General features: G+C 33.8%; 14 protein-coding genes, 1 long non-coding RNA gene and 1 pseudogene across 20 annotated transcripts; 11 read left to right on the top strand and 5 right to left on the bottom strand.

Moving 5' to 3' along the window:
- Positions 1 to 1,774: 1,774 nt before the first annotated feature.
- On the bottom strand, positions 1,775 to 22,786 carry PDR2 (phosphate deficiency response 2). Of its 2 annotated transcripts, XM_088885683.1 has the most exons (22): positions 22,628 to 22,786; positions 21,979 to 22,260; positions 19,693 to 19,782; positions 18,401 to 18,603; positions 17,794 to 17,866; positions 17,463 to 17,635; positions 17,179 to 17,350; positions 15,378 to 15,482; positions 15,160 to 15,270; positions 14,974 to 15,060; positions 14,685 to 14,867; positions 13,257 to 13,307; positions 13,052 to 13,177; positions 12,169 to 12,248; positions 10,627 to 10,735; positions 7,613 to 7,741; positions 6,030 to 6,095; positions 5,749 to 5,820; positions 3,985 to 4,136; positions 3,664 to 3,775; positions 3,460 to 3,576; positions 1,775 to 3,198 (listed from the first exon to the last, which is right to left on the bottom strand). In XM_088885683.1, exons 2-22 carry the CDS (start codon positions 22,225 to 22,227, stop codon positions 2,104 to 2,106), a joined length of 3,555 nt encoding a protein of 1,184 aa, XP_088741809.1. In that variant the 5' UTR covers positions 22,228 to 22,260; positions 22,628 to 22,786; the 3' UTR covers positions 1,775 to 2,103. The 2 variants fall into 2 exon arrangements, with proteins under 2 accessions (XP_088741809.1, XP_088741810.1); XM_088885684.1 differs by lacking the exons at positions 18,401 to 18,603; positions 19,693 to 19,782; positions 21,979 to 22,260; positions 22,628 to 22,786 and adding an exon at positions 18,075 to 18,148.
- A 2,475-nt stretch (positions 22,787 to 25,261) lies between these two features.
- LOC105171900 (succinate--CoA ligase [ADP-forming] subunit alpha-2, mitochondrial) lies at positions 25,262 to 33,779 on the top strand. The gene is made up of 7 exons (XM_011093157.3): positions 25,262 to 25,544; positions 26,407 to 26,616; positions 28,223 to 28,393; positions 29,786 to 29,909; positions 30,774 to 30,835; positions 31,827 to 31,908; positions 33,302 to 33,779. Exons 1-7 carry the CDS (start codon positions 25,338 to 25,340, stop codon positions 33,436 to 33,438), a joined length of 993 nt encoding a protein of 330 aa, XP_011091459.1. The 5' UTR covers positions 25,262 to 25,337; the 3' UTR covers positions 33,439 to 33,779.
- A 2,631-nt stretch (positions 33,780 to 36,410) lies between these two features.
- LOC105171901 (heat shock cognate 70 kDa protein 2) lies at positions 36,411 to 39,357 on the top strand. Its single transcript, XM_011093158.3, has 2 exons — positions 36,411 to 36,840; positions 37,378 to 39,357. Exons 1-2 carry the CDS (start codon positions 36,627 to 36,629, stop codon positions 39,111 to 39,113), a joined length of 1,950 nt encoding a protein of 649 aa, XP_011091460.2. The 5' UTR covers positions 36,411 to 36,626; the 3' UTR covers positions 39,114 to 39,357.
- A 2,813-nt stretch (positions 39,358 to 42,170) lies between these two features.
- On the top strand, positions 42,171 to 43,358 carry LOC105171902 (Putative membrane lipoprotein). Its single transcript, XM_011093159.3, has one exon. The coding sequence runs from the start codon at positions 42,414 to 42,416 to the stop codon at positions 43,140 to 43,142; it is 729 nt and encodes a 242-aa protein (XP_011091461.2). The 5' UTR covers positions 42,171 to 42,413; the 3' UTR covers positions 43,143 to 43,358.
- Positions 43,359 to 47,056: 3,698 nt separating this feature from the next.
- PGGT-I (Prenyltransferase family protein) lies at positions 47,057 to 52,497 on the bottom strand. 3 transcript variants are annotated; one of them, XM_011093160.3, is made up of 11 exons: positions 52,175 to 52,494; positions 51,639 to 51,714; positions 51,480 to 51,538; positions 51,221 to 51,360; positions 49,503 to 49,558; positions 49,347 to 49,423; positions 49,173 to 49,218; positions 48,654 to 48,778; positions 48,159 to 48,226; positions 47,974 to 48,061; positions 47,057 to 47,479 (listed from the first exon to the last, which is right to left on the bottom strand). In XM_011093160.3, exons 1-11 carry the CDS (start codon positions 52,358 to 52,360, stop codon positions 47,330 to 47,332), a joined length of 1,071 nt encoding a protein of 356 aa, XP_011091462.2. In that variant the 5' UTR covers positions 52,361 to 52,494; the 3' UTR covers positions 47,057 to 47,329. The 3 variants fall into 3 exon arrangements, with proteins under 3 accessions (XP_011091462.2, XP_088742174.1, XP_020553146.2); XM_088886048.1 differs by lacking the exon at positions 47,057 to 47,479 and adding an exon at positions 47,486 to 47,680 and having other exon boundaries at positions 52,175 to 52,497; XM_020697487.2 differs by lacking the exon at positions 47,057 to 47,479 and adding an exon at positions 47,665 to 47,803 and having other exon boundaries at positions 52,175 to 52,497.
- Positions 52,498 to 54,295: 1,798 nt separating this feature from the next.
- On the top strand, positions 54,296 to 60,280 carry LOC105172065 (uncharacterized). The gene is made up of 9 exons (XM_020697148.2): positions 54,296 to 54,452; positions 54,554 to 54,615; positions 54,729 to 54,819; positions 55,730 to 55,816; positions 56,130 to 56,183; positions 57,065 to 57,249; positions 57,630 to 57,712; positions 57,830 to 57,930; positions 59,814 to 60,280. The coding sequence occupies exons 1-9, from the start codon at positions 54,402 to 54,404 to the stop codon at positions 60,024 to 60,026; spliced, it is 927 nt and encodes a 308-aa protein (XP_020552807.2). The 5' UTR covers positions 54,296 to 54,401; the 3' UTR covers positions 60,027 to 60,280.
- A 2,225-nt stretch (positions 60,281 to 62,505) lies between these two features.
- Positions 62,506 to 63,970, top strand: LOC105171904 (CASP-like protein PIMP1). The gene is made up of 3 exons (XM_011093161.3): positions 62,506 to 62,764; positions 62,892 to 63,024; positions 63,672 to 63,970. Exons 1-3 carry the CDS (start codon positions 62,595 to 62,597, stop codon positions 63,870 to 63,872), a joined length of 504 nt encoding a protein of 167 aa, XP_011091463.2. The 5' UTR covers positions 62,506 to 62,594; the 3' UTR covers positions 63,873 to 63,970.
- Positions 63,971 to 67,824: 3,854 nt separating this feature from the next.
- LOC105171906 (CASP-like protein PIMP1) lies at positions 67,825 to 70,403 on the top strand. The gene is made up of 3 exons (XM_011093162.3): positions 67,825 to 68,062; positions 68,835 to 68,967; positions 70,021 to 70,403. The coding sequence occupies exons 1-3, from the start codon at positions 67,887 to 67,889 to the stop codon at positions 70,225 to 70,227; spliced, it is 516 nt and encodes a 171-aa protein (XP_011091464.1). The 5' UTR covers positions 67,825 to 67,886; the 3' UTR covers positions 70,228 to 70,403.
- Positions 70,404 to 73,183: 2,780 nt separating this feature from the next.
- Positions 73,184 to 75,294, top strand: LOC105172066 (uncharacterized). Its single transcript, XR_016067997.1, has 3 exons — positions 73,184 to 73,324; positions 74,219 to 74,356; positions 75,090 to 75,294. It is a non-coding gene; the product is annotated as an uncharacterized LOC105172066 (long non-coding RNA).
- A 1,571-nt stretch (positions 75,295 to 76,865) lies between these two features.
- On the bottom strand, positions 76,866 to 78,959 carry LOC105172068 (uncharacterized). Its single transcript, XM_088885669.1, has one exon. The coding sequence runs from the start codon at positions 78,795 to 78,797 to the stop codon at positions 76,971 to 76,973; it is 1,827 nt and encodes a 608-aa protein (XP_088741795.1). The 5' UTR covers positions 78,798 to 78,959; the 3' UTR covers positions 76,866 to 76,970.
- Positions 78,960 to 81,006: 2,047 nt separating this feature from the next.
- LOC105171907 (uncharacterized) lies at positions 81,007 to 83,072 on the top strand. Its single transcript, XM_011093163.3, has one exon. It carries the CDS (start codon positions 81,161 to 81,163, stop codon positions 82,985 to 82,987), a length of 1,827 nt encoding a protein of 608 aa, XP_011091465.1. The 5' UTR covers positions 81,007 to 81,160; the 3' UTR covers positions 82,988 to 83,072.
- On the bottom strand, positions 82,959 to 88,196 carry LOC105172069 (uncharacterized). Of its 2 annotated transcripts, XM_011093407.3 has the most exons (5): positions 87,166 to 88,196; positions 86,533 to 86,895; positions 84,371 to 86,353; positions 83,880 to 84,259; positions 82,959 to 83,096 (listed from the first exon to the last, which is right to left on the bottom strand). In XM_011093407.3, the coding sequence occupies exons 1-4, from the start codon at positions 88,082 to 88,084 to the stop codon at positions 83,883 to 83,885; spliced, it is 3,642 nt and encodes a 1,213-aa protein (XP_011091709.2). In that variant the 5' UTR covers positions 88,085 to 88,196; the 3' UTR covers positions 82,959 to 83,096; positions 83,880 to 83,882. The 2 variants fall into 2 exon arrangements, with proteins under 2 accessions (XP_011091709.2, XP_088741794.1); XM_088885668.1 differs by lacking the exon at positions 82,959 to 83,096 and having other exon boundaries at positions 83,172 to 84,259; positions 87,166 to 88,195.
- A 7,295-nt stretch (positions 88,197 to 95,491) lies between these two features.
- On the top strand, positions 95,492 to 97,751 carry LOC105171908 (uncharacterized). Its single transcript, XM_011093164.3, has one exon. The coding sequence runs from the start codon at positions 95,675 to 95,677 to the stop codon at positions 97,493 to 97,495; it is 1,821 nt and encodes a 606-aa protein (XP_011091466.1). The 5' UTR covers positions 95,492 to 95,674; the 3' UTR covers positions 97,496 to 97,751.
- Positions 97,752 to 98,238: 487 nt separating this feature from the next.
- On the bottom strand, positions 98,239 to 103,365 carry LOC105172070 (uncharacterized). Its single transcript, XM_088885625.1, has 5 exons — positions 102,336 to 103,365; positions 101,319 to 101,428; positions 101,066 to 101,168; positions 98,910 to 100,892; positions 98,239 to 98,781 (listed from the first exon to the last, which is right to left on the bottom strand). The coding sequence occupies exons 1-5, from the start codon at positions 103,252 to 103,254 to the stop codon at positions 98,393 to 98,395; spliced, it is 3,504 nt and encodes a 1,167-aa protein (XP_088741751.1). The 5' UTR covers positions 103,255 to 103,365; the 3' UTR covers positions 98,239 to 98,392.
- A 4,795-nt stretch (positions 103,366 to 108,160) lies between these two features.
- Positions 108,161 to 110,195, top strand: LOC148786741 (uncharacterized). The gene has a single exon (XM_088886041.1). It carries the CDS (start codon positions 108,206 to 108,208, stop codon positions 110,030 to 110,032), a length of 1,827 nt encoding a protein of 608 aa, XP_088742167.1. The 5' UTR covers positions 108,161 to 108,205; the 3' UTR covers positions 110,033 to 110,195.
- A 2,502-nt stretch (positions 110,196 to 112,697) lies between these two features.
- Positions 112,698 to 115,078, top strand: LOC105171909 (uncharacterized; annotated as a pseudogene). The gene is made up of 2 exons (XR_016067899.1): positions 112,698 to 112,848; positions 112,969 to 115,078. The product of XR_016067899.1 is annotated as an uncharacterized LOC105171909 (transcript).
- The last annotated feature ends 4,066 nt before the right edge of the window (positions 115,079 to 119,144 follow it).

Below are 119,144 nucleotides of genomic sequence, written 5' to 3'. Positions count from 1 at the left end.
TTGTACTTTCTCTCTCTCTTTTTGTGTTTTTGCTCGTGGAAAAGAAAAGAATAAATTGTGTAAAATCCCCTATGATATGTGAATTTAGTTAACATACCTGTAACAAAATAGGCAAAAAAAAAAAAAACTTGTGTTTTTCAAAATAGTATACACTTTTTCTCTTATAACTAACGACGTTAAAATTTAGGTATTTCCTATTATACCATTTTCTTAGCAGCCATTGATCTTTAAGAGTTAGAACATAAATAATTCAAATTGTAACTAATTTTAAAAATACATTTTATATTTATATATATCCACAAAAGCGGCGAAACGTAGCCGCCCAACCTCTTGGCGGTGGTGAGGTTCTAGGCGACCTCGTTATTACCCAACACAAAAAGGGACGACAGTGGACCGCTCTCTCAATGAAATTGGTGACATCGTTCTCAAATTCGTCCGATAATGACACCCTCTAGATATAGTGACCTACAATCTCCCAAGAAAGAAGAGGTGTGCCATCCCGCCCAACATTGGTGACGACGACACCTCCTAGATTCCGGCGACCTTCAAAGAAAAGAGAGGGTTGGGCAATTGGGGCCGTTGTTACCTAGCTCTCGTCCTAGTTCTTGTGGTGGTTGGCAATGGTGGCCAACGGCCAAGGGGAGAGTTAAAAGATCCAAAAAGAAAATTGTAGAGCAAATATATAAATATATATATTGTTTTCTATTTTTCAAAAAATAAAACACAATATTTTTTTTTTAAAATATAAAAAATAAAAAAATATTAATGCTAATAAATTTATATATTTTAAATATTATAAATTAATATCTACAATAATTTAATATATTTTTTTTAGTATTAAAAATTTAAATATTATTTAGAGTAAATAATATATCTTAAAAACTTGATAGTACTTTTGGTATTTTGTTTAACATATTCTACAAATAAATATAATTAAAATATATTTAAAGTAATTAATAATATATAATTATTACCTAACACCAAATCACAAAAAAAAGAAATCGTTGATAGTATCACAAGCTCTCACTTTTTCTTCTTTTTTTTTTTTGGGTATAGTGTAATAGAGGGCAAAGAGGTCGCTTCCTCTCCAACATGCAAAAAAGTCCTCAAAATCGTCATTCAGTCAGATACCAGACACTTTGAATTGCTTTAAGCTTTCGAGTCTTTCAGTTGACGAAATTGAATCTTAGATTCTGGTGAAAGCTATGGTGGTAAAGGAAAAAAATCATTGGGTGAAGGCTTGAGATTGAAACACTTAAAAGGCCTTCAGTTTAGCAATGTAGAAATGTGGGAAGACAAACTTGAAAGCCCCTCACATCCCCTAAATGCTTCTTCAGATGAATATACAAAGCTAAATATTATTACCTTTCGTCTTTCTCTCTAGCTGGCAGATTGGCATCCATATGTGTTTACACTCACAATTAGCACTGGAGAGGGACTTGTTTTAGTGTTGTAACACTGCAGCACCCGCTGCCTACAGTTGCCGAACCGCTTCTAATCCTGACAAACTCAAATGGCACTTATACAAGTCTGGCAAAAGTTCACTGTACAGAGTGCTTGTTACCTTGCAATTGATCATGCCTCTCGTTTCCAGCCTTCAGTTTCAGCTCTGTTTCTGTCCCGAATCTATATTCTTGGAACTTTATTTAGATTTACCACTATTTGAATAAATAAATGTCACCACTTCTATACAAAGAAAGAAAGAAAAGTACAACCAGAAACCAAAGAAGAAAACAAACAGACAAAATAAGTATCATCACTTAGGAAAAGAAAGTACCAAAGTCTAAATAAAATCCTTGTTAGTTCAAGTTAAAGTATCCGAGACAAAATGGTCCCCATTAAAACAGGCCACTGCCACTACTCACGCTGATAAATAATTTTACATGAAAATAATACCTCCCCCGCCCCAACCAGAAAAATGGGATTGTTCTCATAATGCCCTATCTGAATGCATCACAAAATTCCTATATATTAGAACTTCTCATGATGTGCTACATCAGAATGCAAGTACCTAAGAAACATTATCATCTCTCTGACATACAATGCGGTCGGTCTTAACCATTACCATCAAAACCTTGTACATCAATCCAAAATCCTATAGGTTTAAGCGTTCTTCTTTTCCACACTTCCCGCAGCCAGCCGTTGCTTCTTCTTCCAAGAAGGCATCTTACCAGGGAAGGCCCACCTCAACAATCTCTCCCACGTATAACAAATGATAAATGTAAGGAAAGCCCATATCATCAGCTTATTCCTCAGTTCTCTGGGCAGTGGGACCAACTTCAGCCAATCATTCAAGTCCCTGAATAAGTCGGAAGTAATGACCGTGAAAAAAACAACAGCACCCAGAAGGGAATACAAAAACGGCCTGTTTTGTGAGATGCTCTGATTGAAAGGATGGCCCATATAGTTCACAGCAAAGGTGGCCACCTGTAGCATCATCCCTACCATGTAAGAAACCGTATTCACAAGGTTGGGATGAAAATCTGAGTCCGGCTCGATGCACTCGTCTGGCATGTACTTCCCAGCCTCGTTAACTGACGTTATCAAGAAGAAAATGTGAATGGTGAATTGACCAAGGAGAGAGAGGAAAACGTAAGAGCAGAAGATATTAGGATGGGGCCGCTCAGCTGAAAGGGTAGGAAGTGGGGAAGCATGCGAGATAAACAGAAAGAAGGCGGCAGTGAAAACCCCACTAATTGTGGCCTGAACATCACCCAGTTTCACGCCGTCTAAGTACATTACACTCAGGACATAGGCGGTAGCAAGGCAGTTAAGTCCGAGTATCTTGAACATTTGGAGTGTGGTCACAAGAGTACTACGACCCTGACGGATTATGTCGGTTGTGGGAGCAACTGAAGCATGCTTTGCCGTAAATGGTGACGCCATAGAGGCATCCCCCAGCTTAACAACTGGAGCAGAGCGACCGTCACCGTCCTCATTCAGCTCATCCATTAGTTTCTTCAGCTTTTGGCGCTGCATTTCTGCAGCTGTCAGATGACGATTTGCAGCTTGGTTACTAGTAGATTCTAACTTAGAAACAGCACGGCTCTTTGAAGGATTCTCTCCATTTCCACTAGTTGACTTAAGTTTCTTCGCTTTTGCAGCTTTTTCAGTTTCACTTTTTGATGATGCTTGAGAGGCAGACTTCTGATTTGTTGTTGGAGGTATTGCATTAAGCAGAGCTACCCCAACATGTGCCTGCAAAGAACAAGTATACATGTTATATTTAGTTCTGTATCAGCAGCAAAGGGATTAATATTTTTCATTCAATCCTCATTTCTTGTTTGTTTCTAAATTGGCGTGCGTAACAAAGATGTTCGATGTTACCCTGTAATCCTGGCAATTTCATTTTGTAATCAAGAAACAAGAATAATAAACCTTAGATAGTATGCACAATATAAACTTGGAGTAAGATTGGACCAATTGTATACAATTGCATAACCTCAAACAATGTAATACCTGCTTCAGAGCTCCAACATCATTGGTGCCATCACCACACATCAGGGTGACCCTTCCCACCGATTTAAATGTAGTGATAATAAGTTCCTTTTGCTCAGGGGCAACTCGAGCGAATACCTGGGAAAAAATTACAAGCGTATCATGACCGAAAACCAACAAAATAGGTAGCGATCAGAGACAAACACAAGGGCCATAAGTTGCTACCTTTACATATGGAATAACTTTAAGGGTAGATGAAGTTTGCTGCAACATTTCCATGCAGTCACCTCCAATGCAAAGATCATGAGCTTCAGACAGAGCTTCAACCTCATTCTCCCTGTTACAAAGTTAAAACAAATGGCTGAAAAAGTTCAGTAAAAAGAGAGCAACACAGCAAATTGGCAAGAAGATGAGAACAAAGACGTAATCTATTGCTAAAGAATCAAAAATGAAAAGCTAACCATTGACCAGTTTTACTGAAAAGAAATAAATGAATCAAAGCAAACTTCCACATAAATAAAACCGTTGTATCTAAACTATTCTTACCTGTAGGTAGTCGTATATGTCTCATCTGGAGAAACCCACTCATATCCTTCATTACCTTGTGCACGGCCAAGAATTAGTGCCGGTTTTGAGATAATATTAACTTGGCGAGCAACATGGCAAGCTGTCAATGCTTGATCACCGGTAATCATGACCTGAAAAAATATTAACAGGAGAAATAGGATCAAGCGACTTCTTTATGATGCCACATTTTTTATATCCAAAGCTGAGTCTATGTTAAATTCATACAGTAATAAAAACATATGTGCTAATGAGCTTCCCATAAGCGCACCATTATGACTCTTTATTTAATTTTTTGTCAAAATGTGGCATGGAAAAAATCTACACACTCCAAGCCTAAAGCTCGTTAAATATACATGTAAACATTTACTATCAGCTGGTAAACCAAGCATTCGACAGAACAGTCATTTTGTAGGCTGAAATCCCTTCAGTTCCTCCTTTAATAAACTTTTCTCGAGTTGTTCGTTCTCTGCCACATACTCCCTGAGCTCAGAACAACACACCTCGAGACTTTAAGTGAAGTATGAACCTTTTAAGCTTTGACTTTGATCCCGTTACTATATAAAAGATGCTTGCGACGGAAGCATGCTTCTTCTCCACAGATGCTAAGATGGTATTTTGCTATGAAAAAATCCATACAAGGAGAAAATTTAACTAAATTATCATACTTTGTCTTCCCAAACTCAAAAAAGCAAAAAAGGAAATCTCACATTTAAGAACTCTCCTCATTCCTCACTCCCGTAGGACTTCTCTAGTGTATCAGTATGGTTACTCCTAAAGTTTTACTTGTTATCCCTCACCACATGAGCTTATCTAGTAGGCTAGCTTTCGCGCCCTCTTCGGCCATTGAATCAGCAATAGCAACTTTCACTGTGCATTTCTTCAACTAAACTATAAATGAATCTCTGGGAACCATATTATCTGAAAAGAAACCTTTTATGAGCTGAAATGAGTTCTTTTCATTCTAGACCTGGTCCTAGTAACCTTTCCAAAGGTAAGAAGTCAGGTCAAGTGTAAAATGATCCCTACAAACTTTCAAATGGGTTAACTCTTTGTCCTCAAGTCCAATTTTCTTTAAGTATCCCAAAGGCTCAACCATTCCATTCAAAAAAGTAAGAAATTCTCAAGCTTTTCATTGCATCATTGCATGAAGATAGACGTGGATTCTCTCGGTTTACCAAACAAGTCTTCTTTTGTTTAATTTGGGATGGAGAAGTCGTCAAATGTGGACCAACTTCAAATCACTGAGGGACCATTTGGCTTTTATTGTCTTGGAGAACTAAATATCAAAGAAAATTCATTCCAGTCGAACGAAAAGACGAACTTGTTTACTAGACATAAATTTTGTCAGTCTCCCAAATATTTCAAATTTATAACATAAACAAATGATACAATGTAAACACAATGGGTCCCTGGCAATTTGGCAGGGTAAATGGTTTGAAACAGATTTATCAGCAATCAGTACAACAGATAATTCAAAGCAATTTGTTCCTCACATGCAGTTATGTATTCCCAGCAGATATCCCCTCAACTGAGGCATGGAAGAAATAGCAAATTACTGGTTTTTGTCAGTAAATATAGCTTTAATTTTTCTTAGTCCTCAAATGTAGAATGCTCAATGACATATTTCGAGAACATGGCAACAAAAGTCACACACTTCAACTATCACGCAAACTGAAATTAGAGCTATAGTTAGTTAACAAATTACAACATAACCAATATAAAAGAATATAAGAATGCACTGACCAAATCATGTGAGGATCCTCTGAGTTCAGATAACACAGTGGCTGAATCTGCTCGGATAGGGCAATTGAAAACCTGAAGCACCAATGAAAGGCATCACATACACACCGATACCATACCTAAATTAACAAAGACCTTCATGACAAAAGTCAAACTAGTGTAACAAAAGTTTGTGTATCTAGTGTTCATGTGCATGCTAAAAAGTACATATTTCTTTCAGGATGGCAAGTGTGACATGGGGTAAAAAAAGAGAGTATGTTAAAGCTTCTAACTAGATTTTGTACCGCAAAACCAGCAAAGGTAAGATCACTTTCCACAGTCTCTCGGTCCAAGCTTCTCGCTTCACTAACCTTCAAACAGATAACAAACATGTCAGTAACTACACCAAATGCGGAACCGCCTATCATGAACTTGAATTTGTGAATACAAAATCACGAAAAAAATCAGAAGTGTATGTATCTAAACACATTTGTAGACATCTATATTGCAAATAATTACACATCTATATAACTGGACAAGCCCCGCAGATACTGCAAATAGATCACAGCTTAATAAATAAATCAATATTGGAATGAACAAATTACCCTTTAACTTGGGAAACAAGAAGAAGCAGATTTCTTAAGTCATTACCTCAAAAATCTTTAGGAAACAACTTAGTTGCAGGCTAATGAAATTACTAAGCCAATTTTCACAGTAAGATGTCCATTGCTTCAGGCAGAATCCAACACAGAAATGTCATAAGAAAGTTCATATACCTTCTCCTTTAAATTGCATTATGTAGAAATTACTTAATCCAAAAAAATAACTTACAGGATATGGGAAGAGATAGCTCTGATAGTTTCACGCTTTGATATGTAGATGGGCAGACATTTCTACCAATCATGGAGCAATTTTAGGGTCTTTTCCAAAGGTTCACTCAATTAACTAAGCAAATGGAAGAGGCTACTAACATCATTTTATGCATAACAAAGGAAGTAAGAAACAGCCTTAAACATCTATACATATGTGAGAAAAAAGTAGATTTTTCTAATTTCTTATAGAAAATATCATACTAGACATTCTTATTGGTCCACTATGTAATACAGGTGAGAAGACACTGTTTATCCTTGCAAATCATCCATTATTATGCATCTCATTAATAAATAGTTGAAATCACTGGTATTCGTCCAACAAAAAATATTGGAGAACAAGAAACTGTTTATCCTTGTAATATATCAAATAGTACACATCTCTGTTCATATGACATGGACATTATTGGAACAATTGCCTGAAATCATTATACCATTCAACCAGATAACAGTAGTGAATGATCACATAGTTACATATAGAATCCAACTAACCCAACTGTCTGATAAAATAGGGCAACAATTTGGCATGTGAAAATGAAAAAGGAGAGAAACACCTTAGTGGAGTCGGCTTGAAGTCACATCTTCCAAACAAGTTCAGTTAAAGACCCAAGACCACCATAGATACTCCCATGCATATAAGTGCGAATTTACGAAACACACAGAAAGAACAAATCTTTTATGCACTGATTTTAAATAGTTGGCACAAGAAAAATAAAAGATAGTAGGAAGGTATTAACATAAAGATCAATGGCCTGACATGTTCGTACAAAGTTCATTTCATTGGGAACTAGAACCACGGACTGATATAAGCAGTATTGTGATCAACAGAAATGAGCAACGTGAAAAACTGCTAGAAACCAAAGAAATTAAGACAATGGAATGCAATTAATGCAGAACCCGTTTGAACACATTTATATGCAATCAATAATCGTTTCCAGTACCCAATTACAACAGAAAGTTACAGTGCATATCCATCCAGTAAAATAAGGATGGAATGGTTGGGAAACAAGGATTCTTACCGTCATCTCTGGGAGAGACTTGTATGCCAAAGCTAGAACACGAGATCCTTGACGTGTGTGTTTCTTGTAAGTGTTAACATACCATGAAGGCACATCAACAAGCCTTTCCTGAATGGTTTCTGGCGCACCCTGAAAGTTTAATAAGGAATCTTTTACCTTTTCGTTATTTGAAAACTGAAAAATAAAAATAAGGCTGTAACAAATCAAAATACAAACTGAATGGCCTGCCATCAATATATACTTCTACGAGCGAAATAATTAACATGTAGCTTGTGTTCAAGTTACATGGAATAGAAACTAGCTCGACATAGACTCCAGATACTACCAGCTTCGCGATCGATTAAGGAAAAAGTAATAAATAAGCATCAGCCATACTTCTATCCTCTCCCACGTATAAGCCCATCTGGCATGCTTACTCAAAATTAATTCTTTTAGGACATTTTATAAGCTAAAAAAAGGATCAAGGTGGTGGAACTAGCGACACATCAGAGCATATAAGCCTAAAGCACTGCAGCTTAATACTTTTGGGCTTGCAAGCCTTCGTGCTTTGCCCAAGAGTAAGATTCTTTTGCTAAACCCCCATCCAACCAGAGTTCACAAAGTCTACGAGTAACCTCTCAGCCAACCCAACAGCTCATCACTTCCACCAGCCCATCCCTGTTTCAGTGGCCCCTCTAGCATATTAACTTTATACTAGCAGTCAAGCACACTCATATGCATCTGAAAAATAGAAATAAAATTATATTTATGTGACTATAATTATACATAATAAAGGGAAAAAAATTAATAAAAACTATATACATCTCAAAAGTTAGCTATGAATTTCTCTTGATTAAATGCCGGAGTTTAGCTTTGTACATTAATGATCATAATGACAAATGAAAGACAAATGAAGCCATAGTAAATTCAGAAAAGTTTAATATTTTCAAAAGTTACAATGCCTTCAATGGTAATAATCTTCCATAGTGATAGTTGTAAAATCATGTCATGGTGTAATTGACTGAAACAGTAAGGTTACTGTTGGAAGATCAAACAAAAACATATCAATAGGGTGTTTTTTAGATATCCTTGTTACATTATCAGAAGCAATCCCCAATACGGAGCACCTAAACAACAATAATGACCCCCACCACCACCACCACCACCACCACAACCCTGTCAGATACTTCAATGTCACTTCCCTGCCACTGCCACCATCAGAATACCTTGTAGGTGCTAGCCCACCATCATTACCTTCCCTCGCTATTTAGCACCATAACCTCCAGTTCAACCACCAGAACCCCCTAATCAAACAAAATCTAAGGTTGACAATGAGAATGATTAGAATGAATTTTTTTTCTGCAACCAAGGTGGAAAACGATCAAATTAAAAAGTAGATAAAGAAGACAAAGTGAAGTGAGAAAAGATGAGGAGAAAAGAATAACAGAAATAGTCAGGTGTAAGGTAAGGAGTTAGGATCGCGAAAGCCTAGAGAGGGAGAAGATGAAGGAAGAAGAAAATAAGAAAAATGAGGACAACAAAATAAAAGGAAAACGTAGGAGGGAAAAAGAGAAACAATGAAACATATAAATCAGTACAGAATTAGTGAATTTCAATCTGATATTTAGCAGATCATCAGTTACTACTAAATGGCAAGAAAATTTTAAAAAAAATGTAGGAAAGAAGCAATCTTCATATTGAGCAGCTCATCAGTTATTATTGAATTAAAAAACGTATAGGAATCCTGGTTTCCAATCAATACCATACAATTACATTTAGTTTAAGTCATTGTTGAAAAATACAACTCTCCTTGTCCATATTATTGCACCTAGTTCATATTTTTAAGAATATCAAAAGAGTAGCTCAATTTCCTAAACGAACTTTTTTCCTCAAAACCATCCCCCAGGGTCCAACTTAAGCACGATGTTACACCAAGACCTACCAACGTAACGCTTTCAAGAGCAATATTTCAACTGTACACACAACTCATCCTTTTTCACCTCTCGTCAGACACATGGTCATACCAGGCCAGGTCAAACTAAACCTTAATTCAGAATGGAGCATTAATTACTTAAGAAAAAAATCAAGTTTATCTACATTTAAAAGATGCTTAATTTATATCTGAAGTCTTAGAAGTTTGTATGGGCAACTATTGATGATAAAGAGATGTATAAGATTAAATTCTAACTACACAAAAAGTACTTGTTTTCATTTCTGTCAATCCCTTTTCAGCTATCCAAAATGTACGAGTTATTACTCTAATACTACTAGAATATCAAACAGTAAGGTGAAAACAAGTTCACTGACGCATCTCGATGCTAAGGGCCAACCGAGTGAGATCAATTGGGATTACTTGCTAGGCTATTTTTCTCTCTTAACAGATGGGTTTCTTTTTTAACTGAACAAAGGTTGACAAGATTCAGAAAATCTTTGTTCTAAGAATTATAACTTGTAGTGGAGAAAACACCCCCAACTTTTAAATACAATCTCTTCAGGGCTCATAAGCACAAAGATATGAAAATACACATTAGCTACAAGCTCAATAATTTATAATGCAGCTAAAGTAGCCTTATAGCCAGAGATGCTGAGGATCTATATAAAAGGTAAGTTTGGATAAGCAGGAAGAAAGACCATTTGAAGTATGCCGGTCAACAAAGAGAAAAATCATAGTCCAAGTATGAGGAAATATCAATGCTTCACGGAAGCAAAAATCCAAGTTAGAAAACAAAACGAAATTAGGCTCATTGACTTCGTGGCCAAGATACAAGCACTAATTTTCATAGAGTGGAAGCCGGAATATGCATCATGTGGAAAAAATGGTTATGAGACATATGAATTAGATTGGAAGTGCTATAATAAGAATACAGGTGAAGGTCCGCCAAATAGAGAGAGTATATGTTCATCATAATAAACTTTAACATTACTCATTTGCGTGAGCTGTTTTAGGTTAAGTGCAAAAGTACCATTTATGCAAAGCTTACATGTCTATGCATGCTTATGCATGTTATTGTGATGCAGGGAAGATATATTCATACCTTAACAAAAGCAAAAAACTGCTCTTGAACACGGACAACGACTGCCATTCTTTTTAAGTAAGAAGCAAAGTGATGCCTTTGTACAATCTGGACAGAACTGGCACCTCCCCTGCATTTTGTTCAAACAGAGCAAAAGAGAGCAACAGAATATTCTCAGCGGACTGTCAGTCAATGAAATGTATAGATATAGATTAAGAGAATCCACATAAAACACATAAACTTCCATAGGTGAAACATATTGCAACAGAAGCAAGCATATTCTAATATTGTTCTGTAAGCACAATAGAGTTATCAAGTAAAATCTTACGAAAGTAGTAGACAAAGCCTTTAAAACATGAGATATAAAACCCTACTCAAAGTCTCAAATCATCCATCAGTCTACGCATTCAAAAGAATCTCTTAAAATCTCCCTCTGAAGACTCAAAAAAAAACAGAGGTGCAAGCATCCAGGCTTTTATTTATTCAATTTACCTGCTCTTTTATGTCCCAGCAAAAAAGCAGATCACAATGGCTGAGGGAATTACCTATAGCACACCAGACAGATCGAAAAGAGGGTTCCAAATTTCCATAACTATGTTACCAAGGAAAAAAGGTCAGTATTTCTTCATCAGACCTTTTACATACAGCACAACATCTAAAGACAATATCATTCCAAGTAGCTTTATAAGTACCCATTCATACTCCCTTATCCACTGCTAGATTAAACTATAAAGCGAAGCAACTAATATACTACACTAGTTACTCGTAATTGTTGAATAAGCAGCTCTTCAACTTGTAACACATGCAGATTCTATCATTCAATTATTGAGGTGCCGAACGTAACTAAAACCCTCCAACATTTTGCATTAACAGGGAAACAGAAGGTAAGTAACCCATAGTCACGCAACTTCCTTTCCTTAAGACCAAAAGCCATACCTGAACTAAGTAGTTGTAGTAACTTACTTAATAGTGAACAAACCAAAAAATCTCGATAGTTTCCTATTCTTAGAGGCAGCATCCATCAGTATATCTATCTCTAAGTGTGATGTCTCTTTGTTCTTCTTACAGAATCTGAAGAAGTGTTAATTATGATACCATCTGTCTAATTCAGATATTGGAAAGAGAATGTTGTTCACACATGTCCCCCATAAAATAAATATGAAGAAACAAGTATGCCTCATCATCTTGTATTATTTTTGGGCCACAAAGAGAAATCAGATCCTGCTTCCCTCTGAAACAAAGTGCTCAGAATTCCTCTACCTAATAGGCTCTCCACATACCTATCAATTGAAAGGTTAAGCTACCTGTTTATTGCAGATATGCACTTAGACATCATCCCCCCATCCAAGAATACCAAGAGTCAAAGTCTATTTTAGAGGGTTTAATCTTATCTGATAAGTTTCATTTTTGCAAATTTCACAAAGAAGCCAAGACAAAGAACAAGACAATTAGAACATTGACAGGAGAGTTGGAATATCCCAAAAAAATTAAATAGTAAGTGGAAAACACCTACAAACCATATATTGGTATGAAATGAAAAAGGAAAATAATCTTATGGCATACTTTTTTGGCATGGCTTTTTCATCTGATTTGTATGTCCACTCAATTCCTTTCAGTGCAGCCTTCTCAAGCGGATCACCAACCTACATCCAGGTGTGGATGGGAAAAAATGTTAATGCAGAAAACAAGAGTTTAAGTACAAGGGAAAGGACCAACGCTAATTTCCTAGAATTTGAAACAGAGTACTCAGTAAGTCTCCGAAATTTTAAGAAGTGAGCAGCCAACTAAGAATAAGCTTAACACTGATCGGCCTAGTGAAACAGAACCTTTGCATGCCTCAGCATGTAATGAATCTTCAAAAGTCTAGATGAAGGATTTTTCTTCTTTTGCATGATATACACAAACAAAAAGAGAACAAAATATTGCATACATCATACTCCCAATTACCAGTTCTTGCATCTTTCAAGAGTCATTATGATTATCCCTCAAATGTTCAGATTTCTGAAACAGGGATGTCCTGACTATCAGGAAATACAATCACAGTGCCTATTAGCAATTTAATCTCTTTTAAATTACTTGGAGGCATGCAGTGGTAGTGGTCTGTTGAACCATGTTTTCAAACCTAGTCTTCAAAGGTCGCAGTAAATTCTGCGTAAAAGACTAGCACAAATTCATACCAAATGCATAACTGTATAATAATCACTTAAACCACCGACCAACCCCCTACCCCTATAACCAGGAACAATAATCAGTTATACATTCAGCCAGTCTAAATTCAACTTTTACAATCACCTATTATTATAGATATCAAAGAATACATTATGTGAAATCAGAACTACATTGTGAATAACAACATCTCAGGAACAGGATCCTTAACATTTTTACTAAATAAGCACTAGACAGTGTCAATACAGATTGTAACATTATGTTGTACAGAATATCATACCAGCTTATTATCCACAAAGACCAAAGCATGACAAGAAGCAAGAATTTCCAAAGTTCGATCAGGCACTTTAGACATTTCTGTTTCCAAGTCTTCACTGTCAGTCAAACCACCAACTCCAGAAAATTCCTGAGGAACAAAGCGCAAAAAATCAATGCTATTAAAAAAGACTCAAACAATAAATACATTAGAAATTGAGCATTCATACCATGTCATCGGATGTTAGTGTCCCAGTCTTATCAAAACAGCATATATCAACCTGCAGACGGGAATAGACCAAAGTCATTCAGAAGTTAGCCCCGTAAACAAAGACAAAACAGTAAGAGCAATTGGTAGAAAGACGGAACTGAGACAGAGACACAAACACACAGAGCAGACAGAAAGGAATCCACTCACTCTTGCATTCTTGTATTTCTCAAAGACACTACTATGATCAAGAACTATGCATCAAATAACCATCATATCTAAATTAAAACAAGGAAAAGAATATTACTGAAAATCAGATTGAATGTTGGTAATACAATAAGAAAAATATCCCTAGCAGAATTAGTACATAAGGTCTAGTCCAACTAATGTGTTCAAGAAAATGATCATGTCAATAAGGTAATCATTAAATTTGTAATATCAGTTGTCAGCATTTAAGCTAGTAGTACTATCCCATGCATCCACCCTGAATTGGGGACAAGCCTGGGCTTGTTACAATTATTTGCAGTTGGTTATAGAATAATTTGCTCACTAGAATAATAAAATTATTCTAACTATGACATCTCCAAGTTTTTTCAATCATTTGAGTTATAAATGGTAAGTAGCTTCATGAATAATTTTTAACTTATGAATTGTTTGAAGATCAAGTGCCTGTTGTAAATACTAAATTTTATGTGTGCAACATAGTACGATATTACAAAAGACAAATCCTGCAGTTGCACTAATCCAGTTTTAGTGGGCACACAATCATAATCCAATAGATCTGAAGCCAAATAGGTTTACATCATTAAAGAAAACAGGACTCTCTATTTTGTATACTTACACCGTTATGTAGCAGAAACCCCTCGACTGAAGCATCTTAACATAGGTTAATTCCTTTTTATCGTGAATAAAAAGATAGAGTCACAAGTTAAACTACAATCGTGCTTAAGATGTACCAATATATATGAGACAGAAGCATCTTCTCAAGTAAATACACATCTTTGGGTCTAATTCAAAATCTCCAAATTGTTATACAATCTATAGAAACCTCATGATCCAAAATATAGTCAAAAAGAAAAGAAAAGTGGTCAGAAAAGAACAACTGTTTAGCTAACAAGCGAGAAGTAGAGATATTCGAATGCAGAAGAAAAGATAATGGTAGACCAATAGATGCCTTCCTTTTGAGTGGATTCAATAAAATCATCCATGCAAAGATAAAATAATTAATGCCATGGATTAAGTCAGGAATATATTCAAGATTTCAAATAGAAGACATCAATAAACTGCTCTTTTTACTCTTATAATTGAGAAAATACCAATAGTGTCTCATGAAAGCACAATCACCGAAACAGATTATTAAAAAAGAGAATCAAATGTATGATCTTTGACAAGTGAAATTGCATGATTACTTGTATTGAACAAGACCATTCATAAAACTTGCAGTAATCACCTTTCCAGCAAATGGAATTCTAAATGGTTCTGTACAGTATATCCCACGGCGTGCTAGTGCAATCAAAGATGTATTAACAGCTATTGACAGCTCCATTGGAAGTTCAGGAGGTATCACAGAAGTAATAATCAATGAACAACTCAGAAGAAGCTTGTATCTACTTCTTGTTGGATCCTCGAGCCCCTATGACAGAGCTCCATGATGTCACATATCTAATATCATATTCTCAGTTAAAATATACAAACAAGACAGCATGACTTATTCATCAATATTGCAGATACCAGTTTACCTTCTTAAGGACATAACCAGCAGCTATCAAAGCAAATACGACTAAGAACAAAATAAATAGTCCACTTTCCCAGCTATTTGCAGTAACCTATAAACCGCACAGAATCATACAATTATTAAAACAATAAAGAATAAAACTAGCTTACATTATTAACAAAGCACGACAAGAAAATCAGAAAGAGGTTACCCTCTCAGTAGAAAATAATATAGTGCGCATTAGCTTCCCTTGACTTGTTTCAAATCCAGTTCGCAGTACCACTGCCACGCAGCCTCCATCAGGGGCTTTCAAGTGAAATGTCTGTACCAAGAAGAAAATAAAGGACAATCCAGGTGTAAAGAATGTTGGGGTTGTTACATGTTAGCAGTCCGTAAGTAGAAAAGAGAGCAAAAGGGAGGGAGAGAGACCTTATCTGGTGTGTGCTGTAATATTTTTGTACCACCAAAAAGAACATGTGCTTTATCTCGTCTAGCTGATAGTTTCTCATCAGCTCCTCTACCTATTACTGATACCTGGAAAGTACTTACGGAGATGAAAACTTTGAAAGATAGTAAGCATGTAAGTGTCAGAATAATAATCGTTGTCAAAGAAAACAGGTTATGGACTCAGATGAAGGATCGAAGATGTATCTGTACTTCACAAAATAAGTTTGACAAGATTGCTGAGACAATATATGAAAATTGTAAATAGTTCTACGGTCCTCATGACTACTTGCTTCAATCACAAAGCAATAAAAGATCTGGAATCAGAATTCAGCCAAGGCGCCAAGGAATTACTTCCCATTAAAACCAAATATAGACACATGCTTTCATGCATGACACCACACACGCACATCCATTCTCTCCTTTTGGAAGAAGCTACAGACATTAGATAACAGAAAACTACCATGTTTGGCGACACGGTGAAAATCTATTTCATGAGCATTTTAACCACAAAATTTAAAGTGACGCCTGGGGAAAAAAGATGTAAGAAGACCAAACATAAGGATGACAATAAAATGCCAGTTCCATTACATAGTCAAAAATTGGGTCCAAAACAAATGGGTAATACTTCCATTTTGGAAGCACGTCTTATTGTCAGATTTCATTGAAATATCTGACTTATAATCTCTAATATCTGAAATGGCTTTAAAAAGAGTTCCCAATCCAAGAAGAATTATGCAACTTAATTTCAGACAAAGTGAAGGATAAGATGTAGGCTACCTAGTCTAACAAATAAGATGGAATCATGGCTACTTACATCTTGCAGAAAAAACTAATTCAGCTAGCTATATGGCCATCAAATGTCAGGGAAAGACCATAAAGATAGAGCTGTATTTCAGTTCTCTTATATAAACGCCGGCATCTTGGACCTTTCTACTGCCTAAAATGGAATAAGATACAGCTAACTGAAGATAAAACAAAAAGGAAAAGAACAGAAGGGACAGCCATCTTACATGATTCTGCTGTATACACCTTAAACCAAATTTTTTATGAATTGCTTGGACATCATCAAAACCAGCCAAGCAAAACAAGTAGATGTGATTAAGGTAACCATAAGTCAACAAATTAGGAAAAAGTTTAGGCGACAGCAAGAGAAAACCCAAATTAGGGAAATTGGCGCAACACCCACAACCAGTTATCATAGCCAAGTAATCCATCAAATTCTTTTTACCTTTAATTTCACCATGAGCAGTGGGATTCTATTCTTATTTTAGTGAGACTGGTTTTCTTCACGAAACGATTCAAACATTTATTTACACAAACATCCCTTCTTCCCAATAAGATTTTGAACATACGGAGATCCTCTTAATGAAAATTAATTATCCCTCTCCCACACCATCCACTCTGCCTAATTTTTCTGTTTTTTCTCTTTGACATCACCAAACGCCCAGGTGTTTGAGGTGTATGATGAACAAGGCAAATGGCTAGACTGAACGAGATAACTTTTGCTAACAGACTGACAGCAACCAAAGGAGATACTTCTCCATCAAGTATCAGCCACTTGGTGTTTCATCATACTGTGACAACTGATGCCCATGATGACAAGAGAGGTTTCAATTGAAGCACAGTACCCAACTGGCCAGCCAATAAGCTCTTCAAATAAACTTATACATATGTTGTGGACAAATAATCCTCAGTAAGAAGTAAAGGAAAGAGTGTCATGATAACAGCACAAATAAAGAAAAAAAATAATGGTAAGAGCATATGTAAAATAGCAGGAATGAACCTTCCACTGCGGTGTGGACTCGCCAGTTAGAATAGCTTCATTCACAATAGCACTTCCAGCTAAAATAAGCATGTCAGCAGGAACAGATTTGTCTTCTCCGTCTAGACCAGTAGAGCGTCCAATAGACACAACATCACCAGGTAGAAGTTCTGTCCCAGAGAGTTTAACCCACCTAAATTGCAACTTATAATGTAAAGGATACGCAAATAAAGTATCAAAAACACAAAAAGGCCAGTGAAATTGAAAAAAAAAAAGGGAAATGAATTTTGATCTGTATCACATACTTTCCACAACGATACACCATCAAAGTCTGGCTATCCACTTTTACACGTCTAAGCTCAGACAGAGTCTTCAGACGGCTTTTTGCCATTGTTGACTCAAACATGAAGAGCATGAATAGAGTGAATAGACTATAATACCAGTATTCGTCCAAACACCACAGGCCCACACAGAAAACCTAAATGCAAATGGCAGCGCCATATATTAGAGAACACCAAATACAGTACTCATGAAGAAATTAAAATAGAAAAAAGAACAGTGCACAGCTTAAATAAATCCCAAAAAAAACCAATTCCATCGGGTGGAAATGAAACGGAAGTTGGAATTACAACAAACCTGGAATACAAAAAATGGTTCCATGATTTGCTCTTTCATCAATTTTTGGAATGTGGGTTGAGGATATTCAAATCTGCACAATATGGATCCATTTTATTAGCAGAAGGAAAGCTCTAACTCGAATGCAGAGGAATAGTCTTTTCAAAGGAATATTCTTTTCAAATAAACCAGTGTTCATGTACATTGAGAATAAATAAAAATTAGAAAAGGATGTAATAATGCGCAATAGTATTGATTATAAAACCATGTAAATCTTGATAACACAAGGATAAAAAAACTACCAAAGGAATAATCTAATTTCAGATGACCATGAAGAGCAGGCAAAATGTTGAAGCTGCACCCCATCATGCACTCAAATACTCCAGCCACAACCACATGATCAATGCACAAACAAAACTATTACTATTCAATAGATGCAGATATTTGCAAGATTATGTACCATGTTTAAATCTAGTGTCTAACACTTTAGTTAATAAAACCAAAGCACACTGCTAATGTAATATGTCAGTTCTGATTCATCTAATTAAAGCACAAATGCAAATAACATGCGAAGACACCATTCCAACATCATCTCATATACAATTGTGCAGTATATGGTGACACTTACACATTCCTTCCCCATTTCTCAGTAGCAGCCACAATTTTAGCTTCTGTACCATAACCAGTACTCTTGAGATAATACCCAATTGTTTCCTTGGATGGATAAGGAAGCTTACAAAAGGTATTTTTCTCCTGTGAGTATATAAAGCGTTGCTTCCTGAAATCAAAGTAGATTTCCTCTGTATCCAATGATGTAGATGAACCTGCCAGCTAAAGAATATTAAACAAACTGATCAGAATCAGGAGGGAAGATCCATAACACAAAAAATTATTTATATTTCACACAGGGAATAGACTTGCTTAAGAAAAGCCTCCAAGCAAGTTGACAAAACTAATGAATGCAAAATTCTCAGAACGATTGCAATTTCAATTTTACTGCTGTACACAAAACCATTGCATTACTAGTGAAGAAGGGAAGCAAATTGATACAGCTCGACTTGCTTAAGAAAAGTCTCCAAGCAAGTTGACAAAACTAATGAATGCAAAATTCTCAGAACAGATTGCAATTTCGATTTTACTGCTGTACACAAAAACATTGCATTACTAGTGAAGAAGGGAAGCAAATTGATACAGCTCGACTGCTGGAGATGTGTTCCGTTTGGGTAATATAGTTAAGAAGTCCTCTATCAGGCCAATTTTAGAGTTAACGCATATATCTAGAATTCAGGACTCATACTAAAAATATCACATGTTCCGCAATCCAAGCGTACTTCACTAACCTCTTGTGGAGTTTCAGATATGAGATATTACGCATTACACAAATCTATACTACACTTAACAACTAAAGGAGATTTTGGTTACCATGTAAAGTGTAAACAAGAGGATTAACCACTTATTCTGTAAGTGCCTCTTAGTTCTTTCCTTCAATCATTTCCAACTACAGAAGATGGAACAGAAGTTAATGAACCAGCTCCTGAAGCATTTAACTTCAACCCCATGAATGCCAAGCTTTGCACACTCATTTTAAAATCCATTAAGGTCAATGGACAAGGAACACCGTTTCCCAGGCAAATAAGAAGTGAAAATAAACATGTCGATCACATTTATTGCCAGCTCATTTGACAAGATTCTGTTCGATTCTAGACCTATTTACATAATTAGATGAGACAAATACCAGACTTCTTACATAGAATACCAGTGTGATCCAACTGATCTCAACCCTAAGAACACAAGTTCAGATTTATCAAAGTACTATAGACACAACTTGAAAGGGACCGTGATAGAATAAGGTATGGGTTTCAAGCCAAAAGGAACATGCAACGTAGTCAAGAGAAAACGAGGGAGAATCAGGTCCCCAACCTTACGAAAGTGAAGGGGCACAACTTCTTTCGAGCCAGAAAATTTAGCTGGAGTAATTTTGCAGGCATCCGCCCGGTAAATATCATTAACCTGCCATAAATCATTTAAAAGGCTTTTAGAAATAGAATACAAAATTGTTTGTGTAATAAAAAACTGAAAACTGAAAATAAAAACCCAAGCAAACAGCCCCCTAACCAATAGTAAGGTACAAGTCAACGTGAAAGGCAGAGAATGATGTTAGCTTTTGATGAGACACATGCGCCAAATCAGAGCTGTTAGAAAATTCTGTTTGATGCACAAAGCTGAGTCAACAAGTATGACTAGAAACACTAAAGATTCATATGAGGAAATTACAGAAGCACAAGCACAGACTGATTAATGTACATGGTCGGCCACTTTGTATTGGATAATATATTGAGCATACATGGTTGAAAAGATCTTTAACTCCCTTTTTTGAACATGCAGGAATAACCTTCTCATTCCAAAAACAGTTAATGTTATTTCCTTAATTATCTGTAATAAAAAGCGATAAGAATATATATTCCTTTGATTATAGAAGATAACAATTGCATTTGAACTTAGGATACTAACCTTTCTTGGTCTATCACAGATGATTACCTCAAAATAGCTACCCACTTTACCCAAGAAAATACTTTGTGAAACTTGTAGAAGCTTTGTACTTCATTTAGTATATAAAACATAACCTACATCATTCACACAATTGAAAGGTGACTTTAAAGCTTAATTTTGTTCTCCCATCCCTATGGCATGAGAAATTCAACAAACCCAAGCTAAGTACCTAGTGTTTTCCCAAAAAAAAAAACACTTCGTTTATTTAAAAACTTCTCAGGTTTTTACTTACAGAAAATTTCCATTTTCTTACAATCCTCCATGAGATCGGTTTTTAACAGATATGATTTGCGCACATTAATCGAGTGGACCTATATAGCTAGCCTTCATATTTTTCAAGGATAAAAGAAGAGCCACCCAGCTAAGAAAATAGATAAAATCAATTTGATACAAAGGGCAAAATATATATCAAATGCCACACATGCATATAAGGTTGAAGAAGTATAATAAAGAGAAGTCCTGAAGACAAGTTGAACTATAGATAAGAGAAACCATTGGATATTCCACAACTTTGAGTTCATACTTGTAGTGATTGCAAACATACATTCAGACAACAGATTCATTCGCCATCAAAAAATATTTGAAGTCTGAAGTCCAAGCAATTATTTCCACAAAGTTGATGAGTATCACCTAACAGTAGGAGAATCCAAAAGGGATATTCGTCTATATCGGAAGGATGTCCAGATTGACAATCTCAAGCTACCAGAAAGCACATAGTTGCAAAAAATATACGGACTATTTTGGAAAATTAATAACAACAAAAAGATCCTGATTTGACAAAGTAATGCAGCATGACCTAACTCATAAAGCAGGGTAGAACTGGAAAAACAAATTGAAAATTTAGACAGGCCACGAGCAGCTCGGAGAAAGTGTAAATTATATTATCAGTTACCAAAAATATCACCAAATTGTAATAGTTCCCTCCCACTACTTTCTTTACATCATCAAAGAGATGCATAAAAGAGATATAATATAAAAAATCAAAACAAGCAAATAGGAAGCCTAGTATGCGCATTCATCCAATTCTTTAGTCAACCTTAACGCCAGCTCCCCTTGTCCTCTCTCTCATTATCTCTTTTCTTCTTCGGATATACTTGAGTTCCAGGTATTATATAGTTGCATGACATTCTTTATCAATTTGCACCATCATTTCAGCTTGCAACTATGGCCACCGGAAATCCCAGAAGATGCCCACCAATGCAAGAATAGCATGCTGTGGACAACTAACTATTAGTAACTCGCTACTTAGCAGCACCTAGTGCTTTTAGAACAATGTTTCCACTTTTAAAGTCATGAAATCCCGCTCCATTAGACGGTACATTGCAAGTGACATTAGATTATGTGATCTAAAGCATCACTAATTAGCAACGCTATACCTTTTCTCTTTTGCCCTAATATATGACTTGTCCCATGCATCAAAAGTTCCATTGAAGCAAAGTTACAAAAATATGACTCAACCAACCAATCTAACATTTACGGAACATCTTTGTTCACATAGTCGTTCTTCATAATAACTTGCAAACTCTTAACTATTGCTCTCTTAACATATATACAAAATATCTAGTAAGCCTTAACAAATAAAACATACGAACAAAACAAAAAAGCTGTCAGCAAGACAGTGAGCAATATGCATGGAGGGGAACCAAGAAATTGAACCTTAGAATACTGCACAAAGCATTTGAAGTCCACAGACCACACTGTGAACAGAAAAACCAGAACATGAAATGCCAAAATACCGCCCAAAACTATTGAGGCATCCCCGAAATCCAGGCTAGGAACTACAGCTGCCAGCCACACTCCATAGAGAATCGTGAAAGGCCACATATCCAAACGCCATCCCCAATGCCTCTTTCGCAATAAATCAACAGTATCTACCACTTTCCCACCAACATGAAACCTTGACATCTCACTTCTTCTGTTGATTCAACCAGAAATTATCTGCAATTTGCAAGGGACGGAATAAAGAAAGGAGGTAATAACACTTTCACGAATTTTTATGACAAAAACTTCAAGCAGTCTTCTTCCATTTGGATTTGCAACTTGGGAGATAGAAGTATTGATCTGTACGACAGATCTCTTTTTTTCACTTCCGGAGCAAGACCTAGAAAACAAATAATTTTCTATCCATTTTACCCATAACTTTACGAATCGAAACTCTCACATCCGAAGAACTACGAGCTTTTATAGAGTTGTGAATTCGAACAAATTCTTGCGATTCCTTTCCCATAAATAACAACAAAATAAAAATAAGAAAAACACAAGATATAGAGAAATCAAGAGATCAAAAGAGAAGAATTGCGCAAACCTCTTGCTGTGGGTCCGGATAATGTCGAGTGGCCTGGGGGTGTTAGGGCTCTGCAAGTTGAGACGGAGGAGTAGAGGCCCCGAGTCGGCGGGACTGCTTCTCACTCGGCGTTTCTACAATTCTGCAACTTCCACAAAAAATTCCAAAGTAAAAGTTCAGTACTATAAATATTTTCTTTTACTTTACCAAAGCTAAGTATACAACTTTTCTTCACTACTTTCACATTCACAAATATATGTAAATAAATAAAATACTATTTATATTATGATTTAAGTATGAGTAGGAAAAATAATATACAGTAAAACTTTTATAAATTAATAATCTTGGGACCATAAATTTTTATTAATTTAGAGAGATATTAATTTATCGATAATTTAATATTTTATTAATTACAAGAGAGACTTTTTAAATTTAACAAATTTAGTACATATGTATTGAAAATAAATGAATTCATATATGTTTCATTGATTATATTCATGCATAAATCAATTCTTTGTAACTAATTAAATATATTCATGTTGTATACAATTAACTATTACATTCATAGACGCATGTATCAATTCATTGGAATTACTTAAATATACATGTTTACATTAATTCGTTGTACTTAAATAACTATTATAGCCAATTAAATATATTCATACATGATGATGAAACGTATACTATATAAATCTCAATATTGAAAATAAAATAATTCATGACACATAACCATGTCTTTTCTTCTAAAAGGCATCGCAAAATCATCCATGAATAATCAAATGCTTAAAAAGCATTACAAACTTCATATTTTAGTAAATTACCATAATATTTATAATTGTAATATTTATGAATTATTAATTTAGAGTTTTAATGGGACCTAATATTTATAAAGAAATTTTTTGAAAAATTTATTATCTTATTATCTTATCGAATTTGATGATTTTTTACAAAGGCCCAAGTCGGGACCGAAATATTTTATTATTTTAGAGGGTTTATTAATTTATAGAGGTTTTACTGTATTTGGTTCTTAATACGGATAGATATAATATAATAAAAAAAAAGTTTATGTATTTCGTAGAGGTATTTATTGATATTTTAGAAAATGAAGGTAATGGCATAGTTTTATCAGATTGTGATTTAAGGTATTTTTGTAACTAACAATATAATATTTAAATTATAAATATAAGTAATTAATAATCACCTAAAAAACTAAAATAAAATCAAAATCATAGACAAAAAGTGTAAATTTCAATTGTAAAACCATAATTAATTGAGTGAAACTTGTTATAGACTTCCCGTACCCATAATTATAACTAGTGTCCGATTTTTAAATTTCATGATCGATATTTTAACCAGCATTTTTTGATTGTGTGTAAATTTATCTCAATATATTATTGTAATTAGATTTAGGAAACTATCATTAGTTTCCATGAATGGCACAACTCGACTATATATAGCTAGGGTGTGAGAGACTAAATGAAACCATGCTTTTGGAATGCAAGCCGTAACTCCTGTTTTTACTTGCATTTGACTAATACGAAGATTGTGTGTGGTTCACTTACATTTACGCCTAATAATAAGACAAAGCGCATCTTACATCATCCTAATAAATTAAACTGGGATATTTTTTTTTTTTGATAAGTTTTCAATGTCGATTACTACAAAAATAATAAAAAATAAAAAAATATTAAATTATTCGAGTTCGACTCATGTTTGATCCAATTAAAATTTATTTGAAATCGATTAGATTAATAATCAAACATAAATTCAAATATAATTTTTTTAATTTCAATAATAATTCAAACAAGTTTAAATAATAATAGGAATAATTACAAGCCCATCCCTTGATATTTGATGTAAATACACGTGGACCCTCTGTAGTTTGAAAATTTCATTTATTATCCATGAGGTTTGCTTTTGTATAACAAATAGATTATCCGTTAGTTAAAATTAACTGAATTTATTGGTATCAATAAAAAAACTGAATAAAAGTTGATACTTACCATCAATTGAGTTATTTCAGGTCAAATAATTTTTTTATTGCTAAACTACCCTTATAACATTGAAAATATATCTCCTCACATGTATTAACATGTGAAGATGTATAAGGATAATTTGATCATAAAAAAATTGTTTTGACATGCTACACGGAGTCTGTCAGGTCCAGAGTGGGTTATGGATTTTATATCGTACTCGTCTGAACCCACCCTAATCTATTTTTTAATATATTTATTTATTCATATGCAATACATTATTAATTGAAAATTATGATATTATAAATAAATTTTTAAATAATATTGTATATATCCAACTTTATATATGAAATACCAAAAAAATATTGAATGTATTAGTTGTATTATATAATTTATTTTAGATAAAAAAACTATATTAAATTATTTAAATTTTAAATTTATATTACTTAATTAAAAAATAAAAATTTAAATAAGACAAGGTGGGGCGGGGCGGGTTTTCATGAAACTGGAGTGGTCTCAAATCCGGGCAAACCGTCCAGACCTGCCCCATTGCCATCAACACTTTCCTTTATGAAAAATACATACCAAAAGAAAGAGAAAAGAAAAAATAATAAAAGCACCATGTCCTCTTGAAATGCCGAAACTACCCTTTGCGTGGATGCATATATATTTTGATCTTCGTCCGGGCCAGCTCTGTTCTCATTTCAGTTAAAACCTAAAGTACATCTGCGAGAAAAAAGCAGTCAAAGACCGAATCGATGGCCCGTCACGCCACGAGACTGATCGGCAACTTATCCCGCCGGCTATTATGCCCGAAGGAGCTCCAGCAACACCGCAATTTCGGATCTCCGCCGCCTCCGCCCGCCGTCTTCGTCGATAAGAACACCCGCGTCATCTGCCAAGGCATCACTGGAAAGAATGGCACTTTTCACACTGAACAGGCAATCGAGTATGGTACCAAAATGGTAATCTTACACCGCCGATTTGATCTTCATTTTCTTTTACTTATTTTCTGATTTTCTTTTTCTGTGGGAATTTTGCTGATAATATAGATTTTGGCGAGGAGAACACTAGAGAAATGCTTGAACAAGTTAAAGTATGAGAGTCATTTATTTTGTTTGTAGATCTATCTTCTTACGTATTATAATTTTTCTCAACTTTGTTCTGGAGGTCTTATAAGTTTATGGTGTAGCTTGCTGAAAGGAAAATGTGATTCATTACTACATTCAATGGATTTGTTTTCCCTTTTTCATATTTTTGGTGCTGTCCTGTCCTTGTCAATAGTTGGGGAAGTGCTTAATGCTGGGCAACGGTAAAATGTTTAAAAAATAAGCTAACCTATGGATTATGTGTACATTTGTGATCTAAAGAAGCTAAGTTATGGTGCCATTATTGAAGGTTTTACTCTCTACAATGTGTTCCAGTTATTTTCTAACTATTCATTTAGGAACTTAGTTTTCCTATTCCGTCTGTTGTGTTGTGATTTTATTTTTTTGATACAGTACAACTATTGCTTAATATAAGATATGCAAAGTATTAGTAAAAGAGTGTTAGTTTTGCTGATTAAATCGAATAACTTGGATGATTTATGTAAGTTTCTTCTACTTATATGCAATTCTGTTGCATGTTATTGACTAACTTTCCTGTTTGCATTATTTGTACTTCTACTTCTATGATTAATAAGTTTGGTATGCAAATATTTGACTTCTACTTTGGCCCCAGAATAATGGATTGCTGCTTTTGCATATGATATTGGACGAAAAGTATGTGACTAGAATTTAAATTTGCTATATTGTCCTCATATATTAGTAATATCTGCATATATAGGTTGGGGGAGTTACCCCTGGAAAAGGTGGAACAGAGCACTTAGGTCTCCCCGTTTTCAACTCCGTGGCAGAAGCAAAAGCTGAAACAAAGGCTAATGCTTCAGTGATTTATGTTCCGCCACCTTTTGCAGCTAAAGCCATTATGGAGTCGTTGGAGGCTGAACTGGATTTGGTTGTTTGCATCACAGAGGGAATACCACAGCATGACATGGTAATACATTTATTTAGTTGTACCTTTGTCTTTCATTCAACAAAGTCAAATTGGCTGATCATTCTGGAATCGATTCTGATAGATGTGGTTATCTACTTAAAAATCTTTTATGCCATTGGATGGATTAAATAATAATATGATAGGCTGATATTCATGTCCAATTTCATTATCTTCTTGGTATGGCACATGAAACTTTTCCCGGCTGTTTTAAAATAATGGTGAGCCACTTATCTCCAGTCATACTAGTGATCAAGCAGTAACAATCTTCTAACGTTCTATTCTGGATCTCAATTATGTGAGTAGATAGATTTATCCCTTCTATCTAACATTTACGGGTTGGTTCCTGTTTGTTGGTAACCAAAAATAGCATTGTGTGGTGAAATTGCTTAACCCACATAGAAGGTATTGTCTGTTTAAGAACTGTTGCACACATGAATGTTGGATATGATAAGATGGATTTAAATGAGTGCTTCAATTACACAGTTTAAACTATAATTCAGTTTCTTCACCTCAAAATCCTTTGATAATACTTTGATTTTGTAACCTTGTTCCGTGTACCGCTTGAATTTGTGGTAATTTTTATGAATATTTCAGTATTTTCTATAACAATTTGTGGATCGAGCATTTCTTCTTTGGATCAACAATCTGCTCCTAAATCATCCATGAAATCTGCTTTGACTGGGAACTTTTGATGCAAGGGCAAAAGTTTCACGTAGTAGCTGGGGCCAACTTCGGTACTGGTTGGGGATCTGATCCACTTGTTTTTTGAAAAGGAAAGGTTTAATAGGCATATACTGAACTATGTCTTGTTAGCCACAAGGAATCCTTTTAAGTTCTGATGTAAGAAAAGTGTGTTCCAACGCAACAGAATCTATATGTTATAGAGGAAATTGAAGTAAACACACAGCTAATGTCTCTCGTGTAAAATGAATATAGCACTTAAAAAATAGTATGTTGATTTGTTTAACTGCAAAAACATGAGAAAGACATTGACAGCTCATTATAATATTGTTGTGACGGTAATTAATAATTTCTTTTTTAAGTTCCAGTTACTGGTTCTGCTGCTCTGTGAAGTTTTGGAAGAGAAACTCTCAGATTGCACATTCTGGTGCTCTCTCGTTTAGTTTCTTGATTCCCCGTATACAGAGTTACTAAGTGCAGCCATTATTGAGTTGTCCTTACGTGCTAAAAGCTTTTAATTTGGTATACACTATTTTCAAATGGGCCACTTCCAGGCCAGGAAAAATATATAATGCACATCTCTTCTGTCTTTTACTTTAGGCATCCTCACTTATTGAATGGTGATTGCTCTTAAGATTAATTGCTGATCTTGGTTGTTGCTATAGATTGTTGTCTATACCACATCAAAAGTGTGATTTGAGCATGAAGAATGCCATGTTATTGATCATTTTCAACCTCATTTGATTGTCTGAAAATTTGCATTCTGTTGTTGTTGCTATATTGAACTTCTGGAAATTTTCATTGCTCACAGGTTTATATCCTGTGGAATTTCATAACTAAGCTTATGTGTATACTGCGCCCTTCTGCATTAGCTTATACCTGTAATGGTGTTTGTGTTCTTTAAGAGTTATATTCTCAATTGCAGGTTCGTGTTAAGGCCGCTCTTAATAAGCAGTCAAAAACTCGGCTTATTGGTCCAAATTGTCCTGGCATTATAAAGCCCGGGGAGTGCAAAATTGGGATTATGCCAGGATACATTCACAAACCAGGACGTATTGGAATTGTTTCTCGATCTGGTACTTTGACTTATGAAGCGGTGAGATTCGCTTTTCTTGGGACTACATCTTTTCTGAAGTAAAATGATCTACCACTATTTGTTGCTATCAGGCCTCTCAAAAGCATAGTGATCTGTACGAAAGTCTATAAATTATAAGTTTACCTTTTCACCTGTTGTCTTTGTATTTTATGCGGCAATTTATCTTTGAATGAGAACTTCAAACCAGCTGCTGGTAAAAAGTTACAAAAGATGACTAGATTGATGATGGTCATGATAACTCAATAAAACCAGAGCTGTTAATATTTAGCTTCCTATTCTTGACAGCATCTGTTGAATGGCTCGTTAAGATCAGTAATGAGTTAAGGAGAGGCCAGACAAATTCTACAATTCTGCAAGATTTAGATATGATTATGTAAAATAATACCATGTTTAGGACCAATATTTTCCTTTTCCTCATTCTTAATCTTTTTAAATACATGATTTAATTGTATTTGTATGGTCCATGTATGCATATACTGGCCATCTTGCCTTGGGTTAGGATGTTGAAAGATACCTTTGTGTTGTAGCGCACACAAGTGCATGGATTCTATGTCTCTTGTTATACTATTGAATTTGTCATGACAGATGCACCCTATCACTATTATATTCAACCTTAAGTATCTACTCTTTTTCTGTATGTCTCTCATGCGCCATTCGGTTTCGCAACCTTCTTTCACCACATTGTATAGCATGTTCCCTCTGAAGTAAATTTACCAAAAATAACAGCCGTCTGCTATCATCCAATCTGATATTCAAATAGCTGCCCAAGTTTATCTTCATTAGATTTGCATTCGTGTCGACTTCCTTTCTTCTATTCTTTCTGATAAAAAAAAAAGGATCTGAATTTTATTGAGTTAGGCTTGAATGCAATTGCATATTTTCCCCCCTAAACATGTTAAGAATCATCATTGGTGGCCCTAATTTAGTTTTTAATTTTTGTTGCTGTGAATCATTGTGTAGAGACTGTCTGTCATATTCATCAAGCTATCATAGAAGTCATGAAAGTAGTGATATCTTTCAGACAAAAGTAAGCTTGTCTTAAACATGTGTTCGCTGTCTGAATTTACATTATCCAACAAAGCCATGTTAGATTATTTGTAGTAGACTTATTACATCCAATTCTCTACTAATTGCCTCTTTTACTTAATTAAGCCAAAAAATCGGAGGTTTCATTGATGCAGCAGAAGTAGGTCCACAAAGTAAAATAGGGGAAAATATTGTTCAGGAATGGTTAATCCAGTTCTAAATGGACTGGCAATCTGATAATCAGACCATTGTGTGTTTGGCAGCACATTTTTCCCCTTGGACATGAGAATTTGGTCATGATGGTTGTCTAATTGGATATTCTTCTGACTGTCTGAAAATAACCTTGTTGATTATGGTGTTTTCTAGGTCTTCCAAACAACTGCTGTTGGCCTTGGGCAGTCAACGTGTGTGGGAATTGGTGGGGATCCTTTCAATGGGACAAACTTTGTTGATTGCATAGAAAAGTTTCTTGTGGATCCACAGACAGAAGGTAAAGTTTTTCCAAGATGTTTCATTCTAATTTGCCACCTTGATATCACTTGATATGACAACACCAATCCATTTTGCATGTGGCCGTGTGGTGAACAGTTCTGTACACACTATGTTAATTCTTATGCTTTATTTCTAACAAGTATTCAAGTTGTAGTGAGCTACTATAATCTCTCCTCTCTTTCTTCGCTTGATGAAGTTGCTTGAACATGCACAGACGTCATGCAAGAAAAATAAATACCAGGTTAAATTTAGATGTGAGTCATGTGACCCTCTGGGAGTTGAGAGACACGCCAATAGCTTGCTCTCTATGTATCTCCTCTTTGACTTTCTTGAAACATTTGCCTCCAAATCCTTTTGCTTTGTAAGGAATAACTTCTGTTCACCACAAACCATTAGGTTTCTGTGTGTGTTGGAGATGTCACACCCAATGGGAAGTTCACACTATAAAGCCCTTTTGGCACTTATGTTATCATCATATCTAGATAAAAGAAGTTATAGGTATTTAGATAATTACCAAGCACAGAATTAGCAATAAAATGAATGAGATTGTGAGAACAATCTCCTCTTGGTAAGTGATCTGCTGGATTAGGTTGCAACTGAATCATGATTAGTTATAAAAAATTAGAGCTTGAATGAAAACTCTTTTGCCTCCCTGTAAATGCAGAAATAGTTTTAATCATAAGGTCAAGCAAGCATTGGGTCTACTCATATATGTTATCACTGTGTTTACTATGCTTTACAAAATTTTATCTGGTCTACATTTGTTAGATACTATTGGTAATACATTTGTTCATACCTCACCTAATTCACTGCTGATAATGTTAGATCCTATGGCTTACTTTATTTGCATTTCACATGTTAGGTATCATTCTTATTGGTGAGATTGGTGGCACAGCAGAGGAGGACGCTGCTGCCCTTATAAAGGTAAAATTGTCTTCACAGTTGATGATATCATGAAAGTACAGCATTTAACAACTGTATGGTTCTCTCTAATTCAAGGGTCATATCTAGTTTAGTATGCAATTCAAGAAAGCCCTTGAGGAAAATATTTAAAACCACCTGTATTTGCTTGCATACCTCGTGTAAAGCTAGAATCATTTACATTAAAACTCGGGAAGTTGAATGTTGTTCTTATTTGACATCTGAACCTTTCCATGGCTACAATGCTGTGTCACTGCTGTGCCTATGATCTTGAGCGTTTATGAGAAAATCAGTAGATATTTATGCAAAAATTGTGCTTCTAAATTTTGTGGAAGGAATAGTCAAGCTTGAAGGTCATGAGAAAAGTTGCATCTGTGCTGATGCTGTGCAGGGATTCTATCTTCTATAGAGGATATGTCACCATACGACCTTTTCTTCTAACTTTTTTGTTTGATAAATGGCATGTTAACTTCTAGATGTAAGTTAGTTGCTCTCTCTCCCTCGCTCTGGTTGAACAATACCATGCAGAAAAACATGAGGTCTATGAAAAAGATAGAAAGTAAACAAATGAATAGCTACCATAGCATAACTATGAATAAGATCCAGTACTCTGTCAATGAAATGATTTTGGTTCAGAACAATGAAAAGAAACACCATTATTCGTCAAATGACAGTTCTTAATCATTAAATGCTGGACAAGTCCTCTCCTTCTAGATTATCAATGTCTGCATTGCAGGGTCATCAGCCATGCCTTAAGCACATCTGACCAGAGATTCACAATATTCTATATTCCAAAGTAACATTTGCATCAGATGAAATCATCCAGTATGTTTGCATGATTATCTGTTCAGATTTTCATGTCATTTCTCTAAATGCCTCACTTCAATATTTGTTATTAAAGGTTTTGAACTTTTGATTACTTATTGTTGGTATCTTTCAGTTGCTATTTGCAAACACTTGAATTATTTTCCCTCTCTTTTGTTCAATGGAACAGGAAAGTGGGACTGAAAAGCCTATAGTTGCTTTTATTGCTGGACTCACCGCTCCACCTGGTCGAAGAATGGGTCATGCAGGAGGTACTGTATTACCTTAAATTCATATGAATTAATACTCTCTGGTGATTAGTTTGCCTTATCTCGTTTCTATGAATTCAAACAGAGAATATATGTGAATGAGATTTTTTTCGAGCCTTCATTTGTTTCTTTTCCTTGGATGTCTTCCCTTCCCTACTTTTTATCTGCTATTCCATATTTGTATTTTCTCATTTATTTATTATTTCTTGTCACTCTTTCTGAAATCTGAGAATATTTAGCTTTTGTGACTGAGAAATCCCTTTTTGGAGCTATTGCCAACTATTGTACCCCAATAATATGAAATATGAATAGGTAATTATGCAAATAGTATTTTTTATTTATGCCACATGAGTGCATACATATATTTATGTATTGGTAGATGCCCAAAGAGATGCATGTAAGTTTCTAGTTTATACACTGGATTGTGCTTCTTTGTTTCCCCATTTAATTAGTAAAGAAAGCAGCAGTCATTCTTCTGGTTATGGAGTTTATAGAGCTCTTAAGACTTAATTGATCTTAATTGTGAGAGAATATTCATAAGTTCTCATGACAACCTAATACATTTTGACATGTTAGGATTTACTCTTAATTTTTTTGTTGTTAATCTTGGAAGGATAGTGCCATTGAGCTTTGTTGAACCTTTTCAGATGTTAAAGGATTCTAACTATTTGGGTAGTAGTTACATTTGTGAGTATGTGCTTTTGAACTTTTGAATATCTGCAACATTTATGGTAATACTTCTACATACGTTTTCCGAAAATCGTGTATGTGCTGATCATCCCTTTCTAATCTAAGTTGACTTAGAGCGTTGGTGTAATACTTCTATGTGCTGAATGATTTGGCCTTTTCTACTTCTGTAACTTATGAATTTCATTGTGAATGTGAGACTCTAGGATTATTTTCTTTACTGTTCAGATTTCAGTGCCACTATGGAGTAAATAGAATGAAAATTTTGAAACCCAAGCTTTGGTCATGCATGGAGCTCAAGCTCAGTTGGGGGCTCAATGTGCCTATTGTTTGTCGCCCCCCCACAAGCTGGATCTTGTCTGTTTTAGCTCATGCCTTGCCTGCGGAGCTCGAATCCATGAGCATTATTTCAAATCAAAAGTTTTCATTTCACTATTTGTTAATAACTTTTGAAGCGTTACAATAAGTACTTATGATTAAATCTTGGTCAAAGTGGGTGAGGAATTGCATATTAAATAGACTCGAGCTCTGTTTGGCTATGTTCTTAAGCTGGCTGGAGATCGTTAAAGTTTAATTTTGAACTCCTCTGTTAAGTAGATGGCCCTGAAAAGCTTGCAAGTTAGCTTTATTAGTATCAATGTCGTTTCCTTTGTCTTATTATAATTTCATTTAGGTAGTAGAAATTGACAGACTTTTCCTCAATGTGCAGCTATAGTATCAGGAGGGAAGGGTACTGCACAAGACAAAATCAAGACCTTACGCGAAGCTGGAGTTACTGTGGTTGAGTCGCCTGCAAAGATAGGCACCGCAATGCTTGAAGTCTTCAAACAGAGGGGTCTTGCTTGAGCCAGTGAGATTAGTTCATGATATTTTTTTCCGTCTTTTCCAATTTCTGGAAGCAAATTAGCTAGTTTCCAATTGTCGCCCGAGCCTGCTATATCTTTTACAAATAACAAACCAGTACATTTCTACGGCGGATTGTATCATCCATGCTGCCAGAAGAGTATCGTGATCCTCTTCAGGATATTGAGGATCATGTCGGTTCCTTAGTTACTTGGAAGGGGGAAGTTGTGAAAATATTGTATCCACTACCTTGAATGTGGAATTGGAAGCTTTAGATTATTCTTCCCGTTTGATATAATTGGATTCTTCACTTGGATGGCATATTGGAGTCCTTTTGTCGATAACCTTGCGGTTTTCATATTCTTACATACAGTTCCCAGTTGGTGCTTTTGTTATATTACGGCTTACCGTTTCAGTTTCGAGAAATTACTTAGAGACCTATCAGTGATTGGGGGAATCAACCATATTTGACGCTTCAAGATAGCTTCCTTGCAGTATTACTGGCCCTTTCCTTTATTTTGCTCATATGACTGTAGTGCAGAACGACAACCTCAATAGCTGGATCAAACGCAGCCTTGAACATTTGGGAGAAGACAGCTAAATGTCCTAGCATGGAAGTTAACAAGTCTTATAATGAAGACAGAAGATAATATGTCTTCAAAAGAAAAGTAAAATCCACTGAACTATTTTTGTGGCTTTGCACTACAGGCAGCAGCAGCTGCTCCAATCAACTTCCTCAATACCCTTTCTCTTAAAAACGAAATGGCAAATCGAATTAAAATTGTATCCGGTTGAAATTTTGATAAATTAATAATGCCACACACTAAAATAGAGCTTTTTTTTTTTGTTGATAAAAGTGCAAAAACATAACTAAAAATTAAATATTAAAAATAATAATTTTTTAATTTATTTTTTATTTCTTATTCAGTAAAAGAATAGATATAGTATAAAAATAATTAATATATGAAGAATCTGTATATAAGAATTAAATAAGAATAATATTTCGGTATTTGGTATGATTTGCTAAACCGACACCAAAAATCAAAATCGAATCGAATATGTTTTGTAATACATTTGGGATACTTTAAACTGAAAAATCAATAAATATCCATAGCAAGAAATATATTTGGGATACTTATATTTACGGCCGTTGATTTATGATTTATTTACACAAATTATTATTTTTTATATAATTATAAAAGTCGCTCCAGACAATTAAAAAGTAGGGATAATTTTGAAATGATGTTGAAGTTTTAAGAAATATATGTATAATTTTTTAAAAGGATAATTTGGATAAATGATAGTGAAATTTCTAATTCGTGTATATGTAATTATTTGATACATCAATGATTTATGTAAAACATATCTTATATTTGGAGGTGAATCTCAAAATTTTGAATTCATCATCCACTTCAAAAAGCAAATGAAATCACGTGATTATATTTATTTTAAATATTTGTAAACACGTCATATATTCCTGAATTAGAAATATTTTTGAATAAACCTTTTATCTTCAACTAATTTTCAGTTCCGTACACATTAGTGTACCCGACAGCTAGTACAATATAATTACGTGGTAAGAATTCTCTTGATTAATTAGTGTAGGCGATAGTATACTACATCCTAATAATTTCATTGCTAACATATTTGTGGAAAATTTTAGTCTTAATTGGGATTCATAAGATTTAAACTAATCATACAATAATTTAATATAATTGACGTGAATTCATAAAAAATAAACAATCACATAATAAATGTAGGCTCATAATCACATGATTGATTATAAAATGAGGATGATTGATCATGAAATAACTGATTTTAAAAAATTAATTTCATAATTTGGATTCACATTTTCTTTTGTAACCAACTGCCACAACCATCTTGATTATTAAGATTAACTTGTTAAGCTTATAACTTTTTTAAGACATTTTACAACATGTTAAAGAGCTTATGAACTCCAAAATTTTATTTAGCAATTTTTTCTTGAAAAATTTATAAGATTTCAAAATAAAATATTTTGGATCTTATACTTTTTTTTTAAAAAAAAATAATTTTTCTAACTTTTTATTTTTGTAATATTATATAAACTCTATAAGATTAATATGCAATTAGACAAAAATATCCCATCTCTCTCTCTCTCTCTCTCTCTCTATTTTTAAAATTTTTTATCGCTATTTATTTTTTCTTGCATTCAGAAAAATTTGAACAAGAAAATAGTTTATTATTGAATAATAAATTATTATAATTAGCCCAGCAGCCTCTTCCCCTAGTATCGAGTTTTTCGACCTTGTTGTTGAGCTCGCCAATGCTCATGGGTACGAGGTCATAACCACTGCTGCTTAAACAGAAGTGATATTGTTATTGATATTATATACTTTTTTTTTTTTGGGTAAATGTAAGTATTGATATTATATTTACTCAAAAGATATAAATGCAATTTAATATTAAAATATATCAAGAAATAACGATTTATTTTACTATAATGATATCATGTTCTTTTTAATCATTTTGCCAATAAAAATATCTTATTATGCTAAACATACTTATTATCTGTGTGAAAATATCTTATAAGTTTTAACATTTTATTTTATTCAAACGCTTTGGATTTTATTTTAAAATAAAATCTAATAACTTATAAACTACTAAAACATCTTATAAGATGTGGAAGTTTTTGAAATATTTTAAAAAAAACTTAACCAAACACCTCCTTAATACCAAAAATAATTGTTGAAAAATGAGGTAAATATCACCAAAAATATAATTATATTTATTATGTGATTGGTTTAATTTGAACCATAAGGTTAGAAAATGACAGCGACGAAGAACAGAGAAGGGGAGAAATGCAATAAAGAAAAAAGGTTGGGGCCAAATGTAGATATCCTAAAAAATGAAGGACAGTAAATGAATTTTCAATGCAGAGTCCTATATTGGTAAATTGAGTTGGAAAAGAAAACTCTGGAAGAAACCAGAATGATGGAGAAAAATCAAAGGGAAAAGGCAGAAGTAGAATTCTCTAGACACAGCCAACTTCCGATTTCCGCACTATTTATAATCTCTGCTTTCTCTTTTCTTCTCCATCATCAAAATCTAGAAAGAAAATTTGGAAAGCAAGAGCTCTGTTTGAATTCTTGATTTGATTTTTGTTGCCGGAGTTTCGGTTTAGTTGATTTTTTGCTGCTGCTGTTGTGGGAATGGCTGGAAAGGGGGAAGGACCGGCGATTGGAATCGATTTGGGAACCACGTATTCATGCGTGGGAGTGTGGCAACATGATCGTGTCGAAATCATAGCAAATGATCAGGGCAACCGCACGACACCGTCTTATGTGGCTTTCACGGACACCGAGCGTCTTATCGGCGACGCCGCCAAGAACCAGGTCGCCATGAACCCCACCAACACTGTTTTTGGTGAGTTTTTGTTTTTTAATTTATCCTTTTTCCTCCATCTTTTCCACTTGCTCTGCTTTCTTATGAATTTGTTTTTTGGTACTGTATGGTGCAGTGTCCTGTTGATGTTTTAAAGGTTATGCAACTAGAATAGTTATTTAATGATCTAAGGTTGTTGGTACTGATTGTTAAGAGTTGAGTAGATTATTTTTTCATTTCATGCATGGAAAAGACTCTGGTTTGAATTAAAACATCTGAATGTAGTTACTGAATGTAAAACGAACAGCATTGTTATTACTTTGAATCACAGCTATGTTTCCCTGTCAGGAGGTTTAAGCTATAGACCTTTGCGGTTGGTGGGCACAAAGAATTCTTGGGTGACGGGTGAAATATTTGTTGAATTGCGTCCTGTTAATTTGTTTCTGTTGTGAGAATTCTGAATTATGTTCTTCCAGGCAATTATATGTTGCATTTATTTCTGTGGACGGTGTGATTATGATTAATGCCTATTACGTGTGATGGATGTGTTGCTTACTGGGATTTTCTTTGATGATGCAGATGCCAAGCGGTTGATTGGTAGGCGATTCAGCGACCCCTCTGTCCAAAGTGACATGAAATTGTGGCCATTCAAGGTCATTCCTGGGCCTGGTGACAAGCCCATGATCGTAGTATCCTACAAAGGCGAAGAGAAACAATTTGCCGCTGAAGAAATCTCTTCCATGGTCCTCATTAAGATGAAGGAGATAGCTGAGGCATATCTTGGATCGACGGTGAAGAATGCGGTTGTGACGGTGCCTGCATATTTTAACGACTCTCAGCGTCAGGCCACGAAGGATGCTGGAGTTATTGCTGGTCTAAACGTCATGCGTATTATTAATGAACCTACTGCTGCAGCAATTGCATATGGTTTGGACAAGAAGGCTACCAGTGCTGGTGAGAAGAATGTGCTTATTTTCGATCTTGGAGGTGGTACTTTTGATGTTTCCCTCCTCACCATTGAGGAGGGTATATTTGAAGTGAAGGCTACTGCTGGTGATACTCACCTTGGAGGAGAGGACTTTGATAACAGAATGGTGAATCATTTCGTTCAGGAGTTCAAGAGGAAGCACAAGAAGGATATTAGTGGGAACCCTAGAGCTCTAAGGAGATTGAGGACTGCTTGTGAAAGAGCAAAGAGAACTCTCTCGTCCACTGCCCAAACCACTATTGAGATTGATTCTTTGTATGAGGGTATTGATTTCTATTCCACCATTACCCGTGCTAGATTTGAGGAGCTTAACATGGATTTGTTTAGGAAGTGTATGGAGCCAGTTGAGAAGTGCTTGAGGGACGCAAAGATGGATAAAAGCAGTGTCCATGATGTTGTCCTCGTCGGTGGCTCTACTAGGATTCCTAAGGTCCAGCAACTACTGCAGGACTTTTTCAATGGTAAGGAACTATGCAAGAGCATCAACCCAGATGAAGCCGTTGCTTATGGGGCTGCAGTGCAGGCAGCAATTTTGAGTGGAGAAGGCAATGAGAAGGTTCAGGATCTTCTTCTTTTGGATGTCACGCCATTGTCCCTTGGTTTAGAGACTGCTGGAGGTGTCATGACAGTTTTGATTCCCAGGAACACGACCATTCCTACCAAGAAGGAACAAGTGTTCTCCACATACTCGGACAACCAGCCGGGCGTGTTGATTCAGGTTTATGAAGGTGAAAGGACAAGAACTAGAGATAATAACCTGCTTGGAAAATTTGAGCTCACAGGCATTCCTCCGGCGCCAAGGGGTGTTCCTCAGATCAATGTCTGCTTTGACATTGATGCCAACGGCATCTTGAATGTCTCTGCCGAAGACAAGACAACTGGTCAAAAGAACAAAATTACCATTACTAATGATAAGGGTCGGCTGTCAAAGGAAGAGATTGAAAAGATGGTGCAAGAAGCTGAGAAGTACAAGGCTGAGGATGAGGAACACAAGAAGAAAGTTGAGGCCAAAAATGCGCTGGAGAATTACGCATACAACATGAGGAATACAATAAAGGATGAGAAGATTGCTTCTAAGCTTCCACCAGCTGAAAAGAAGAAAATTGAGGATGCAATCGACTTGGCCATCCATTGGTTGGACGGGAACCAGCTGGCTGAGGCTGATGAATTTGAAGATAAGATGAAGGAGCTCGAGAGCATTTGCAACCCCATCATCGCAAAGATGTATCAGGGTGCTGGTGGGGCTGATGTTGGTGGAGGCATGGATGAAGATGGCCCGTCGGGTGGTGGCAGCGGTGCAGGCCCCAAGATTGAGGAAGTGGATTAAGCCTGACGGTTGTGTGTTTGATGCAGTATCAATACATGTAGAAGCGATGGAGCTTGGTTGATCGTTGGCGCAAGTGTGTTTGGTTTCTGGTAGTGTTTTTGTATATGGTTGTCATTGGCTTCTGAGCCAAGTGTATACGACGAGTTCCAATGTTTTTCTTCTTTTAAATGGTTAATCCGACACCGGTGTTGTCTGTAAAAGTTTTGAATGTTCTGAAGATCTACTGTAACAATTCGGGAGCTCAGTAATTCTCTGTAAGCTATGATGTATAATTATATAGTCAACAATCAATACCTGTAAGAGAAATACTTGCAATAATTATATAGTCAACAAGCAATACCTGTAAAAGAAATACTTGCAATAAGCATCGAATGAGTCAAGATTTGTAATTAAGGAAAATGCGTTCCACTATTTTGGAAACTTATGGACACATACATATATATATATATTGGTTGTTGGATGTTATAAAAAAATGGTGAAATGAAGGACAAATTATAAAATTGTATGAGATTAAAAAATGTAAGGTATGTTGAGAAAGAAAAAATAAATTGTGGGAATTTATAAAAACTAAAAACGTATGTGATCATCAAATTACGGAAAAAGCCAGAGAGAAAATAAATTTTAATTGTATTTTTTTAAAAAATATAAAATGTGAGAGAGAAATATGGAATAGCGGATGAGAGAAAAAAAAATATAATTATGTGAAACAGTTTATGATTAGGCAGATTTGTATTAATTTGTTTGTTTTCCTAATGCTCTGCTAAATGGACTGGTCCTATTGACTTCGATATTATATTGTATATGCTAAAGTGAGGCGGTAGGGGAGTGGCTGCACATGCCACTTCCCACCCATTTTTAATTTTTCTTTTTCTTTTTAATTTGATTTAAATTATTTTTAAAATACTCATTGTGTCTTTTTTAATTTTTTTCATTAATATAATTTGTTCTCAAATATTATAATAAGTTCTAATTTACTTTATCAAGTTTTATTATATTTTGATTTCAATCGATAATTTATTTATTAATTAACTAAATTTTGTAAATATTTATTAATTAATCCTGCAATTATGTATTAAAAATTTATGAATGTTACGAGAAAGGACATGCATGAAAGTACACAAATGACAAATGATCAAAGACTCTTTACCATTTGTGAATTGTAATACAGTTCAAATGGAAAGTCCCCTGAGTTACGAGGATGTTATCTACCATATATATAAACATTTTGGTACGAAGATATACGGGCAATAGTTGGCGCTTCCCTGTGCGCGAACGGGAAACTAATAAGCCAAGCAAGCTTTAACAATTGAGATTGTTCAAATTGTTTTCAAGGCAAATTTCTTACTGTGTTGGAAACATCTTTGTTTGGGTAATAAACGACATTGACATTTGAATACTGCCAATGCAGAAATTTTAGAGTATTGTGAGTTTAAATTCTTAATTGGTCTGATGGGACTAAGATTTTGCAGGATTTATAAAACTCATAAGTTATGCAAAAGTTTATGTGTCACACAATTTGGAGGTCAGATGAAGGATGTTTGAAAAAAGTGCACTTTTTAGCCATTTCAATGTCTACTGTTGGAACAAAAAATTATTTTGTTAAACCAATTACGTATAAGGGAAGCATCGATCAACCCTCCTCGTGCAGCAAGGCACTAAGTAAGCAAACTCTCAAGGGGCAATGGGGGTCTCCAAGGGCCAGCTTTGAACATCTTAAATGATTGTTTAGAGTCCCCAAAGGAGAAGAAAATCAAAAGGGCAATGTGGGGCCAGAGGGCTCGCGTTGGGTCCATATGTGAACCAATAGATGGGCTGCGGGAATTGTGGGGGCAACACCTTTGAGCTGATTGAATGATTAAGGCAAGCACTACAATGTCTTGTAAACTAACTTGTTGCATGCATTATTGGATACTAGTCATGTGAGATGGTTCGTTGGCTAAGATATGTGTTCGTGGGGCGACGCCGCATTGTGGGCAAGTTGAGAATCTATGTCGATCGACAAGAGGGCATGTTAGACAAGCCATGTCGGATTAATGTGAAATATTGACATACTGAATGAGCTTCGGACTAATAGTGCGTACCTACTCAAGCAAAGCATAAAAGACGGGCATGGTGACAACATGCGCCCATGATGCATTGAGTGAGGTTGGTCATAAGATGGCCGTTGTGGGCATAGGATTGGCCCGCAATGTCAAAACGGAGAAATGATGCTTCTTGCGATTAAGAGAAGCATTGGAGGGACTCAAGATTCTAAGCATGATGCATGGCTGGCAAGCTAGCTGATTGGGACGAACATGAAAACAACAAGGGTGTACGAACCGTGAGCCTCGATGAATATAGAAATTATGGATAAACAAGTGTACGAGCACAATTTAAAGCACCGCAAAATATTCAGAGCTGTGTTAGCAAATTTTAAATGTCGAAGACATATGATGAATCATCCTTAAAACTCAAGATAATGAAAGATTGGTCGAGACTTGGGTATAATCTAAAATGTTGGAGGACCAAAAACCCATTCCCCTCGGTGACAAGAAAATTTGCCCGTGACACGGGGTAAATTGCATTTGCCCCCAAATATTATATGCTAAGTTGGATATCACATGTAAGAATGAAACCACATTATGATGATGTGGATTCCAAGAATTCTCCAAACAGTCCCTTCACAAGAAAAAGTTAGAAAAGTGAAAGCAAAAGAAAATGAGTTGGATGTGTTGTGTTTTTATCTTATCGATGAGAGGATATGTTGTTGTTTTGCAACCTACCTTTTGTTCCCATCCCATTCCCATGTGAATATTTTTCCTACTTAATTTCTTACCATCCAAACTTTTCCAACAATGAATAAAACTACACCAGCAACACTTTTTCTATCTAATTTCTTACTCTTTTTCACTATTTATTTCACAGTACTCAAGTCTACCTATATACGGACATAAACAATACCAATCTTTTGGAATGTTTTATTTTATAACATTCTTGATTGAGAATAGGTTATTAGAAATAGAAAAACTGAAAACAATGTATATATATAAGATTTATATATATAAATATATACATACATTGTATGTGAGTCAACACTCATAAAAGTGCATCTCTTTATCAGATTATTATCCACAATTGGCAGCTGCAATTATTTACAATGAATCTTAACCTCTTTTTCTCACCATAATCAACATCATTATCATCATAATCCCTATCAAGACAGACACACTCTCTTCTTCAATTCATCCCTTCATCATACACATCTGAGTAGTTGTTGAGTTTCAACTACAATCTTGGTGTATATATACACATGGTCTGAAGATGAAATCCTTGAGTGGAGTTGGGATTGGTTTGAGTCTTGTTTTTGGGTGTCTTTTGTTGGCCCTTGTAGCTGAGCTGTACTACTTGCTATGGTGGAAGAAGAGGGTTATGAGCAAGAAGAGATCATCATCATCCTCATCAAGCAATCAAGTTACTACTCATCAAATCCCAGCAGAAACCCCACAGTTTTGCTACATGTTTTGGTGCTGCAGAAAGCCCACTTCTTCCACACCTCAAGAACTCTGCTCTTCTCCCACTACTCTTGTCCACCAACCTCAATCAAACAAGGACTTGTGGCTCAAACCCTTTGGAGACAGCAACTTTCCCAGATTTCTCTTCACCATCACAGAAGAAACAAGGGAGGATTTGGAGTCCCAAGTTGGTACAAGTAGGAGGAGGAATTTGAGTGATTTGCTACAAGTGTTGGAGACTCCATTCTTGACTCCTCTTGCTTCCTCCCCAGCTGCTTCTCATGATCACTACTTCACTCCACCTCTAACTCCATCACTACTTCATCATAACAGAAGTACTAGTGCAGAATTGATGATGACGGCGACGACGACGATGAGATCTAATTCCTCCCCACCTCCAAAGCTCAAGTTCTTGAGAGATGCTGAGGAGAAGCTGCTCATGAGGTCTAATTCCTCTCCACCTCCAAAGATGAAGTTCTTGAGAGATGCTGAGGAAAAGCTGCTGCTCAGGTCTCAAACAACAACAACAAGATCATAATTTGGAGAAATTAGAGTGTTTCCGACATCTGCAGCTTTCTTCACCTCACAATCAACACAACTGCTCAACTCAGAGTTAATCCTTGTTAGATGTAACATTTTTCTTCTTCATTACATCCATTTTGTTTTGGTGGTAGGAAATTAAACTTTTTCTTTTTAATTATTATTTAGTATTAGTAATGGTTTAAATTAATATTTAATTACTTCTTCATCCTCAGTTTAATTTCTGTTTGAGACCTTTGAATATGAGATTTTATTTCACTTAGAATGGTGATATATAATATTTTTATATAAATAAAATATTTACCTATTCAACTCAAAATAGAGGAACAGGAATTCGTAGCAAAAAGATGGAAGATATTAGATTTTATTTCTTTCTATAAAATATTTATCCACTTAATTATTGGGATAAATTACATCCACACCCATAATCTATAATTTATTTAAACAAATCACTTTTGTCAGTAAAAAACCATAAATAATTTATATAATGATGTCGACGTTTCTACAGGATATGTATAATTTTGCAAAAAATAATGATGGTTTATGTGAATATTGACATTTTTAATGGGGTATATATAATTTTTCAAAAAAACAAAAATATCCCGTATAAATAGACCATTAATTAAGAAGAGATGTAAATATACTTATCCTTATTATTTTATCATACAACACAAAGAACCTGTTTGTTTGGGGTTATATACAGTGATGTTGAGAGGAATACTGTCCAATTAGGGCAGTTCCACTGGGGAAGTACTGCAACTGGTGTATTATATACAGGTAGAAGACAATATCCACAACTTCTTTGTCCATTTTTTATTCATTTTTAATATATAATTTCATAATCATATTATAAAGAAATAGTAAAGTTTATGAAGTATTATGTGGCAAAGAATATATATATATATATACATACATATATTTAAGTAAATTCAGGTTAATTTTCAGTTTTTTCCTTTTTCATTCATTTTTTTTTAAAATTAGGTTAGGTAGGAATCGTTCCGGCCTTACCACTCTGGTACTCAAGTCTGTTTAAAATTTTCTAAATAAGGTAAGATTAATGATTTTACGATTTTCAGAATTATATAAATGAGGGCTCGATAATATTTTTGAGATATTAATGCATTACCCTTTTAGCTCATTTTCTAAATTGCTAATTTTTGTTATTCTATCTTTTCTAGTTTTTCGGTATAAACAATGAACAGTATCATTCAATGTATTTAAATTCTAAAAATTAATTAAATATATTGATAATTTTAAATATACGTCCAAAGACAATAAGTTAAATAACTAATATAAATTCAATCACCAAATAGCTTATCAATTTTATTATTGACATAATATTATTTTCATTAAATTAGTATCAAAATATTAAAAAAGAATATCATGTCACATTAATAAATAAGAAAAAAAACATTATCTAATATAAGTCAAGGAAACATCAATTATGATGTTGTGTATAAAGAGACGAATGAATGGAGAGCTAAGAGTGAGGGGTTTGGCCTTTTCTTTTTTTAAAATATTTCGATATCTTTAAATCAATCAATGTATTATTAATTATTATTACAATATTTAATGTATAATATATTATTACAATATTCAATATTGTAATACATTAATATTTTTAAATTAATTAAAAAAATTTAAATAAATAAATAAATAATATACTATTATTAAAATTAAATTATAAATTCATAATTTTTTAATTATAAAATATGATGGTGATTGGTGGGACAATGGATAATTGGTGATTGGTGGGGTTTGGCCTTTTCAAAAAGAACAACATAAACACTTTCCCGTGACTCATCCTGTCCATGTCCAGTGTGTGCGTGCTAACCGAAAGTGCCCATTTTCAAGAATCATTTGCTCCTTACCTTTTCTTTATTCAACATTTCATTATTATTAAGATAAATTATAATTATTTTTTTAAAGATTTGATATAATTATAAATATCAATTACTATTCAAAAATTATAAGTATTTTTTGATATTTGATAAAATTATATAATCTTTGGATGAATATAAGGGGTAGACGGAAAAATTATAAAAATATTATCTACCTTGTTCATAAAAAAAATTAAAAAAATAAAATTATAATATTTGGTAAGTTACTCAAAAAAAAATAATGAATAGAGGCTAACGAATTATACTAATTATTTGACGATTGTTAAATTAGTGGATATTGATAATTTTTCAAATAATAATGAAATATTCGTAATTATATTTCAGGAGAGATCATTATAATTTATCTTTATTATTATTTTAATACACGTTTCCATCAACGGATAAACAAAATTAGAATTCATAAAATTCTAAGAGCAACTGGTTAAATACAACAAATCCCTCTATATAAATGATAATTAATAGATAAAAAAAAGTATTTTTGAGTTAAAAAATAAATAAATTATAGTTAATTTTTTTAAATTTGGTATAATTAGGAATAACATCTCATTATATAAAACAACTACAAAAATTCCCCTCAAATGAAATATATTTATGTAGCTCCTAGACGATGAGGTGGAAATTGTTATTGCTTGCTGATTTTTCATCTTTTAGAAAAAAAGAGACTGAGAAAATGTAAAAACAATTAAGGATGGGTGAAGTAAATAATTCATAGAGCATATCAGTATATAAAATATTTTAAAAATATAAAATTATAATTCATAATTCAAAATGATATTTTGATCTGTTCATTGTAAATTTTTTATGAAAATCTAATAAAAGACTAATTAATGTGCTCATTGTTACGAACACTAAAATTAAAGAGGTATTAATAATATCTCAAATAATAAATAAATATTTATAATTATACCAAATTAATATTTCAATGGATTTTTTTATCATTATGAAAAAAGTGTATGTGATGTGATCCCTAAAAGTTAATACCATTTCGCAAAAAGTTAAAGAGAGATTTGTATTTATTGGTGTTTTGAGGATGGGTAAAGTGCAATTAACTCACATGTGAACTTTTCTCCCATGCTTGTCAGAAATATTTTCCCCCTGTTAGTACAATAATCACTAATGATATGCCACAATTTTTATTTGGGAGTATTAGGCCCGCTATAAAAAAATTATATTTAGTATTTTTTGATATTTATTTTCATCGAATAAATAAATCTATCAATTAATCAAAATTCACTAAATTTATTAATATTAATAAAATTAAATAAATAAAAATTTAATATTTATCCTCGATTGACTTATTACTGACTTACTATAAGTCAAACAATTTTTTTCTAATTAAACGGTCTTTATAACGGTGGAAATATACCTCATCGCCTATATTCATGTGTGAAAATGTATACGGATAATGTAGTCATAAAAAAATTTATTTGACCTGCAATTAATCAATAATAAGTCTATCAGGAGTAAATATAAATTTGTTATCTAATTTTTTTGTTAACATCATTAAATTTGGTGAATCTTAACCAACGAATAGATCTATTTCTTACACGAAAGTAAATTTCAAAGATATTAAATATAATTTTCCAAAGGGAGTTTAGATGTAATTACTGCAAACTTCAGAAAAGAGGAGTGTAATTGTGTACAATAATAAGCTTATGAGCTAAATAGTCTAAGAAAATATATGAGAAACTGTGACTATATAAGTGATTAGTATCGCATACTATAATTTTAAATCGTACATATCGTACTGTAAGTTCCTTTTAAAATTAAATAAATAAATGTAATAGTCATCCTAAAATCAATGCAATATATCTAAAAACCACATTGGATAATTTAGATAACAATTCGATATTGGTGGAGAAAATTATTTTCTTCCATCAGAGAAATCAGTTGCAAACATGGTTTTGTTGTATATTTTCTGAAAAGAATATGCATAGAACCAAACAGAGTTGACAATTAGTTGCACCCTTTGAGTGCCCTGGGAAACAAAAATCAGAGCTGAAGAGTAATCTATGAACAGTTCCGTTGGCTATTTTTTTCATTTGCTGGCATCATAAACAAGAAATACCAAAATCTGTCTTGGTGCAAACTCTCCACTTGTAAGAAAATTAGTGTGTGAACAATATCAGTCGGTATTGTTAACATAGCGCTTCCATTTTAAAAAGAAGATTAAAGTCAACAAACAATGCCCATGTTTCTGGAACCAGAATGTTGTCTCAGTGGTGTGCTATTAATGTTGCTCCTTTACCTGGTGTGTAACATACAATAAGGAGCATCAGTGACGTCAAAGTCCAACTGCAGCAACATCAGTTATACCCAGTTCGACGCATAAAGAGTTGAGACCAGGTTCCTTCAGTAGACTATATGCACAAAATCCGTAATAAGAGTGGTACAGATCTGGCAGCAACCTCGGAAATTTACTGAAACCACCATACTGAGACAAGAAAAAGAAATGGTAATGAGGAGATCACTTCTAAAACAAGTTACTGTTAATCAGATATGCGATTCCTATGGTCAGGAAATGAACGAAACAAGAAAATGGTGAGAAAAAATTGATCTGTTTTTCTCTTCCAACATTACCTCTTAATAAGAGAGGATCGTAACAGTGCATGTCATGCTGTTTATTCAAAGCGTTCTGAATGTATGACAAGAATAAGTCGGTAAATAATTAGGAAAGTCGAGAAGATGTATTCTTATCTATAAGTTTTGTCCAAATATTCCAGAGCAGGTTGTAAATAATGTGCATCTAGTTGCTTGTCTGCATCAAGTTTGTGGTTTTCACAAATGAGTAGAAAGTTATTGGGATGATGAAACCCCAAATCATGCATTTCAATGTGTACTTGCTTAGAACCTAAACTTATCACTGGCATGATCGTAAAAGATATTAGAATTACTGGCCACTAAAGCTGAAAGGAGAAACAAAAGCACCTCAGATTGGCAAGTTGACAAAAATCCACGTAATGCACTCTCGTTGATGAATGTATCTGCTCCTAAGATCCGTAGAACTCCTCCAACCCTAAGAGGTACATGCAACTTTAACATTAGAAAAATAAGTAAAATCTAAACAAATAAATAGAGGTACATGCAACTGCAAAAGGATTATTTCAATATACCAAAAGGCATAACACGTATCAGTTGGTTTATTGGCTCTACCTTGAAAGCCGCCATCTTGTGCCTGCTTCTGTAACACAGACAAATAGGTTATGCAGTAAGGGAAAAAGGATACAATCCCATAAGATGAGAGAATACATAGAATCCAGTAAAAGAGTTAACTGAATGAGGATATACATTTTCATTTCAAGATTCATATCTAATAAAGCTATGTCAACTTTGCTTGAAGCCCTTTAACAGCCATCTCTTAACTGAAACAGTTGCATTATGTTACTTTCTTTCATTCTTCCTTTTTAAGCACGAAAACAATAATCAAATATTTAGAGGGATGCCTCTCATAGCTAGAAAGACTTCAAATATGTATACCTAACCATTTATATCTGTGACTACTCATACCACAATTTTTAAAGTCTTTGAATTTTAGGAGATTATTGAGCATGTTTCCTATATCAACATGATTTAGCTTCCTGTCCTCTAAAATAGATGAGAAGATAAACCTGCAAGCTCCAATCGAGAAGCAATGGCACATTGATGATATGACAGGAAGCTTTTTTAGACAGTAAATCTTCTTCTATGAATCCCATCAGTTTAAGAGATGCAACAGCACAGTATGTGGCTCCACCTGCGACACTAAAAGAATTCCCATCCATAAGTGTTACAAATATCTGCAAGAAGCAAACACCTATGAACCAAAAGCAGATAACCTGCAATAAAATATAAATGCAGCCATCTCTAGTTTATTGGAAACTTAGTCACTATAAAAAGAAAATCTACATTCTCGTTCCGTAAGATTTCTCCTTACAATTAATAAAAAGTCAAGAACAGGACTATAAAAAAGAGAGAGAATAAAAATGTAAAACAGTAGATTCTAGCACTGGAAGTTCGGCAGATTTAGGACATTATTTATCCAGCTAAGAATAATCACAGGGAAGAAAACAGTTGTAAGATTTGGGTTAGAGAAAGCAACTGCACGAACAAAACAGACGGAAAGAATAAAGAGTTATATATACACTCACCATGAGACTCTGAACCAGGGATCAATCCAAAACCACCATCATATGACTGCAACGGAAGCTTAAATAATAAATATGCTTGATGTCGACCAAATAAAGAGATGCAACCTCATAAAAGAATATAGACTAAAAGGCTAATCAAATAGACAGAGATATAATCCCAGTCAAGTTATATACCTGACAATTTACTATATACTCCTTAGCTTTTTCTCGATCCATGCCATTCCAATTACCCAACATGGAACAAATGGCCGCTGGGACATCAACTACATAAATAATTCTCATCGAGAAGAAAACAGAACATGGAGAAATAGTTAGAGAGCAATTTGTTACCTGCACAAAACACGAAGCGGAGATCTGTCTCACCTCCAGTATGAATGGGCATAAAACTGGGATATATATGAGGCACAATAAGTCAGATCATCAATTCAGCTACCTCAGTGGATGTAAGTAAAGACTACAGCCTTTTAGCAAGGATTAGAAAACAACAGAGTGCAACTTCAAACTTAGGGCCACAAATACCAAAATAACTTATCAAGCTTTATCAAGACTGGGAAAGCAAAAGGCACCAGGAACATTAAAAACAATTTCTTTTCCACTCCACAGTGACTTTTTGAAACAACTAATACAAGAATTATCTAATTGGTCAGCCTTCTGTAAATTTAACAAAAAAAAGCTATGAGCTCAAACGCACATTAGAGAATGAAACGAATAATTCCATTCGAGAAACTAAGAACATGTACAAGAGCAAATAAGATACAGAAAAAATAATGCGATGGACGCTGGCCAAGATGAGGTCTCAAGTAGTCATATCCTCAACCCATTAAAACAAGATAGTATATGGGAAGAATTTCCTCAATGTTTTGAGTAAGATATTCATGCACCAGTTATTAGAGGTGGATGAACAGCCACCAATGCTATAGATCAGTTCCTCTTTTGTATTTTGGGTGGGAAAAATATACCATATAGAGTAGAATAATGCAAACAAGGATATTATCTCCTTTCTCGAGCATAATTAACATTGCTCCAAAAAGTTACATCAAGAAAAACAGACCTAGCTTTCAGCAAAACTACGATAAAACAGAAATTTGTACTTTCAGCAAAAGTGTAATAATGGCACAAGTAGTTAACAATTAGTTCAAATTTTACGAAGTGATGAAAGATAAAAGAATGGTTTTGCTTTATCCGAAGATATATTTCTTTCAAATGGCACATCTAATTCTACATATAACCTAACTTAGATGTTACAGAAGGAGGCAAAGACTTCTGGAAATACCACAAAAAACAAAACTATGCATGGACCATAGTTCAGTCTATTCATTAGCTTGTCAACAATGTGGGATATCCCACATTTAGCAAAGACTACATCTCTGTATTGTCTGTGATGTTGTATTGATGTCCTGTCATCATATTCTGCCCCAACACAATCATTAAATAAGATCTAACCGACTATATCAGCTTATAAGTGATCATTCAACCTACTAGTTGAACCAATGTATCATCCAACACAGTATCATCTGTAACAATATAGAAAACCGAAAGCCATGCCCTCCCTCACTATCAATACTACATGCCTCCAAATATAAAGGAACCTTCACAGAATTGATTGTTATGAGTATTATCACACTTATTTGTCAGCAGATTAATAACACGTATAACCCACTATATTCTAGAATCCAGGCCAGATAGTAAACCTACGTGACCATGACCTCCTCAGCCATTTTGACATAAGATAGTTGATTGCTCATTGTTCGCCTACATTCTTCCTCCATAAATGGCAACATACTTCATGACTGTAAGGCAACTTGCCTTTTCAAGTAAAATTCAAGGATTCATGGAACCCGCTATTTGAAGAACAAAAGATACTGAAAAAGTCAGCGTCCAACTATTCAAACTTCTTCGGACTAAATCAGAAACTAAAAGAATAAAGCAAAGTGTGATACAATTGCCTCATCAGGCTGATCTTAAACAAATAACATGACCAAGGACTACTATATACTCAAAAGAAAACCATTGAATCAAGAACGAAGACAAAACATTAATTATGGTACCATCCATCAGGCTGCTGAAGGTCTTTCATTGATTTCAGTAATAACTCAGAGTCAATAAGTGATAAATCATAGCCAACAGTCTTTAATATGGCCAGGGCACAGTAAGTGCTCGCCAGGTGACTGCCATTGAGGATTGCTGCCTGCAAAGATAAATTTAAAATACACACACAAACAGTCAAACACGGAAATCAAGGAAAGAAGACGAAAGACACTTCTATGCCTTTTTGCCTAAATCGATGTGTATAACCAGTTTCCGTACCCCATTATTATTGGACTGAAATTGGGAGCTTCTTGAACCATGGAATCCATAAAATTGTCCTGTGCAGATACAGAGTTTCAAGTAAACATTCTGGCATTCTCAACTGTAGTCTTACTTCTGTAACAAAACAAAGAAACTCCTGAAAATGAATTACCTTACCTTTTTCTAATGTGCTGTCATTCCTTGGATGAGCTTGTAGCGATAAAACCCAATTAATAACAGCTTCCTTGTCAATCTGATGGAAACAATCAAAATCTATCAAGACTTCATGTGGAAATTAACACTAGCTGTGTATGACTTGGAAAGGGAGGTGATTCTAGGTCAAAATGTAAAGAATTTCCTCCAGAAACCTAGCACCGCTGGAATCTTGCACAAAGTTTAAGCATTTTTGTCGTGCACTGCATTCTAAAACCCATGAATGGCTGTGCTATAGAAATATATATAAACCCACAAACTGAATCTTTAATGCATTGATCCCCTGCATGAATTATTATAAGCAAGAAAATGGTTGAATTATAGAGTAACTAGAACTAACTCTGTCCTCTACAGCCCTATGTGAGCAACAACAAAAAGACCTAGCGTGCAAGTGGTGGTTAAACTGCTCAAACTCGACATATAATATCCCCAAAAAACAAGCACACACAATATCACAAAAATTGGAGAACAGAACTGAAACAGAAGAAAGAGAACCATACTCGATCGAGGGCGCGGAGGATGTCGAGGCCAGATATCACAAAGTAGGCGAGAGTAAGGCGATTGATTTCTTGGCCTTGGTAGGGCGACGGCAGCAGCTGATACATCATCAGCAGATAGTAAATGTGCCGATCTCTATCAAAATCCAGTAATTCTGGATCGGATTCCCAATATTCTTGTTCCTCCATTATCAAATTTTGAGGCTGAAGCCTCCGACAGGAATTCGTTTGCCTATGGAGATCTGCTACAAATCCGACGTCTCATACAAGACTTGTTACCTCAAAGTTGAAGTCAAGTTTTTTATGCTTCAGAGAAAGTAGTTTCGGTAAACAAAATATAAAGGATAATTACATTAACGCCTCTTCATATATTATATTTTCACAAGTTATTTTTGTTTTTTGTTTTTTGGATAATTATATAATTATTTATTGAAAATACTAATATTATTTATATAATTTATTTTATTTTTTAAAAATTATACGTACACCAAAATCATGTTATTATTACATAACTTATACTTAATATTTGAGATAATTACACTCCCCTCCTTTAAAATTTAGTGAGATTACACGTAGACCTCATGTGGTTTGAAAAATTACATTTAGCACCCCTGAGGTTTATTTTCGTCTAGCAAATAAGTACTTTCGTTAGTCAAAATTCACTAAATTTATTGATATTAATAAAAAAATATATATTTACCTTCAATTAACTTATTAGTGACTTATAGCAGGTCAAATACTTTTTATGACCAAATTAACCTCATACGTCTTCACGCATTAATGTGTATATCTTGACCGTTATAAGAGTAGTTTAGTTCGAAAAATATTATTTGACTTGCAATAAGTTAGTTTTAAATCAATTAAGGGTAAATATTAATTTTCATTCATTTTTTTTTTTTTGTTAATATCAGCAAATTCAGTAAATTTCGACTAATGTTGAGACTTATTTGCTATCCGAAAGCAAACCTTAGGGGTGTTAAATATAAATTTCTCAAACCACACAAAATTTATGTATAATTATAACAAACTCAGAGGAGAAGAGTGTAATTATTCTTTATTATTACGATATTATTGGGGTTTTTTATTTTTAGTGAATTTACAGTAATATTGCTACATTTAAATGAGCATTTGCGTCTCAAATATCTCAAATACGAGACCTGTAACATCACCATCATAACCATATTAAGAAGGTTGCGATAATAGTATTTTGATGCGCAAGTTAGATAGATCATAAAGATAAAGTGTTTGAGGTCATAAAACTACTCATGCAGTAAAAATTGTACCGGATGCATGGAGAGAGATTATGTATAAATTTTTCTTAATTGCACAATTTTATATAAATCACATACACCAAATGATCGAACTGTAATAGTCGGTACATACATATTAAGTTGAAGGCACTAGAGTTAAACCGTAAAGATTTTAAATCAATGAGATAAATTTAAAGCTTGACTGCTGATTGAGAAATAGTTGGAGGTAACATCTAAACACGACCTTTATAAAATACCAAGTCGGGATTTTAAATCCCGACTCCTAATCTTTTGCGTTTTTTTTGTATATTCTATTGACGAGTTGCGATTTCATGTCATAATTTTATTATATAATTGAAAAAAAATTATAATAATATAATTTTTTTAATAATAAAAAATTAATTAACTTTGCAATCATTAATATTTCTATAATTACTGGTGCTTTTATCTTTCAACATGACTGTATGCCATCAATACTTATAAAAATAATTGTAATATATATTATAAATATTTATCAGAATCAAATATTCAATATTTACTAAATACTTTATAGGACTTTTATCTCTCTCTCTCTTTATTTTTTGTGAGAGGATATATCTCTTCTTACTTCCTACACTTATACAATAGGGAATCATTTATTTTTTTATGAATAAAATGATCATATAATAATGTAAAAAATAATGTTTGATTTTCAATCTAAATAATTTGGTTGTACGTCCAAATAATCTGGTTTTTTAAAAAGTATTTAATATTTTTACTATTAAAATTTTTTAATTCATCGCTCAATCTAATTAAGTAAATAGTTTATAAATTTTATTAATTTATTAAATCCTACGACAAATCCATTCGAGTCCGTCACCATTTAGCCAACGAGAAAAGAAATGATGGGACCCGCCCTTTGTCCGTTGCCAAAAGCAAAAGAGGCTTAAACCCTTCACCACCAGCAAAATCTCAAAACCCCTAAAGGAACTGCTTATAACATGATGAAACGGGGAAAGTCATCCGTCTTAACATTTGCTGAGAAGTGCAAGGTCGATAAACCCCCCCCCCCCCCCCCCTCAAATTATTTGCTAATTCATGCTCTAATGATAAGTGTTTGTAATTTCCACATGTTATTTTGGTTTATTTGCAGAATATATTGGCTTCCAATTGGCAAGGTAACCTTAACACCATCAAAGCCGATGCCAAAGGAAGGTAATGTGGACGGGACGACGATTAAAATGCTGTTTAAGACGGCTGGTTGTTATGTGTTTATGTTTTTGTGGTTCTTTGATTATTATCTTGGATTAATTTATCCTGTCATTCAGCAAGGAGGAGATTTACACTTCAAAAGTGAAGTATATTGTGAAGAAAGGGAAGCCCTACATCTGGGTACCTGAGAAGGAGATGCATAATGTGGTATGAGTTGCTCCTACGAATGCCTTTTAAGTTTTGAGTGGTTATGAATTTTCTTGAAACGTATTGCTTTGGATGCATTTTTGGGGTTGATAGGTATTATGTGATTGTATGCTTTAGTTCTCAACTTCTTTGAGGTGAATCGACATTGAGTCTGAAAAGTGCATGCTGATGTTTAATGGTATTCGGGCTCTATTATTCTACAACTATGCAGTGCTATATTGACTCGAAGTTGGTGTTCCTGGGAGAATGAATATTGGTTTTCTAATTCATTACTCGGAAAGCTAAAATTTTTTTGGAACTTTTCTGAAATTGCTATACTGACATGCACTCAAAAACTTCTATAGCATTCTAGAAACTTGGGTCTCAAGGACTGTATTTCTCTTAATGCATAGAGTGTAGAGTAGTATATCATCTTCAATGGTGCTTTCTAGCACATACAGCACATATGCATTCCAGATTCTAGAATGCATGAACAGAAAGGGAGGATGTAGTTTGCACCATGTACTGTGTAGAGTGCATCAGCGAAGAAAATGATATAATGTTAATGATTCAGATACAAAATAAATGGGTCGTTAGCAAGTCAATAGAAAGACAGAGCGTTGAAGCAATATGATCAAACTGTCCCTTCCAGACCAGGAGAAAGAAATCATTACAGTTAATGATTATCAAACTATCATGAGTTATTCAAATTTCAAAATATCAAGCATAAACTCTACAATGCATTATCAGTGTAGTGTCGAGGATTGTCTTTGTGATATCTTATCATGGATCAGTTCAATAAGCTTAGCCTTGTCTTAGTTTTATTGTGGTCAGGCATGTCTCGTGCAACTATCTACTTGCACATATGGTAGTGGAGCCAGACAGTTTTGTTCTATTCGTGATTTGTCCTTCATCTGCTATTCTTTTACAGAACACTATTATTGATGAACGTGGCTCTTTTGCTGTGAGCAGTCCCTTGCCAGGTCCTCTTGCGCATTTACTTAGATCAATAAGGAAGGTTTGAATCTAGTTAATCAGTTTATTGCTTTAGCATTTCATCTTTCTCACATGGATGCCTTGTAAATCTCCTTCCTATGTGCTCTTGACCTTCAATAATTTGACAGAGTTCACCCCATCCTCTACTCATTCTTCTCATTAGAATCAACAAAAAAGATAATAAGAAGAAGATTAAACAATAATTTTGTTCTGGGTCTTTCTGTATAGTTAAAAATCACAAGTCACGTTGGGTATGTTTTTGCTTTCTTGAAGCTTCTAGTAATAATCACCCAGTCACAGCAGTCGAAATATAATAATTGCTTCATATTTTGCAGACACCAGCTCGGGTTGCTCTGGTTGGGGATGTTGTGCATCTTAAAGATGAGAAGGTATACGACGAAAATTGCAGTTACATTGTTATTGCTATGCGCAACATTTCCTCTTGATGCCTAAATCTACATTATTTAGTTTTATCTTCTACAATTTCTTGACTGGAATTTTTCCTATGGGAGTTTGTAAGTTTCTGTTAAGCTTTTGTCTAATTTTTCTGTTAAGCATATTTCCGCACCATTTTAAACTCTCATTTTCACCCACTTCTATTCCTTTTAGAAGCAATAGGAAACCAATCAACCTGCTGATGTTATATACACCTCCTGGCCCAAATTTGTGCGTCCAGTTTTACCCAACCCGGAGTTTGAGAGCATTGAAAAAGTTTATGTTCTGTGTGCTTCTACACAATTGCTCTTAAAAGTAGTGGTTGAGAGTTATTGATTATGTAATTATTTCATTTGAGAGGATGGTGTTGGAAAAATAAATCCATTTTAATATGGAGTTTTATTTTGAAATGTTGCGAAAAGGGAAATGCGAGTGATAAATCGGGAACAGGGCACGATGATTTGGTGGCATCAGAATATCAATTTTGTGGCCTGGAAAATGGACTGACTGCTAAAATAAAAAGGGCTGAATAGGAAAACCTGGATATTTGTTTTCCTTTTCCTAGTCTCTGCAACGATATTATCCAGCATGTGTATGATTGCATCTAAAACTAATCAGTGCTGTTCATGCTCAGCTGTAAAATTGCAAAGAGAAACAAAGGTTTTCACTGAGATGCAATTCCTAAATTTTTGCCCTGGATCTACGTTAGTCAATTTGAACCTGCATTATACATGTTCTCTTTTTATGATTACTCTTCCATAATATATTGAGTCACCAATGACACTCACTGAGAGAACTGGAGTATCCCTACTGTTGTTTCTTGTCCTTGTCACAGGCTATGTCAGCAGCAGAAAGCCTTAGGGAAACCCTTTTAGCAGAACAAAGAGCTGTTAAGGGGTTGAGTTATTCAGTGTCTGGAACATTGAGTTCATCTTACCTTGGTTCTAGTTTGCGAAGTGCAAACCTCGAGGAATTACTCCAAGGCAATGAACAATACTCTGTGTACAGGTTCAATCTAAGGTTAGAATCTTCAGAACATCTTTTGACATTTTACTCTCAAATGGCTTTACGTCAATGAACTCATTCTAAGAGTAACAACTGAGGGTTTCATTTGTATGCTTAACAAACATTTAGATGTCAACCAGGAAGCAATTATATGCCTCAAGGTTGGGGAAGAGGGGGTTTGTTAGAACAACTTTACAGGTCACTTCATAATAGACTCTTGAATGATGGCTTTGCAATATCATTTATGGGTAAATTTATATTTCACGGAGTGGACGGTACACACAGCTTGGAGAATAATACACAAGAGCCGATAGCTATACTTTCAAACAACTTACTTCTGCAATTTTGAGGGGAAAAAAACATATACTGACAATTGATGACTTTATGTTATGCAGCTCATGCATGTATATTGATGGCAATGGAGGAATTCATGAAGTAAATCTTGAGGACATTGAAAAGTCTAAAGCAGAGCCTCTATGTAAGACCTATTTCTCGTATAAGGTGCTTGATCATTGTGCTCATCTTAAGTCATAAGGTGAGCCCTTTTCATGACACTCTAACTTCTGATTTAAGCAACTTCATTTTTGTTGTCTAGCTCTGTTCGCAATGGGCCTGATTGATGGAATTAATCAAAGTGAAATGAGGCGTCGAGCTCTTATTCTTTTCTGCATCACTTTCCTAAATGAAAATGCAAAGGTAAGCTTCACTTCTCTATTGGTGATAAATGGTTAGGTAGTGATGATAATTCTTTGGCACTTTGCCAGTTAAGAGAATCCAGCAGAAAATGTGAAGTCGGTCTTACTTGTCCTATCAAAAAGTAGAATCTTCCCCCTCTTTCACCATTTCATTATTGCGAAGCTCAATAAGAAGTATCAGTACCCTGGAATGACAGTATATCTTCTTAAGCTGTGGTAGAGTTATCAGGTCTCATGCCAGTTTATGTGCCTTCACAAACTTGGTAGTTTTACGTGTTAGTTCCTATTATTGTAACCATTTTTCTTGTTCCTTGTTGAGTTTTATCTTTCTCATAGCAATATAATCATTAGAGCATGCACTTAATTGCAGTAGAAGTCTGATGCCAGCTTAGTACCCATATTATTCCTCAACTATCTCAATTTCAGGCATATAGTAGCTGTTTCTGTTTTCTGTATGAAGTAAGAAACCAATAAGTTTTACATACTACAGCTCATGAATCATTAAGCTTGGCACTCATTTTAGATCATAAATACCCATGCGTGCGAGCGTCATGGTCAGCTTGTGTTGCTGAAGCCTCAGTCTGAAACATAATGTCTCTTCTGTATAGCTTAATTTATTTGTGGAATAAATTCAACTGAGCTGCACCATTATCCACAGCGGTGAATGTTCTGGAAACAGCTTGATCATCTTAGCTTTTGAAAATAAGCTTTGCTCTGACAAGTGAGTTTCCTGCAAACTGTGGGTTTGTCCTTTTCCCTTTTTGTCCTCACAGCAATACACCATTTAAAAGCAAAAAAATGCCCCATTCATTGCCTGATTACTGAGTTGGTTTTTTGGAGTGTACCACCAGAGTACTGTCTGAAGTGCCTTGTATCTATTAAAATCTCAATTTAGTTAACTTAATATGAGTCATGATACAGCTTATTCAATCAATTAGAAAGAAAAGAACAATGATAAAAGAGTCAGAACTAAGATGCTAAAATGTCCACTATCTTTTCTACATTTTTATTCAGATAGATATATCTGTCAATTGCACAAAGTATTAAAAATCAAGAGAAAGGTATTTAGCACTGGAATCATCTCCTATAAAGAATTGCTACAAGTGTTCATTGAAGCTTACTTTTTTGCCCCACTATGATTACATATGATACATATGGAGCATGACCGTGGTGAATTAAAGATGTTTTATATCGATGGAAAAGAACACACAGTCATTGAAGAGGTGTTTCATGTTCTTGCTAGATTTATGAAGTCCAATGATTATTGATAAAGTAATTTCAAGTATGAAAAGAGTAAAAAATTCAGGAAGTTATTAAAAAGATTAGCATCTGGTGTCATAAGATGATCATCCATAGGCGTTAGCGATGAGGTGGAGCTACACCAACCTTTCTAGTTATTACAAAAATCAATGCATCAATTAAGGAGAACAAATTTTGTACTGAATCAAGGATATATTAAATTGTATGCACATGCAATTAGATCGGATGAAGGATTTATTAAAATGTATGCACATGCAATTAATTTTGATTGGATGTAATTGCACTCCCCCACTGATATACATGCACCTTTGCACCTGCGAATGACAGAAGACAGGAGAATGGAAAAGTATGTTAGGAGAAAAGGGTTTACTTTTAGTGTGCCACTGTGTTACTGTTTATGAAACGTGAGGTTGATCGTCTTAGCATCATAGCTAAAATGAGTTCAGTGGTTAATCCTGAAGATATCATCTGTACAACCATTTTAATATGGTCAACTCCGGTTTCTGGTTGATACATGCAAACAGAACGACCAAGAGGCAGCTTCTCTCATGTTTTGTCCTTCTTTGAGTTGCTGAGGATTTTCTTGAAATTATGTGAATCACTGACTCGTCACTTTGCTTGAAGGATGCTTTTCTTCTTTCGGTAGATAGGAAGGGATTTGATGTGCTTGGAAAAGTTTTGGGCTCGGTTAACGCTGATGGTTCTCGCGAGTACCAGTGGAAGGAGTTGAGATTCACATTTAAGGACGAGGCTGGTGATGTTGAAACATTCTGTCAACGGCTGCTTGAAATGGAAGAGGAAGCCCTGAAGAGTGTTTCGCAGTTCAGCGGCATATGAGCCTGTGCATATAGATAATACTGTCCTAATTTAGCAGGAAAGCAAAAAATGAGGTTTTTTGTTGTACCGTCAGGCAGACAAAGATAGAGGCGAACTCTCGCCAAATAGGGAGCTCCAGAAGACATGAAACCAAAATTATGGTAGAGCTAGGACAATTATTGTATGAATTCTATCCAATGCTAGATGTAAAGGCGCACAATAGATCAATACGAACATTATGAGCCGTCCGGTAATAAAACCAGTTGTTACGGATACCTTCTTCTCGGTTCCTTCTTCCATGACATGACTTGATTCAAGCAGTTTGTATGAGCTTCCTATGCCAAATTTTGAGTAATCAATGTACAGAATCTCTATTAAGTTTCAAAAGTTCTTCTGCAGGTTAAATGCAGTGGTCCTCTTATGCAAATATTGAATGCAGAAAACCCCTTCAATAAAAAATAAAAGATCACAACATTATACTTCAAAATGGAGAGGCAATTATTATTGAGCTTCTCTTCAAAAAAATTCAGGGGGTTTTGTTTTGTACCTAGAACTTTTATAGGGGGCAAAATGCAAATACTCAAAGGGTTGGCTCCTGTTTGGTCTTACTTTGATACTATATTAAATTTCAAGTACGTAAAGTGAATAAATAATTAAAAATAATCAAATTTAAATACGTGAGATGAGGAACAGAAGAAAAGAATTATGTGGTTCGATAGTAAGTCTTATACGTACGATATAAATATCTAAAGGGCTAAATTATATTACGTTAGCTTATTTAAACACTTCATTATTATAAATGTTAACGTATATTTAAACACTTCATTATTATAAATGTTAAAAAAAATAAGAAATAGAGAAACTCACTGCAGAACCAAATAAAAAAAAAAAATATCAGAGCAATCAATTAGATGCTTTTTAGATTTTGCAATTATATCAAAGAATCTCATTTTCTCTTAACAGTGAATCAATCACAATTACATTATAATTCTCCTATAACAAATTTATACTCAACAATATTAATTTCAAATAGCATTTTATAATCGACTAATAATTATTATTAAATTAGACACACTATCAATATACAATCAACATATAAAACGTCGACTTCAAATAACAATTTTATAATCGATTAATAATTACTAATAAAGTAAATAAAAACAATCAAAGCAGATAAAATAGCGACACTACATAATTAAAATTAAAACCATGATCTCTAAATCATACAGCATTCATCTTGTTAATTGAATTAAACTTCATCAGCATATTAAAGAATTAACTTTTTATTCCTAACAATTATAAAAAAACTTCCACTATTCGCAAATGGTTTCGATTAATACTAAAATATTTTTAAAAATTAAATTAAATTATTCAATATTATTGATCAAATAAATAATACAATACAATTATTGGAAATTTCTTCTATTGACTCTGCGGGCGATCATGAAACCAACCTCTAATTTCCAGTGCCCACAACAAGTGGACGGCTAATAGAGTCTGAATTCAGTAGCCAAACAAGGCGTTGACGCAGCAATCAATGAAAATTCCTCTTCTTCCCTCTCCTTTCACATTGAATGTACACTTTCGTCTTTGACCTTTTCCAAGTCTTCTTTTATCACTTAATAATTAGGGTTTGCTCATAGGGCACTTGAAAATTGGGTATAACCTACATCCCTATTGTCTGTGTATTTTTTGGATAACATAAATTGAAATCGACCCAATAATATTATTCACTATACATTCTATCAGATTTATTTTAAGTCAACGAAGCTCAATTTTTTTTTACGTCAATTGATGTGATTGGTCCAATTCGACCTGTTATATAAACACCACAGCCCTCCGAACGTCAGGTACGCACTCTTGGCTGCATTTACTCATTTATTTATATCTTCGTACTAACTTAAATATCGAAGAGTTATAATTGAAACCTACACAGTGTTCTTCTTATTATATTCTTTTCACGCGTGACTCTTAAAATCAAGCCGTTACGACTTGATACCAGAGAACTGTAAGTGGGGCCTATCTAATATTCTTCCAGCCCTCCGAAACTCGGGCCTTTATGATTTGAAATCAAATAACTATGAGAAAACAACTTTTAATTGAAGTTAATGTTTCAATTTCTTGAGAGCCGAATAATAGATTGAATCTTCTATTATAAAGTCTGTTTCATCTTCTACTCCATTCAACATATACACGTTACGTTCATAAAACTTTTTTTAAATAAAATACCTGACATCATCTTTATACACATAATGTGTATATGTTAAATGGAGTAAAAGATAAAATGAAATTTGCAAAAAAAATCCAATCCGCTCGAATATTGACAAAACCTTCAAAGTAAACCATCCAAAGTAGTAGCAAACATCTTAGTTGATTTGTTCTAATTTGATAACTACAATGTCAATGTCAAATGACTCACATAACTACATGAGCTAAGACAAAGAGGGTCATAATCCAAAGTTATAACACTATAAATAGACATGCAATTTATATACATTAAGAACAACTAGAATTAATATAAGTAAGACTAACTATTAATTCTTGGTTTAATCGATCGTCGATATATCAATCTTTCTCAGTAGTTTGAAGATGGCTCCGCCACCATCCACGGTGGTCTCACCGGTGGTTGCACTTGTTATTCGGGTGTTGACTCTCGTTTTCCTGCTCGTCTCTGTGATCGTCATTGCCACCACCACTGCCACATCTGGCGCCGGCCCAGCCGAGGTCAAAATCAAGTTCGACGACTTCTATGCTTATCGGTGAGAAATATTCATTAATATGTATATGATTTTGTTTTAATTTATTTTACAATATTAATTAAGTAATTGCACAATTAAAATCTTGTTTTTTTTTTTCCTTTAAATTAAATTTTTGGACATGGTGCAGGTACATGTTGGCGGCTGGCGTGATCGGGATCGGCTATACACTGCTTCAGACTGCATTCACAATATTTCAGGTGAGCACCGGCAATCGGCTCGGCGGCGACGGCTTCACTCTCCTTGACTTCTACGGTGACAAGGTGTGTATATATATGCGTCTGGCCCTCAAATTATTTTTTTTTATATTTTAAAAAATAAAAAAAATATTTTGAATAGTTTTAATTTTGTGCTTATTAATATATGAGTGCATTAAATTTTATAAAAAATATTTTCTTGAATTTTCAGATATATAATATAATTAAATTTTAATCTTTTAAACGTGAAGGAAGCAAGACGTTCGTATGTTAACTTTTATAAATTATTTATCAAAATTAATTTAACATAATTGGAAAAATTAATTCCTAAGTTCAACGAGATATAAAAAATATTTTAATGTAATAAATTAAAGTATAATTTTTTTCTAGAATAATTTTTTTTGTACTGTTATTAATTTAATATATCAATATTTCTAAATCAATCAATATATTCAATGTAAATAGATAAATAAGACACTGCTATTAAAAGGTTTTTTCTAAATAAAAAATTAATAGAATGAATTCATACCAGAAATTAATTCATAAATTTTTAAGATACAATAATTTATATCAATTTTTTAATTTTTTTTTCCGAAATTTAAGCAATTAAAATTCTGAAAAAAATAAATAATTAGTGGGATATATTTCTAATAATTGATAATAGTAATAATTAATTAATATAGGATTAATGTAGAATATTATGTTTGGAGCAGGCATTGTCATACATGCTGGCAACCGGCGCAGCCGCTGGGTTTGGACTGACTGTGGATTTGAACCGCGGCTCAGGCAGCGATTCCGACACTAAGAGTTTCCTAAACAAGGCTAATGCCGCAGCTGCCCTTCTCTTCATTGCTTTCATATTCTCCGCCGTCTCTTCAGTCTTTTCTTCATTCTCTCTCCCTAAGAGAACTTAAGGGATCATAATTGCAATAGTTTATGTTTTTACGGTAAAACTAAGTTGTAAATGAAATTATAAAGTTGGTTATACCGAAAGTTGAGATCGTTTGAAATTTGTCTAAGTTGATTATATTGAAAGTTGAGAGTGTTTGAAATTGACAAACAAAAAAAAGAATTAGAGTTGGAGTGTTTTGGAAAATGTTTGTTGTTAATTTTTAGCTTAAATCAGTTTAACTTGAGCAGTTTAGAAGCAAAATTGTAAATACTACATTCGGGGTACAGAATAAGCTGTTATGACCTAGGATCAGCCTGAAAAAATCTGGTTTAAAATCGACCCACTATTGTTTATAACTGGTTTTGGGATATTAAATGAGCCCAGTTGGATCAATTTTTAAACCGAAGCCTAAACCCATGAATCAGACCGGTTGAGGGTCAGACCAGGTCCGGACTAGGCCTGATCGTGTGTTGGAAACAATGACCAATGTAATATTATGAAAGCACACGAATCATAATTTGATAAACCAAAATTTTACTTTAATAATCAGAACAAAACGCAAAAAAAATTTGGATATGTTGTTCTACATAAACTGTAAACAGTAACTTAGCTACGTTAGCGTTGTATGATAACCGAATCATAGAATAGTTTCTTTTTGCCTTGAAGATATTAAATGTCCTGTTTCCCAATGCGCATCGAGTTCTAAGCCACTACTTCCAGAAACGGCTGCAAGCGTTCAAAAACCCCGAACAATCCAGAAACGCCTAACAGTTATAGAAATGTTTGAAACTGTTAGAAAAATATTTAATTCAGGTTAATTTCAAAAGTTTTTATCGCAAAAAGATTGATATTAAGACATTCAGGGGCAAGGCTAGGGCCGGGCGGGTGGCAGCGGCAAATGTAGGGTTTTCACAAGTTTACTCTAATATCCAATAATACTTCAAACATCAATTAAACTTTGGACTTAATATAAGGAGATTTTCTTTTCATAAAACTTTGAATGTGGCAGTCAGAAGTTATATTCTTAACTCATGTTAGTCCGTTCATTTTTAATGAGGGATACCTTTACAATCTTTTCAATTGGCATCAAACTTATTAGATTAAATTCTTGGAACAAATCAAGGTATCAAATGCCAATAACGCAATGTGTCTGTTTTTTTTTTTTAATGAAATTTAAGTGTTTTTCGAACAATTACTGAAATTTGTGGTTTTTTTAATAAAATAAATAAATAATATATTAAATCACACAAAAGTTTATAACTGAAAAAATAGAATAATTAAGACTATATGATGAACTTAGATAATAATTTGACTAAAACTTACAATAATAAATTTGGATAATAACAAATCCAAAAACAAATTAAAATAAATAAACAGTATTAATGAATTATGTAATAAAAATTTAGAAGTAAAATAATAAAGATAAAAAAATTAGAGTTTCAAAAATATCAAAAATTTACATGAAATAGTCAATTTAAAATAACAAAATAAAATATATATGTCATTCATTATTAAAAGAAAATAAATTACCTAGCACGCCCAATCTAGGACCAGGTGATATTGGGCCACTAGGATAAGATAAGTCCCAAGTATCAATACTTGAGACTGACCCAGATGCTTTTCTGGATAGGTCCAATAGATATTTTATTGGATAGAATATGGGTAGGATATGTATGACAAAATCTTCATAAAAATATGAATTGGGTATAAATCTATTATTAATATAACTGTTAATTTTCAAATTATAATAAATATTTTTATATTAAAAAGTATAATTTTAAAGAGTGTCAAGGTAATTTCTCATTAAAATATAAAAGATGAAATGCTAATATCACCGACTTATACGAACAAGTCTTTTGATTTAGTGGTAAGATTGAAACCGCAAAATTTTTCACTCAGCAAATATCTTGGTTTGAGTCCCCGTATGTCGATATTCGTTTATTTACATACACTAAAAAATAGAAAAATGGTAGATTTTCTTTATTATAAATTACTGGGATTAAAAAACTATGAAAAATTATTATATATTTATCACGATCAAACAAAATTAATGTGAAAACTATAGTTAATCAATATTTACCATAGTTGTAGCTAATATTTAATATTATTTACACAAACAACAGTAGCTAATAATTATTGTATAGCCGTGGTTAATTAATATTTATCATAATTTTTACTTTTAATTATAATAAAAACACATATTTCTGGTAAGATTAGCAATTTTTAGTGTACTGTCATTGTTGATTTGTGAAATTATTAATATATGTTTTATAGGATTAAATATTTTAATAATATAATAAAATTGTTTGTTTTTTATTAGAAAAAGACAAGAAAACAATGTCAACAACTTGTAAAATTCCAATAACTTGACAGCTAACTAGAGTTTGCTGTACGCATGACCCCAAAGCTCAAATTCCAGCGTCGATTTAAGGTAAAATATAATAAAAGATAAATAACACTTCTCTCGTAATTTAATATTTTTTATTTTTAATCCCTATCAATTATAGAAATTTAATTTTTGGTCCAACGTTGTTTTTTAATAGATATTTTTGGTTCAATAATTTTAAAAAATAGTACTTTTGATCACATGCACTTAAAAGGCTACCTGATTATTTTCGTTATATACTTTAAGACCCCACATACTATTTTTTAAAATTATAGGACTAAAAATAAAAATTTCATAATTAGTCGGACAAAAAATATAAAAATTCCAAATTATAAGATGAAAAATACTATTTTTTTTTTTGTAATAAATAAAGGATTAAAAGTAAACTCCCTGCCCCCAACCCCATGTGGGAGTCCCAAGCACATCTCGTTGACTTGGTGAGGTTATGAGGCTGAGGTCAACGACGACTTGTAACGGGAAAACACCCAAGAAATAATAATATGATTTTTGGATTATTTAAGACATTGGATCGTGCTGGAATAACATTGATGAAAACACCTAACCACCTCCTATAATTTAATTCTAAATAATTATTAGGAGACATAATGCTCATTTATCTGATATGGGTTTCACATCTTTATAATCTAAAAAGTTTAATATTATTGTTCTTTTTCGTGAATTACTGATCACTTTAAAGATTTACGTATTTTTATCTAGGTTGACTTGAATACCATCGTTTTTATACAAATTGACTGATTTATTCTTGATGGATGGTATTCTACATTATTTGATGTGGTTGGGTCAGATGATTCGTCTTTGTTATTTGACGTGATTGAGTGAATCATTTCGATGTGATTGAACCAAGTACATTATGCTCGCAAACACCTCGTCCCTCCACTGCAGATGTCATGTTTGAATTGTCGATCGATTTTACGCATTTGTTTATTTCCATTAATTGGTATAATTATTTTTTTGAAAAATGAGTTGTTTATTATTATAAATGTCCGAATTATCTATAATTATGGGTACAAAGAATAATAAGTAAATAAATCAATAATACCTAAAAATATTATCCAAGGAGGATTAACTCGTACCAAGTTTAGGACAAAACATGAGAGCCGTATGTGTCCCCACCCGACAAGGTCTAAGAAGTTAAAACTCGTTCTTGAACCTAAATTCTATTGTTTGGGTCCAAACCTAACTCAGTCAGGCTGGGTGGAGGCGAGGCCCGGTTCTAACAACCTTAATAAACATCCTTAATTATCGTCAGACAGATCTGTCTCACTTAAACATTTATTGAATAATGTTCTTCTTCTGATCAGACTCTTTGAGTACAATGAAATATAAAAGATCAAACTTTATAATTAACAGTATCTCAATTTAGTGATTAAGATTGAGATCTCACGAACAAATTCAAACGTTGTTACTTTGAGTATCACCCAAACGTATAAATATTTATCTTATTTTACGTGAATCTAAAATAACGACCCGATCGTTTACTTAACTATATACAAACAATTTAAGACCGCGTAACGAAGACATTTGACTTAATCAAAATCGTGTATCCGACTTCCTATATAAAGCATGCAAAAAGCAGAATAAGCAGCAGCACAAGAGAGTGAAAGTGATCAGTATATATCAGAAGCAATAATGGCTCCACCACCTTCCAACGGCGTCGTTTCTCCATTTGTGTGTCTGATCGTAAGAGTGCTAACGCTGATTTGCCTGCTCATATCGCTCATCCTCCTCACCACCGCCACCGCTACCGCTTCTGTTTCTGATTACGGCGACATCAAAGTCAGATTTAAAGATTTCAGGGCTTTCCGGTGAGAATATACATGTAGTGTTTCAATTACTTGTGTAAGATAGGTCATCATTTAATTTTTTAAGGTATTATTTTGGTCCTATATTTTTTTAATTTTTGTAATTTTTAATTTTTTTTAAGGAAAAATGCAAGTAATCCCATTATGATATCGCAAATAAGCAAATTATCCCCTAATGAAAAAATAAATAACGATCTACCTCCTATATTTTTTAAAATACAATAATTTATCTCTTATATTTTTTAAAATGAAGAAATTTACCTTCCTGTATAAGGAGGTAAATTACTTCATTTTAAAAAGTATAAGGGGGTAAATTGCTATATTTTTTTCATATAGGGTAATGTGCTCATTTCAATATCACAAGAGGATAAATTGCTATTAACCCTTCTGCTTTTTTTTTTTTAATCGGAGTTCACCATTATTGCTAGAAAAATATACGTGATATTCGGGGCGTTTTTATTAGCCTGTTTTTGCCAGCATTTTTGTTCTTTAATTCTTTAGGATAGTATTTTAGTCCTCTATCTTTATAATTTTTGCAATTAATTTTTTAATTTTTTTCTTTTTCATTGAAGTTCACCCTTCTATCAACTAAAATTGAATTTCAACGAAAACTAAAAAGACGTAAGATTGGAATGCTATCCTAAAAAGTTAAACAACGAAAATCCACCTAAATTATGAGACAAAAAATACAAAATGTATAAAAATTAATCGGGTGAATTCTCAATTTGGTATATAGCGTTAATTACTTAGATATATATGTACATGTACATCGCAGATATCTATGTGCGGCAATCGTGATTGGGGTGGCGTACACACTCGTGCAGACCGCCTTCACAGTATTCCAAGTCAGCACCGGCACTCGATTCGGAGGAAATGGCCTCGTCTACATTGATTTCTATGCTGACAAGGTATTTCATCATTCTGTGTATGCACACCACTATTCATTATTTGTCCGATTGGATTTTCAGTTGCAAATCGTATTTTATTTTATATTTTATTTAATATATATATATCATGTGGATAAAGATGACATCATATATTTTATTTAGAGAAAAGATTTTATTCACGTGATGTGGAGAAATTCTAACACAAACTAATTATATGACAAATGTAATACACTTGCGGTGCACGACAAGTACATAACACTAACTCTGTGATTGATTTGGTTCTATATAATCTGATTCGGGTAAGAATTTCCCATAATGTATGTATGTAAATATTCTATAGGGAATAATATTAATCCATAAAGATATTTTAGAAATTTGTAAAAAATATATAAATTTATAATTCACACTTCAAAAAGGATATTTTGATTAGTTCACTATAAGAAGTTTAATGAAAACTTAATAAAGGCTAACGGAATGAGCTCAATTTAGATGGATATTAAAATCACGGGGTATTTGTAGTTTCTCAAACAGTTAAAGCTACATGAATTATTATACTCACGAAATAAAATATTCTTGTCATTCACTACCTATAAGTGAAAATTTTAGTGACACTCATTGAGATTAGATCTGATTTTAAAAATACCTTTTTTTATATAAAATTACAACTACATTCTTTAAGATTATAGTTACCATTATAAATACACCCCATATTAAGTAGTAAAGTTTTATACAAACATGTCTTGAAGTATGTTACACTAATACTTCTTCAAGGGCTGTACTTATAATTTTATAAATAGTATGGGGTATTTTTGGAATTAGATATAACTTTAGAGGTATCGATGTAATGTATCTTACTTATAATTATTGAAGTCATGTGCCCGTCCCAAGCTCTCGCACCCCTTTTAGAACAAAATTGTAAAAATCACTTATAAGAGGTCAAATCGAATAATAACTCACACAACATAACACCAATCGCACCACGTAGTGCACCGCAGATCTTTGTAATTAGGGACAAAATTGAGCAGTAGTATTTGTTGTACTAATAAAAGCTAAATGATGGTGTTTGATGAGTAGGTTGTGTCGTGTATACTTGCAACTGGAGCTGCTGCAAGTTTTGGGATGACCCAAGATTTGAAGATTATGGTGGATGTAAGTGGTCTAGGCATCACCCATTTCATCAATGTCACAAACGCTGCCGCCAGCCTTTGCTTTCTGGGGTTTCTCTTCTCATTCGTTTCATCAGTCTTCTCATCCTTTGCACTCCCCAAAACTGCAGCATAAACAAGTCTGTGAGGGAGAGAGAGAGGCTTATTATTTCAGTGTTGTTTAAATTAAAGACCCGTTAATTATTAGGATGGTTACGTTTTCTTCTCTTGATATTTGATATAATTACATGTAAATTTCTTATGATTTGAAAAATTATATCTAGTATTCCTGAGGTTTGCTTCCGTTCGACAGATGAGTTTCCCCATTAGTTAAAATTCACTGAATTTGCTGATATTAATAAAGTTAAAAATTCATATTTATCCCAAATTGATTTATTCCAGGTTAGATAAATCTTTTATAACCCAAATTACGCTTATGCATATTCACACCTTAATGCATGTGAGGAGGTATATTTTCGTCGTAGTAAGTGTAGTTTATTCAAAAAGAAATTGTTTGACTTGCAAAAAATCAATCGAGGATAATTATTAATTTTTATTCAGTTTTTTATTAATATCAATTAATTCAGCCGATTTTAACTAACGAATGGGCCTATCTGTTGACGAAAGCAAATTTTCAGAATACTAAATGTAATTTTTCAAACCATGGGGACTCCACGTATAATTACACCAAAACCTAGAGAAGGGGAGTATAATGATCCCTGGTTATTATTGTTTTCAGTTAATTGTGATGTTGTTAGAATAATAATATTATTTGATTTCCTACTTACGATAATGAAATGCAATTTCGAGGGTACACAACAATTTATAACTGAAAAATAGAATAATTAAGACTATTCGATGAACTTAAATAATAATTTGACTAACAAACTTACAATAATAAATTTTGATAATAACAAATCAAAAACAAATTAAAATAAATAAACAGTATTAATGAATTAATGTAATAAAAATTTAGAAGTAAAATAATAAGGATAAAAAAACTTTTCACTCTGCAAATATCTTGGTTTGAGTCCCCGTATGTCGACATTCGTTTATTTACATACACTAAAAAAATAGAAAACGATAGATTTCTTTTATTATAAATTACTGGGATTAAAAAACTATGAAAAATCATTATATAGTTATCACGATCAAACAAAATTAATGTAAAAAGTTAAGTTTCAACTACAGTCAAATATTTTAACATTATTTACACAAACCACGGCAATTAATAATTATCGTATAGCCGTGATTAATTAATATTTATTATAATTTATGCTTTTAATTATAATAATTAATCATAATAAATACTCGTATTTATGATAAGATTAGCAATTTCTAGTGTACTGTCATTGTTGATTTGTGAAATTATTAATATATTTTATAGGATTGAGTATTTTAATAATATAACAAAATTGTTTGTTTTTATTAAAAAAGACAAGAAAACAATGTCAACAACTTGTGAAATTCCAATAACTTGACAGCCAATTAGAGTTTGCTGTACGCATGACCCCAAACCTCAAATTCCAGCGTGCATTTAGGGTCAAATATAATAATAAAAGACAAATAACACTTCTCGTCTCGTAATTTAATTTTTTTTATTTTTGATCCTATCAATTATAAAATTTTAATTTTTAGTCCTACAACACTTTTTTAATAGATATTTTTGGTTTAATAATTTTAAAAAAATAATACTTTTGATCACATACATTTAAAGACTATCTGATCGTTTCCATTATATAATAAGACCCCACACGCTATTTTTTAAAATTACGGGATCAAAAATAAAAATTTCATAATTAGTCGGACCAAAAATATAAAAATTCCAAATTATAAGATAAAAAATGCTATTTTTTTTTAATAAATAAGGAATTAAAAGTAAACTCCCCCCCCCCCCCAAACCCCAAACCCCATGTGGGAGTTCTAAGCATTACTCGTTGACTTGGTGAGGTTATGAGGCTGAGGTCAACGACGACTTGTAATTGAAAAACACCCCAGACATAACTACCTCCTATAATTTAATTATAACATAATGCTCAATTTATATGATATGGGTTTCACATGTTTATGATCTAAATAATTTAATGCTATCGTTTTTTTTTTGAATTACTTACCATTTTAAAAAATGACGTATTTTATTTAATTTGACTTGAATACAATTGTTTTTATACAAATTGGCTGATATATTCTTGATGGATGGTATTCTACGTTATTTGATGTGGCTGGTTCAGATGATTCGTCTTTATTTATTTGAGGTGATTGAGTGAATCATTTCGATGTAATTGAACCAAGTACATTATGCTCGGAAACACCTCGTTCTTCCACTGCGGATGTCGTGTTTGAATTGTCGATCGATTTTACGCATTTTTGTATTTTCATTAATTGTATAATTATTTTTTTGAAAAATAAGTTGTTTATTATTATAAATGTCCAAATAATCTATAATTATGGGTACAAAGAATAATAATTAAAGAAATCAATAATACCTAAAAATATTATCCAAGGAGGGTTAACTCGTAGCAAGTTTAGGACAAAACGTGAGAGCCATACGTGTCCTCGCCCCACAATGTCTAAGAAGTTAAAACTCATTCTTAAATCTAAATCCGATTGTTTTGGTCCAAATCCAATCTAATGACACTGGGTTGAGGCGAGGTCCGACTCTATCAACTTTAATAAACATTTTTAATTATTGTTAGATAGATTTGTCTCACTCAAACATTTATTGAATAGTGCTCTTCTTCTGACCAGGCTATTTGAGTATAATGAAACATAAAAGACCAGACTTTATAATTAACGGTGTCTCAGACTAGTAATTAAGGTTAAAATCTCATGAACAAATTCGAATGTCGTTGCTTCGAGTCTCAACCAAACGTATAAATATTTGTCTTGTTTTATGGAAGTCTAAAATAACGACCTCATCATCTACTTACATATATACAAACAACTTAAGACCGCGTAACGAAGACATTTGAGTTAATCAAAATCGTGTATCCGACTTCCTACATAAAGCATGCAAAAAGTGAACGTGATCAGTATATATCAGAAGCAATAATGGCTCCACCACCTTCCAACGGCGTCGTTTCTCCATTTGTGTGTTTCATTGTGAGAGTACTAACGCTGATGTGCCTATTCTCCCCGCTCACCCTCCTCACCATCGACACCGCCACCGCCACCGCTTCTGTTTCCGATTACGGCGACATCAAAGTCAGATTTAAAGATTTCAGCACTTTCCGGTGAGAATATATAAATATAGGGTGAATAGCAATTTACTCTATGTGATATTGAAAAGAGCACATTATTCTTTATAAAAAAAAATATAGCGATTTACCCCTATACTTTTTAAATGAAGTAAGAGAGGTAAATTACTTCATTTTAAAAATCACAGGGGGTAAATTGTTGTATTTTAAGAAATACAGGGAGGTAAATCGCTAAATATTTTTTCATAAAGAGGTAATTTGCTCATTTGAGATATTACAAGGGGATTGCTTGTATTTTTTTCCTATATATATATAGTGTTTCATATAGTTATGCAAGATAGGTAAAACGTTTTGGGCTTAAATGCATTTTTGGTGTCGTAACTTAGGTTGTTTGGCGGTTCCATCATTTAGTTTTTTAATTTAGTATTTTGGTCTCACATTTTTTTAGTTTTCGTGATTTTAGTACTTTTCTCGTCGGACTTCACCCTTATCGTCAGAAAAATACATGTGATATTTGGGGCATTTTTATTAGCTTGTTTCTGCCGGTATTTTTATTCTTTAATTCTTTAGGATAGTATTTTGGTCCTCTATTTTTATAATTTCTGCAATTAATTTTTTAATTTTTTCCTTTTTCGTTGAAGTTCATCCTTCTATCCACTAAAATGAGATTTCGATGAAAACTAAAAAAACATAAAATTGAAATGCTATCCTAAAAAGCTAAACAACGAAAACCCACCTAAATTATGGGACAAAAAGTACAAAATGTATTAAAATTAAGTCGAGCGTGAGGACTAGTCGGGTGAATTCTCAATTTGGTAAAAAACTAATAATTTTAATTAGCTCATCAATATTGGAGTAAATAAAATATTTCCAATGAATAAAAGTAATTAATATATAGTGTTAATTACTCGGATATATGTATATGTACAGGGCAGATATCTATGTGCGGCAATCGTGATTGGGATGGCGTACACACTCTTGCAGACCTTCTTCACACTATTCCAAGCGGGCACCGGCGCTCGATGCGTAGGAGATGGCCTCGTCTACATTGATTTCTATGCTGACAAGGTATTTCATCATTCTATGTATGCACACCACTATTGAATATTTGTCCGATTGGATTTTCTGTTGCAAATTATATTTTATTTAATATATATATATATATATTATATATAAAAATGACATCATATATTTTATTTAGAAATTTTTTTTTATACGCGCGATGTGGAAAAATTCTAACGCAACCTAATTGTAAGACAAATGTAATACACTTGCGGCGCACGACAAGTACATAAGACTAACTTTGTGATTGATTTGGTTCTATATGATCTGATTCGGGTAAGAATTTTCCCGTGATGTGTGTATGTAAATAATCTATAGGGAATAATATTAAACCATAAAGATATTTTAGAAAATTTTAAAAAATATATAAATTTATAATTCATACTCCAAAAAGGATATTTTGATTAGTTCACTATAAAAAATTTGATGAAATGGTATGGGGTATTTGTGTAATTAGATATAACTTCAGGAGTGTGGATGTAATTTATCCTAATCATAATTATTGAAGTCATGTGCCCGTCCCAAGCTCTCGCACCCCAAATCAGACGAGGAGCTTGGCTTTTTTAGAACAAAATCGTAAAAATCAATTATAAGAGGTCGAATAGAATAATAACTCACACAACATAACACGTACTGCATCTGCATCGCAGTGGCTTTTAATCTTTGTAATTATGGACAAAATTGAGCAATATTATTTGTTGTACTAATAAAAAGCTAAATGATGGTGTTTGATGAGTAGGTTGTGTCGTGTATACTTGCAACTGGAGCTGCTGCAAGTTTTGGGATGATCCAAGATTTGAAGATTATGGTGGATGTAAGTGGTCTAGTCATCACCCATTTCATCGATGTCACAAACGCTGCAGCCAGCCTTTGCTTTGTGGGGTTTCTCCTCACATTCGTTTCATCAGTCTTCTCATCCTTTGCACTCCCCAAACTGCAGCATAAACAAGTCTGTGAGGGGGAGACAGAGACAGAGATGGAGGCTTATTATTTCAGTGTTGTTTAAATTAAAGACCCGTTACTTATTAGGGTGGTTACGTTTTCTTCTCTTCATATTTGATATAATTACGTGTAAATATCTTATGATTTGAAAAATTATATTTAGTATTCTTGAGGTTTGCTTCTGTTCGACAGATGAGTTTCCCCATTAGTTAAAATTTATCGAATTTGCTGATATTAATAAAGTTAAAAATTCATATTTATCCCAAATAGATTTATTGCAGGTCAGATAAATCTTTTATGACCGAATTACGCTTATACATCTTCACACCTTAATGCATGTGAGGAGGTATATTTCGTCGTTGTAAGTGTAGTTTATCCAAAAAGAAATTGTTTGACTTGCAAGAAATCAATCGAGGATAATTATTAATTTTTATTCAGTTTTTTGTTAATGTCAATTAATTCAGCAAATTTTAACTAACGAATGTGCCTATCTGTTGACGAAAGCAAATTTTCAGAATACTAGATGTAATTTTTCAAACTATGGGGACTCCACGTATAATTACACCAAAATCCAGAGAAGGGGAGTGTAATGATCCCTGGTTATTATTGTTTCCAGTTTATTGTGATGTTGTTAGAATAATAATATTATTTGGTTTCCTACTTGCGATAATGAAATGCAATTTCGAGGGTGTTTGGCTAAGCTTATAAGTTCTTCAAATCATCTTATAAGATGTTTGAGAGCTTATAAACTCAAAACAAGTGTTTAATTAATTTTCTTTTAAAGAACTTATAAAATTTTAAAATAGAATGTTTTTGATCTTATAAGCACTTCAAAAAAGTTAACTTTCCGAACTTTTATATAAGATCTTATAAGTTATATAAATTCAATATGTCATAAGAAAAAAATATCTCCAATCATACACTTACATCTCTCTGTCTCACCCACACACACTCTCTTCATTCTCTTTCTGTTTCTCTCTCTCACATACACACCACACTCTCTCAGGATTTTATTTTATTTTTTGCTATTTAATTTTTTTGATATTGAAAAAAAAAGAGAAATACTTCATTATGTAATAATAAATTATAACAATTAAATAAAAAAAGATTGATATTAATATTATATTTACCTGAAAAATATAAATTCAAAATATTATAAATTATACGACTAAAAATAATCATTGCATTAACAAAGAATTCATAATGATTAATATTCAATATAGCACGTATGTACATATATATTATTTTTATTCAAAAGTTACACAATAATTCATCATTTTTCTTTGTTATTGTAAAAAGATTATCTATTAAATTTTTATTTAAAATTAAACTAATGTGTACTATTTACAAAAGTATTTTAAAAATTGTTTAAAATAAAATATGTCAAGAAATAACAACTTATTTAATTCTAATGATATCATGTCTATTTTAGTAATTTTACTAACTAAAGACTTCATTATGCAAAACACTCTAATACTTATAAGATATTTTCATATATATCGTATTTTATCCAAACACTTTAAAAGTTAATTTTTAAAATAAGATCTAACATCTTATAAGCTTCGAAAACATCTTATAAAATGTAGGAACTTATATAATATTTTAAAAAAGCTAAGCCAAACACCCTCTAAGGGTGCAAACGGTCGAGCTCGGACAAAATTTCGAGTTCAAGCTATATCTAGAAGCCAAATAGATCTTCATTTTTTGGAACAACTTTCTTAATAAGTTCCAGCAGAACATCGTCTTTACCTTTTAGTTGCAGCTGATCAAGTAACATGGATGCAGTAGATGCATCGACTAAGAACCCCCTTTTGTACATTTCCTCCATGAGGGGCATTGCATTGTAAAGTTCATTTCTCTTCAGAAAACCCTGAATCATGACTCTGTATGTCACACTATCAGGTGCACAACCACTTTTCTCCATTTCAGTAAGCAACACTTTTACATCCTCTACAAGTCCTTCTCGACAAAGTGAACCAATAATCATGCTATATATGTGGGTGTTGGGTTGCAAACCTTTGGAAGGAAGTTGATTAAAAAGATCTCTAGCGATCTCAAGTTTTCCACCTTTGCATAATCCATCAATGACGATAGCATATGCAATTATATCAGGATTAACACCTATGTCTTCCATCATGCACAGAAATGAAAATGCTTGAGCAATCTGCTGAGTTCTGCACAAGCCATCCAACAAGATAGTATAAGTCTGTAAATTAGGCATTATACACCGAGCTTCCATGTCGTTGAAAAGCTTCCAGCCATCAGCAAATCTACCCTTACAAAATAATCCATGTATCATGGCGCTGTAGGTAATTGTATTGTGCTGTAATCCTTTACAAGAAACATCCAGAAAGAGATGCCAAGCTTCATCTACCATTCCCTGCTTGCAATATCCATTGATCAAACTACCATAACTGATGATGCTAGGTGTAAGTCCCCTGTCCGCTATGGAATCCAGTACTCTTTTTGCTTTACCCATTTGGCCCCGCAAGCAATATCCATCAATCAGCGCAGTGTATGTAACGATGTTAGGACAAACCTTTCTTTGCATCATAATTCCCAAAACATTCTCAGCCTCTTCCACCATTCCTTCCTTGCAAAATGCATCCACCAATATATTACAAGTCCACACATCGGGAGAAATCTTGTTATCCAGCATTTTATTTAGCAGGTCTTTAACATCTTTCCATCTACCAACATTACATAAACCCTGAATCATTGAGTTATACGTAACAACATTAGGTGAAATACCCTTCTCGATCATTCTGGATAAGAGATGGAGAGCATCATCAGTCATGTTATGCTTGCACAGACCATCAATCACTGCACTGTAGGCTTTAACATTGGGTTTGCACCTCAGGTTTTCAAAATGCCCAAGTAAATCACGGGCAGCGAGGATGTATCCAGCTTTGGAGAGACCATTTAGCACAGTAAGGAACATAACTTCATTAGGTTCACACAGTTTTTCAGACAACAACTTTTTAAACAATTTTTCTGCCTCAGCAATCTCACCAACCAGAAAGAGCCCTTTTATAAGAGTGCTGAAAGTGGTTACATTTGGTTCGCAACCGAGCTTGAAGAAGGTACCCAAGATAGCAAACCCAAAATCCACTCGATTCAGAAGGCAATAGCAATTGATTGCAACATTCATTGTGATCTCATCTACAGGGGCACCCAATTGACGCATTTCGTCGAACAGAGAAAGGGCAACAGAATAGTCTTTCATCTTGACAACAACAGTTAGCAGCTTGTTGAATTGAAAAACAGAAGGCTGCGGCCGCAATCTCACCATGTCACGAAACAAGCAAACAGCATCATCCACATCATTTATAGAACTGAAATCTATTCTGGGTTTGGATGAAAATGGGCCGTGTTTATGGGAAGAAGTATGAAAAGTAGAAGAGAAAAATGGATCATTGTTGGGCAACACAAAATTACAAGAAAATTGAGGCGCAATTCGTCTGCGAATGAGCTCTATTGCAGAAGCAGCAATCTTCTGCGACATCCTCCTTAGCAGTGTTGAGAGTTGAAGGTAATACTATTACACTATCAATATTTTCAAGAAAATACAATTATGATTTAGAAAAAAATAAATAAATTTTTTCCTCGATTGTTCAAGAGAAAAGAATGATAAGTTATATGATGTTGTTAATTCTTATTAAATTTTGGTGGATCGCAACTACACCAAGTATACATATCTGTCAAGATTAATTACTATAAAAAAAATTATAGTGAATAATCATCAACTACAATTATACAATGATTATTATTGGTTCTTTCAGTAGACGAGATCATAATATTTTTATAACTAATTAAAAATAAAGGTAATTTTTTTATCATAATTAAAAACTATGATAAAACACTGTACTATAATTAAGACCATGACCAGTATTTGTTTTAAAAATTATTTTTTTTAATTCAAGTTCCCTTGATAAATACATGTAAAAAACAAACAAATATTTAATATTTTAATTTAAATGCGATAAATATTAAAATTTTCAACTCAGAGAGAAAAAAAATATTTCATAAAGAAAGTTTATGCTATATCTTTATGCATACACTTGAAAATAATATAGACATTGGGATAAAAATCCCTTTGGTTTAAAAGATCACCCACATGCAATTCCCTTTAGTAAGTTCATTTGAGTCTTATAAGCCTTAATTCCTTGTAAAAAAACCTCAATTATGAACAAACTCTACTGTCCTTTTATTATCTTTGCTTGGCCCTTTCAAGGACTAGTAGAGCATTAAGGAAATAAAGAATAAGTATGTGTTCTGACACTAAGTGTGGGGATGTTTAAACTATTTTGATTATATTTTGTGCCAAGGAAGTGTACGAGCCGGCATATCATGTGATGATCTTGTTCTATGTCTTATTGGAAATAGACAAAGAAATAGAGAACATAAGAAAAGAAAAAAAATACCATTGAAAAAAAGTAGAGAAAAGAAAAACAAAATGCCTTTGAAAAAAAATAAAGGGAAAGTTGAGGAGGCAAGAAAAAAGAAGAAAAAGAATATTCTCTCTCTAAAAGAAAGGTATAGCTCAAGTCGTGAGAAGTAGGGCATGGAATTAAAACATGAGATGAATATATTTTGAGAAATTTGAATTCTTATATCTATTACTTGGTGCTCTAGTCTATTTACTTGGATTTTTACCTCATTTTTTCTAAATATTCCATACCCCAAACCAAAGTCCCATTACAACCAAAATATAAGACCTCTTGATTCAATGCGCATATCTATAAGTGGTGGAGATTTTGTGTGTATAATCAAGGTTATGGTAAAGCATTTTCATAGAAAGCATTTGAGCGAAGCACTTAGCTAAACACTTGAGAGATTGGGAGAATGAAAAAGTAGTTCATAGATTTTTCATACTTAATTTTTTATGAAAATCATCTTGTGAAAAATTTGAAGCTTGTTGAGTTGTCTTTTATCATGTGGTATATCATTTAGATAGATTTGAAGGCGTGCCCACGCCTAACTTGCATATTTCCACCTGAAAAAAAAAAGTGATTGATAAATATAAAATTATATAGTATGATAAGCTTATTATATGACTATTAAATATAACATTATTTTTTTGTGCTTGTAAATGAATGTGTAGTACCAACATACACGTCATTTAACAAGGACGAACAATGACGAAATTAGGGGTGTCAACGAGTCGAGCTCGAACTCGAGCCCGAATTTTAAGATATAGTAATTATTTATTAAACTTTTTAATCTCATTATATATATAATAAAATAGTAATTAGAATTGTTCAACCATCATCATCATCATTATTATTATTGTTGTTGTTGTTGTTATTATTATTATTATTATGATTTTTAGATTAATTCATAGGAATTACTAAATTTTGACATAAATTTATAAATAATAAAAAATTATAAATGAATTACTTGTCAATTTAAAAAATGTATAACGTAATACAAATATATATTAAAATATAACATAAACTTTTAATTATAAAAAATATTATAATTTACTAAGTTGTTGATTAAATTTATTTTGGTATAAAGATTAAATGTATAAATAAAAGTATCATAATTTATTATTATCCAAAATAAAATATATGCTATTGATCAATCATTATAATATATTGTCAATTTTGATTATAAAATCAAATATTAAATATAAAATTAAATACATAAAAAATTCAAAAATAAAAAATATATAAAAAAATTAAAAAAATATTCACCAGCTCAAGCTGGTGAACAGACATAACTGAATTCGAGCTCGAGCTCAAAATCGAGCCGACTCGCAACCTCCGCTCATCTGCCACTTCTAAACAAAATAGTGGCAAATAGAATAACATTTAAAAAATTATATAATTATACAAGAATCCCAATTCCCATTGACAGAGGAAGATGTCGCAGAGGGCTGCTTTCTGTGGAATAGCTCTCATTCGCAGAGGAATTGCGCCTCAATTTTCTGGTAATTTTGTGTTGCCCAACAATGATCCATTGTTCTCTTCTACTTTTCATACTTCTTCCCATAAACACGGCCCATTTTCATCCAAACCCAGAATAGATTTCAGTTCTATAAATGATGTAGATAATGCTGTTTGCTTGTTTCGTGATATGGTGAGATTGCGGCCGCAGCCTTTTGTTTTTCAATTCAACAAGCTGCTAACTGTTGTTGTCAAGATGAAACACTATTCTGTTGCCCTTTCTCTGTTCGACGAAATGCGTCAATTGGGTGCCCCTGTAAATGAGATCACAATGAGTATTGCAATCAATTGCTATTGCCTTCTGAATCGAGTGGATTTTGGGTTTGCTATCTTGGGTACCTTCTTCAAGCGCGGTTCGGAACCAGATGTAACCACTTTCGGCACTCTTATAAAAGGGCTCTTTCTGGTTGGTGAGATTGCTGAGGCAGAAAAATTGTTTAAAAAGTTGTTGTCTGAAAAACTGTGTGAACCTAATGAAGTTATGTTCCTTACTGTGCTAAATGGTCTCTCCAAAGCTGGACACATCCTCGCTGCCCGTGATTTACTTGGGCATTTTGAAAACCTGAGCTGCAAACCCAATGTTTATGCCTACAGTGCAGTGATTGATGGTCTGTGCAAGCATAACATGGCTGATGATGCTCTCCATCTCTTATCCAGAATGATCGAGAAGGGTATTTCACCTAACATTGTTACGTATAACTCAACGATTCAGGGGTTATGCAATGTTGGTAGATGGAAAGATGTTAAAGACCTGCTAAATAAAATGCTGGATAACAAGATTTCTCCTGATGTGCGGACTTGTAATATATTGGTGGATGCATTTTGCAAGGAAGGAATGGTGGAAGAGGCTGAGAATGTTTTGGGAATTATGATGCAAAGAAAGGTTTGTCCTAATATTGTCACATACAATGCGCTGATTGATGGATATTGCTTGCGGGGCCAAATGGGTAAAGCAAAAAGAGTACTGGATTCCATAGCGGACAGGGGACTTACACCTAGCATCATCAGTTATAATAGTTTGATCAATGGATATTGCAAGCGGGGAATGGTAGATGAAGCTTGGCATCTCTTTCTGGATTGTTCTTGTAAAGGATTACAGCACAATACAATTACCTACAGCACCATGATACACGGATTATTTTGTAAGGGTAGATTTGCTGATGGCTGGAAGCTTTTCAACGATATGGAAGCTCGGTGTATAATTCCTGATTTACAGACTTATACTATCTTGTTGGATGGCTTGTGCAAAACTCAGCAGATTGCTCAAGCATTTTCATTTCTATGCATGATGGAAGACACAGGTGTTAATCCTAGTGTAATTGCATATACTATCGTCATTGATGGATTATGCAAAGGTGGAAAACTTGAGATCGCCAGAGATCTTTTTAATCAACTTCCTTCCAAAGGTTTGCAACCCAACACCCACATATATAACATCATTATTGGTTCACTTTGTCGAGAAGGACTTATCGAGGATGTAAAAGTGCTGCTTACTGAAATGGAGAAAAGTGGTTGTGCACCTGATAGTGTGACATACAGAGTCATGATTCAGGGTTTTCTGAAGAGAAATGAACTTTACAATGCAATGCCCCTCATGGAGGAAATGTACAAAAGGGGGTTCTTAGTCGATGCATCTACTGCATACATGTTACTTGATCAGCTGCAACTAAAAGGTAAAGACGATGTTCTGCTGGAACTTATTAAGAAAGTTGTTCCAAAAAATGATGATCTATTTGGCTTCTAGATATAGCTTGAACAGAGCATGAGTTCACCTGTTACTTTGTTTATAATTTGATCTTCTGTCGGCAAATGTTGTGAAGTTTCAAGAATAGGTGTATCACTGCCAAGAACATCTAATGAAATGCCAAAGTCAAGATAATAGGAGGGTCATTCCAGACTTACAATTTGCATTACAGAAATTATAATATGACACGAATTTATTAAAAAACAAAAAATTACACGCATTAAGTATAAAATTAAAATGACTTAATTCTTAGGGTGAACTACATCAATACCCATGAGCTTATATCTAATTATACAAACATTTCTCTACCCTTTGTAAAATTACAAGGACATTTTTGAGGGAGTGCTAACATAATTCATCTCAAAGGTATTTGTGTAAGTTTTTATGTGTGAAGGGCATCGATGTAAATTGTAATATCAACCTTATTAGTGCATTTATAATTTGCAAATAATAGGGCATTTTTGTAATTAGAACTAATATTGAGGGATGCCAGTATAATTTACCATAATTATTATTAATATTTTTTTCTACATGTTGTGTCAAAAAAATTTATTTTTTTCCGATGTCCCCTTAAAATTTATAATAATGAAGCAGTTGTGGGTCACCAAGGAAATGGCATCCCAACTACCTTGCCAACTTTGGCACTTCTCACATTCTCAGTGAGAGATCAGATGTGTGATGTCGGTTTTTTGACATCCACACGTTTGATGTTAGATTTAATTATATAAATATTTTTTTCTCTTTTATAAGTTTACAGATTTATCTATAAAATGTATTTGTGCAAAATTTCGCAATAGGGAGTCTATGTACTTACAAATACAGCTGCAACGACAAAATATATACTTATAATTTTGTAAAAAAACTGTATTCGAACTGTGTCGATGTACTTTACCTATTACCGAACAATGCTCGTCGTCGTTGGTGCGCCGTAGGCAAGAAACTGAAGCTTGATCTTCTTCAATGCTGCTAAAACATGAGACATTCCAGGTCTATCTTCAGGATTATCTTCACAGCAATTGAGTGCTAATTCCATGAGAGATGATAGGCAACTTAGCTTCTCATTGTAAAACCTATCTTCAGTGCTTAATAACTTGGAATCCACAATTCCGACAATCCCATCATCTCCAACAGAATTGGAGATCCAACGCTTGATGCTCATCTCCTCATCAAACATCTCATCACTGGGCTTTCTCCTTGAAAATGTCTCCATTAACAATATTCCATAACTATAAACGTCACACTTTGTTGAAACTATTCCCTCTGATCCGTACTCTGCACAACAGCACAAAAGTATGTACGTCAGTCAGTCGCTACAACAAAAGATATTATTAGTGACAAAGTTTCCTTAGACTGAAATGAAGAGTTAGAACTTAGAAGCCTAACCTGGCGCAATATAACCGAATGTGGCTAAGGTGTTGGTGTAAGAAATGCTCTGATCATCCCCCAACAACTTGGCAATACCAAAATCACTCAAATGAGCAACCATATCTTCGTCCAGCAAGACGTTGCTCGGCTTCAGATCACAATGAACCACTGCTGTTGTAAGGCCATGATGAAGGTATTCCAATGCAGACGCCACATCTATCATTATGTTCAGTCTAAGCGTCGTGTCCAGGAAATAGTCATCAGAGTGCAGCCACTTCTCTAGGCTGCCGTTGGGCATGTACTCCAGCACTAAGGCCTTAAATTCATGGTTAGAGCAACTACTGATGACTCTGGTGAGATTACGGTGGCGAATATTACGTAGCACTTCACATTCTGCATCGAAACTCTTGAATGCTGCTTCTTGTTCTAAGTTGAACACTTTGACTGCCAAGATCGTACCATCTTCAAGAATCCCTTTGTAGACGGCTCCAAAACTCCCTCTACCGAGCAAGTTGTTGTCGTTGTAACCATCAGTGGCTCTTAGAAGTTCATAGTATGATATTCTTCCATGTGTTGCGCCTTGGAGTGAAGCTCCCCTGATCGGAACCTTACGTTTCTTTCGATAATTGATCACTATCAATGCCAAGATTAGTGCAGCAAGAATGCCCAAGACACCAAATGGTATCGTTAGAGCTAGAAGGAGTATTTTGTTGTTGGACCTGCGAAATGATGGTGTTGGACATGGTGGGACTTCAAATCTTCGAGGTCCACATAAAGCTTCGTTAAACATAAACGATTGTCGTGTAAAATTGACGAAAGGACCACCAGGGGGAATTTCACCTGACAATGAATTGTAAGAAACATTAAAGATTTCCAGATGTTTGAGTGCCTCCAGGGACTTGGGAATCGACCCAGAGAGATTGTTGTGAGCAAGGTCCAGTACTTCCAAACTTATCATGTTTCCAGTCGTGTTGGGTATGGATCCCAGCAATCTATTGTGAGACAGAGAGAAGTTGATCAAGTTGTTAAGCCCTCCAACGGTGATTGGAATATTCTGTGTGAATTGATTGAATGACAAATCTATCAATACTGCTGCCTCCAAATTTCCTATTTGTGGAGACAGAGAACCATTCAATAAATTGGAAGACAGATTGAGTTCTAAAAGATTCTTGAGGCTCCACAAACTCGATGGTATACCCCAACTTAATCTGTTGGTATCCAGATAGAGCTGTCTCAAAGAAATGCCATTGCCGATGCATCCTGGAATTTGACTTGAAATTTGATTATTGCTTAAACGCAACTCTCCCAAGTTGGTCAACTCACAAATGCCTGCTGGTATCGAACCACTTATTCTATTGTCCGAAAGAGACAGTCCTTGAAGCAAAGCTAAACTTCCGAGCCCAGATGGCAGAAAACCACTCAAGTCATTGCTAGACAAATCTAGCTCTACTAAACTAGTTAAGTTTGAAATTTCATTAGGAATGCTACCCTTTATTGTACTATTCCAGGCAAGAAAGACCCTCAAAGATGTGGAGAGGTTTCCAATGGAAGGCGGAAGAAAGTCGTCAGCACGATTATTGTGCATCCAGAAATCTGTCAAGAATCTGCAGTTTGCTAGGGAAGTGATGAAGCTCAGTCCTGTCAAATTGTTTCCATGCACGAATAGACGTTGAAGGAGTCGTAAACTGCCAAGTTTGCTGGGGATTGTACCACTGAAATGATTATTTCCAAGGTTTATGTATGTGAGTTTGGATGAATTTGCAATGGAGTCAGGTATATGTCCACTGAGAAGATTAGTTTCAAGAGATATTAAATCCAGATCAGGGAGTCGACTGCCTATACTTTTTGGAAGACTACCAGAAAGTCGATTCGCTGTAAGTGCCAGTAATGTCAATGTTGAGATGTTGGCTATCTCTTCTGGTATAGAACCATTTAACAAGTTCGCAGCAAGATGGAGTTGCTCTAGTTGTTGCAGTTTACCGAGCTCCCGCGGTATCTCCCCTGCCAATTTATAATTGCAATCAGTGTTAGGAAACTGCCAAGGTTATTATTTGATAAAATGAACAGAAAAATTTACAGAGTAAAGCTAGTCATGTGCATGTGACGTGCACTGTTCCAACCACGGGGGAGTCGGGGAGGAGTTCATGATCTTGTGTTAGTAAATCCGAAACTTCTCTCACCTGTTAACCTGTTATGGAAAAGACGCAGCGTTCTCAGCATCGTGAGATTTCCGATTTCTCTTGGTATGAAGCCAGTGAACTTGTTATCGCGGAGAGATAAATCCTGGAGTCTTGAGCAGCCGTCCCAAGTTGAAGGTATAGGGCCATACAAATAATTATTGTAGAGATTGAGGAATTGAAGGTTTGGGAGATGAGAACACATGTGGGAGGGCAGTGTACCAGAAAGGCCAGACCAAGCTAAATTAAGTAATACCAGTGAAGAAATGTTGAATATGGAAAGGGGTATGGAGCCGGAGAATATGTTTTTCCCCATACCCAATTGCTGCAGCCTACGGAGATTACCAATCTCTTCTGGAACATCACCTGTGTCAAATCATCCAATTTTACTTAATGAAAACTAACGAAGAGACATATTTGTTAGACAGAAACAAACATCAAAGTATTAGATATAATTTCATGGAACATAAGGAGTTTACGTGTAATTATATCAAAGTTCAAAGTACAATTATCCCTTTCTCTCTCTCTTTTTTTTTTAAATTATGTGCCTATATGAAGTGAGTTCTACTTTTCTGGTGGGAAAAAAATATTTGTATATGGGTGCCCATCGGTATTTCCTCATAATAAAGAGCGTACCGGTTAAGTTGTTTGCCCCAAGATAGAGCGTCTCAAGCATCGTGACGTTCCCGATTTCCCTAGGTATCGGCCCAGCAAATGCATTATTCGACAACGACAGAAGTGTGAGGCGTCGGCATTCTGGAAAACTAACCGGAATACGCCCAGACAGAGCATTCCAGGACAGAGAAATGGTCTGAAGTCCCGGAAGACGGCCGCAAATGTCATCAGGAAGTTCACCAGACAATCTGTTCCTTGTCAGGGCCAACATCTCCAATTTGGAAACATTGTAAAGCTCAAATGGTATAGAACCTGTCAGCTGATTGTTCTGAATGCTCAAAACCATGAGGTTTTGAAGCTTGCCGATTTGTTCAGGTAATTTCCCACCCAAAGAATTAAATGACAGGTCCAACATCTCAAGCTTCGACAGATTGAAGATGGTCGCAGGTATGAAACCTGAAAAATTGTTGTTTCTAAGAGACAGGCCCTGGATTTTCGACAGGAAACCGAGGGAGGCCGGAATATGTCCCGTGAAGTTGTTGGAACTGAGATCAAGAAACCTTAGACGGCGTAGTTGAGCTAACTCTACAGGCAGGTTTCCCTGGAAACTATTGCCTTTCATGTCAATCGAGACGAGGAACGACAGGTTCCCTAGGTGGGGAGGGATGGTCCCTTTTAGGCCCATGTCTGAAATGTTTAAGGCTGTGATCCTATGATGACGACGGCTGCAAGAAACTCCGATCCAGGTGCAGACATCGGAGGGAATAGACCAGTTTTGGCTCAGAATATGGGATGGTTCTAAGTGGAGACGGGATTTCAAGGAGAGAAGCGAAGTTTGATCGGTGGTGATATTCAAATTCTTGGATGAAGTAAGTGAAGAAGTCATCAAGAAACATAGTATGAAGGTTGAAGCTAACAGGGAACAGGTTCTTCTTCCCATTGAACCGCAGCAGAGGGAATTAAGATGGTGACATAGCGAGGAATATTAGTAGTATCTTAATTAGCTTTTACTTTTTTATTACGTAAAATTGCACTTTTAGTCCCATAAAATAGGAGATTCAATATATTTAGTCATTTACTTTCCGAAATTTTTAAAGGGTTCCAAAATTGAGAATAAATGACAAATTTAGTCCTTCGCTTTTCTGTATTTATGCGACTAAATGTGTCTAGTTTTTTTAATTTTTTGGACTATTTTCAAATTCCAATAAAAAATCGGATTAAACTCGCCGAGTTTTCTTAATTTTGAAATTATTTTTAAAATCTCGTAAAATAGTGAATTAAAAGTGTTAAACTTTAGACTGAAAGTGTAATTTAATTTGCTCCTTTATTTGAATGTAAAAAGAAAAAAAGAAAAAAAAATAGTGGGTAAAGCAAATAAAAGGATCAAGGTATAAAAATTGATGCGGGGATATCTTACAAAGGTTGTCTTATGGTCTTTCCATAGAATTAATAGTTATTGATTTTCAGACGAGCTCTGGATCGTTTCATTCATTTATGGTCTTTAATTATGACAATTTTCAGTGCCTGTACTCTAATATGAATTTATCCACCGTTACCACTAAATTAGTTTTGAATATAAGGTTCACATAAAAAATTATTCAATTGGGACAAACCTATAAGCAATAGGTATAACTTTTATTACGTTAATATTCTTAAACTTTTATTATTATTTCTCTTACCACCTATATAAGAAAATTATAAACCAAGACCTCCCCAATATGAATATGATGATGGTGTGTTTTAATTGGTAAACTCGTACTTTGAAAAATCAACCCCAATTAAAATAATAATTACCCAAATTTACTGCAAAAGAATTTGTTTCGAGAGATTTCGACACTGACATAATTGGTTTGTATATTGTTTTGATAGGGACAAAGGAAGACCAATGCATGTGAACTCCAGAAAGAGGATGTGTAGTTTCAACTTACTACCCCACTTCCATGTAGTCTTAAGCATTTTTCAAACTCAATTATGGACTTTTCCAAGGTTCACAAGACTTGCTCATCTTTGACTTGTCTTTTCCTGTTGACATGTCGTCAAAAGATATATTTTCAATCATTTATAAGGCTTAATTTAATTGGTAAAGTCGAGGTCATGTGATTCTAAATTTATGAGTTTGAACATCATTAATGGATCAGATGTTATTTTGTTGGGTATACGTTTGGTCACCAAGCTCCAACAATATTATAAAAATTTACAAATTACAGATTTTTATGGGTTGAAGAAACCCTTATACAAACTTATTGCAAGCTTTACAAAAATAAAGAATAATACCAAACTTAATCCTAAAAACTGTAGGACTAAAGACAATATATGCATATAAACAAAAATAGTAAAAGATAGGTTCAGATAGCCAAATCCGATGCCACAAAGGCCAAAGGCCAAAAACCCTTAGTTTTTCACGGTTGCTTAGAAATCACAGAGCCACCAAGGCTTTAGACCACAAAACCACCAAGGAGAGCGACTAAGGGTTTATATCACAGAGCCACAAAGGCACGGCCACAAAGACTATGAATTGATCTGAGCCTTCAAGTTTTAAGGTATGAAGAACAAGGTCAGAAAATAGGGAGAAGAAGAGTTAGGTCATTTCTTCCTTTTTCGTGATCTGCCAAACCACTTCAACACCAGCTGTATAAATAGGCTGGCTATTAAATGGCCGGAGAAGAAGATCGGAAAAAGAGGAAGCGGAAGAGAAAATAAGAAGAGAAGGGGTAGAACCTAAAGGGTCAGAGAGAGAAGCAGACGACGCATAAAATTAGGGTTATGAGAGTCGTGAGAGAGAGAAGTATTTAAAAGGCAGCAAGAGTGGGGCAAATCTGGTGGTCGGGGGCGGGTTAGATGGCCCATAGGATTTGGGCCTAGTGATTTAAAAGCCTTCTAATGAAAAATTGGGCTCGGGCTATTTGGTTTGGGCCATTTTTTATTTACATTTTCCACCTTGGGTTAAATCATAACCATTGAACTCTGGGTCCCATTGTTAAACCTGCAAGAGAAAATTAGAATACGAGGCAGTTTTTAAATTTTTCAATAGGTAGACACTTTGTGCCCATGTCAGCTGGATTTTCTTCAGATTTGATTTTTTTCTAGACTAATTATCTCTTTGTTAACAATATCTCTAATAAAATTATATCTTACATTAATGTGTTTTGTTCTATTATGAAAGACTGAATTTTTACATAATTGGATTCCTGACTGACTATCAAAGAAAACTGTGAATTTTTTATTTAGAAAACCAATTTCCTTAATTAGTCCTTTAAGACAAATGACTTCTTTAAAAGCTTCATTAGTGGCAATGTTTTCAGCCTCAGTAGTAGAAAGTGCAATAATATTTTGGAGTTGTGATTTCCAACTAATGCAAGCACCACACAAAGTAAACACATAAGAAGTAGTTGATTTTATGCTGTCTCTGTCATTTGCATAATCTACAAAACCTACTAACTTTACACATTCAAGGTTTTTAGAGAATTTTATTCCAGAGTTAGTAGTACCATTTAAGTATCTAAGAAGTCATTTAAGAGCTTAACAATAAGGAATACGAGTATTGGACATGTATCCACTTAAACAGCTAACTGCATATGTAATATCGGGTCTAGTGCTTACCGTTAGATACATAACTGAACCTATTTCATTTGAATAAGGAATGTTTTTCATGAGTTCTTTTTCAAAATCTGTTTTTGGGCTTTGATCTTTACAAAGTTGAAAATAAACGGCCAAAAGAACATATAAGAGTTTTAATTGACATTGAAAATTTTCCAAACACAGAAATCACATAAGATTTTTGGTTTAAGAAAATTGTGAATTTGTTTCTATCTCGATCAATAGTCATACCCAAAATTTTCTTGGCATAGCCAAGGTTTTTCATTTCAAAATTTTTGCATAAGTTCTTTTGAAGACATTCAATCATGCTTAAATCAGGGCTAGTAATTAGCATATCATCCACATAAAATACAAAAAATGGAGGAACATTATTTTCATATTTGTAGTATAGGCAGGGATCATAAGCACTATTTTGAAAATTCAAGGAATGCGTGAAGTGATCAGATTTCTTATTCCATTGCCTAGGAGACTGTTTTAATACATATAATGATTTTTTCAGTAAGCACACAAAATCAGAGTTTTTATTATCAACAAAACTATAAGGTTGATTCATATAAATCTGTTCATTCAAATCTCCATGCAAGAAAGCAATTTTAACATCCATTTGTTTAAGTTCTCAATCATATTGAGCAACTAAAGCAAGAATAATGCGCACAGTGGTAAATTTTACTATAGGAGAGAAAATTTTAGTCTAGTCTACTCTTTTTTAAGTGAATCCTTTTGCGACCAACCTAGCTTCAAACGAATTGAATTATTTTCTTGTTTTATTTTGAAAATCCATTTGCAGTCAATAATAGAAGCATCTTTTGATTTTGGAACAAGGACCCAAGTCTTGTTATCCTTTAAAAACTTAATTTCTTCATTCATAGCGTTAATCCAATGTTTTGAATTAGCACTTTCTAAAGCTTCTTCATAAGTATTTGGTTCAAAACTTTCAGTGTTAAGGGCTAAGTGAAAATCTTTGAACTTAGATGGAACCCTATGCTCTCTGTGTTCTCTATCTCTAGTTGGTTGGTAATTATTAACATTGGGATCATTATTTTCAGAAGCTTCATTTTTAGGGAATTCATTTTCATTTTCTATAATTTGTTCATTTTTTTCTCTATCCTCTATCCTTGTTGGTTATCCTCACTAATTTCTTTCACCTTACTAAAGGTATTTTCTATATTGTAGTCTTCAATATTTTTAGATGACCTTGAAAGACATGACATTTCTAATTTATTCAAAATTACATCTCTACTAATTAAAACTTTAAAACCAGGCTGACTTCTAAGCCAAAGCCTATAACCCCTAACTCCCTCAAGATAACTAATAAACACACATTTTTGGGATTTAGGATCCAATTTATCACCATTTGTTAGAGGAAATGCAAAACAACCAAAATGCGAAGCGAGGAAAGATCAACATCAGAATTTGTCCATACATTTTCAGGAAGTTTACCAAGTAAAGGCACATATGAAGACCTATTAATTAAATATGTAGCGGTTAACAGAGCTTCTCTCCAAAAATATTTTGGTAACCCAAAACTAATAAGTATCTAACTTTGTTAAGTAATGTTCTATTGATTCTTTCTGCAATACCATTCTGTTGTAGGGTGTAGGGGGTAGTTTTTTGTCTTTTAATACCACATTCTTCACATAAATCAGAAAAATATTTATTATAGAATTCTAAAATATTATCAGTTCGTAAAGCTTTAAGTTTTCTTCTTGTTTGATTTTCAACTAAGGTTTTTCAATTTTTGAATTTTGCAAATACTTCAGATTTTTGTTTCATTAGAAAGACAAAGACTTTCCTGAAAAAATTATCAATTATGGATAATAAATATTTATTTCACCATGAATTTCAATATTAGCAGGCCCCCACATATCTGCATGCACATAATCAAGTACGCAAGTTCAAGAGTAGATTTAGGGGAAGGTTATCCACAAATACGGGTGTTTAAGATCAATTAAAGTTTAAAAAATGAGAAGTGAACAAATTAATTAAAATAAGCATTGAATTCTCAAGGAAGATTGATGGTTCCAAGATATTATATTAATAAATACCACATTGTTTGACAAGATCAACTTACTTTTTTTTTATATGTTTGAAGGAATCTTTTACTACTCAAGAAAAGTTCCAAAGACCCTATATCTTGGTCTACAAGTTGATTGACTTTCCACTAATGATGCATTTATCTATGTATCCTCTCTCTCTATATATATATTTCAACTAGAAGATTATTAAAATTGGCCTAAGAAGAAAGCCCAGTAAAAAGTTTGCTAGATTACAAGCCTGTCTTCCAGGTCCAGCCTAGGAGAAAGAGGGCATCCCCAAGGCTCTGGACTCCTTGACCTAAAAGGATCCTTGTAGAGTAGGAGTCTTCACGTAAAAAAAGTCCTCTTCAAGCCAAGGATAAGATGGAATTGTACCTTGTCCATAGGTTTCTTGCCCTTTTTCTTGAAAATACAGGTAACATGCAGAGTCGCCATGAAGGGGGACGTCTTCTCTATAAATACAGGTAGTACCCCCAACGGGGACACCTTCAAGAATTTGGAAATCGCATTGCTATTCTTGCTGCAACTCTCAACTTGCACTCTAGCTATATTTTGCTCACGAAATTTTTATTTTTTATCTCAATTTCTCATCTATTTCTACAATTATTTATTCCTAAATTCAAAACTAACTAGAGCATCGTAGTGTTAACATGTTGTTTTGCAGATCCTATTTCTCAAATTATTTTATTTAATCAGCCCAAAGTCCATCGTCAAAATTCAAAATCGTCGGACCCGTGCGAATATCGCACGCATCAAATTGTAAAAGCTACTTCGAGACCATTACCGCATATACCTGTTTCTTGAAATACGAAAAAAATAGGCGTAAAATCATGGATAAACATTGTATCTATGCCATTAAAAAAAGTATGAATGGTTGAATAGCTCTTCTTAAATTTTTGTATTACACAATATAATTTTATCAACATAGTTACTAATTATAAGATTGCAATAAGTATTTTGAAAATAATTATTAATTAGGCCATTTAATAAGTTATTAATAGATATATAAGAATAATCTATTTGACACCTATTAAAATTTAAATGAACCATAATTTATCAATAATATTTTTTTTTTTCACCATTCACTTGCGTTTTTTGGGTGGTGTTCACCGCATGAACATCGCATCGAGATCTGATTTGCATTCTCAATGTCAAGGCAATATATTTCTATAGACGGCATAAATGATGTGGTTGCAATTTTAATTAAAGGATGAAACGAGAATTTTATGCTTGGCACAATAACTCACCAGGTAAAATTAAGTCTAAAGAGAGAATTTTTGTGAAAGAGTGAATTGAGTTGTCAAATTAATAAATAGTCACTTGGTATAAAAAATAATATTTTAGGTATTTATAGTGGTGTGGAAAGTTATGTAGTGTGGTAGGATGTATGTATTTATTGTATGGCTTATATATATAAAAATTATATTTTTGTCCTTATAAATAAATGTGTATTTCCAATATATACATCATATTCCATCATTTAACTTTGGAACAGCCGGGCCCTTCGAACACTGTTCCAATTTTTGTTACTAGTTATGTTCCAAAGGCCGTGCCAAAGTTAGAACGATAGGATATTGTAACACGATCTAGAACTATTTGTGTAACAAAGGACAACTCTTCCAAAGTATATTACAATGAAAGGTTCAAATAGTATTCCAACGTTATTCCAACTTTTCAACCAGCATAACTGTTGTTCCAAATTCAATGACAAAATATCATGGTAACCATTCCAAAATAAAATCCTACAACCATTCCAACAATGTATTACAAGCAAGGACACAATCATTCTAAAGGTTATTCCACAGGAAGATTCAAACTCAGTTCTAATGCCTATTTCAAAATATATCACTCTTACTTACAGTACTCATGCCAAAAAGTATTTCTAAAGAAGTGGGAATACGCGTCTTTCTTACATGCAAATTTATGTAAATAATGTTACAAAGACCGTTGTAAAACGTAACAAAATAAAAAAATAAAACCATTCTGAATAGAAAAAGCAAAGTTTCTAAAATAAGAATTTACATTTTAAGATAGTCAAATGTATTTAGGAATGGTCGATGACAAGCGGTACAAAATTCATTACTACTTAGGAACAATCACAGTGCAGTCGTTTTAAATAATTAGGAATGCTGTCTATTAAGAAGGAATGCCTCTCATTCCATGACCATTCCAAAATTCAGTCCAACAATATTCAGCTATTAATTTTCGTTTCAATTAAAAAAAATCATTACTAAACTCACTCCAAATCCCACAAGGGTTACATGATATTATTTTCTTCCCATATAAAATTGTATCTATTGTGTAATTTTAATAAGATTAGTTTGGTCATGACAAAAATACTTAAAAAAACTATAATAAAACCTACTTTACTCATATTTTTATAATATATCATTTTAGAATTTAAGTTTTACTCAACTAATTATATATAACACACATATAATCTTATCTTATGATCTAAATTAAATGTCTCAATCTCCATTAGAATTCTACCACACCAATTGACTTTGTATGTTTTTAATACCTAATAAAATACTAAATAAATTAGTTATTAGGAGAAACAATATAATAATTCGTATTTTGTGTTCTTATTTCCTTTTTTTTTTATTTGCGGATTGACCATTTTTGTGTCCGACACGTGTTCAAGAAGTGTCCGATCCATATTTTGTTCAATACTGCAACAGATAATTTTTTAAGGGGTTTGTGTATTATAGGTTTTAATTGATCAAAATGTTGTTATTCTAAAATAATATGTTAAAGAGTTATACAGGCAATATTACCCTTTAGTCCCATACAAAACATGTGAGGAACGTAATGTAAATGTCAATATTATTTTCAACTCTTTTCTTAAAATTTTTACCTGCAAGGACGAGAATCCCAATTCCCATTGACAGAGGAAGATGTCGCAGAGGGCTGCTTCTTGTGGAATAGCTCTTATTCGCAGAGGAATTGCGCCTCAATTTTCTGGTAATTTTGTGTTGCCCAACAATGATCCATTTTTCTCTTCTACTTTTCATACTTCTTCCCATAAACACGGCCCATTTTCATCCAAACCCAGAATAGATTTCAGTTCTGTGAATGAGGTAGATGATGCTATTTGCTTGTTTCGTGATATGGTGAGATTGCGGCCGCAGCCTTCTGTTTTTCAATTCAGCAAGCTGTTAAGTGTTGTTGTCAAGATGAAACACTATTCTGTTGCCCTTTCTCTGTTCGACGAAATGCGTCAATTGGGTGCCCCTGTAAATGAGATCACAATGAATATTGCAATCAATTGCTATTGCCTTCTGAATCGAGTGAATTTTGGGTTTGCTATCTTGGGTACCTTCTTCAAGCGCGGTTGCGAACCAAATGTAACCGCTTTCAGCACTCTTATAAAAGGGCTCTTTCTGGTTGGTGAGATTGCTGAGGCAGAAAAATTGTTTAAAAAGTTGTTGTCTGAAAAACTGTGTGAACCTAATGAAGTTATGTTCCTTACTGTCATAAATGGTCTCTCCAAAGCTGGACACATCCTTGCTGCCCGTGATTTACTTGGGCATTTTGAAAACTTGAGCTGTAAACCCAATGTTTATGCCTACAGTGCAGTGATTGATGGTCTGTGCAAGCATAACATGGCTGATGATGCTCTCCATCTCTTATCCAGAATGATCGAGAAGGGTATTTCACCTAACGTTGTTACGTATAACTCAACGATTCAGGGGTTATGCAATGTTGGTAGATGGAAAGATGTTGAAGACTTGCTAAATAAAATGCTGGATAACAAGATTTCTCCCGATGTGTGGACTTGTAATATATTGGTGGATGCATTTTGCAAGGAAGGAATGGTGGAAGAGGCTGAGAATGTTTTGGGAATTATGGTGCAAAGAAAGGTTTGTCCTAATATTGTCACATACAGTGCGCTGATAGATGGATACTGCTTGCGAGGGCAAATGGGTAAAGCAAAAAGACTATTGTATTCCACAGCAGAAAGGGGACTTGAGCCTTGTATATTTAGTTATAATAGTTTGATCAATGGATATTGCAAGCAGGGAAAGATCGATGAAGCTTGGCACCTCTTTATGGAAATTTCTTGTAAAGGATTACAGCATGATACAGCTACCTACAACACCATGATACATGGATTATTTTGTAAGGGTAGATCTGCTGATGGCTGGAAGCTTTTCAACGATATGGAAGCTCGGTGTATAATGCCTGATTTACAGACTTATACTATCTTGTTGGATGGCTTGTGCAGAACTCAGCAGATTGCTCAAGCATTTTCATTTCTATGCATGATGGAAGACACAGGTGTTAATCCTGGTATAATTGCATATGGTATCGTCATTGATGGATTATGCAAAGGTGGAAAACTTGAGATCGCCAGAGATCTTTTTAATCAACTTCCTTCCAAAGGTTTGCAACCCAACACCCACATATATAGCATGATTATTGGTTCACTTTGTCAAGAAGGACTTGTAGAGGATGTAAAAGTCTTGCTTACTGAAATGGAGAAAAGTGGTTGTGCACCTGATAGTGTGACATACAGAGTCATGATTCAGGGTTTTCTGAAGAGAAATGAACTTTACAATGCAATGCCCCTCATGGAGGAAATGCACAAAAGGGGGTTCTTACTTGATGCATCTACTGCATACATGTTACTTGATCAGCTGCAACGAAAAGACGATGTTCTGCTGGAACTTATTAAGAAAGTTGTTCCAAAAAATGAAAATCTATTTGGCTTCTAGATATAGCTTGAACAGAGCGTGAGTTCACCTGTTACTTTGTTTATAATTTGATCTTCTGTCGGCAAATGTTGTGAAGTTTTAAGAATAGGTGTATCACTGCCAAGAACATCTAATGAAATGCCAAAATCAAGATAATAGGAGGGTCAACCTTATTAGTGCATTTATAATTTGCAAATAATAGGGTATTTTGTAATTAGAACTAATATTGGGGGATGCCGGTATAATTTACCATAATTCTTATTTATATTTTTTTCTACATCATGTGTCAAAAGAATTTTCTTTTTTGCAATGGCGCCTTAAAATTTAAAATAATGAAGCAGTTGTGGTTCACCAAGGAAATGGCATCCCAACCAACTTTGGCTCTTCTCACATTTTTGAGAGAGAGATAAGCGTCACGTTTGTTTTCATTTTTGGTTTGGAGACAAGTCAAAGCATACTCAATGTTCGCTAATATTTAAAAATACCTCATTTTCGGTGTTTTTTAACTATTTTAGCATAAATACATACATATATATATATACACACACATATACATTAATATATATAAAAAAGACATAATTTGACAATGATTCGATAATGAATAGTAATTTTTGTCTCCCAAACACAACATTAAACATATAATTCTTATTTTAAATTATCTCCAAAAACAAATCCAAACATACATACTATCTTTAACACATATTTATTTATCTTTGTTTTTTTCTTTCTATCTCCATAAAACACAACAAAACACTCAATCCAAATATTATGCAAATGTGTGACATCGACATTTAATTACATAAATATTTTTTTATCTTTTGTAAGTTACACAGATATATCTATAAAAGGTATTTGTGCAAAATTTCGCAATAGGAGTCTATGTACTTATAAATACAGCTGCAACAACAAAATATGTACTTATAATTTTGTAGAAAAACTGTATTCGAACTGTGTCGATGTACCGTAGTCAAGAAACCGAAGCTTGATCTTTTTCAATGCTGCTAAAACATGAGACATTCCAGGTCTATCTTCAGGATTATCTTCACAGCAATTGAGTGCTAATTCCATGAGAGATGATAGGCAACTTAGCTTCTCATTGTAAAACCTATCTTCAGTACTTAATAACTTGGAATCCACAATTCCGACAATCCCATCATCTCCTACAGAATTGGAGATCCAACGCTTGATGCTCATCTCCTCATCAAACATCTCATCACTGGGCTTTCTCCTTGAAAATGTCTCCATTAACAATATTCCATAACTATAAACGTCACACTTTGTTGAAACTATTCCCTCCAATCCGTACTCTGCACAACAGCACAAAAGTACGTACGTCAGTCGGTCGCTACAACAACAGATATTATTAGTTACAAATCCTCGCTAAATTCGAAGTTTCCTTAGACTGGAATGAAGAGTTAGAACTTAGAAGCCTAACCTGGCGCAATATAACCGAATGTCGCTAAGGTGTTGGTATAAGAAATGCTCTGATCATCCCCCAACAACTTGGCAATACCAAAATCACTCAAATGCGCAACCATATCTTCATCCAGCAAGACGTTGCTCGGCTTCAGATCACAATGAACCACTGCTGTTGTAAGGCCATGATGAAGGTATTCCAATGCAGACGCCACATCTATCATTATGTTCAGTCTAAGCGTCGTGTCCAGGAAATAGTCATCAGAGTGTAGCCACTTCTCTAGGCTGCCGTTGGGCATGTACTCAAGCACTAAGGCCTTAAATTCATGGCTAGAGCAACTACTGATGACTCTGGTGAGATTACGGTGGCGAATATTACGTAGCACTTCACATTCTGCATCGAAACTCTTGAATGCTGCTTCTTGTTCTAAGTTGAACACTTTGACTGCCAAGATCGTACCATCTTCAAGAATCCCTTTGTAGACGGCTCCAAAACTCCCTCTACCGAGCAAGTTGTTGTCGTTGTAACCATCAGTGGCTCTTAGAAGTTCATAGTATGATATTCTTCCATGTGTTGCGCCTTGGAATGAAGCTCCCCTGGTTGGAACCTTACGTCTCTTTCGATATTTGATCACTGTCAATGCCAAGATTAGTGCAGCAAGAATGCCTAAGACACCTAACGGTATCGTTAGAGCTAGAAGGAGTATTTTGTTGTTGGACCTGTGAAATGATGGTGTTGGACATGGTGGGACTTCAAATCTTGGAAGGCCACATAAAGCTTCGTTAAACATAAACGATTCTCGTGTAAAATTGACGAAAGGACCACCAGGGGGAATTTCACCTGACAATGAATTGTAAGAAACATTAAAGATTTTCAGATGTTTGAGTGCCTCCAGGGACTTGGGGATCGACCCAGAGAGATTGTTGTGAGCAAGGTCCAGTACTTCCAAACTTATCATGTTTCCAGTCGTGTTGGGTATGGATCCCAGCAATCTATTGTGAGACAGAGAGAAGTTGATCAAGTTGTTAAGCCCTCCAACGGTGATTGGAATATTCTGTGTGAATTGATTGAATGACAAATCTATCAATATTGCAGCCTCCAAATTTCCTATTTGTGGAGACAGAGAACCATTCAATAAGTTGGAAGACAGATTGAGTTCCAAAAGATTCTTGAGGCTCCACAAACTCGAGGGTATACCCCAACTTAATCTGTTGGAATCCAGATAGAGCTGTCTCAAAGAAATGCCATTGCCGATGCATCCTGGAATTTGACTTGAAATTTGATTATTGCTTAAACGCAACTCTCCCAAGTTGGTCAACTCACAAATGCCTGTTGGAATCGAACCACTTATTCTATTGTCCGAAAGAGACAGTCCTTGAAGCAAAGCTAAACTTCCGAGCCCAGATGGCAGAAAACCACTCAAGTCATTGCTAGACAAATCTAGCTCTACTAAACTAGTTAAGTTTGAAATTTCATTAGGAATGCTACCCTTTATTGTACTATTCCGGGCACGAAAGACCCTCAAAGATGTGGAGAGGTTTCCAATGGAAGGCGGAAGAAAGTCGTCAGCACGATTATTGTGCATCCAGAAATCTGTCAAGAATCTGCAGTTAGCTAGGGAAGTGATGAAGCTCAGCCCTGTCAAATTGTTTCCATGCACGTATAGATGTTGAAGGAGTCGTAAACTGCCAAGTGAGCTGGGGATTGTACCACTGAAATGATTATTTCCAAGGTTTATGTATGTGAGTTTCGATGAGTTTCCAATGGAGTCAGGTATATGTCCACTGAGAAGATTAGTCTCAAGAGATATTAAATCGAGATCAGGGAGTCGACTGCCTATACTTTTCGGAAGACTACCAGAAAGTCGATTCGCTGTAAGTGCAAGTAATGTCAATGTTGAGATGTTGGCTATCTCTTCTGGTATAGAACCAGTTAACAAGTTCACAGCAAGATGGAGTTGCTCTAGTTGTTGCAGTTTACCGAGCTCCCGCGGTATCTCCCCTGCCAATTTATAATTGCAATCAGTGTTAGGAAACTGCCAAGGTTATATAAAATGAGCAGAAAATTTTACACAGTAAAGCTGGTCATGTGCGTGTAATGTGCACTGTTCCAACCACGGGGGAGTGGGGGAGGAGTTCATGATCTTGTGTTAGTAAATTCAAAACTTCTCTCACCTGTTAACCTGTTATGGAAAAGACGCAGCGTTCTCAGCATTGTGAGATTTCCGATTTCTCTTGGTATGAAGCCAGTGAAATTGCTATCGCGGAGAGATAAATCCTAGAGTCGTGAGCAGCCGTCCCAAGTTGAAGGTATAGGGCCATACAAATCATTATAGTGGAGTTCGAGGTATTGAAGGTTTGGGAGATGAGAACACATGTTGGAGGGCAGTGTACCAGAAAGACCAGACCTAGCTAAATCAAGTAATACCAATGAAGAAATGTTGAATATGGAAAGGGGAATGGAGCCGGAGAATATGTTTAGCTCCATACTCAAAAGCTGCAGCCTACGGAGATTACCAATCTCTTCTGGAATTTCACCTGTATCAAAATCATCCAATTTTACTTACTACTCTTTAACTTTTTTTCTTGTAAACTACAATCAACATGTGATGTGTAAATTGCAACACTTTATTTGAAAACATTCATAGGTAAAGAGAGAGAGAGAGAGAAAACGGTATTTGATTACTTGAACTTCTTGAAAAGGGACAGTTCAACTCTTGAAACAGCGGCAATGAGTTTCTTTTTTGTTTCAAGGGATAATTACATCCCCGTTACTGCACAGTTGGTGTAATTATATGTGGATCTCTATAGTTTGAAAAATTATATCTAATACTCCTGAAATTTGCTCCTGTCTAACAAATAAGTTTATTCGTCCAATCGAAATTCACCGAATATTGATGATATTAACAAAAAGATGCATAAGAATTCATATTTACTCTCGATTGACTTATTATTGATTTATATTAGCTTAAATAAATCTTGTTATCATCAAATTATTTTATACATCTTCACATGTTAATACATATTAGGAGATATTATGAGAATAGTTTAGTCACAAAAAGATTTATTTGATATGCAATAAGTTATTAATAAATCAATCGAATGTAAACATCGATTTTCATTCAGTTTTGTTGTTAACAACGACAAATTTAGTGAAAACTAACGGAGAGACCTATTTGTTAGACAAAAACAAACCTCAAGGTACTAGATGTAATTTCACAGACCATAAGGAGTTTACGTATAATTACATCAAACCTCAAGGTATTAAAAGTAATTTTATAGAGCATAAATGATTTATATGTAATTACATCAAACCTCAATCCAGCAAAGTACAATTATCCCTTTCTCTCTCTTTTTCTAATATGTGCCTATTTGAGATGAGTTCTACTTTTGTGGTGGGAAAAAATATTTGTACGTCGGCATTTCCTCTTAATAAAGAACGTACCAGTTAAGTAGTTTCCACCAAGATAGACCGCTTCAAGCATCGTAACATTCCCGATTTCCCTGGGTATCGGCCCAGCAAATGCATTATTCGACAACGACAGAAGTGTGAGGCGTCGGCATTCTGGAAAACTAACCGGAATACGCCCAGATATAGCATTCCAGGACAGATAAATGGCCTCAAGTCCCGGAAGACGGCCGCAAATGTCATCAGGAAGTTCACCAGACAAACTGTTATTTGTCAGGGCCAACGTCTCCAAACTGGAAACATTGTAAAGCTCAAATGGTATAGAACCTATCAGCCGATTGTACTGAATGCTCAAAACCATGAGGTTTTGAAGCTTGCCGATTTGTTCAGGTAATTTCCCACCCAAAGAATTAAATGACAGTTCCAACATCTCAAGCTTCGACAGATTGAAGATGGTCGCAGGTATGAAACCTGAAAATTTGTTGTTTTTAAGAGACAGGCTCTGGATTTCCGACAGGAAACCGAGGGAGGCCGGAATTTGTCCCGTGAAGTTGTTGGAACTGAGATCAAGAAACCTTAGACGGCGTAGTTGAGCTAACTCTACAGGCAGGTTTCCCTGGAAACTATTGCCTTTCATGTCGATCGAGACGAGGAACGACAGGTTCCCTAGGTGGGGAGGGATGGTCCCTTTTAGGCCCATGTCTGAAATGTTTAAGGCTGTGATCCTATTATGACGACGGCTGCAAGAAACTCCGACCCAGGTGCAGACATCGGAGGGAGTAGACCAGTTTTGGCTCAGAATATCGGATGGTTCTAAGTGGAGATGGGATTTCAGGGAGAGAAGCGAAGTTTGATCGGTGATGATATTCAAATTCTTGGATGAAGTAAGTGAAGAAGTCAACAAGAAACATAGTATGAAGGTTGAAGCTAACAGGGAACAGGTTCTTCTTCCCATTGAACTGCGGCAGAGGGAATTAAGATGGTGACATAGTGAGGAATATTTGTAGTCTCTTAATTAGCTTCTACATTTGTATTCGGCGAAACTGCACTTGTAGTCCCATAAAATAGAAAATTCAACATATTTAGTTACTTACTTTCCGAAATTTAAAGGGTCCCAAAATTGAGAAAAAACGACACATTTAGTCCTCCGTTTTTTCAAGATTTATGGGACTAAATATGTAGTTTTTCCAATTTTTTGGACCATTTTGAAAATTCAATAAAGCATAGAATTTTCTTAATTTTGAAATTATTTTTAGAATCTCGTAAAGTAGAGAACTAAAAGTGTTAAACTCCTAGACTGAAAGTGTAATTTAATTTGCTCTTTTATTTGAATGTGAAAGGAACAAAAGAAAAAAAAAAAAAAAAAGTAGTGGGCAAAGCAAATAAAAGGATCAAGGTATAAAAATTGATGCGGGATACCTTACAAAAGTCGTCTTGAATTAATAGTTATTAATTTTCAAATAAGTTCTGGATCGTTTTATTCATTTAAGGTCTTTAATTATGATCATTTTCAATACTCATCGTTATCACTAAATCATTTTTGAGCATGAGGTTGACATAAAAATATTCAATTGGGACAAACCTATAAACAATAGGTGCAAACTTTGTTACGTTAATAAATTTAAATTTTTATTATCATTTTTCTTACCACCTATTAATTTAAATATAAGAGAATTATAAACAAAGACCTCCCCCAGTATGAATATGATCTGGTTTCAAATCAATCCCAATTAAAATAATATAATTACCCAAATTTACTTGAAAAGAATTTGTTTGGAGAGATTCCGACAGGGACATAATTGATTTGTGTATTGTCTTGATAGAGACAAAGGAAGACCAATGAATGTGACTCCAGAAATAGGAATTCTCTCCTCATACGTCAACTGTTTATACCCCACTTCCATGTAATTTTAAGCATTTTTTCAAACTCAATTATGGACTTTTCCAAAGTTGAAGACTTGCTCATCTTTTCGTTTGTCTTTTCCTGTTGACCTGTCGTAAAAAAGATATATTTTCAATAATTTATAAGACCTAATTTAATTGGTAACGGCGAAGTCCCGTGATTCTAAATTTATGAATTCGAACATCATTAATGGCTCGGATGTTATTTTATTGTAATATTATGGGTCGTTTTATTTTAATAATATGTATTTATTATATACAGTTATATAATATTGATTAATATATAATTGTTATAGTTGTCGACAGTTGGTAGATATAAATATTTAATAAATTTTGTAACAGACTTACTAAAGAAAAATAATAGTTGATCACTTGTTTGGTGAGCTCGAGATCGAGATCGAGCTCGATTTTGAGTGGTGTGGCTCGAGTTCGAGCTCGAATATTACCTGATGAGCTTGAGCTCGAATTCGTGCTAATTTTTATTTTTTTATTATTATTAGATTAAATCATGAGAATCACCAATTTTTTATATAAATTTATAAGTAATAAAATAAATTGCATAATGCATACTATGTTGTAAATATACCAAAATATAGTATGGTAGTTTAATTTATTGTTATAAATATAAACTATTAATTAGTTTAGTAGTAATATAATTAGTAAAATATACAAAAAAAAATCATACTGAACAATTCAAAATTATAGAAAAGTATCCATTATTTAGAATAATACAATTGAAATATATAAAAATATTTTATAGTTGAGATTAATATATGTTCACAATTTGCAATAAATTTATATATATTTATAAATATTAGTGTTACATTGATGTAATTATCATCTTACATTATTGACAACGTGGGTAAATCGAGCCATCAAAATTTAGATCCAACCGTTAGATATATTTGATCAAACTTACACACAAATACATTTGATAAAGTTTTAGACGTATTAGATATACGAATATTGAGATATCGTACTCAAAACATAAGAGTAATCATTCAAGACGATGTTTTGTTGAATCAAACCATGTGATTCTAAATCATACATCCGATATGATCTAATGGGCACAATATTATATATACTTAAATTTGGTATGAATCGGGTGCCCAAATTTTAAGATATCGTAATTGTTGATTAAACTTTTTTATCTCAATAAATAATAATAAAAATAATTAAAATTGTTCAACCATCATTATTATCATTATTTTTTAATTAATTCATATTTATAAATAATAAAATAGATTGCATAATGTACAGTATGTATCTTGATATAAATATACAAAAATAGATAAAATATCATAAGTGAATCACTTGTCAATTTAAAAAAAGTATGACACAATACAAATATATATTAATATAGATAAAGTTTATATGTGCCATATTAAATAATTATTTTAAAAAAAGTATTATAATTTAGTTGTTGATTAAATTTATTTTTGTATAAAGATTAAATGTATAAATAAAAGTACCATAGTTTATTATTATCCAAAATAAAATATATAATATTAATTAATAAATATAATATATGGTGAATTTTGAGTATAAATTTGATAAAGTATTGATATGAAATTAAATATATAAAAATTTTAAAAATAAAAATATATATACAAAAACTAAAAAATAAAATAAAAAATTTCGCGAGTTGATGAACAGAAGAAATTAGTCGAGCTCAAAATCAAGCTGACTTGCAAGCTCTCGACTCCTCTACCACTCCTACGTAAAAATGCACATATGAAATGGGTAAATTACATACTTCCCTACTATATGGAAATATCTAAAATGACCCTTGTAAGAGAAAAGTTCCAACTTACCCTCCAAAACGACCCAAATGTTGTATTTATTATCGTATTTAATCAATCAAGTTTGTTTTAAATTACTTAGAGTATTTTATTATTTTATTATTAATAAATATTGTTCAATTTAATTTTTGTCTGTTTTTTATTTTTTTAACAAACATTACATACTTTTGATTCTGCTATAACTTCCAACTTTAACTACAAAAATTACTTCTCAAAAAATAAAAGTTTTCGCAAACACTCCATAAATTTTATGCCTTTTATCTGTTGGTTTGCTTAATTAAAAAAATATAATTATATAATTGAAATCTAGTCGATAGATATAGATAATTTTTAATGGGATAATTAAACTCTCTTTTCCCAATATTTGATGCAATTATACTTAAATCTCTTGTGATTTGAGAAATTATATCTAGTATTTTTTAGATTTGCTTCCGTGAAGAAATAAGTCCCTCCATTAGTCAAAATTCACTGAATTTGCTAATATTAACAAAAAGAATGAAAATTGATATTTATCCTCGATTAATTAATTATTGACTTATTGCAAGTCAAATAATTTTTTTCAGACTAAACTATCCTTACAACAGTTTAGATATACCTCCTCACATGCATTAAAGCATTAAAATGTATAAAGGTAATTTGGGCATAAAATAATTTATTCGACCTGCAATAAATCAATAATAAGTCAATCAGGGGTTTATATAGATTTTTTGGTGAATTTTGACTAATGAAAAACTTATTTATTAGACTAAAGCAAACCCCAGGCATGTTATATGTACACTACAAAAAAAATATGGAATTTGTAACAGCCATACGGCAGCTCCAATACACACGATTTTTGGCATCAATTTGTAACTAATAAGTTATGATGACATCACTTGGTGATAATATAAATTTCACTAAGTTGTAACGGCAAAAGCTGTTTGTGGCCGTTACAACGTGAATATACTACAAAAGCCGTTACAATTTGTCACGATTTTTGTAATTGTTTATTAATTTGGGGACGACCACCATTTCTAATAATGTTAGTCATTATAAACAATGTACAAAAGGCCGCTACAAAATTTTAAAATAGATTACAAAGCACGTTAATTATTTTTTGCCGCTATTTTCATATGATTTTTGACACAGCGAGTTAATTTTGCAATGGCCAAGGGAAAAAATGAGGAGTCATTACAATAGCCATGTGGAAAATTGTAAGAAACGCTATGTTGGTTTGGTCTTAGAAAAATCGTGGGAATATGGTCGGGTTTTTGACCCCAAGTGTATTACAAAAATCGTTCCAAATGCGTACATTATAATGGCTACTCTTTTTTAATGGCTATATTTTTCGTTTCAAAGGCTGTTACAATGGTCGATACAAAATATCATATATATATATATATATATATATATTTGTGTGCAACTCGTTTTTATTTCATTTTATTGATTGTAGAATTGATTATTAACCACATACACTCTCAATATCTATCATATTTTCGTGTATATACACTTGATTAAGGTAAATTGCTTCATTTTTAAACTGTCAACTGCTGATTTCTGGAGTTGGTTGACCAGATGACGATTAGCTAATTTAAGCCTTTGTGTATAGATTCATATAAATTACGCACAAACTTTCTTTATGAAATATTTTAACATTTATCAAGCATTTAAATTAAAACATTATACATTTGTTTGTTTTTCACATGTATTTACCAAGAGAACTTGGATTCTAAAAAATTGTACAAAATAATTTTTAAAACAAATACGGTCATGGTCTTAGTTATAACTCAGTGTTTTACCATAGTTCTTAGTCATGTCAATTTTTAATTAGTTATAATTCATGTTGCGGTCTCGTCTACTGAAATGTTTTAGTAATTTTTTAACTATAATTATTTAATTAATTATAATTAATTAATCATTTACTATAATTTTTTTACTTTTAACTATAGTAATTGGTCTCGTCAAAGATTTATATTTGTAGTTGTCATCCACTAAAATTTAATATGATTTAACCACATCATATAAGTTACTTTCTTTTCTCTTGAGCAATAGAGAAAAAAAATTATTTTTTTTTCTAAATCATAATTATATTCTCTTGAAAATATTGATACCGTAATAGTATTTATTTTAGAAAAAAAAAACATTTAGTATACATTTTCTATGTATATATATATAAGTATAAACTGAAAAATAGTGAATTAACTCTCAACACTGTGAAGGAGGATGTCCCAGAAGATTGCTGCTTCTGCAATAGAGCTCATTCGCAGACGAATTTCGCCTCAATTTTCTGGTAATTTTGTGTTGCCCAACAATGATCCATTTTTACCTTCTACTTTTCATAGTTCTTCCCATAAAGACGGCCCATTTTCATCCAAACCCAGAATAGATTTCAGTTCTATAAATGATGTAGATGATGCTGTTTGCTTGTTTCGTGATATGGTGAGATTGCGGCCACAGCCTTCTGTTTTTCAATTCAACAAGCTGCTAAGTGTTGTTGTCAAGATGAAACACTATTCTGTTGTCCTTTATCTGTTCGACGAAATGCGTCAATTGGGTGCCCCTGTAGATGAGATCACAATGAATGTTGCAATCAATTGCTATTGCCTTCTGAATCGAGTGGATTTTGGGTTTGCTATCTTGGGTACCTTCTTCAAGCGCGGTTGCGAACCAAATGTAACCACTTTCGGCACTCTTATAAAAGGGCTCTTTCTGGTTGGTGAGATTGCTGAGGCAGAAAAATTGTTTAAAAAGTTGTTGTCTGAAAAACTGTGTGAACCTGATGAAATTATGTATCTTATTGTGCTAAATGGTCTCTCCAAAGCTGGACACATCCTCGCTGCCCGTGATTTACTTGGGCATTTTGAAAACATGAGCTGCAAACCCAATGTTAAAGCCTACAATGCAGTGATTGATGGTTTGTGCAAGGATCAAATGGTTGATGATGCTCTCCATCTCCTATCCAGAATGATTGAGAAGGGTATTTCACCTAATGTTGTTACATATAGTTCAATGATTCAGGGCTTATGTAATGTTGGTAGGTGGGAAGATGTTAAAGTCTTGTTAAAGGAAATGTTGTATAACAAGATTTCTCCCAATGTGTGGACTTGTAGTATATTGGTGGATGCATTTTGCAAGGAAGGAATGGTGGAAGAGGCTGAGAATGTTTTGGGAATTATGATGCAAAGAAAGGTTTGTCCTAATACTGTCACATACAATGCGCTGATTGATGGATATTGCTTGCGGGGCCAAATGGGTAAAGCAAAAAGAGTACTGGATTCCATAGCGGACAGGGGACTTACACCTAGCATCATCAGTTATAGTAGTTTGATCAATGGATATTGCAAGCAGGGAATGGTAGATGAAGCTTGGCATCTCTTTCTGGATGTTTCTTGTAAAGGATTAGAGCACAATACAATTACCTACAGCACCATGATACATGGATTATTTTGTAAGGGTAGATTTGCTGATGGCTGGAAGCTTTTCAACGATATGGAAGCTCGGTGTATAATGCCTGATTTACAGACTTATACTATCTTGTTGGATGGCTTGTGCAGAACTCAGCAGATTGCTCAAGCATTTTCATTTCTATGCATGATGGAAGACACAGGTGTTAATCCTAGTATAATTGCATATACTATAGTCATTGATGGCTTATGCAAAGTTGGAAAACTTGACATCGCCAGAGATCTTTTTAATCAACTTCCTTCCAAAGGTTTGCAACCCAACACCAAAATATATAGCATCATTATTGGTTCACTTTGTCGAGAAGGACTTGTAGAGGATGTAAAAGTCTTGCTTACTGAAATGGAGAAAAGTGGTTGTGCACCTGATAGTGTGACATACAGAGTCATGATTCAGGGTTTTCTGAAGAGAAATGAACTTTACAATGCAATGCCCCTCATGGAGGAAATGTACAAAAGGGGGTTCTTAGTCGATGCAGCTACTGCATACATGTTACTTGATCAGCTGCAACTAAAAGGTAAAGACGATATTCTACTGGAACTTATTAAGAAAGTTGTTCCAAAAAATGAAGATCTATTTGGCTTCTAGATATAGCTTGAACAGAGCGTGAGTTCACCTGTTACTTTGTTTATAATTTGATCTTCTGTTGGCAAATGTTGTGAAGTTTTAAGAATAGGTGTATCTCTGTATCCAAGAACCTCTAATGAAATGCCAAAATGAAAATAATAGGAGGGTTATTGCAAATATATAATTTGCATTTCAGAATTAATGCTAGGTGCTGCAAAACTGCATAAGCATTAGATAATACGACATATGAATTTATAAAAAAAATTGCATGCATTAAATATAAAATTATTAAATAGTCTAAACTAAATAATATTAGTGTAATATAAAATTTTATATTTTACCCCCCAAAACTTTAAATGTTGAAGCAGTTGTGGGTCATCAGGGAAATGGATCCCAACTGCCTTGCCAACTTTGGCTCTTCTTCCAATTTTGCAGTGAGAGGTTAAGAAATATGATGATACGGAGTGAACTATTTGTGCAACATAATTATACTCGTATAGAAATGCGTAGAAGCTTTGTATCAATGTTTCGAAAATCGAACCAATGATTGAATTGAATTCTTTACTGGTTATTGATCGATCGATCGAGTCGGATTGAAAAAATGAATTGATCCAAAATACCGATGACCATCGCATTACAAATGCGATGCTCTAACCTCTGAGCTAAGCGGGCCCATATAATATAAATTTTCTTTTATATATATATATATATTGATATTGTCATATAAGTTTGAAGTTAGAACTACTCCTCAACTCAAAAATCAACTTAAAAGGCCCAACGAAGGAAAAAGACAAAACAAGCCTTATAGGCATTTGCCTAATGAAGGTTTAAGAACGCAAAAAGCCTAAGAGAAGGACTTGATCACTGGAGGCCCGAAGAGCTTAATTCCACCTTGACAGCCAATTAGGCATACCGTCCAAGTGACAAAATATGATTAAGAAAAAAAGCTGACAGGAAAGCTCGGATGAACAGTCCCCTTATAGAGAAGGACTCTCATTTGGCTGGACTCTCCAGGTTAGACATTGACTATAGATTTGCCCCTTTAGGCAAGAATTTTGTGAGTATTAGATGCAATCTCCCACAAACATTTTTCATTCCCATTCACAATCCTCACATACTTAATCATATTTCACTCATATTTTCTTCTTTTAGTATTATTATTTCAACATTGGATACTGACTTGAGTTTCAAAGTGCTAAATTTATTTCTGTAGGTTCCAATTTTCGAGCTTGCATGAAACGTTAACCCACTACAGAACTCCATTCCATCGAAGAATTGATCCATGCGATTTTTGCACGCATTATATATATATATATATATGTATATGTATTTAAAATATATCACTTGATTAAATAAATATAACTTATAACAATAATTCATAAAAATGATACAGTTTATAAGTAAATACAATGTATAATAATTTAACAATGAAAACCAACAAATTTTTTGAAGAAACCAAATTATCAAAATTCAGATTAACAAAAGTTTAAAATTTAAAACCCCACGAACTCTTGAAAGTTGAATGTTTTGTTGCTTTCGCTTTTGAATCAAACACATGTAGCAACTAATGCTTCCATTATATTTTACAAAAAAAAGCTCAAAACAGATTGAAAAAAAGGAAAAAGAAGTAGATGAAGAAGAGGAAGGGAGAAAATCTGATTAGCTGTTAGAAGTTGTTCATTATCCATATTGAAAAATTACAAGCCAAATTTAAGTTCTTTATTATAAACAAATTAAGCCCAACTTATTCTCCCACATTGAAAAAATATAAGTTAAACTTAAATACTTTACACTATAATAAGAAAAAGTGTAACTAAGTTAAGCTTATTGTCCCATATTAGAAAAATATAAGACAAATTTAAGTACTTTAGGCTACAAATATGAAAAAGTTTATGCTAAAAAATAATTTATATTTCACTATATTATCATCTTTTTTTTTTCAAAAAAAATAAGTATACATTAATTTTTTGACTAGTTCCCGAATCACTGGTTTTGATTGATTTTGGCTAATTTTAATTGGTTCATATCAATTTTTGACCCTATGAACCGGTTCATGGCCGGTTCCCTGTCGAACCGATCGGTTATGTCCGATAATGAGAACATTGCTTTGTATATGTAACTATTTGTTTAGTAAGGCTCTTATCTTCTCAATAAATATTACTTTACCTTGATAAATATTACTTTACCTTGATGATTATCACATTCGAGGACAAAACGATAAAAATAAATTTATGCTTTTCTCTTTCATATTTTACTTTTAGACCTTTCATCTTATTAAATAGCTCTAATTAAAATAAAGCATAAAAAAAATAATATTATTTTATAAAAATAAGCAAAAAAATCCTTGTTTCTTATTCAACTTTATTCTAAACTTGTTTCACCAATGAAATAATATTTGATCCGGCTCGATATATGCGACCTTGATCGACGACCACGATCTTGGCCACGTCACCTCCCCAGATATGGGATAGGGCTTGAGGATAAAATAAGTAGGTTAAGCAAGTAGAGTTCGTCCTCAACAATGATCCTCCGATACTTAAGTCAGTTTACAGTCGAAGAAAAATAATAAGGTCTTAAATTATAATGTAAGATGATTGCTGTGAAAATTACCGCCCTTCAATATGGCTTGGGGAATTTATAGGACCTAATCAAGTCCCACTGCTATGGAGTCAAAATTATTATATATATATATAAGGATAAAGTGAAAAATAGTGAATTAACTCTCAACACCGCTAAGCACAAGAATCCCAATTCTCATTCACAGGGGAGGATGTCGCAGAAGATTGCTGCTTCTGCAATAGCTCTCATTCGCAGACGAATTGCGCCTCAATTTTCTGGTAATTTTGTGTTGCCCAACAATGATCCATTTTTATCTTCTTCTTTTGATAGTTCTTCCCATAAAGACGGCCCATTTTCATCCAAACCCAGAATAGATTTCAGTTCTATAAATGATGTAGATGATGCTGTTTGCTTGTTTCGTGATATGGTGAGATTGCGGCCGCTGCCTTCTGTTTTTCAATTCAACAAGCTGCTAACTGTTGTTGTCAAGATGAAACACTATTCTGTTGCCCTTTCTCTGTTCGACGAAATGCGTCAATTGGGTGCCACTGTAGATGAGATCACAATGAATGTTGCAATCAATTGCTATTGCCTTCTGAATCGAGTGGATTTTGGGTTTGCTATCTTGGGTACCTTCTTCAAGCGCGGTTGCGAACCAGATGTAACCACTTTCGGCACTCTGATAAAAGGGCTCTTTCTGGTTGGTGAGATTTCTGAGGCAGAAAAATTGTTTAAAAAGTTGTTGAAAACTGTGTGAACCTAATGAAGTTATGTTCCTTACTGTGCTAAATGGTCTCTCCAAAGCTGGACACATCCTCGCTGCCTGTGATTTACTTGGGCATTTTGAAAACATGAGCTGCAAACCAGATGTATATGCCTACAGTGCAGTGATTGATGGTCTGTGCAAGCATAACATGGCTGATGATGCTCTCCATCTCTTTTCAAGAATGATCGAGAAGGGTATTTCACCTACCGTTGTTACGTATAACTCAACGATTCAGGGGTTATGCGATGTTGGTAGATGGAAAGATGTTAAAGACCTGCTAAATAAAATGCTGGATAACAAGATTTCTCCTGATGTGCGGACTTGTAATATATTGGTGGATGCATTTTGCAAGGAAGGAATGGTGGAAGAGGCTGAGAATGTTTTGGGAATTATGGTGCAAAGAAAGGTTTGTCCTAATATTGTCACATACAGTGCGCTGATTGATGGATACTGCTTGCGAGGGCAAATGGGTAAAGCAAAAAGAGTATTGTATTCCATAGAAGAAAGGGGACTTAAGCCTTCTACGTTTAGTTATAATAGTTTGATCGATGGATATTGCAAGCAGGGAAATATCGATGAAGCTTGGCACCTCTTTATGGAAATTTCATGTAAAGGATTACAACACGACACAGTTACCTACACCACCATGATACATGGATTATTTTGTAACGGTAGATTTGCTGATGGCTGGAATCTTTTCAATGATATGGAAGCTCGGTGTATAATGCCTGATTTACAGACTTATAATATCTTGTTGGATGGCTTGTGCAGAACTCAGCAGATTGCTCAAGCATTTTCATTTTTATGCATGATGGAAGACATAGGTGTTAATCCTGGTATAATTACGTATGCTATCGTCATTGATGGATTATGCAAAGGTGGAAAACTTGAGATCGCCAGAGATCTTTTTAATCAACTTCCTTCCAAAGGTTTGCAACCCAACACCCGCATATATAACATCATTATTGGTTCACTTTGTCGAGAAGGACTTATCGAGGATGTAAAAGTCTTGCTTACTGAAATGGAAAAAAGTGGTTGTGCACCTAATAGTGTGACATACAGAGTCATGATTCAGGGTTTTCTGAAGAGAAATGAACTTTACAATGCAATGCCCATCATGGAGGAAATGTACAAAAGGGGGTTCTTAGCCGATGCATCTACTGCATCCATGTTACTTGATCAGCTGCAACGAAAAGGTAAAGACGATGTTCTGCTGGAACTTATTAAGAAAGTTGTTCCAAAAAATGAAGGTCTCTTCGGGTTCACCTGATCTAGCATTGGGCTGCCATCTGCTGGAACTGATTAAGAAGGTTGTTCCGAAAAATGAAGGTCCCTTCGGGTTCACCTGACTTAGCATTGGGCTGCCAAGCAAACGTCAGTATGTCGGGGTTTTACTGTAGGTATTCTCTCATAAGCAAATGGGTAAATCTAATTGGAATACTGCTTTAGTGAGGAACATGAAACCTGCAGATGACATCTTGGGCACTTTCTTTCTGGTCTGGAACTTGAAACCTGCAGGTAACTAGCTACGGATTTAGTTTGTCAGGACTTGAGGTTACTTCCAAAGAATTGGACAGACTGTAAATCCTTCAGACTTTATACCAATTACATTGATGTACGTAATGCATCCAAAGTTTGATCCTCCGTTATGCACAGTGAGAAGCTGTTTGATAATATAAGCTGATCGAACTCGAATTGGCAAGTTGCTATACTATTTCTTCTCAATTACAAGTTTAAGACTATCTATCTTTGTTTTTTGTGTTCAATTTTGGGGAGTAACGAGCTTTGCTGTGAGCAGTTCTACATATCTTTAAAGGGTGATACTTATGCTTTAAAGAGCTAAAATGATGATCCAGCTGCACTATGTTACTTTGTTTATAATCCGATCTTTTTGTTGGCAAATGTTGTGAAACTCTAAGAATAGGTGTATCGCTGTATCCAAGAACATCTAATGAAATGCCAAAATGAAAATAATAGGAGGGTTATTGCAAATTTATAATTTGCATTTTAGAATTAGGTGCTGCAAAACTGCATGAGCATTAGATAATACGACATATGAATTTATAAAAAAACAATTACATGCATTAAATATAAAATTATTAAATATTGTACACTAAATAATATTAGTATAATATGCATATTTATATTTTAATGTGAATTACTTCTTAGGGTGAATTACATCGATACCTCCATGAGGTTATCTCTAATTCGGATTGGACTCGGATCGGGACTTGACCCGCACCAGTTGGAGCTGATTTTGAAGCTTTAAACGGGTCTTTAGGCTGGTAGGGACCTTGGTGGTTTGGACCTGCCTCATTGTTATTATTTTAGTTTCTTTTTATGTATATTTATATAAAATAGGGATGATTTACACTTTTCTTCTCTGATGTTCTGAGTAATTATACATACACTTTCTGTAGTTTGAAAAATTACACAATATCCTGGGGTTTGATTCTATCTAACAAATAAGTCCCACTGTTAGTCAAAATTCACTAAATTGTCAATATTAGCAAAAAAGGGATAAAAATTCATATTTACCTCCCAATTAAGTTATTATTAATTATTGTAGGTCAAATAGATATTTTTATGACCAAATTACTCTTATACATCTCAACACATTAATACATGTTAGAAGGTATATTGTCACCATTAGAAGGGTAATTTAGTAAAAAAAATTATTTATCTTGCAATAAGTCAGTAATAAGTCAATCGAGGGTAAATATCAATTTTCATTTCAATTTTTTTTGTTAATATCAATAAATTCAGTAAATTTTGACTAATTGAGGGATCTATTTGAATGAAAGCAGACCTTAGGGGTACTAAATATAATTTTTTAAACTATAAAAAATCTATGTGTAATTGCATCAAATTTCAAAGGAGAGGAATGTAATTATCCCTAAAATATATTTGTACATATTCCAAAAATATGAATAATTTATTTATTCTTGCACCTAATACATAAACTTAATATTTTTATAATTAAAATAATAATATAAACAGTTTAAAAATGTTCTAGTTTTTATATATGTAACACATATTTTAAATTTTTTAATATTTTAATGCCTAAAAAATGCACATATAAATTGACAAATATTAATTTCAATAAAATTTGTAATCACGACACCAAGTCGTGATTCTGGATCTCGACTTGGTATGTTTCATTTCTTTTTTTGGTTTAAATAATTTTGTATAATTTAATTATATATAATTAATTTTTAACAACATATTAAAATTCAAAAAATTATAAAATTAACATTGCATTGATTTAAAAAATTACAATTAAGGGTACAAATGTAATAGTGTATTTATTTTGTACAATTGTAAAAAAATATAATTTTGGACTCGCTCATTTTGCGTCTCATTTTCATCACCATCGAACCGACAGTTTGCATACCAGGATACACAAAACCATCAACTGCAACAAGAGTAACGGAAAACAAATCGAGTGAGCACTATAAGTTCTTTCTTCAGGATGGCCTATCCATCGATCACTCGAGACCCTAAAACCGTATTCATGGATAGGGCTTGGAGCATGTGGCCATCATACTTGGATGATTTTCCGCACCGTTGAAGTTGTACTCCTGATATTCAAGAGTACAAGATATTCAAATGCGTTAGGCACTCCCAAAATACACAAAAACTTCATGATATTCAAGAGTACAAGATATTCAAATAATATGGATACTCTCAAAATACACAAAAATTTCAATGCGATAAGAGACCATCCATCGCTGCATAATTCACCACCAAAATGCAAAAAAATTTGAATTCAAGAAAATAAAGTAGACATAGTTAGCAAGAAATTGAGAAATAATGCATGACCGAATTTGGCGAAGAGTGAATGGGTTGATGCCTGCTATTTATACACGAAAGGATCAACTTTTTTATTTTTAAAAAATTTAAAGAAGGCTGGTAGCAGCCTTTAATCAAAGGCTGTTGCACCAGCCTTATCATCACTAAAATGTAATTTATATATATGTATATATAATTTATATATGTATATTTATATAATATATACATATATTGTAACTTATATATATGTATATATATGTATATATACATTATATATATATTGTAATTTATATATAGGTATATATATTATATATTTAAATAAATTTGTATAATTTAATTATATATAATTAATTTTTTAAGCAGACCCTGACTAAGCTGTACCGCATGTGGCAATCCAATCTTTTGATAACGGCTACCGAACATATTAATCAAAAGAGAGAGAAAGAGATTGTTGGGGTTCCGACCTGGAACTCCTCTTTATTTATCGCATTTCTTCCTTTATCAGGGGCTAAGTGAATCCTCGGGGAAAGAAGAGAAAAAAGTCCCCAGTACCTTTCAAATATAGCCCTGAAGAGCTTCTTTTTGAATTTCCTTTTTCCGGGATTTCTTTTCCATATCATTTTGGAACAAAGTGACGGATTGGATTCTGGAGAATCTATAATTGGAAGAACTTCAAAGTCCTAGTTCTGCGTTCGAGATAGAGATGTTAGTCCAGGGGCATAGATCGAGCAGTAGACCAACATATTAAAATTCAAAAAATTATAAAATTAACACTTATTAATTTAAAAAATTACAATTAAGTGTACAAATATAATAGCTAATATTTTTGTACAATTGTAAAAAATACAAAAAGTATACAATTAGTCCTGACAACCCGGTACTGGCACATCTGATTGTGTTCAAAAATTTCTTTGTTGGGCTTGTTGTCGTTCACGCGTTTGCGCCCAATCCATCTCGTTGTGAATACGCACTGTTTGATTTCGACCAGGGCGCGAAGAGATGCGAATAGTAGGATCATGGACCAACTTAAATTCCGGTACATCTCAATAATCTTCGGAATGCACAGGTTCAAATGACTTAGAATATGTATTTTTATAAGCCATTATATCATAATAATCCTTCACCATTGATGGAGCATTAATCATGTATGCAGCGTATACCTTTTGAGCGTGACTGCAAGGAATACCAAATTGAGTCAATTTGCTGCAAGAACATTCTCGGTTCGCAATTTTGACAACATGAGTGTTGACTCCTGACATCTTGTAACAACTGAGGCGGACTGTTGGAACTGATGGTATTTGGTGACGGTATGTTCAACAGAATTTTGATGCCAACGTGTGAACATCTTATGTGCAAAATCAGTCCACAGTTGGTTGTTGGCCAACATTACATAACTTCTCGCTAACCTCTCATGGAAATAATGGACACTTCATTGAAATGTCATCTCAGCAATTGATCTCGACTGCACAACACAACAATGGCAGGAATATTGCCTTACTTACTTAGGCTTTAACCCGGGTGCAAATGCATTGAAAGGCTCAAGACTACAGACATCCGCAATTACATCTCATTTAGCGGAGGTCGATATCACTTATAACACTCCCACGACCTCGTCGTCTACTACGCTCATGTTGTTGCATCACTTCTATTGGGGGGATTGTTGTGCCCAAATTCCTCGGGTAACTATGTCTCATTACTATATCTCTCAAAATTAAAAGATATAGAAACCGTGAGGAACTATAGTTGGGGGAGTGCTATGCTGGCATTTTTATATCGCAAATTATGCAATGCCAGCATAAAAGGCAAAGCGGCAATTGGTGGCAGCCTGCAATTGCTACCAGGTAAAATTTACTTAATAACTCTTACACAATTTTTTTGCTATTAATATTAATTAATAACACATATTTGTATTGTTCGTGCAGATTTGCGCATGGTCACGGATTACACCACTTTGTCCTGGACTTGGTGCCCAGCGACTATTTATGGGCCAAGTCCAAATGGACAACAATCGCTGGC

The sequence above is a fragment of the Sesamum indicum genome, linkage group LG10 (genome assembly GCF_026168435.1).
Source record: "Sesamum indicum cultivar Baizhima isolate 11 linkage group LG10, ASM2616843v1, whole genome shotgun sequence".
Taxonomy (NCBI): Eukaryota; Viridiplantae; Streptophyta; class Magnoliopsida; order Lamiales; family Pedaliaceae; genus Sesamum; species Sesamum indicum.
This window is presented reverse-complemented; position numbering and strand designations above follow the sequence as displayed.

Coding starts and splice junctions, on each gene's coding strand:
- LOC105172065 (XM_020697148.2), top strand. CDS start 54,402: ATGATGAAACGGGGAAAGTCATCCGTCTTAACATTTGCTGAGAAGTGC. Junction 54,616..54,728: donor AAAGCCGATGCCAAAGGAAG/GTAATGTGGACG, acceptor CCTGTCATTCAG/CAAGGAGGAGATTTACACTT. Junction 55,817..56,129: donor TACTTAGATCAATAAGGAAG/GTTTGAATCTAG, acceptor CATATTTTGCAG/ACACCAGCTCGGGTTGCTCT.
- LOC105171902 (XM_011093159.3), top strand. CDS start 42,414: ATGAAATCCTTGAGTGGAGTTGGGATTGGTTTGAGTCTTGTTTTTGGG.
- LOC105172068 (XM_088885669.1), bottom strand. CDS start 78,797: ATGTCGCAGAAGATTGCTGCTTCTGCAATAGAGCTCATTCGCAGACGA.
- LOC105172070 (XM_088885625.1), bottom strand. CDS start 103,254: ATGGGAAGAAGAACCTGTTCCCTGTTAGCTTCAACCTTCATACTATGT. Junction 101,169..101,318: donor TATTCAACATTTCTTCATTG/GTATTACTTGAT, acceptor TCACGACTCTAG/GATTTATCTCTCCGCGATAG. Junction 100,893..101,065: donor TTTCCATAACAGGTTAACAG/GTGAGAGAAGTT, acceptor ATAAATTGGCAG/GGGAGATACCGCGGGAGCTC.
- PGGT-I (XM_088886048.1), bottom strand. CDS start 52,360: ATGGAGGAACAAGAATATTGGGAATCCGATCCAGAATTACTGGATTTT. Junction 51,361..51,479: donor TTCAGTCCAATAATAATGGG/GTACGGAAACTG, acceptor TTATCTTTGCAG/GCAGCAATCCTCAATGGCAG. Junction 48,062..48,158: donor GATACGTGTTATGCCTTTTG/GTATATTGAAAT, acceptor TGTACCTCTTAG/GGTTGGAGGAGTTCTACGGA.
- LOC105171908 (XM_011093164.3), top strand. CDS start 95,675: ATGTCGCAGAGGGCTGCTTCTTGTGGAATAGCTCTTATTCGCAGAGGA.
- LOC105171906 (XM_011093162.3), top strand. CDS start 67,887: ATGGCTCCACCACCTTCCAACGGCGTCGTTTCTCCATTTGTGTGTCTG. Junction 68,063..68,834: donor AAAGATTTCAGGGCTTTCCG/GTGAGAATATAC, acceptor TGTACATCGCAG/ATATCTATGTGCGGCAATCG. Junction 68,968..70,020: donor TTGATTTCTATGCTGACAAG/GTATTTCATCAT, acceptor TTTGATGAGTAG/GTTGTGTCGTGTATACTTGC.
- LOC105171901 (XM_011093158.3), top strand. CDS start 36,627: ATGGCTGGAAAGGGGGAAGGACCGGCGATTGGAATCGATTTGGGAACC. Junction 36,841..37,377: donor CCCCACCAACACTGTTTTTG/GTGAGTTTTTGT, acceptor TTGATGATGCAG/ATGCCAAGCGGTTGATTGGT.
- LOC148786741 (XM_088886041.1), top strand. CDS start 108,206: ATGTCCCAGAAGATTGCTGCTTCTGCAATAGAGCTCATTCGCAGACGA.
- LOC105171904 (XM_011093161.3), top strand. CDS start 62,595: ATGGCTCCGCCACCATCCACGGTGGTCTCACCGGTGGTTGCACTTGTT. Junction 62,765..62,891: donor GACGACTTCTATGCTTATCG/GTGAGAAATATT, acceptor GACATGGTGCAG/GTACATGTTGGCGGCTGGCG. Junction 63,025..63,671: donor TTGACTTCTACGGTGACAAG/GTGTGTATATAT, acceptor TGTTTGGAGCAG/GCATTGTCATACATGCTGGC.
- LOC105171907 (XM_011093163.3), top strand. CDS start 81,161: ATGTCGCAGAGGGCTGCTTTCTGTGGAATAGCTCTCATTCGCAGAGGA.
- LOC105172069 (XM_011093407.3), bottom strand. CDS start 88,084: ATGGGAAGAAGAACCTGTTCCCTGTTAGCTTCAACCTTCATACTATGT. Junction 86,896..87,165: donor TGGGGCAAACAACTTAACCG/GTACGCTCTTTA, acceptor GATTTGACACAG/GTGATGTTCCAGAAGAGATT. Junction 86,354..86,532: donor TTTCCATAACAGGTTAACAG/GTGAGAGAAGTT, acceptor ATAAATTGGCAG/GGGAGATACCGCGGGAGCTC.
- PDR2 (XM_088885683.1), bottom strand. CDS start 22,227: ATGTCAAGGTTTCATGTTGGTGGGAAAGTGGTAGATACTGTTGATTTA. Junction 5,821..6,029: donor TTACCTTTGCTGGTTTTGCG/GTACAAAATCTA, acceptor TTGGTGCTTCAG/GTTTTCAATTGCCCTATCCG. Junction 3,199..3,459: donor ATGTTGGAGCTCTGAAGCAG/GTATTACATTGT, acceptor TGTTCTTTGCAG/GCACATGTTGGGGTAGCTCT.
- LOC105171900 (XM_011093157.3), top strand. CDS start 25,338: ATGGCCCGTCACGCCACGAGACTGATCGGCAACTTATCCCGCCGGCTA. Junction 28,394..29,785: donor GTACTTTGACTTATGAAGCG/GTGAGATTCGCT, acceptor GGTGTTTTCTAG/GTCTTCCAAACAACTGCTGT. Junction 29,910..30,773: donor TGTGGATCCACAGACAGAAG/GTAAAGTTTTTC, acceptor TTCACATGTTAG/GTATCATTCTTATTGGTGAG.